The following is a 144,179-nucleotide window of genomic DNA, read 5'->3' as shown; positions in this document are numbered from 1 at the left end:
GGAGAGAAAACGGACTGCCTACCTCGCAATGTTGCGATCGACCGCAACACGAGCGGGATGGGAAAGATACCGAGAGCTGAAGAGGGAAGCGAGACGCATTTGCAGACAAAAAAAGAAAGAGGCCGAATTGCGTGAGTATGAAGAGCTTGACAAGCTGGCCGACAGGGGTAATGCTCGAAAATTTTACGAACAAGATCCGGCGACTAACTTAAGGTTTCAAGACCGGAGCACACTCCTGTAGGACCATCAGAGGTGATCTAGTTATTGATGACCAGAGTATACTGAGTTTGTGGAGGGAACCAGCCTGCTGAATGGCAGTGAAAGTACAACACCAGGAGATGGCGAACCCGATTCCCCAATCGACGACGATGGAGCAGATGTTCCATTGCCCGACCGTGAAGAAATTCGAATAGCAATTACCCGCTTGAAGAACAATAAGGCGGCGGGGGCCGATGGATTACCGGCCGAGCTATTCAAATACAGCGGCGAAGAGCTGATAAGGTGCATGCATCAGCTTCTTTGCAGAATATGGTCGCAAGAAAGCTTGCCTGACGATTGGAATCTCAGTGTACTCTGCCCAATCCACAAAAAGGGAGACCCCACAATTTGCGCCAATTACCGTGGGATAAGCCTCCTCAACATCGCGTATAAGGTTCTGTCGAGCATATTGTGTGAAAGACTAAAGCCCACCGTCAACAAACTGATTGGACCTTATCAGTGTGGCTTTAGACCTGGAAAATCAACAACAGACCAGATATTCACCATGCGCCAAATTTTGGAGAAGACACGTGAAGATAGGATCGACACACACCATCTCTTTGTCGACTTTAAAGCTGCTTTCGACAGCACGAAAAGGAGCTGCCTTTACGCCGCGATGTCTGAATTTGGTATCCCCGCAAAACTAATACGGCTGTGTAAGCTGACGTTGAGCAACACCAAAAGCTCGGTCAGGATCGGGATGGACCTCTCCGAGCCGTTCGATACCAGACGAGGTTTCAGACAAGGTGACTCACTCTGGTGTGATTTCTTTAACCTGATGCTGGAGAAAATAATACGAGCTGCAGAGCTAAATAGAGAAGGTACAATCTTCTATAAGAGTGCACAGCTACTGGCGTACGCCGATGATATCGATATCATTGGAAACAACACCCGCGCCTTTAGTTCATCTGTCATCAAACAAACAGTCAGCGCATTCGCGTCTTGGCTCCCATGTCACTGTTGACAGTCATAACATTGAGGTTGTAGATAGTTTCGTCTACCTGGGAACCAGCATTAACAGCAATAACAATGTCAGCCTGGAAATTCAACGCATAATCACTCTTGCCAACAGGTGCTACTATGGACTAAGTAGGCAATTCAAAAGTAAAGTCCTCTCTCGACGAGCAAAAAACAAACTCTATAAGTCTCTCATCATTCCCGTCCTACTTTACGGTGCAGAAGCGTGGACGATGTCAACATCCGATGAGACGGCACTAGGAGTTTTCGAGAGAAAGGTGTTGCGGAAGATTTATGATCCCTTAAACATTGGCAATGGCGAATACCGCAGACGATGGAACGATGAGCTGTATGTGTTATTCCACGACATAGACATAGTCCAGCGAATAAAAAAACAGCGGCTACGCTGGCTAGGTCATGTTGTTCGAATGGATGAAAGTGCTCCAGCTCTGAAAGTATTCGATGCAGTACCCGCTGGTGGAAGCCGAGGAAGAGGGAGACCTCCACTCCGATAGAAGGACCAGGTGGAGAGGGACATGGTTTCGCTTGGTATAACCAATTGGCGCCAAACTGCCAGAAGGAGGAATACGTGACGCGCTGTTTTGGACTCGGCTATAACCGCGTAAGCGGTGTCTACGCCAGTCAAGAAGAAGGTTGAAATTTTACTCCGTATTGATGTGGGAAGCGGTGACAGGACAACACGTAGTGGACACACCTATTAATACTTACGCATACTCACCTCACTTACAAAGGGCAACACTGACCTATGACAATAGGCAGCACTGAAAGGGCACGACCAACTTAACAAACAGGACAAGAACACAGTCGTTAAACAGTCATCATACACATTGTATAGAGAAGTAGAGAAACTATCAGCTGATAAAACGTAAACAATCCACAGCTGAGAGACGTTCATGGAGAACTGTCAAGTAGTCCTCGGGGGTAGGTTTCTTTGGGCGTCCAAGATGGCCGACTTTTTACCGGAAAATGGTTGCATTGTAGAATTTTTGCGAAATTTAATGAAAAGTTGTAAAAAAATACAGATTACATGAAAGCATTTAATATTTTATCGATATAAAAAGGGTTTCTCTTTACACTGAATATTACAGTAGTCGTTTTTACTTCCAAGTTTAAGAATAATGAAAGCATTTATTTGGGCTTCATTTTATCGAATGTGGTGGCATAATTATTCACCACAGAAATATGGTAGCAAGAATTGAGCAACCATGTAAGTTATTTGACAGTTTCTCTAGTTGTTGTTTTTGCTTTTCATAATTAAAGCTTTATTGGAAAAGGGTAGCAAAAGAATAAAACGAACAAGTTATAAAAAGGCAGTACATCCGTATTAATTATGGAAAAGGGCACAACGAACAGAATTTAATTTAATATAGGTAATATATAAGGTATTGTACTCATATGTAAATATAGTGTAAATTTTTTTGATTTATATGATTTAGCGTTAGCTGTTTAAAAATGAAAAATATTTACACAATTTGAAAAAAACCTTAACTTCGTATATAGGTCTAATGTATTGTCTAATACCTGAGACAGACATGTAGTGTACATTGTAGTATGCTTCAGAAACCATATGTGTATCACCGGTTTTCCGAATTTTGTTTGAAAGCAAATGGTGTTCCGTACTACAATAGAGTTCTAGAAACCATTGAAATTTTGTGGTGTTGTGAAATGTACTACAATGGATTGCATTGAACACACTTAAGCTTTAAGCTCTTCTGCCACAATCATATGTTTTTTGACATTTTGACATGTAGAAAATAAATTAAATTCAAAATTAATTGATATCAAAAAACAAAATTTGAAAAAAATGTGAAAAATATGTAATATGTTTGTAATAATATGTAATATGTAATAATTATATTGAACAATAATATTTTAAGATTGCTTGAAGTTATAACTAAGTCAGGATAAATTTTCCTGCCTGTTATTCATAATTACAATTTGCTTGAATTTATTTGTATCAGCTGATGAATGTAAACTTAGTACAATATACTACATGTGTGTTACTATGCTGGTTCATGGTTTCTAGAGCTTTTATTGTAGTACATGTAATAGTATGAAAACCATATGTCTGTCTTAGGTATAAATATAGACAAATACATAAAATTGATAATGTAACAAATTTATATCATTATTATAAGAAGTGTTATTTTAATAACTGCATGATCTCTCTCATGTTTATTCATTGATGAAAGCGCATAAAATCGATTTGTATTTACAATAAAAATATACACATGCATATTTACTTATGTATAAATTGTATTTTCCATTCCCAATTTTGTCTATAAATACTTTAAAATAATTAAATTAAAATACTATTTAAATTACTGCCAACTTTTCGTACCATACCGCATTACAAATAATTATGTTGGGTATTCATCCCTATCAGAATTAATATAATTTAATTTCGTAATACTAAATAACAACATAATACTACCAAAAATTCGAATGGTAATAAACAATAATACACAAATTTTTGATTATGTGAAACCCTATTTGGGGAATATGAATTAGCTCAACATAGGCGGCCATCTTGGCTTAAATGTCAAAAGTAGTTTCTGGAGGTGGGTTTTTGGAGTTTCTCTACTTCTCTATACAATGATCATACATATAGGACGGACGGTCACACGGACGCACTTCACACATTCAATTTGTACATTAACATTTAACATTTATTTTAAATAAAAGTGTATTATAATTATAAAGTTAAACCAAGTGCGTTTATTTGGAAGGGCTATCCTACAAATATGGTGTCAGAGTGAGATGGTAGCCCCGCGAAAAAACTTTTAAGTACATTTTCAATTTCAAATGTGAAGTTCGCGTAAAGTTATGAGATAAATAAAAACGTTTCCGTCAATGTGTAAATTTTAACTTTTAATTAAAAATATAAAACGTGCAAAAAGAACTGTACTTTTGCAAAATATACATACTTACGTATAAAAGCAAAAGTAACTGTCTTAACAAACATATAAACGAATAACGGACGCCTAGAATGTAGCGGTGAATGCAGTGATTAGAAGCAGAGAAGCGGATAAGCAGCAAATTCTAAGCAGCGTAAATTTTTGTACGAGACCATCAAGTCAGCAACAAGTAAGATCCAGAAGCAGCAAAAAAGTAAAGCAGTAAAGGGTAAGAATATAAAGAAACAGAGTGTTAAGGCGAGCGTCAGGAACGCAAGAGTATGCGGGGTCCGTAGCGGTAAAAGCAGAGAAGGCAGCAACAAGGCGTTCGTAGCGGTAAAAGCAGAGAAGGCAGCAACAAGGCATCCGTAGCGGTGCAAAGCAGAGAAGGCAAGGCAGCAACAAGGCGTTCGTAGCAGAGAAGGCAGCAGCAAAGCGTTGGTAGCAGTATAGTAGCAGAGAAGTGAACAGAACTGTACTTTTGCAAAATATACATACTTACGTATAAAAGCAAAAGTAACTGTCTTAACAAACATATAAACGAATAACGGACGCCTAGAATGTAGCGGTGAATGCAGTGATTAGAAGCAGAGAAGCGGATAAGCAGCAAATTCTAAGCAGCGTAAATTTTTGTACGAGACCATCAAGTCAGCAACAAGTAAGATCCAGAAGCAGCAAAAAAGTAAAGCAGTAAAGGGTAAGAATATAAAGAAACAGAGTGTTAAGGCGAGCGTCAGGAACGCAAGAGTATGCGGGGTCCGTAGCGGTAAAAGCAGAGAAGGCAGCAACAAGGCGTTCGTAGCGGTAAAAGCAGAGAAGGCAGCAACAAGGCATCCGTAGCGGTGCAAAGCAGAGAAGGCAAGGCAGCAACAAGGCGTTCGTAGCAGAGAAGGCAGCAGCAAAGCGTTGGTAGCAGTATAGTAGCAGAGAAGTGAACAAATACAGTAGCGGTAACCAAAAGAGGACAACTGTAAACAATTCAAGCAAGTACAGTTGAGGCGAATAAAGTAAGGCCATATAATTTTATATTAATTTTTCTAATATTATAATTCAATTCAATTTAATAAATTTTGTAATTCACTTTCATTTTACAAACATTATTCCAATTTTATGGTTCAAAATAATTTTAATAAACTGTGTAACCATATTAATTTTGTAACATATTGTAAAATTTTATAAGACTTTTCGGAATTTTATATTTTTAATACGTATGTATATGAAATTTAAAATTTGTAAAATTTCATTTTTTCCATAATTGGTTGATATTGATTTTGTAATTGAATTTGTAAGAGCATTGTAAGACAATGGACCGCGAACAGATTTTAGCATTGACTGTGGACGGACTTTGGGAAAATTTGGAAAGGTTGGGATTAGTAGCTAGTGGACGGAAAACCGTACTGCAGGACAGATTGCTGGAACACTTCGGCCTGAATGCAAGCGAGGTTGGGGACGATGACGCCGGTAGTAGACGTAGCGTGAATACACCGATTGTAGAGCGATCGATGTTTACACTTCGTGATGTGGAAGATTCCATGACTCCATTTAGCGGTTCAGGACAGCCTAATTTTGAACAATGGCTGCAAGACTTAGAAGATAATGCGGAAGCAGTACATTGGAGTGAGCTACAGAAATATATTTATGCCAAGCAATTACTGAAGGGAGCTGCAAAGATGTTCGTACGTGGTCAAGCTGGTATTTGTAGTTGGAATTCGTTGAAATCAGCATTGGAGAGCGAGTTTGGTACCACCGTATCAGCAATTGACGTACATCGCACATTGAGGAACCGACGTAAACGACAGAACGAAAATATGCGTGAATACTTATATTGTCTGATGGAAATCGGGAAACCTATAAACTTAGATGGCCATAGCCTTATAGAGTACTTCGTCGATGGTATTCCGGATTCTAAAGTAAACAAATCCAATTTATACCAAGCAAGGTCTATCGGTGATCTCAAGGAACAGATCAAAATTTACGAACGATTCAACGCTGGAAAGCCTCCATTCCAATTTGCAAATCCGTTCAAATCATCGTCGTCAAACAGAGTAACATCGAATTTCAATCCCGGAGATAGGAAGTGTTTTAGATGCGGAGAAAGTTCACACATGGCCAGAGATTGCCCACGGGGCAGATTCACCTGCTACAGTTGCGGAAGAGAAGGACATAAAGCATCCGAATGTAAAACTTCCGTCAAAGTCAACAAGCCAGAAAGGGGTGCGAAAGGGAGTATGAATACAATGAGGAAGATAAGCAGGAACAGCAATTTATTATTCAATGATTTGATTTTTACGGCACCTAATAGGATGCCCCAAACGATGTCTGCGTTAATTGATACTGGTTCCGATTTGTGTCTAATTCGGAATGATGCATTGTTGATGCTACGGTTTGATGTTGAATTAAGTAACGAAAAGAAGTATTTAGTTGGCATTGGCAACAGGGAATTGGTAACCATGGGCAGTTTTACGATGTCAATGGTTATAGACAATATACCTTTGGAAGTTAAGTTTCATGTCGCAAATGAGCGTGATTTAAGTTATTATGTCGTGATAGGGAATGATATCCTGAAGCAAGTAGATTTGATCGTGACTGAGGAAGACGTTAAATTTTGCAAGAAAGGGTCGAAGCAGATAAAGGGAGTGCAGCAGAAGACCGGCAGAAGTGTTTGTACCGAAGAAGTTTCATCTGAGGCGTGTGGAGAAGAAGTTGTTGCCAAGGGGCACGTGGACGTGGTTGATGAACTGCGTGGACGCTGTGAGGTGTCGAAGGGTGTTTCAAAGGAACACGTGATGTGCGATAGAAGGCACGATATAACAGAGAATGGTGGTACTGGAGAGTACGGGAGGGCAGTCAGCGAACTGCGTGGACACAGCAAGGTGTCGGATGGTGCCATCAAGAGGTACGGAGGAGAATCAGAGTCAGAGAAGCACGTGGAAGAAGATAGTGGACTTCGCAAACATGGACGAGGGTCGAGTGGAACAACTAATAAGCGAGCCCAAGGAGCTGATAGTATGAAGCGTGGCGAGGCATCAACGTCATTATACGGAAGTGCCCATGTATGCGCTGTGAAGGGGAACAGTACGGAACAAGATGAGAATCGGATTGATGAATTGATTGACGAGTTTGGAGACATTTTTTTGGCTTCTGATATGAGTGTAGCATCACATATCGATCAGCAGCATCTCAGTCACACACATGCGGTGATGATAGATAAGTTGATAACCGAGTATCGACCAGCGAAGAACGTGAAGTCGCCTGTCGAGATGAAAATTGTAATGAAAGACTAAGAGCCGGTAACAGCATTTCAGCAACTAAAAGCGGCACTAATCACTGCGTCAGTTTTAACGTTATACGATCCGCGAGCAGTAACAGAGGTGCATACAAACGCATCGAAGTTCGGATATGGGGCAGTACTATTGCAGAGGAATAGGGACGATCAGAACTTTCATCCAGTCCAGTATATGAGTCGGAAGACGAAACCGTGTGAGGAGTTTTACCATTCGTACGAACTCGAAGTCTTAGTCATCATCGAAGCACTCAAGAAATGGCGTGTATATCTGATAGGTATTAAATTTCGAATAGTAACCGATTGTAATGCGTTCGCCATGACGATGAAGAAACGAGACGTGCCGTTAAGAGTTTCGCGATGGGCAATGTATTTACAAGATTTTGATTACGAAATACAGCATCAGAGTGGCACTAAAATGAGGCACGTAGACGAGTTGAGCAGAGTTTCCTGTCTACTCATGGAAGATTCTTTGCGACACCGGTTAAAGCAAGCTCAAGAAGAGGACAATTGGGTTAGAGCTGTGCGGAAGATTTTAGAAAAGGACGAATACGAGGATTACTATATGAAATACGGCATATTACACAAGGACCCCATCAAAGAGTTGATAGTAGTACCTTCACTCATGGAGGAGGAAGTTATAAGGATTGCACATAAACAAGGTCACTTCTCCAGTAAGAAAACCCAAGACATAGTGGAGAAAACATATTATATTCCACAGTTGAAAGCAAAAGCATCTCGCGTAGTAGAAAGCTGTATCGAATGTTTGGTAAACGAAAATAAAGCATGGAAAAAGGAAGGCTGGCTTAATCCAATTAACAAGGAGGACTGTCCTTAAGGTACATACCACGTCGACCACGTTGGACCTATGGAAATGTCGAAGAAATCTTATAATTATTTACTTGTGGTCGTCGACGCATTTTCCAAATTTGTTTGGCTTTATCCAACAAAAAACACGGGAGCAGAGGCAGTAGTTGACAGACTTAGGAAGCAGTCATCGGTATTTGGAAATCCAAAGCGCATAATCAGCGACAGAGGTTCCGCATTTACGTCAACTCTTTTCAAAGAGTACTGTATGAAAGAAGGTATTCAGCATCTAACAATTGCCACGGGTGTTCCAAGGAGAAACGGACAGGTTGAGCGAATTCACAAAATCGTGATACCTATGATATCGAAATTATGCCACGAAAGTCCTGGTGTGTGGTACAAACATGTAGAACGCGTACAACAGACTATAAACAACACTCCACCTCGTAGTACAAAAATATCGCCGTTTAAGATACTAACTGGATTAGAAATGCGAGTGGCTGAAATGGCAAATCTGGAAGAGCTTTTAGAAAACTTTGCAACAGAAGAAGTCGACTCAGAGCGTGAGAAAAGCCGTCTTCAAGCGAAAGAGAACATAGTTCGTTTACAAGAAGAAAATCGCAAGACCTATAATGTTCGTCGTAAAGCTGAGGTTGACTACAAAATTAATGAACTGGTAACAATCAAACGTACACAGTATGGATCTGGGCTGAAGCTGAAGCCAAAATATCTTGGACCGTACAAGATCATTAAGCAGTTGAAACATGGCAGATACGAAGTTGTGAAAGTTGGAGATCACGAAGGACCCGGACGCAGTACTAACGTCGCGGAATTCATGAAAAAATTTTATCCTTCATTCGGGTCGAATGAAAGTGCAGGATGGCCGATTGTGGGAAGCGGTGACAGGACAACACGTAGTGGACACACCTATTAATACTTACGCATACTCACCTCACTTACAAAGGGCAACACTGACCTATGACAATAGGCAGCACTGATAGGGCACGACCAACTTAACAAACAGGACAAGAACACAGTCATCATACATATAGGACGGTCACACGGACGGACTTCACACATTCAATTTGTACATTAACATTTAACATTTATTTTAAATAAAAGTGTATTATAATTATAAAGTTAAACCAAGTGCGTTTATTTGGAAGGGCTATCCTACATTGATAATGTCAGTAATGAACTGTTCCCTGTAGTGATGAGTAATATTTCACTACCGGTGATTTTATCGCTGTGACTGGAAAATCACTTATAGCGACAGTGAAGTGCTGAACACATAGACGACGACAAGCGACGAGCGACATCTGTCAAATATTAAAATACACGCGTTCTTATGGGCACAGACTTTTAGACAACAACACGACTTCAAGACAAAAGGGTTGAATACTTCGCTGTCGCCAAATTAGAAATGCTTCTAATTGTGCCGACGACAATGGCCGCTGTAGAGCTGCCACTAATATGTGAAATGTAAAATTATTTAAAGTTCTCACAAGTATGACGTTATTTTGCCAGTATAAACGTAAAATAGCTTTGATATATCATTTACAATAACAATAGATTATTTAAAACAAATAAATCGACATATTTTTACATTTTTTGCACATATAATTTCACTTTAAACTAAATATGGAAATTTTATTGAAGTGAAAGATTTTAGTACGGCAATAATGAAATTGCTTTCTGATATGACGCTGCCGTCTTCAAAATGTTCTAGACGCTGGCTTCAAAACGACATTTTTGATCAGCCGTCGCTACGTCGCGTCGTGTCGTCGTCTTTGTGTTCAACACTTGACTGCTAGGCCGTAATATCAGTGATTGCTGATTTTTCTACAAGCCACTATTTTACTGTGAATGAAATTTATCACTGGTACGAACTAGTTAACAGATGTTGTATACGGTGATTTTTTGGTGTTCGAGCTAGATATAATGATTTTGTGATATTTGGTTGTTGATTATAAATAAATTCTTTTGAATAGAATTCAACGGTTCAATTAAAAACCAATTCTTCAAATACGAAGTTTGATTTCGTGCATCGCGTGATAAAATTATATATATTATTATTATTATATAAAATTTCGAATATGGCTTTTAATAAAAAAGAAGAGAATTGTTGCAACTTTTCGAACCAAAGAGTGAAATTCATACAAAATTTTAAATATTTGGAATAAAACAACGAACCAGAAATGTACGGTGTAACATTAAAAACAATTAAAGCTGATTTTTATATGTTAAAACTGTTTTAAATATTCATATTACTAAGCCAAGTAGTGATCGCTGGTCGCTATTAAAAATAACTGTGATTTAAAAGTCGCCGTCACTCTTTTCACCGATACTGAAAAATCACTTTGCCCATCTCTAGTTCTGATTTGGCATTGCTACCAATTTTAATTGATAAGTTAGGACATTCGGTTCGGAGGAAAATTAGAGAGGTTTGTATCATATCAAGTATCATATTGATGTCATCCTCTCCAGAATGGGAATAGGCAACATGTAGAATTGGCAATGGAAAACGGTAATGTAAAACATAATGAACCAAAATGAATAATGGGCAGAGAAAATATCACAATGAACGAGATGCTTAAAATCATCATCTATAAAAGGATCCATTTGATCCGTTTGGAAAAGTACTTTATTAAAGCACTACCGCTCACTTCCGCCTTTAGCTTTTGTTTTATTGATCTGTACTACCGTGCTATTCGCCAGTTTTTCTTTCGTATGTTTGTTTTGCTTGCGTGTTTCTGGACAGTGTAACGCCATGGTACAGGAAACCCAAAAAAGCTAACACTAAACGGATGTCGTAATCTTGTATTCTATCACTCTTGATATCATATCATCTTTAAATCTGACACATCATAATAAGATTTTCCACATTTTAAGAGATTTATACTCTCGCAACATGTTGTAGAGAGTATTATAGCTTTGTTCACAAAACGGTTGTTGTAACAAATAAAACTAAAAGATTTAGATATAGACTTATATATACCAAAGTGATCAGGGTGACGAGTAGATTTGAAATCCGGAAGTCTGTCTGTACTAAATCCATCTTATCGTTCAATTTCTAATATAATACTGTCACAGATTTCCAAAATCTGTCGTTTACTCTAAAACTCTATCCTGAGTTCGATGGTTAATGGCTATAATCTAATCTTTATTTTTAATTCCTTATAACTTGCCACTTTATTACTCAATACTCTACTTTACAACTCTAACTTATAACTTGATTCCACTTATCTCAACAACTCTCTCCTTAGAATTGTCCTCACTCGACAACTCTCTTAGGGGCCATCCATAAATTACGTCACACCTTGAAGGGGGCGAGGGTATCATTCAGAAGTGACATTGTGTGACAAGGGGCAGGGTCCTTAAATTCGTATGACGTAATTTGAACTGTGTCTTACTGCCAATCCAGCAGCCCTTATATAGTCGATTGCTAGCAAGTTATCGTCACCCGAACATTCTGGCTACTACGAATATCGATGTCTAGATACATCTGGCAAGTTATCGATTTCGTTGTTGATTCTAGTTTATTCTAGCATACATGTTCGTCACAATAGTTTTGTTCACATAACGGTTATCGATTTCGATTGTCAATTCGAGTTTGTTGTGGTGCCATTTTCGTTACACTGGACAGGACACTGTCGTCCTCCTTAGCATGTTTTTCTCCATTGGCCTTAATTCTAAACCTTAAATCATTCAGTACCCAAAAATTATACTCGCAGTCGTCTACGCCGTTGATTCCTGGACACCAGGTCGATAAGGAACATGGAAATATGGGCATCCTCTGTACTTGTGGTGGTATCTTGTCCACCAGCTTTCTAAAATGCTCTTCCAAATTTCGGATGAATCTTTCCACCATGATATCGGATCGTGGATGTGATGCAGCTTCAAATATTTTCCGGACACATAGCTTCTGACACATTTCCCAACTGTTGTTGTCCACGTCCACCATCTCGTCAATCTCTCCTTCTCTCTTTCTTCATCCTAGCCATCAAACCACTCCTGTTTCCCGATCTGCTGGTAGGTAATGGACCAGCTACAACCATGGCAAATTGCTCCAATGGCGTTCCCGAACTGTACTGCTTCATCTGACCATGTCTCTTGGAACTCGACATCTCATTTGCAATGCAATCTCTCATTGATTGACGACAACCAACCCAACAAAACTGATTCCTCAACCTTCCCAAGGTTTCCGTGATTCTTATGTGCCCTTCACTTGGACCTTTGTGCATCTCGTAGCAAACTTTAGGTGATCTTTCGTTTCGAACAACAACGAGAGATCGGGAGCAGTATCCTCCTTTCCACACTCGATATAGGCAACCAGCCACCAACTTAAAACTTTTCCGCTGTGCCTTTGAGGATAGAGGTTCTGCAGACATTTCTTCATTCTTTGGATGTTTCACAACTGGAGCTTCATCTTGAGGTTCTTGTTCCTTCATATCACAATCTTTTGTCCATGACACGTCTGTCTTCTCTGGGATCACCTGCGTCGATTTATGCACCTCCTGTTCCTTTAACTGCGTCAACACCTGTGCCGAAACCTGTGATGGTATACACTCTCCATGCACTTCCAGCTGTGTTGGCACCTCTTATATTTGTAAGATCACCTCCATCGACTCCTCCTCTTTCAGCTGTGAGGACACCCCATTCACTTCCAATTGTGATAACAAAATCTCTTCATGCGCTTCTAAAGGTCTTAACATATACGTCTGATTCGCTTCCAACTGTGTGGACATATTCTCTCCATGTACTTCCAGTTGTGTTGACACCTCTGCTCTATTTGAGGCCACATCCATTGACTCATCCTCCTCTTTCACCCCATTCGACTCCAACTGTGTTGACAAAACCTGCCCATGCGCTTCCAAAGGCTTTGGCATACGCGGATCATTCGCTTCGGTCTGTGTTAACACAATGTCTTCATGCTTTTCCAGCTGTGTTGACACATCCGCTTTATTTGAAGTCTCATCCATTGATTTAAGTTCCTCCTTATTCGATGGACTTTCCTCCTGCTCTTTTGACTGTAATGTAATTTCCGGTGGCACGTCCTCTTAAATTGGTCTTCAAACGCTTCTATCATCTGCGACATTAGGGACATAAACGTGTTCGTGTCTACAGCTTTTGAGAGATTTTCTGTTCTTCTTATTTCTTCTAAATCCATTAGCCATTCCTCCCACGTTGATTTGAAAACATATTCGTCCACGTTGATGTTTTCTTCTTCCATTGTCTCTCTTAACCGGGCTTGTAATTCGGATTTCAAACCATTCGTTGCTAAGCCTCGTTGTTCCAACTCCCTTTTGAGTTGTGGTATCCTTAATTCGTTGAACTTAACCATTATCTCCTATCGAATTTTATTTGTCAATCTCACTTCTGACACCAATTGTAACGTATTTCCAAAATCTGTCGTTTACCCAAAAATCTACCCTGAGTTCGATCACTGGATTGTCAAATAAAAGTCACACTTTAATGGCTATACACTAATCTTTATTTCTAATTCCTTATAACTTAACACTTTAGTACTCAATACTCTACTTTACAACTCTAACTTATAACTTGTTTACACTTTGCTCGACAACTCTCTCTCCTTAAAATTGTCCTCACTCGACAACTCTCTTCTCAGAACTGTGTCTTGCTGCCAGCCCGGCAGCCCTTATATAGTCGATTGCTAGCATGTTATCGTCACTCGAACATTCTGGCAACTGCGAATATCGATGTCTAGATAGATCTGGCAAGTTATCGATTTCGATTGTCAATTCTAGTTTGTTCTGGTGCCGTTTTCGGTACAATACATTAGAAAACAATTGTCAAAATCGGACAACAACTTTTCAAGGATATCGAACATGAAGAACTCAGTGCCTAATATCCCTGACAGACGGCGGCGGTAATCCGGATTTACTGCTTTAATCGGGAGTTATTTATAAAATTTTATATTAACCAAAATAAAATATTATTGCCAATCAACTTATTAGGGGAGTGTATAATTCGCTTTGCTGCCGTCTGTCACCTACATATGTATTGTATTATCTTGAACAATTATACGACGAATAAATTAATTCAAATCTATTTTCCTATTAAATTTAAATTAACGTCATGTTTTTTGTTCCCTTATGTTTCATTTCAGAAAAATTTAAGCAATAAATGCTATAAGCATAAACGGCAAATATTATACTCGAAGTGAATTCTGAATGGAGTTAATCTGAGGGCTGCCACGCGACACTTTTTATAATTATGATATGTTAATATTAATATATTAGCAGACAATAAATTCATCTTATAATACACTTATTTTTAGAGTCCGGCCGATTTTAGAATCGGCCTTGGCAAGTGTCATCGACCAGTATCAGCCATCTCCATCGGCTTTGGTTTCGGCCATATTTGGCAGATTCTTTGCCGATTCTTTCTACTTCTTTTAAATTACCCTTACATTAATTTTTTTACTTTCTTGATTTCTTAAACGCCTAAAATATTAAGTCTTTTGTTCACCTTATAAAACACAGTTTGATTCATATTTTCCTGAACCAATCATTTCTCACTATTATACTCTCGCAACAAAGTTGCTAAAGAGAGTACTATAGTTTTGTTCACATAACGATTGTTTGTGTTACCAAGAAATAAAAGAGTTAGATATACGGTTATATATATATAAATGATCAGAATGACGAGTGGAGTTGAAATCCGGATGTCTGTTCGTCAGTCTGCCTGTGCAAGCGATAACTTGAGTAAAAATTGAGATACCTTAATGAAATTTGGAACACATGTTCCTTGGGACCGTGAGAAGGTTGCTTTCGAAAATGGTCCACGCTCACAAAATGGCGAAAACCAAAAACACATAAAGTTTCATAACTAAGCCATAAACAAGTAAGGAAGGGCTAAGTTCGGGTGTAACCGAACATTTTATACTCTCGCAATTTATTGATGTAATTTTATAAAGACAACACAATTCGACCCATATATTCGGCATAAAGTTCAATAGAATAACGAAAATCATCATAAATAGTATATGGGGACTGAGGTAATTCCTAAACCGATTTCACTCGTTTTCACCACCAAGATACAATGTATCGAAGACTATACGATCACTTAATTTAATATTACTTATAATTAGGTATATAGGATCTGGGGGAAGTTATGACCCGATTTTTACCATTTCAGGTACAGAGAGAAACTGTTATAAGAAAAAAATTCAGAGGGAATGAATTACATTAAAATATCTGAGGGATTTACCTATATTTTCGGTGAAAAATTAACCTTAGGCACTGAGTTCTTCATGTTTGATATCAGGGGCCTTGAAAAGTCATGGTCCGATTTTGACAATTTTTCCACAAGTGATGTCACAGCTCAAATACAGTATTTGTGTAAAGTTTTATTCCGCTAGCTTCATTGGTTCCTTATGAATACATTATAAAGTGAACGAATCAGATGGAATTCAAAATTGGGTTATATGGGAAGTAGACGTAGTTGTGAACCGATTTCGCCCATATTCCACCCGTGTCATCAGGGTGTCAAGAAAGTGTTATATACCGAATTTCATTGAAATCGGTCGAATAGTTCTTGAGATATGGTTTTTGACCCATAAGTGGGCGACGTTAGGGAGTTAACCCACTTTTCGTAATTTTCAACCTAACTTTTGTATGGGAGGTGGGCGTGGTTATTATCCGATTTCTTTCATTTTTGGACTGTATAAGGAAATGGCTAAAAGAAACGACTGCAGAAAGTTTGGCTTATATAGCTTTATTGGTTTGCGAGTTATATACAAAAAAACTTATTTGAGGGCGGGGTCACACCCACTTTCCCAAAAAAATTACATCCAAATGTGCCCCTCCCTAATGGGATCCTATGTTCCAAATTTCATTTTCATAACTTTATTTATGGCTTAGTTATGACACTGTATAGGTTTTCGGTTTCCTCCATTTTGTGGGCGTGGCAGTGGACCGGTTTTGCCCATTTTCGAAAGCAACCTCCTCAGGGTGCCAAGGAACATGTGTTCCAAGTTTCATTAAGATATCTTAATTTTTACTCAAGTTATCGCTTGCACGGACAGACGGACAGACGGACGGACAGACATCCGGATTTCAAATCTACTCGTCATCCTGATCATTTATGTATATATAACCCCATATCTAACTCTTATATTTCTTGGTGACACAAACAACCGTTATGTGAACAAAACTATGATACTCTGTGCAACAGGTTGCGAGAGTATAAAAAGATCAGTGTGACGAGTTCTAATCCGGATCCAGTGTGAGTAAAGTTCTAATCCGGATGTCTGTCTGTCCGTCCGTGCAAGCTGTAACTTGAGTAAAAATTGAGATAACTTGGAAAATTGATGAAACTTGGAAGACCTATTTCTTTGCACCACAAGAAGGTTAAGTTTAAAAAAGGGCGTAATCGGACCACTGCCACGCCCACAAAATGGCGAAAACCGAAAACACATAAAGAGCCATAACTAAGCCATAAATAAAGCTATCGAAGTAAAATTTGGTACAAAGGATTGTATGAAGGGGCTTATTTCGATGTAGTTATTTTGGAGAAGAAGTTCAAATAATCCAAATAATTTGTGTAGAACTAAAACACTTTCAAGAAATATATACGTGTGATCGTAATCGGATGGAGTCATATGTAGAAGTTCACGTAAGTGAGGAAAGTTTCTGACTGTCATTCACTTGGGAGTGGCCAGGAACGATTCTTTTACATGTGGCTCAAGTAGCTCACGACTTCCGGTCTTAGACCAAGTATCCTCTGGGTAGCCAACAGACATCCGTATGGAGGCGAGCTAAAGTGAGAAGGCGAAACCCGCTTATGCGGTTGTGCGTAAGGTTTGGGACCCACCACATAAAAACACCCCCCCAATGAAAAGGAAGAAACAGACTCGGATGAGAGACTCCAATTTTGATGACGACCACTGCAAACGTTTAAAGACTACGAATAAAGGGCATGCACCTATAATGTCCGGACCCTTAATTGGGAAGGTGCCTCTGTCCAGCTGGTTGATGTCCTCGTAAGAGTAAAGGCTGACATCACCGCAATCCAAGAAATGCGATGGACGGGACAAGGACGGAAGAAGGTGGGTCCTTGTGACATCTACTACAGCGGCCATATAAAGGAGCGCAAATTCGGCGTGGGATTCGTGGTGGGAGAGAGACTCCGTCGTCGAGACCTGGCATTCACTCCTGATCGATCATGTTGTGATAGATGGACGACATGTCTCCAGTGTTTTTCATGTGCGTACGCTTCGTGGTCCCAACATCGACTCGGACCACTATCTTGTAGCCGCTAAAATACGCACCCGCCTCTGTGTAGAAAAGCGCACACGTCAACAAACACAAGGAAGGTTCGACATCGAGAAGCTGCAATCACAACCGACAGCCGAACGATTTTCTACTCGACTTGCACTCCTGCTCTCTGAGAGCACTCATCAGCATCTCAGTATAAGGGAACTGTGGGATGGCATATCAAACTCCTTACGTACAGCTGCAACCGAAACCATTGGCTTTCGGAAAAGTAAAAAAAAACAGCTGGTATGATGAGGATTGTGGAGAGAAAACACACTGCCTACCTCGCAATGTTGCGATCGACCGCAACACGAGCAGGATGGGAAAGATACCGAGAGCTGAAGAGGGAAGCGAGACGCATTTGCAGACAAAACAAGAAAAAACGTTAACTTCGGCTGTACCGAAGCTAATATACCCTTCACAGGTGCATTTGTTTTAGTAACTATGTGTTTAAGCAAATCTAAAGTCGTAAGAAAAAGTAAGTAAATAAAAAGAAAACATTTTACTAATTCTTTTTAGCCGGGTTGTTTGCTAGAAACATTCAGGTTATATAGTTAACCAATCTGAACAATTTCTTCGGAGATTATATTATTACCTTAAGCAGTAATCCATGTCAAATTTCGTGAAGATACCACGTCAAATGGGAAAATTTTCCATACAAGACATTGATTCCGATCGTTCGGTTTGTATGGCAGCTATATGCTATAGTGAACCGACCTGAACAATTTTTTCGGAGATTAAATTATTTCTATGAGCAATAACTCACACCAAATTTCGTGAAGATGAAGTAGTAAAATGCGGAAGTTTTCCATACAAGCCCTTGATTCCGATCGTTCAGTTTGTTTGTATATAAAACGATATCTTAAAAACTGAAGGACTAGTTCGTATATATACAGACAGACGGACAGACAGACGGAAATGGCTAAATCGACTCAGTTCAACATACTGATCATTTATATACGCTTCCTTCTGGGTGTTACAAACTTCGTGACAAACTTAATATACCCTGTTCAGGGTATAAAAAGAAAGAGGCCGAAATGCGTGAGTCTGAAGAGCTTGACAAGCTGGCTGACAGGGGTAATGCTCGAAAATTTTACGAAAAGATCCGGCGATTAACTGAAGGTTTCAAGACCGGAGCACACTTCTGTAGGCCCCCAGAGGTGATCTAGTTATTGATGACCAGAGTATACTGAGTTTGTGGAGGGAACACTTCTCCAGCCAGCTGAATGGCAGTGAAAGTTCAGCACCAGGGGATGGCGAACCCGATTCCCCAATCGACGACGATGGAGCAGATGTTCAATTGCCCGACCGTGAATACCGCAGACGATGGAACGATGAGCTGTATGTGTTATTCCACGACATAGACATAGTCCAGCGAATAAAAAGACAGCGGCTACCTGGCTAGATCATGTTGTTCGAATGGATGAAAGTGCTCCAGCTCTGAAAGTATTCGATGCAGTACCCGCTGGTGGAAGCCGAGGAAGAGGGAGACCTCCACTCCGATGGAAGGACCAGGTGGAGAGGGACCTGGCTTCGCTTAGTATAACCAATTGGCGCCAAACTGCCAGAAGGAGGGATACGTGGCACGCTGTTGTGGACTCGGCTATAACCGTGTAAGCGGTGTCTACGCCAGTCAAGAAGAAGAATGATCGCAATCTTAGCACAAAAAAATACAAAACTACTATTGATGCAGTATTCACAAGATATATAAATAGATTTAAATCAAAATTGTTCATTTCATACTTTAGTTACCATAGACCTATTGTTTCAGTTTTAGAATTCGATGAAAATCCTGATAATAATGATGAAAATGCTGATAATGATGATGTAAGAGTTGTTGAAATTATGGATGAGAATTGATAAATTTTGTATTTACTATTTACTAATATTTAATCATTTAAATCAGTGATCGGCAGCCCATTGCCCGCGGAGCGCTCTCTGAGCCCACACTGAGTGTGCGTGTGAAACACACGCACTTGCAATAATTTTTACACCATAAACACGATGTCAGGTCAGTTGCTTGCTGACTTCACAGCATGTAGCAAAAGAATCAGCTGGATAACGGGAAATTTTTCACAGCTGAGATCACCTGTTCGATTTACTACGTATTTCGACACAGAGTTTTAAATTAACGTACTGCAAATGGAAATATTTTAATGACAATTTCATTCGTAACAATAATTAATTGCGTATGTATTGCTCTTCCTCACCACCTCTGAGGTTGCAATATAGGCGCTTTACCAATTTTTTTAGTATATATATGTGGGTTTTGTGCAATAAATAAATTCACTTTAACACAACTTTATCAAATGGAAACTTTCAACTTTATTAAATGGAAATTATTAGCTTAAATTTAACTTAAACTTTATTAAACTGAAATGAAGAGGACCTGGCTCGGTGACGACTCGTATTGTAATGTGTCGCTGCCGTTCGGTTAAGTTCTACAAAAAGCTATTCGATCAAGTGGTCGTTCGTTAAAACTGTTGGTAGTTCTGTTTATAGTGTGTAGAGATATTTTGTAATAGATTGTGTAATAGAGTTCGGTATTTAGTGCTGCCACTGTATCCCAATCCCACATTCGGTCATCCTGATGTATCGTTCGTCTCGAATGATGGCTCCCATCTTTTCATGTTCTCCGCGATAGTGGTAGTGCGCCCCGGACCTTCGTGATCACCCACTTTCTCCACCTCATATCGACCGTGTCTCTTAATTTTAATTATTTTGTATGGACCGAAAAATTTTCCTTTCAACTTGAGCCCTGTACCATACTGAGTTCGTTTTATCGCTACCAGTTCATCTATCTTGTAACTATCCTCTTTCTTCCTAGTCTTGTTAAATGATTTTCTATTTTCTTCGCGAATCTTTAAAATGTTCTGTTGCGCTTCTTTGCGCAATGCTTCTCGTTCTACGTCTAGCTCTTCGATGTGCATATCGTTTAGTAGTTCTTTTAATTCCATTACAGTGTTGACCCTCATTTCGACGCCCGTAAGCAAACGGAATGGTGATACTTTCGTGCTTCTCGGTGGGGTGTTATTTATTGTTTGCTGTACACATTCTGTGTACTTATACCAGGATGTCGGACTATTAGCGCACAGTTTTGCCAGCATTGGCACGATAATTTTGTGCATCCTTTCTACCTGCCCGTTACCCCTTGGAACCCCAGTGGCGGTCATAAGGTGTTGAATTCCTTGTTCCTCACAATATTCTTTGAAAGTATGCGATGTGAACGCGGTCCTCCTATCGGTTATAATTCGCTTTGGGTTCCCGAAAATAGCTGATTGTTTTTTCAGACTAGTAATTACGCTTTCGGTACATGTAGTTCGAGAGGGATACAACCACACGAATTTCGTAAAAGCATCTGCCACCACCAAAATGTGATTATAAGATTTGTTAGTTGTTTGCATCGGACCTACGTGGTCTATATGATATGTGCTGAGAGGTTCGTTGTCTTTTGGTATTGGGGTTAGTAACCCTTCTTTCCTGCCTGCTTTCTTGTCTGTAATTATGCATTCTACACAGCTCCTAACCACTTTCTCTACTTTGGGTGTGAGCCTAGGAATATAAAATGTTTTTTCGATTGCGTCCTGAGTCTTCTTGGTTGAAAAATGACCCTGTCTATGAGCTATTCGAATAATTTCATCCTCCATCTGTGCTGGTACTACTATGAGATCCTTAATGGGATCCTTATAAAGTACCCCTCGTTTAACAAAATAATCTTCGTATGCCCCGTATTCTACCGCTTTCATTACTGCGCGCACCCAATCGTCTCCTAGTTGAGCTTGCTGAAGGCGATAAAACAACGTATCTTCCAAAAGGAGGCAAGATATCCTACTGAGCGCATCGACGTGTTTTAGTTTACTACCACTTCTATGTTCGATTTGATAATCGAAATCCTGTAAGAAAAGTGCCCAACGCGAAACCCTAAGTGGTACGTCCGTTTTCCTCATTGTCATTGTAAAGGCGTTGCAGTCGGTAATGATTTTAAATTGAATGCCTAACAGGTATACGCGCCATTTTTTCAGAGCCTCTACAATGGCTAGCACCTCCAACTCGTAAGAGTGATATTTCTCTTCGGATGATGTGGTCTTGCGACTCATGTACTGGATGGGATGGAAAAGCTGATCGTCGGTGTCCCTTTGAAGCATGACTCCTCCATACCCGTACATGGATGCATCTGTATGGACCTCCATTGCTGCTTTTGGGTTATAGAGTCTGAGAACCGGTGCGGTAATCAAAGCGGTCTTCAGTTGTTGAAAAGCAGCAATTTGTTCATCTCCCATGACAAACGCGGTATTCTGTCTTAGTAACCCCGACAATGGGCGAGCTATCGTTGCGTAGTCTTTGATAAAACGTCTAAAATACGAAGTTAGTCCCAAGTATCGCTGCAACGACTTGGGGTCATGAGGTAAAGGGAAATTCTTTATGGCTAAGGTTTTCGTATCTGACGGCCTAATAGGACCCCCATTCTACTACATATCCTAAAAAATCTACTTTCTCCCTCAGGAATTGGCATTTTTTCCACTTTATTTTTAAATTACACTCGGCGGCCCTCTCCAATACCCGTCGTAACTTTTGAATACTTTGGTTATTATCCCTGGCAGGGATGATTAGATCATCCATATATGCTATGCACGTGCCATCTTGTATCAAGTCCCTCAAAACTACTAAAATGAATCTGGAGAATACTGCCGGCGAGTTTGATATTCCAAAAGGAACGAAAGAAAACTCGTACTGGCCACTATGGGTCACAAAAGCGGTGTATTTTCTGGATTCTTCCTCTACTGGAACGTGGAAGAATCCATTTTTCAAGTCGAGTGTCGTAAATACCTGAGCCCCTTGTAATCTTTCTAGTACATCATCTATGAGTGGCATCGGAAAATTGTCCTTTAAAATTTTGAGGTTTAATTTTCGGTAGTCGCAACATAGCCTTTTACTTCCGTCTTTTTTCCCCACTAGCACCACTGGCGATGCATATTCGGAATAACTAACGCGAATAATCCCCTCCTCTAACCACTTTTTGACCTGTTGTTCTACCATACATTTGTCAACATATGGCATTCTTCTCGGTCCTTGATATACCGGCGTCTCGTCGGTTAACAAAATTTTCATTTCTATTGGTGACTTAAATTTTTGGTTTGGGTTATAACTTTCTACTAGTTCCCCTATTGACTCCCTGTACTCACGTTCTAGGTGCGACAATTCGCAATCTATACCTTGGCTATTCTTGACATCGGCTGACATACATATGTCTCTAAACTCACTCAACCAGATCTGGCACAATCCTTTCTCAACGCGTTCTGAACCTATCGCTTGTGTGCCCCTTGGCTTTTCCACAAACGTAACATGTTCCTCTACTACTTGTGTGCCCCTTGGCTTTTCCACAAACGATTCCTGTACTGCTTGTGTGCTCCCTGGCTTTTCCACAAATGATTCCTGTACTGCTTGTGTGCTCCCTGGCTTTTCCACAAACGTAACATGTTCCTCTACTACTTGTGTGCCCCTTGGCTTTTCCACAAACGATTCCTGTACTGCTTGTGTGCTCCCTGGCTTTTCCACAAACGATTCCTGTACTGCTTGTGTGCTCCCTGGCTTTTCCACAAATGATTCCTGTACTGCTTGTGTGCCCCCTGGCTTTTCCACAAACGTAACTCCTTCTTCTGTTATTACCATGTTTACTGAGTTGAGCACACTGTTTCCTACTATCGCCGAGTAACAAATATCCCGTTCTCTAACCGCGTGAAACACCACTGGTATGTTAATATTGTCCACTTTTAACTGACAAGAGAAACTACCCATTGTATTGAGTACGTTATTCCCTATACCCGTTAACCGTCGGACATCATTATCCAACTTTATATTTCCCAACATCATCAACACGTCGTATCGCAATAAACATAAATCGCAACCCGTATCGAGCAGCGCCGAGAATTTGAAGTTGTTTATATACAAATCTTTAAATATCACGCATTTGCCCGGTTTCTCGTTTGCTAGAGTGTTAGCCCTTTCTGACTTTACCTTATCCTGAGGCTCATTACATCGCGCTGCATGATGCCCCGTCCGACCACATTTGAAACATTGCCTCCCTTTTGGGCATCTATTTGCTAGGTGTCCCAATTCATTGCACCTATAACAACGCTTATCTCCTGCCGTACGTTCCTTAACTGTTGACTCAACTTTCACTTCCTGCCTCGCTGCAGCCGAGTTGTAGCTCTGCTGTTGTTGCTGCCTACCCACACGAACTTTCTCGTAGATAACAATTTGTTCTTTAAGTTGATCTAAATTCTTTGCCTGATATAAATTGGTTTTTCCTACTCTGGTATCAGGAATCCCTTCTACAAAATATTCGATCAGACTCTGCTCATCGAGGTTAATAGAGCTACCCTTTTCCATCAATTGGTATAAATATTCGCGGTAGTCTTCATGATTCCGTTTACGTCGATTACGCAATTGCCGGTGTATCTCGATCGCCGATACCCTTACCCCAAATTCTTTTATTAACGCGGTTTTGAATGCTACCCAGTTACTAATGCCACGTTGGCTTCGCATGTACACCTTTGCTGCACCTTTGAGGAGTTGCTTAGCATAGATATACTTTTGAATATCCGACCATTGTACAGCCAAAGCATTTTCTTCAAATTCCTTAACCCACTCTTCTACCGACGGCTGACCTACACCACTAAACAGACTTAACGAATCTTGAATGTCGCGCAAGGTGAACGGTGTGCGCTCAACGAGGCCGTGGCGCACCACACTACACACTGGGGAAGCCGTTTCTCCTACATCCGTACTGTCCCCCTCACTTTCACTATCTACCATTAGCCCAAAGTGTTCACATAACCTGTCCTGTAGCGTAGCCTTGCGTCCCGTTGTTTGTAGTTCTAATTCCCTTAACTTGTCCCTTAATTGGGTAACCGATAAAGAAAGAATTTCGTTTCTGTTCATAACGAGTGTCAACCGTGGCCTTACAATATTATAAGTTATTATTACAAAATATTTTCAAATATAGTTTACATATACGGCGATTTAGGATAAAATACTAATAATTTTGAGAACAATTGTTATATGTATATATTAATACAGTTAAGAAATAGATTACTGTTACAGATAATATGTACTCGTTAATACGTATGTACCGTATGTACAGTATGTATAAGTATACGCAATCGAAATGACAAATATGAATATACTTTTGCCAAAAATAATATTTAAATTCGGTTTAATTTATTCAAATCGAGATTCATTCGTAATTTTGCAATGTAACTGTGCTAACTTTAAGTTTTAATTCTTATCGTAGCTAAATCTTTACATTATACATAAATGATTATAAAGAAAGGTCGAAATTATCATTACCAGGAATGCGCAAAAATTACATGGAATTAGCGATATAAAATTTTTACAATAAAAACTTATTTAATTAAATTGATGTTCAATAAAATAAGATTTGTTTCTTACGTTACATTTTGCATTTACAAAAGTTTTCCAAAAAAGTCAACGGTACCTTTGCATTTTTTTGGACGCACCCTCCTCTCCTGCTCGTAACTGTAACCTTGTGCGCGCTAGTCTTTCTTGTACAGTTGTCGGCGTTGATATTTGATGTTGACGCTGATGTCAACGCAGTCGTTGGCGTTGATGTTGCAGCTGATGTCAACGCAGTCGGTTGGCGTTAGCAATTCTGCCTTTGCGTCCGTTATAATTTCTTTGCACCGTTACCCTTCGAGACTGTGTGGTTGTGCACCGACCTGCTGTATATCGGATTGAAGCGTTCCCGCTGATGTTAAATATGTTGTTTATCAGCCCTTGACGTTCAGCGTTGATGCGCTGTCCTTCTGCCGTCGATCGTCGTCACCGGCCAGGTAAATTATATTTCTTCACCCCACACCTGACACCAATTTGTGGGTTTTGTGCAATAAATAAATTCACTTTAACACAACTTTATCAAATGGAAACTTTCAACTTTATTAAATGGAAATTATTAGCTTAAATTTAACTTAAACTTTATTAAACTGAAATGAAGAGGACCTGGCTCGGTGACGACTCGTATTGTAATGTGTCGCTGCCGTTCGGTTAAGTTCTACAAAAAGCTATTCGATCAAGTGGTCGTTCGTTAAAACGGTTGGTAGTTCTGTTTATAGTGTGTAGAGATATTTTGTAATAGATTGTGTAATAGAGTTCGGTATTTAGTGCTGCCACTGTATCCCAATCCCACATATATAGTTCAAGAAATAACGATCTAAACAATCTACAATAATATTTTTGCAATAACAATATATTCAAATTCACCCAGCGAAATCTTAACTAAAAAACTCTATCAAAAGAATAGTGGTGGGGAAAAGTGTTCTAAACCTGGTACCCGAAACGGTTTAAAAGCACAAAAAAAAAACAATAATAAGCGTACAAACTAATTCTAACAAAAAAAGTCGTCCTTTCAAAATATCAAATCAAATGAAAATTACATTGAATTATGAACAATAATTCAAAAAAAAAAGGCAAAACCACAGACACAGATTATATTCCGACCCATATAGAGAGTTAGTCAAACGGACCCAGATTTAATTCCAACTAATATCGACAAACAAAAAAATTACTAATAATTTACTAAAAGTAATAAATATTGTAGTATAACACGGCAACTCGACATTGTAGTTTTGGGTCTTTTTTAGTACCATGCAACCCGCGCGAAGTGTCCATTGCCTTGAGTTGTTGTTGTTCATAGTACAAAAATCTGCACTACAACCCGCGCCAAGTGTCGATTTAGTAGTATTTATGGACATAAATCCATGCGAAGTGTCTAGCGTTTTACTTCATTCTATTGCATTCGTATCGCAATTTCTTTCTATGTATTTTAGATTATCTACTTGTAGGTTTCTACAATGCTTCACAGCGAGCAGGACGTATGGTGGATTGTACGCACGCATGTATGAACACAAAAGACAATGCTTTTATATATATTATTATATTTCTATTTAGATTATTAATTTTTTTATTATTTTTGCAAGTCAGTTTATAAAAACACAACGATTAATTTTCCAACTTCATTCGTCATTTAAAATGTTTTTAATATAATTAATAATTGTGTGTCTAATTCGAAGTGATACTATCGATTTTTGTTTTGCAAAAAATGTAATTTACATAAAGTTTACTGCTTTATAATGTTTTCATACACATTTCTACGCAGTAAAAACAATTGATTGTATGTGTTAAGCTGACGTACACTATAAAAATTATTGTTAGGAAACCAGTATTGGTCCTAATTTCACCAGTTCTAAAAAAGTCCGGGACCAGTAAACAGAACTCTTGGTCAGTTGAGTAGCTCTCAACACGTATACACTCTCACAAAATAAATTGTTTGATTGTATAAGTTTGCCGAAAACTGATTTAAATAAAACCACTTCCTTCGAATATAGTTTCTATATTATTATACTTCATGTCCATTCAAATGTGGGCACTACATTGCTTTGATAAACTTGATTTTTTATATACAATTTTTCATGTCGCGAGCGCACCTAAAAATGTTCACCCAAAAAAGTGCCCAACGCGCCATAAGTTCAAGTTTTCACTTCTGCCTGCACTCCCGGAGTGCAACCCCACTCGGTTATATTTTATTCATGTCGTTTTATGGGATGTTAGAACCACATTTGGATCAACGAATATGGGTTGTTCACATAGCTTTATTAGTACAGGAGAGTGAACAGAAGATAGGTCAGTAGATGTATTAACTGTTATATGCAATTTATTTATGTTTATCTCGCCGCGACGCTTTCAATAAGTTCAGTTGTCTTTTGTAAACTATTATTTTTGTCTATCTAATTAAAGTTAACTTTTTATATTAATATTTAAATAAACTGTTTTAATTATAAACGAAGAGTTCGAGAACGGTAAGAAGCCATCCTTAGGAGGACAACGGTCCACCTATGACAGTTCAGAAGTGGAATCGCGCCACACATCCATAAACGTTTACGTGCGCGTTGTGAATTTGTGAAGTTATTTGAACTCTTAAGCAATGTAGTTGCTTTGAGATCTACGATCATTAAAAAGTGCTAAGTAAAGAAGTGATAACGACTCTATTGGGCTAACACGTAGCCATCATACATAACCTCACATTTGTTGAGACTCCCGCGAACATCGGTGCTGGTGACATACGTTTTGTCGCTCTGCTCAACGGTTCGAATTCAAATTTGTAGTTTCGCATCATTGCTTCTTTTACTTCTTTATTTGCACATCTTCGTTTTCTTACATTCGCTTATGTATCAGTAACATCCAATGTTGTTACTCGTTTTCGTACGATTACTCGCATTCTAATTGGACTAATACGAACCAACTAATTAAAACAAAAAAAACGAAAAATGTCAACGTTAAAAGAACTAAGAAACAAGTGTAAGGATGCTGGTTTGCCCACGTCTGCCACCAAAATCCAATTAACGCAAAGATTGAAAAATCATTTAAATAACGAGAATGAAAGTGAAAATGATTGCAACGAAACAATGGTGCAACGTTTAACAGCTCTCGAAAAAACGATTGAGAGATTGCTAGATATGCACACACACACAAACACGCAGAAAAATAATGTGCAAAATACTCCGAGCGCGTCGAATTTTCAACCAGTGTGTATGTCATCACCCGAACGGACACTATATACAAGCGCGACAAATGTTCAATATACAACAACAACGCCAGCTACACGAGAGAACTTCATGCCACAATGGGAAATCCCAATTACATCAAATACTCGTATCCCAATTGGAAACCATGTTCCTATTAGAAATTCCTCTCATTCGTCGTGTTATAACATGAGAGATATTGTCGAGTTGTTGCCAAAATATAACCCAACAAGCGAAACGTCGTTAAATTCGATTCAATTTATAAAACGTGTCGAAATGTTAAAAAGTGCCTATAATTGGGAAGAACACATATTGATTTGTGCGGTGCAACAGAAATTACGAGGAGCCGCAAAATTGTGGATTGATTCGCAACAAAGTATTTTTGTAAATTGGCCACAGTTTGTGAATAAATTTTTAACTGACTTTCCGTGTATGTTAAACGAAGCAGATACGCATATTAAACTATCGCGAACAAAACGATCTCAAACTGAATCACCGGTCGAATACTTCTATAGAATGCTAGCACTTGGTAACAAAGGCGGTTTGACAGAAGATAGCATCGCGCGACATATTGTGAACGGTGTAAACGACAACGATTTGAAGCGTAAAATATCTAATGAATACAATCGGTGCCAAGACTTATTAAAAGATATCATGAGTTATAGTGTGTATAATGATACTAATTGGTCATTTAAATCGAGAAACGTATCGTCCACAGTAAAACCTCAAACTATAAATACGAAAAGTGTTCCATTGTCAACAAATAACAATAGTCAACGTTCGTCCAATGACATAAAATGTTACAATTGTGCTAAATTCGGGCATTACGCGATTAATTGCTCTGAACCACAAAAAAAACCAAGGTGTACTAAATGCCAACGTACGACGCATAAAACAGACGAGTGTCCCGAAAAGAAAAACTTGAAAGTAAATAAAATCGCGGATAATCATACATATGAACCTAATGGAAATAATGTACATAAAGGACGAGGTAACGAGGGTATAGTAAAAGTTATATGTGTAAATGGACATGATACAAATGCTTTTGTCGATCCGGGTAGCACTCGCACCCTTGTACGCAAAATATTTGCTAAGAAAATCGGTAATTTAAAAACCAAATTAACGCTCTACATGGTTTTGGTGGGGGAGAATACGTCTCTACCTATAAAATTAACACAATGCTAAAAATTGATGATAATAAAATCGAAGTAGACATGGTAGTAGTCAATGATGGCCTTATCTCTGAAAATGTACTTCTCGGTAAAGATGTACTATGTGATTCGAATATGCGACTCATAATCGAAAGTGGTAAATGTCATGTTGAACAAATACGTCATATTAATGCTATTGAAAGTTTGAATAAAATCGAAAACGAACATTTTGAAAATATAATGCGTGAATATCGTGGACTTTTCACCAACAGTATCAAAAATATTGGAAAGTGTACAATCTCAAAAATGAAAATTGTCTTAAGTAACGATAATCCAATTCAACTAAAGCCATATCGAGTTCCATTTTCAAAACGACCTATCGTATCGCAAATCGTAAGTGAGTTATTAGAAAATAATATAATCAGACCGAATCACGGTTAAACAACCATTTCCCATGCCGAACATGGAAGACCAATTCGCACAACTCGCGGGTAATAAATATTTTACTACTCTTGACCTTCGGATGGGTTAGCACCAAATCGAAATTGAAGAATCATCGAAACAATATACCGCATTCGTGACATCCGATGGTCACTTTGAATTCAACCGTATGCCTTTTGGTTTAGTGAATGCACCGGCTACATTCCAAGCCATAATGAACAAAATCGTGTCAAAAATCAACACAGGTGATGTGTTAGTATACTTAGACGACATAATTATTCCAAGCAAGACTGTAACCGAAGGACTTTTACGCCTTGAACGATTTCTCGCACTTCTTAAAGAAGCAGGACTTACTTTACGTACCGATAAATGTAGATTTCTCGAAAAAAGAATAGAATATCTCGGGCATATCATCGACGAAAACGGTATCACACCGGGTATGCAGAAGGTAACAGCTATAAAGAATTTCAAAACACCAACTAATACGACAGAGGTTAGAAGACTTTTAGGTCTAACGGGGTTTTTCAGAAAATTTGTCCCAGAATACTCACTGATTTCGAAACTTCTTACTATTTTACTGACTAAATCAAATGAAAACAAATTTGTATGGGGTAGCGAACAGCAACACTCTTTCGAAACCCTCATCAAAGCGTTAACCAACGAACCGATACTGACATTATACGATGTCAATGCGCAACATGAAGTACATACTGATGCCAGTAGCAGTGGTTTAGCAGGCGTACTTCTACAATCAACTGATGGAAGTGCATGGCGTCCGGTGTGCTATTATAGTCGCCATTGCACTGATACAGAAAGCCGATATCACAGTTATGAAATAAAAGTTCTAGCTGTCGTCGAGACGTTAGAGAGATTTCGCATCTACTTACTGGGGAAACAATTCAAAATCGTAACAGATTGTTCTGCAATTGCTCATGTAAAAGAGCATAAAGAATTAAAATCTAAAATAGCTCGCTGGTGGCTCAAACTACTTGAGTATAACCTTGTTTCGACTTTCGACTGGCTCCTCTCGATGCAACTCCAAGATGAAAAATTATTCGAGATTATCAACGTTTTAAGAGATAACGTTACATCGCCAAGTGATAAAACCATAAAGGCTGAGTACCAGCTACGCAATCATCGTTTATATCGAAAAGAGCCCGATGGGCCAAAATTTGTGGTCCCAAAAGGGGTACGCTGGCGCATTGTACAGTTCTGTCATGACCAGGCAGGGCATACAGCGCTGGAATCGACTATTCAACGTATCAGACAGACCTATTGGTTTCCGCAAATGAGAAAATATGTCAAACATTATATAGCGGCATGTATTAAGTGTTGTTATCAGAGACAACGCTCAGGTAAACGCGAAGGTATTATGCATTTCGATTCCATCAAGCCGTTTCATCGCATTCATCTGGATCATATGGGTCCATTTATACGCAGTAAACAGGGAAATTCGTACGTATTAGCCATATCCGACTCTTTCAGCAAATATCTAATAGTTAAAGCCGTACGTGATACAAAAACTAGTCACGTTCTCAAAACTCTAAATGAAATATCATCCTATTTTGGTCTACCATCCCAAATAATAACTGATAGAGGTACATCCTTTACTTCAAACGCTTTTGAAGAGTTTTGTAATAACCTTAACATCCAACACACGAAAGTCGCTGTACGTACTCCACGCGCTAATGGCCAAGTAGAGCGCGCGAACCAGAGCATTCTATCATTCCTTCGAACAACGACAGAAAATCCAAAAGATTGGGATCTCAAGTTGAAAGATCTCCAATGGACGATGAATTCTCGTCGTATTCAACGACAGGTTTTATTAGTCCGAATGAACTTGTTTTCGACTTTCCGTTACGAGACCTAGTCACCAATCAATTACTAGCAGCTGTCCACGATGATATTGACGACGATCGTTCTACGCTGTCTTCTGAAGAAAAGCGCAAACAAGCCGCAGAAAACATATACCAGGAACGTGAAAAATGGAAGCAGAGATTCGATCAACGACATCAAACCCCCAAAACATATGTTGAAGATGATTTGGTAGTCATTGAAAACGAACCAGCTTGTACAGGTGAATCTAGAAAACTTGAGCCTAAGTTTCGTTAGGTCAGGAATGGCCGAGTTGTCACGCCACACGATAGCTACTCTGAAAGCAGGGTTGCTGAATACCAAAAATACTGCCCTGCGTGAAGTGAAGCGAGAATACTGGTACTAAAAAGTTCTAGAGAATATATATCTCGCCGCGACGCTTTCAATAAGTTCAGTTGTCTTTTGTAAACTATTATTTTTGTCTATCTAATTAAAGTTAACTTTTTATATTAATATTTAAATAGACTGTTTTAATTATAAACGAAGAGTTCGAGAACGGTAAGAAGCCATCCTTAGGAGGACAACGGTCCACCTATGACACACGTTAGCAGAGCTGAGTATTAAATGAAAAATATGCTCAGAGGTATACATTTCTATTATAGACGCATGTTTAGCTTTTTGTTTATATGTTGATGCATTTATATGCTTACTATATACAATTGATTTGAAATTCGTTTTGCGGATATTTATGAATGCATCCACAATTGAAAACATTTCAAATAAATTATGCCATTTCAGAGGTATATTTGTAAAAAAAATATTCAAACGGACCCACATATTTATGTAATGTTTTATAATAATATACATATGTACATACTTTCATAAAAATCTGTTTATATTTTTATCTATACTAATATTATAAAGAGGAAATGTTTGTTTTTTTGTTTGTTTGTGTCGAATAGGCTCCGAAACTACTGAACCGATTTGAAAAATTCTTTCACCGTTGGAAAGCTATACTATCCCTGAGTGACATAGGCTGTATTTAGTTTAAAAAAAAATAGGGTTCCTTACCAAAAATCCGATAATGTAAAAAAATACCAAACAACTTGCTTTAATCGCGAATGCTGCGAAAACGATTGAAGATATAACAAAGTGATGTACTACAATGTTGTAGAACTTATCATTATCTACAAAAAACGTCGGGACATCATACCTCTAACTATTATAGTTTTGTCACAATAAGCGATTTTATATAAAAAAATTAATTAAAATACCACTACTTGAAAAGGCTCTTTATTTATACCTTAGTATTAATCCTTATCGAAATAAATGATTTATTATTTAAGATCGCTTCAAAAAATTTAAATAACTTTTTGAATCGCGCGGTCGATTCCCTACTGAATGGTCCTGTGCGGAATTAAAAAAAATTGTCGCTTGATAATAATATAATATAAAAATGAATTGCTGTTCGTTTGTGCCGCAAAAAAACGAGAATGGCCAAACCGATCTGGCTAATTTTAGTCTTGAAATATTCGTGGAAAGCCAGAAAAAGATTAGAAAGTGAGTAAATATGGAAAAATTGCGAGGAATATAATAATAAGAGAATTTTATTCGACTTGACAAGAAAAATATAAAAAGAGAAAACAAAAAAATAATATTTTGAAGGTTATCATTGTTGCTTTGTTAAAATATTTTTGTTATTGTTTAATTGTATAAGGTTGTGTCGACAGCCCAAAACAATTTGTAACTAATAAGGAAAGGCTAAGGTCGGGTCCAACCGAATATTTCATACTCTCGCAATTTATTGATGTAATTTTATTAAGATAACACTCAATTTTACCTATATATCCGACATAAAGTCCAATAGAAAATCATCATATATAGTATATGAGGGCTGATGTAATTCCAGAACCAATTTCACTCATTTTCACCACCAAGGTTAACGGGAATAGGGGCAACTTGGCACCTGTTAGTAGGCAAACATACGGCAATTGCAAATGAACGAAACACTAGTAGGCAAATTCGTCAAAAATAGCGCTATAACGAACTTTAAAAGATCTTGATTGTCGATGAACGTTTTTGTTGGAGCCAGGATTCTGTTAGTAGGTGATTTACGCCAGACTCTTCCAATTATTCCTGAATCAACTGTTACTGACGGGCTAATCGCGTGCCTAAAATCATTTAATTTGTGGCGACACATAAAGAATCGCCAATTAACAACTAACATATGAGTGCTTTTGCAACAATATCAAATTGCGATTGTAGATGTAGTTGGCAGTTGACACCTCGATGGATTAATAGCATTTCCAACAGATTTCTGTCACTTCATTGACTCGAAAGAGAAGTTTTGCTGACATGAAACCTCAATATGATAACCATAAATGACTGATTGAATGACCTATATTGGTGGTAAAAAAAAAGATATCGATGATCTTAATGCGACAATTTCGAATTTCGGTCCAAGAGAGTTGACACAGCTACAAACCAGGATGACGTAGCCAATTTTCGCAAACTATTTCAAATTGCCTGTACTTTGCAATTAAAAGTAGTGTGAGTTGTAATCATACTGCGTAACATAAATCAACCTCGAGTAATCAATATCGTCGCCGAAGCCAAGATTGGACCAACTTAATTTAATGTATACCTTAGCCACAAAAACGTGTGGTCGGGTCTGCTAGTACAAAATACATTTCGTATAACACTAAAATGAACTACTCCTTCCGAGCCGGCCGTGGTAAAACTCGCTTATAAGATTTTGTTAGTTTTTGACAATTCCCACGCTGGTCCGCAATTGGACCTTCTCTATATTCTACATTCTCTGCTGGCAGTGAGTAGTTAACAGCGAATGCGTGGTGGGTAAAGTGATAGCTTAGCTGGGCTAACACTTTAGCAAATGGTGGAATGATGATGAGAAGTTATGGCTGTCACAGACAACAAATTGCAAACATTAGCAGAAACTTTTGTTTTGTAATGGCGGATTTGAAAGTAATAAGCATTCCAATTAAGTGGAGACCACTAACAAATTGGGAAAACTTCAATGGAAACTAAAATTTTTGAATATATATTATAGTTTTTGATAGATTAATAATAATAATAAATACAGTATGACTTAAACTCGGTTTGGAATTAAAAAAAATCATGAATATACATATTGCCGAAGAGATGGTAAAGCTTAAGAAATTTTAAAACAAGTAAGGAATACATATACATACATACAAAAGCATATTGCACCCTACGCAGTGTCTGTCGTCACACTGCAAAATGCTTTTGTCGTCTTATGGGCACAGCTTTTTAGACAACAGCACGACTTCGTGACAAAAGGGTTGAAGTTTTCGCTGTCGCCTAGTTTGAAATGTTTCTAATTTTGCCGACGATAATGGCCGCTGTAAAGCTGCCACTAATATGTGAAATGTAAAATTATTCAAAGTTCTAACAATTATGACGTTATTTTGCCAGCAGAAGCGTAAAATAGCTTTGATATATCATTTATAATAACATTAGATAATTTAAAACAAATCAACAAATTTTTAAATTTTTTGCACAAATAAATTACATTAAAATTTGTAAAATTTATTGAAGGGAAAAAATCGTATATAATTTTTTTTTTAATTTTTCCAACTAATAAGAAAGTTGGCAAAACTGTCGAACTTTTCGTAACAAAACAAACAATTTTAATTATAAATATGCATTATGATATTGGACCATTTTATAAATTACTATTTTAAGAAATACGTTCGTTGTAATATTTTATCTGCACATTGTTCAATTTGGTTCACTCTGTTTTACATTTCCGTTTTCGATTTGACAATGTCGTAATCTTGTCTTTTATCATTCTTTTTTGCACGTGACCATTTCACTAACACGCACAAGCGAAGAGCGTAAAACGAGCACCTACGATGGGACAGTACGATAAATAAACGACGATAAAATCATTCCGCAATCAGCAGTTGACTGAGCAGGTTAAAATAGCATAAAATAACCTTTTTTAATTATTACATTGCCCAAATTAACTATAATTTATACCAAATATAAATTATTAATAATTTTTACATTCATTAGCACGTGCACATATTCGTATTGTGCAATCGTGTGGAGGATGGAGTCATATGTAGAAGTTCACGTAAGTGAGGAAAGTCTCTGACTGTCATTCACTTGGGAGTGGCCAGGAACGATTCTTTTGCATGTGGCTCAATCAGCTCACAACTTTCGGTCTTAGACCAAGTATCCCCTGGGTAGCCAACAGACATCCGTTTGAAAGCGAGCTAAAGTGAGAAGGCGAATCCCGCTTATGCGGTTGTGCATAGGGTTTGGGACCCACCACATAAAAACAAATAACCAATGAACACGAAACAACAGCCTCGGATAAGGAACCCCAATTTTGATAACGAACACTGCAAACGTATTAAGGACTATGATTTAAGGGCATGCACCTGGAATGTCTGGACCCTAAATTGGGAAGGTGCCCCTGCCCAGCTAGTTGATGTCCTCGTAAGAGTAAAGGCTGACATCACCGCCATCCAAGAAAACCGTCGTCGAGTCCAGGCATTCACTCAAGTGGATGAACCTCTAGCCACAATTCTCATCAAAGCGAGGTTCATTAACATATCGCTTATTTGCGAAAAAGAGGCCGAAATGCGTGAGTATGAACTGCTTGACTAGCTGGCCGACAAAGGTAATGCTCGAAAATTTTACGAAAAGATTCGGCGACTAACTGAAGCTTTTAAGACCGGAGCACACTCCTGTAGGACCCCTAGAGGTGATCTTCACCAGCCTGCTGAATGGAAGTGAAAGTACAACACCAGGGCATGGCGAACCCGATTCCCCAATCGACGACGGTGGATCACATGTTCCATTGCCTGATCGTGAAGAAATAGCAATTACAATTAGCGTACTGTGTGAAAGACTATAGCCCACTGTCAACAAACTGAGTGGACCTTATCGGTGTGGCTTTAGACCTGGAAAATCTACATCTGTCCAGATCTTAACCATGCTTCAAATCTTGGAAATGCTCCGTGAAAAGAGGATCGACACACACCATCTCTTTGTCGAGTTTAAAGCTGATTTCAACATCACGAAAAGGAGTTGCCTCTATGCCGCTATGTCTGATATTGGCATCCCTGCCAAACTAACTATGTAAGCTAACGTTGAGCAACACCAAAAGCTCCGTGAGGATCGGAAAGGACCTGTCCGAGCCGTTCGATACCAAACGAGGTTTCAGACAAGGTGACTCACTATCGTGTCACTTCTTTAACCTGATGCTGGAGAAAATAATACGAGCAGCAGAGCTAAAAAGACAAGGTAAAATCTGCTATAAGAGCGGTTTTGCGGAAGATTTGCGGTACCTTAAACATTGGCAACGGCGAATACCGCAGACGATGAAATGGTGAGGTGTATGTGTTATTCGACGACACAGACATAGTTCAGCTAATAAAAAGCGGCTACGTTGGCTGGATCATGTTATTCGAATGGACGAAAGGGCTCCACCTCTGAAAATGTTCGATGCAGTATACGCTGGTGGAAGTCGATAAGGAGGGAGACCTCTGCTCCTCTACTCCTCTGCAAGCAGACTGAATATTATTGATCGCTGAGTTGCTTGGTCCCACAGCAAGTGCGCCTTTACACACGCCAACTTCTGTTGCAGATTGTCTTGCGATTCTCTTTTGCTGTCACCCATAGAATTCATGTTCGACAACTCTGTTCGGGTTTTTCTCTCATTTTCTTTCATATCATTTTCTCAACATCTTGTACGCATCGTTTTCAAACAAATACAATATTCATTATGCCATTATGAATTAAAAAATTACAAAATTCAAATTTTTAATTTTAAAATTTGCGCAAATTCAAGGGTGTTATGTCGCAGTGAACTGTTACGAATAAGAACACAAAGCGTGTTGCCGAACACAGTAGACTCGTCGCGATTCTCCCCTATAAAACAAGAATTGCCGCAACAGGAGTTGATTGCGCTCTAAGCGCACTAACACCATCTTATTTTGCTCTGAACACAAAGATGACGACATGACGTGGCGACTGCTGACTACAAATACCATTGTGGTCGACAAAATTAGAAGCATATGTAATTTGGTGACAGCAACAACCTCAAGCCATCTGTCGCGAAGTCGTGCTGTTGTCTAAAAAGCTGTGCCCATAAGAACGCGTGTAGTTTAATATTTGACAGATATCGCTCGTCGCTTTTCGTCGTGTATGTGATCAGGTCATATGCTGCCCATAATGCTAGCAAATATTCCGCCTATAGACATCCAGAGAGGGAGATGAATTTACAAGATTACAAGAGTTATCAACGCCTTCCAATCCAAAAAGACAGAATAGAAATATAATAGAGAAAAAATAGCATACAAATGAAGGAACAACGGTGGTAAACCTCAAAGGATGGTATACCCATAGACTTATACCTGACATCCATTCATAGATAAATAGAAAACATGGAGATCTGGATTTCCACCTAATACCTGAGACAGACATATGGTATACATTGTAGTATGCTTCAGAAACCATATGTGTATCATCGGTTTTCCGAATTTTGTTTGAAAGCAAATGGTGTTCCGTACTACAATAGAGTTCTAGAAACCATTGAAATTTTGTGGTGTTGTGAAATGTACTACAATGGATTGCATTGAACACACCGAAACCTTTAAGCTCTTCTGCCACAATCATATGTTTTCTGACATTTTGACATACAGAAAATAAATTAATTTCAAAATTAATTGAAATCAAAAAACAAAATTTGAAAAAAAAAATTATGTGAAAAATATGTAATATGTATGTAATAATATGTAGATAATATGTAATAATTATATTGGATAATAATATTTTAAGATTGCTTGAAGTTATAACTAAGTCAGGATCAATTTTCCTGCCTGTTATTCATAATTACAATTTGCTTGAATTTATTTGTATCAGCTGATGAATGTAAACATAGTACAATATACTACATGTGTGTCACTATGCTGGTTCATGGTTTCTAGAGCTTTTATTGTTGTACATATTATAGTATGAAAACCATATGTCTGTCTTAGGTATAACCCAAATATTAAGTGGTAATGGAGGCTTCGGAAGCTATCTCCGCAAATTTCATCACAAGGATAGTTCGTATTGTCCGATGAGTATTGAGTCCATAGAAGCTTCTGAATACGTGTTTTTTCATTGCCTTCGGTTTTTAAATGAAAGGGAAAAGTTAGAAACTGACCCGGTGGTAGTATTACGGTGGAAAATTTTACTGCACAAACTATACTTCAATTTAAATTTAAAAATCTAAATCAAATCTTCCAAAAGAAACTAAAGGTAGGAAATAAATTAAAAAAAAAATAATTGAAGTTAATTTCTAAAATTTGAGCTAAAAGACAATTTTTACGAAGCCCTAATTATAGTACAAATTACTTGGCGATTGTATTTATATTAATATATTTATTATATTTGTGTTAATGCGTCTGACAAGATGACATGGCAGGATTTGTATTTGATATAAAGAGCCTTATATATTTCGATACTGTATATATTAAGGAGTAACTTTACATCAGAATGTTGGCATTAATATTAAATGATATTATATCCAAGATACCAAGTGAAATTTGTATTAATTCGTAAATCTCAAGTACATAGCATCTTTACCATATACAGTGTTATCTTTTTCAATTCAATTCAATTAACTGTGTCTATGATCAGACTCTGTAATCGTACAAACCTTCAAAAAGATATCGTCAATATACATATAAGAATATTTAGAAAAACCAAAAGTAGTATCAAGGTATAAAAATGAGAATACAAGTGATATATATTCATAAACAATAACTTAAATGTAGGTCTAAAAACTTATACGTATTATGTATATATTTGTATTGCTAACTTACATATTTTGCTTAACTTAATTTTCAAATTCATTTTTAATCTAAAAGGATCCAACTAATTTCCGTAAATCCTGATCAAACATATATGGATCTTGGTAATAAATGCGTTTATAACGTGTTCTCGGATTGTTCCATTGTCTTAATCATAATACAAATAAATTTATACAGTAAATTCGAATAACAGTGTGCCCTTACCGTATCTGAAAATGTACTAGATACATTTGCTTGAAAATTGCATAAAATGTCAATTTATAATCATAATATTGTCTTCAAAATTAAATGGTTTCAATAAAAGTTACAAAAGTTATACTTCGGTTTCTACAAATCTTTACATTAATAGGGTCGATAAGGACAAGCATATTGATGTTTTTTCTATTTACAATAAATATCGACAGCATGTCTTTACAAATGCATTTTAGTACATACATATGTACTTGTATTCATTCTTATATATATACATATATTATATAATAAATATATATAATATAATAAATTATATATATACAGTCAAACCTGGATAAGTAAGAACTGGATTAGTGAGAAAACTCTATAAGTGGGAGTAATAGCTAGGACCCATCATTTTAAGCTTCCAAAACCTCTATTAGTGAGAAACAAAAACCTCTGTAAGAGAGAGTCGTTTTTGCCTCACAGACCTCCGTAAGTGAGACTGCTACTTATCTGGTCTCTATAAGCGAGAGACGAACTTTATTTACAAGTTTAACATCTGCAATTTTATGACTCATTCTTAACTTTTGTGAAACTTCCGACCATTGTTTTGTATTTTTTTCGTGGAACTAAAAATGCTGTTACTCTATGGCATTCTTTTCGAATGGACACGTGTGCTTGTTTACCGTCCTGTTTATCGGACTCACTCAGTTTATAGTTGCGAAGTAAAGTTCTGCTCTGCATCATGTCAAAAAGAAAAATCAAAGTACTGTAATTAAGTGAGTTTACATATGTACATATTTACTACATTCGTACTTACTGTGACTTGTTATTGCTGCGTACCTCTATAAGAGAGAAACACTACATATGTATGTACGTGCATTAGCGAGAAACTCGGGTTAGTGAGAAACCTCTTTAAGCGATAATAAGATTGTGCTCCCTTGAACTCTCGTTTATACAGGTTTGACTGTATTTATATATAATAATATATAAATAAATATATATAATATGTGTGTCTGTACATAAGTATGTAAAATTTAAAAATAAAATTAGATATTATATACACAAATCATATTTGTAATGTGTATGAGTATTTAATGATTTTCTTGATAATTAATTCTGGTTTGTCTTTTATAGACAATTTCCACTTCTATAAGAACGTAAAAAATAAAAATTAGAAAAAAGTAAGTAATAAAAAAAACAAATGTGTAGCCTTATAAAATTTCAAGTTCATACATTAACAACTTTAACAATAAATAGTAACTTTTTTAAATTTCAACAATAGGGTACATTTGATTAGATAGCAAATATAAAATGAAAAAAAGAGTATCACATATATTGTGGTAATGAAATTATTTTAATTTTCCTACATAAATACTTGTGGAGTGTACCGTAAATATTTTTGAGGACACCTGCGGTCCTATGAATATTGTGGTGATTCCCCTCCTGATGTAATTGACGGTTTAGGTTTTACTTTTACATTGTTGCCTGCCGCTACCTTAGTGGAAGTAAATGGCGGAGTCTCGGGATACATGTAGTGCGACAATTTTGTTGGTGGTAAAGGAACCTCAGTAGCGTTTTCGCGTTCAAACCTGTGCTCTGAATGCTGTAAAAGTGGGTGGCTAGCATCAGTCTCAATTTTAGGTTTATGCTGCTTATTCATCACAATATCTTCTTTCAAGAGTCTATTGTTTTTAGGGGGTGATTTTCTCGGTGCAGGTTCTGGTTTGCTTTTAACATCTTCAGATGGAATATAATCGGCCTTGGAGACTAAACACGTTTTCGTTAAACCTTTTTTTCTTTTTGAAGCTGTCAATGATTTCGAAGTATCAGACGTAGTTTTGTTATTTCCATTTTTTGTTTGCCGTAGTACCACTCCATGTATTTTGGAATATGTTTCTCTGTGGAGTCCCCGTTTCCATATCGATCATCCTGGTGATTTAAGTTGGTTTCACTTTGGTATACACGCTCTTTAGCTGCATGACGAAATTCAGTTAACGAAGACATATACTTTTCATTATCAAATCTACTATGTGGAATTTCTGATGAACTTTGCGAACGATTTCGAGTTTGTGACGAGCATACGTGACTCTCTGTGTTTGGCTTCCGGTATTTTATGAGTAGATTGATTGATGATATCCACAACGTTATGCTTTTTTTTCGAATGATGCGGTGTTAATACATTACTTTTAACAATAATTTCGTCAGTTCCAGATTCATTTGAATAATCATTGTCTGATGAATAATATTCGATTTCACCAACTCTCATTGTTCGATAATGTTCTGGACCTCCAGAACTGTCCTCTAAAGAGTCAGATATATATATTCTTTACTCGCATTCGAGCTTTTTCGCTGCATAGGATTACTAGTATTCTGCCTTTCACTGTTCTTTTTACTTCGGAGAACACTGGTTTTTATTTCAGTATGTTTCCGCAGGGGTTTTTTGGGTGGAGCACTCCTTTTTGACTCAAATACCTCATCATCTTCTTCTTTAATGGGTGTACGAATTTTTCTTTTAATCTCTTCAACTAGACAAGGTAAAATCTGCTATAAGAGAGGTTTTGCGGAAGATTTGCGGTCCCTTAAACATTGGCAACGGCGAATACCGCAGACGATGAAATGGTGAGATGTATAACACATACATAGACATAGTTCAGCTAATAAAAAGACAGCGGCTACGCTGGCTAGATCATGTTATTCGGATGGACGGAAGGGCTCCAGCTCTTAAAGTGTTCGATGCAGTATACGCTGGTGGAAGCCGAGAAGGAGGGAGACCTCTACTCCCATGGAAGGACCAAACTGCCAAAAGAAGAGATGATGATGGCGCGCTGTAGTGGACTCGGCTATAACCGCGTAAGCGTTTTCTACGCCAATCAAGAAGAAGAAGAATCTTGCCGCATAGACCTGCTCGCTCAACCTCTGCAAGCAGACTGAATATTATTGATCGCTGAGTTGCTTGGTAACACAGCAAGTGCGCCTTATACACGCCAACTTCTGTTGCAAATTGTCTGGCGATTCTCTTTTGCTGTCACCCATAGAATTCATGTTCGACAACTCTGTTCGGGTTTTTCTCTCATTTTCTTTCATATCATTTTCTCAACATCTTGTACGCATCGTTTTCGAACAAATACAATATTCATTATGCCATTATGAATTAAAAAATTACAAAATTCAAATTTTTAATTTTAAAATTTGCGCAAATTCAAGGCTGTTATGTCGCAGTGAACTGTTACGAATAAGAACACAAAGCGTGTTGCCGAACACAGTAGACTCGTCGCGATTCTCCCCTATAAAACAAGAATTGCCGCAACAGAAGTTGATTGCGCTCTAAGCGCACTAACACCATCTTATTTTGCTCTGAACACAAAGATGACGACATGACGTGGCGACTGCTGACTACAAATACCATTGTGGTCGACAAAATTAGAAGCATATGTAATTTGGTGACAGCAACAACCTCAAGCCATCTGTCGCGAAGTCGTGCTGTTGTCTAAAAAGCTGTGCCCATAAGAACGCGTGCAGTTTAATATTTGACAGATATCGCTCGTCGCTTTTCGTCGTGTATGTGATCAGGTCATATGCTGCCCATAATGCTAGCAAATATTCCGCCTATAGACATCCAGAGAGGGAGATAAATTTACAAGATTACAAGAGTTATCAACGCCTTCCAATCCAAAAAGACAGAATAGAAATATAATAGAGAAAAAATAGCATACAAATGAAGGAACAACGGTGGTAAATCTCAAAGGATGGTATACCCATAGGCTTATACCTGACATCCATTCATAGATAAATAGAAAACATGGAGATCTGGATTTCCACCTAATACCTGAGACAGACATATAGTATACATTGTAGTATGCTTCAGAAACCATATGTGTATCATCGGTTTTCCGAATTTTGTTTGAAAGCAAATGGTGTTCCGTACTACAATAGAGTTCTAGAAACCATTGAAATTTTTTGGTGTTGTGAAATGTACTACAATGGATTGCATTGAACACACCGAAACCTTTAAGCTCTTCTGTCACAATCATATGTTTTCTGACATTTTGACATACAGAAAATAAATTAATTTCAAAATTAATTGAAATCAAAAAACAAAATTTGAAAAAAAAAATTATGTGAAAAATATGTAATATGTATGTAATAATATGTAATAATTATATTGGATAATAATATTTTAAGATTGCTTGAAGTTATAACTAAGTCAGGATCAATTTTCCTGCCTGTTATTCATAATTACAATTTGCTTGAATTTATTTGTATCAGCTGATGAATGTAAACATAGTACAATATACTACATGTGTGTCACTATGCTGGTTCATGGTTTCTAGAGCTTTTATTGTTGTACATATTATAGTATGGAAACCATATGTCTGTCTTAGGTATAACCCAAATATTAAGTGGTAATGGAGGCTTCGGAAGCTATCTCCGCAAATTTCATCACGATGATAGTTCGTATTGTCCGATGTGTATTGAGTCCATAGAAGCTTCTCAATATGTGTTTTTTCATTGCCTTCGGTTTTTAAATGAAAGGGAAAAGTTAGAAACTGACCCGGTGGTAGTATTACGGTGGAAAATTTTACTGCACAAACTATACTTCAATTTAAATTTAAAAATCTAAATCAAATCTTCCAAAAGAAACTAAAGGTAGGAAATAAATTAAAAAAAAAAATAATTGAAGTTAATTTCTAAAATTTGAGCTAAAAGACAATTTTTACGAAGCCCTAATTATAGTACAAATTACTTGGCGATTGTATTTATATTAATATATTTATTATATTTGTGTTAATGCGTCTGACAAGATGACATGGCAGGATTTGTATTTGATATAAAGAGCCTTATATATTTCGATACTGTATATATTAAGGAGTAACTTTACATCAGAATGTTGGCATTAATATTAAATGATATTATATCCAAGATACCAAGTGAAATTTGTATTAATTCGTAAATCTCAAGTACATAGCATCTTTACCATATACAGTGTTATCTTTTTCAATTCAATTCAATTAACTGTGTCTATGATCAGACTCTGTAATCGTACAAACCTTCAAAAAGATATCGTCAATATACATATAAGAATATTTAGAAAAACCAAAAGTAGTATCAAGGTATAAAAATGAGAATACAAGTGATATATATTCATAAACAATAACTTAAATGTAGGTCTAAAAACTTATACGTATTATGTATATATTTGTATTGCTAACTTACATATTTTGCTTAACTTAATTTTCAAATTCATTTTTTAATCTAAAAGGATCCAACTAATTTCCGTAAATCCTGATCAAACATATATGGATCTAGGTAATAAATGCGTTTATAACGTGTTCTCGGATAGTTCCATTCTCTTAATCATAATACAAATAAATTTATACAGTACATTCGAATAACAGTGTGCACTTACCGTATCTGAAAATGTACTAGATACATTTGCTTGGAAATTGCATAAAATGTCAATTTATAATCATAATATTGTTTTCAAAATTAAATAGTTTCAATAAAAGTTATAAAAGTTATACTACGGTTCCTACAAATCTTTACATTAATAGGGTCGATAAGGACAAGCATATTGAAGTTTTTTCTATTTACAATAAATATCGACAGCATGTCTTTACAAATGCATTTTAGTACATACATATGTACTTGTATTCATTCTTATATATATATATAATATATATATATAATTATAATTATTATATAATTAATATATTTATATTATAATATGTATGTCTGTACATAAGTATGTAAAATTTAAAAATAAAATTAGATATTATATACACAAATCATATTTGTAATGTGTATGAGTATTTAATGATTTTCTTGATAATTAATTTTGGTTTGTCTTTTATAGACAATTTCCACTTCTATAAGAAGGTAAAAAATAAAAATTAGAAAAAAGTAAGTAATAAAAAAAAACGTGTAGCCTTATAAAATTTCAAGTTCATACATTAACAACTTTAACAATAAATAGTAACTTTTTTTAAATTTCAACAATAGGGTACATTTGATTAGATAGCAAATATAAAATGAAAAAAGAGTATCACATATATTGTGGTAATGAAATTATTTTAATTTTCCTACATAAATACTTGTGGAGTGTACCGTAAATATTTTTAAGGTCACCTGCGGTCCTATGAATATTGTGGTGATTCCCCTCCTGATGTAATTTTCTTCACTCGGCTAACATCATCGTATGCAATTGAAAATACGCTTTTCTTATCAGCGATGGGATTTCTACGTCCCATATTATTTAGCAAAGAATTCATGGCAATTCCAGAATCGTGATCATCTTCTAATGTAGATACATTCAGTTGTTTTTGAGAGTTTTTGTGCATATTTGTATTACTACTAGGATTCGGGTGAGTAGAATTTGGATTCTCGACATGAAGGTTTATTTTCGAATGTGTTGTTTTGACTTCATTTTCTTTGATAGGTGACGGTTTAGGTTTTACTTTTACATTGTTGCCTGCCGCTACCTTAGTGGAAGTAAATGGCGGAGTCTCGGGATACATGTAGTGCGACAATTTTGTTGGTGGTAAAGGAACCTCAGTAGCGTTTTCGCGTTCAAACCTGTGCTCTGAATGCTGTAAAAGTGGGTGGCTAGCATCAGTCTCAATTTTAGGTTTATGCTGCTTATTCATCACAATATCTTCTTTCAAGAGTCTATTGTTTTTAGGGAGTGATTTTCTCGGTGCAGGTTCTGGTTTGCTTTTAACATCTTCAGATGGAATATAATCGGCCTTGGAGACTAAACACGTTTTCGTTAAACCTTTTTTTCTTTTTGAAGCTGTCAATGATTTCGAAGTATCAGACGTAGTTTTGTTATTTCCATTTTTTTGTTTGCCGTAGTACCACTCCATGTATTTTGGAATATGTTTCTCTGTGGAGTCCCCGTTTCCATATCGATCATCCTGGTGATTTAAGTTGGTTTCACTTTGGTATACACGCTCTTTAGCTGCATGACGAAATTCAGTTAACGAAGACATATACTTTTCATTATCAAATCTTCTATGTGGAATTTCTGATGAACTTTGCGAACGATTTCGAGTTTGTGACGACAGCATACGTGACTCTCTGTGTTTGGCTTCCGGTATTTTATGAGTAGATTGATTGTTGATATCCACAACGTTATGCTTTTTTTTCGAATGATGCGGTGTTAATACATTACTTTTAACAATAATTTCGTCAGTTCCAGATTCATTTGAATAATCATTGTCTGATGAATAATATTCGATTTCACCAACTCTCATTGTTCGATAATGTTCTGGACCTCCAGAACTGTCCTCTAAAGAGTCAGATATATATTCTTTACTCGCATTCGAGCTTTTTCGCTGCATAGGATTACTAGTATTCTGCCTTTCACTGTTCTTTTTACTTCGGAGAACACTGGTTTTTATTTCAGTATGTTTCCGCAGGGGTTTTTTGGGTGGAGCACTCCTTCTTAACTCAAATACCTCATCATCTTCTTCTTTAATGGGTGTACGAATTTTTCTTTTAATTTCTTCTACCATAACAATTCTCTTTCTTGGTTGTTTATTATTGCGATATTTAATACGACTTTTTTGTACTTTACGTTTTATCCAGAATCGTCCTTCTGGGCTATCTGGAGGGATGTATCGTACGTACTCATATTCATCTTCGGACAAGGAATCATCATTTTCACTGCGAGCTTTGCGCCGCATTAGCTTTCCTTGTACATAACTAGACGTTTTTTCTGAAAAATCAGCGTCATTGCCTGTCTGTGTACAAACTTCACATTCTGTTTGCGTTGCAATCGCCACGGAGTGACCTGGAAGGCTTTGTGTTTCTAATACTACTTCTGGCTGTGCACCTCGCTCTTCTGTTTTTTCTTTTTCCATTAATATTTGACGCAGTAATATATTTTGTTGTTTTAAAGAATTCTCAAGCTCGTGTGTCAATGATTGATTTGATATGGATGGCTGGATCTGACTTATGAGAGCGTCAGCTTGTAACTGCGTCACACTTTGAGACGGCTGTGTATGTATTACTTTCACTTCAGGCTCAGTCTGAGAATAGACTATACTATTTGGACCCGATTTGCAGATAGCAAAGGTTTCTCCCTTCAAAGTGGAGTGGTGCTCGATTTCATTTGGCATAGATTGTATATAAGTGGCACCAGGAACAATTTGATAGTGCTCACGAATTATCTGTTTACCATCAGGCTGCTCTTCAATGAAACGACGCATTAGAATTTCTTTTCCACTATTTTCCACCATTACCAATTGAGGCTGAGAAACAGTCGCAGATTTTATTGGTAAATTGACATAAATGTTATTTTCATCATCCATTGCCTCAACATCCTCCCCAGTTTTGTCCCTAGTCATAAGTTGCAGTATTTCAATATTTCCGTCCTTCATGAACAATTCTCTTTTATTTTTTAAACTGCTCCGAGCTGTATTGTAATCGATATCACTACCGCGTTCAATTTCATGGCGACGCATAGAATCTTCATCAATATGTTTGCTTTCGTTATCACTGTCTTTCCGGTGTTTTACTGCTTTTTGCATTTCGTTGTTTCGCTTAATGTGACCAGGTTCTATAGTTGTTAGTTCCCGGTCATCTCCTATGTCTTCAATATAAACATCCCTATCATTTATTAAGTTGGTTCTAGAATTATGAAATACATCATCGTTTGTAGTGCTGTTGTTCCTAGAATATAAAAATGAATTAATTTTTAAATTATACGCGTATTTATATATTTTTGTTGAATATTGTTGGAATAAAAATGTGTCATATGTAAAACCACTTTCGACTTATTAAATACAAGTTTATTTGAAAAATCATTTTGAACAAAACTAGTCGCAACTGAAATATTTGGAATCAAACGGGATTCAAAACTTATTTAAATTTGATAAAATGAGAGATGAATAGTTATTACTTAGAATGAGGGTAATAGTTATTAATTAATTTATTAATTAACAATAACTCCATATTGTTTTTGTTTATCATATTATCACATAATTAAAAAATCACTATGTATAATTAATTATTACCGCAGAGCGCTCATTTTTCTAATTTTTTATATAAATGCCACATTAAATGAGTACCCTAATTATTTTTAATATATGGATGTATGGTACTCCCATCATGTTGCAACGATTGCAATAGTTTTGTTCATTTAACGGTTGTAATGGAGTATATTAAAATTTTTAGGATGATAATTGAATTGATTTTCGGATGTGTCTGTTGTACGTCCACCCAACCATGGAATAATGCTAGCACGGGGGGTTTATTCGAAAAAACGTTAAGTTTCGATATATTGATTGATGATTTAAGAAAGAAATTCAATAAACAATTCAAATTGAATTAAAATGCATACATATGTACATACATATGTACAGTGAAATATCAACGTTATTGTTTTATTCTGTGTTGTTAATACAGAAAAAAATAATATTACCATTGTCATTATCAGCAATGCTACTACAGAGAAATGAAAACCTAAATAAATTATGTGCCCACGATGCGGGTGAAAGTAAAGTGAATTAAAAAATTGTTCCCGTATGCCAAAACTTTGAAAAGTCATATTGCCATATTTGAGCTGATTGAGCCATATGCAAAAGGATCGTTCCTGGCCACTCCCAAGTGATTGGCAGCATTGGGAAAGCAATTCACAGACACTCTAACGTAAATTCGTGGCCTATTTTGAAAGAAATCTTAACAAGAATACAAAATAGATAACAGAAATTTAAGACACTACTTATACGACTGAAGAAATAAATAGAAATTCCCTAAAAACGTTTAGAGATAATCTTCCTGAACCAACACGTACTATTGTATTCACTAGAGACATTAGAAAATGGATTTAAAATTATATTTATTTCTTTATTTAATGAAGGTCGGCAAAAATCCCCCGCTGAATCCTCCAGTTTTGACGTAGTTGCTGGGTATTTTGCGCACCCAACGCTTTATCGCCATACTTTATTTGGACTTTCATTATAGGTTAGCATCACTTTAGTCTCGTCAAAGAATATGACATCATCCCAAAAAAAAGAATATGACGTAATTTTCAAAATATAACGTAGTGAACCATAACTGACTTTCAATATTTTTAACGGATAGAAATGAATTTTTCCTTGCAACTAGTGATGTAAACTCATTCCGGTTAAGAAGCTGTCATTGGGAACAGTGACACCACAGATCAGATATTTTACGCGGCCGGCAACTCGATGGTTTTGCATCCAACAAGGAACACTTGTTTGGAGGTTTTAAAATATAATATAACAAATTGTTTGTCTACTTAAACAAAACATTTATGCAGTGGTCGGCTCGAGAGGAATTGTGACTGTGTAGGTGAGCACGAAAGAAAGGATACCCAGTGAGAACTCTGCTGCCTCAAATTTTGCGAATGTTTTTCATAAAACACTAATTTGTGTACTAATTTATTAATTTTAGTTTTTTTATTAAACCCAATATATTATATCATACAAGCCTTAACTTTACTGTCTTTAAATAGCTTAAAACCATAAATATAATACATAACTTCATAACAGTAAGGCATTTCGCACTTATGTAAAGTGTCACAGCCATTCGCGATGTTCATTCGTTGCTAGTTCGACAACGACTGATGTGCTGAACACATAGAAGACGACAAGCGACGAGCGACATCTGTCAAATATTAAAATACACGCGTTCTTATGGGCACAGATTTTTTGGCAACAGCACGACTTCACCACAAAAGGGTTGAAGTCTTCGCTGTCGCCAAATTAGAACTGTTTCTAATTTTGCTGACGACAATGGCCGCTGTAGAGCTGCCACTAACATGTGAAATGTAAAATTATTCAAAGTTCTCACAAGTATGACGTCATTTTGCCAGTAGAAACGAAAAATAGCTTTGTTATATCATTTATAATAACAATCGATTATTTAAAACAAATAAATCGACCATTTTTACATTTTTTACGTAAATAATTTCACTTTAAACTAAATATGTAAATTTTATTGAAGTGATAGATGTTAGTACGGCAACAATGAAATTGCTTTTTGATATGTTGCTGCCGTCTTCAAAATGTTCAAGACGCTGGCTTCAAAGCGACATTTGTGATCAGCCGTCGCTACGTCGTGTCGTGTCGTCGTCTTTGTGTTCAGCACTTGAACGATGTAGCGTAAGTAAATTTTGACGGTTTGTATAAGATTGTTTCTTTACTGCTAATATCTGCTGGTTATCAGGAAGAGGAAAAGTGCAATTGACGAGTTACTTTTACGAAGAAAGAGAGTAAAGAAAGGGAAAAATAGTAGCAATTTGCAAGGAAATATCTGAGTTCTATTTTGGGCCATTAAATCATATTGCATCTTAAAAATTAATAAATAAAATATTTGTTTAAAAAAGCAAAAACTTGCCTAATATTACTAGCTAGCAGTAGATAAACATAACTTATGTTTATTTTCAGTGAACAGCTGAGCGCAATTCACAATGTTGCCAGATATTGCTCAAAAATTAAATATTTGAATGTTGTGAGCACTGCCTCTGCGCAGAGAAATTCAAATTTCACATGCTATGCAGATCTGCATTGAGGTGCAGAATCCGAACTGTCAAATCAGTACAATTTTTGCTAAAAGAGCGTAAGTGATCGTATACGTACACACGATTGTCACTAAATTGCACAAGCGAAGACTGTAAAACGAGCACCTACGATGGGACAATACTATAAATAAACGACGATAAATCATTCTGCAATCAGCAGTTTACTGCATAGTTAATATTGTACGAAACTCTTCTCTCTTGCTTGTTGAGAGAGTCCATGAACTCATGTTTGATGTTGGGAACAAAGCCAGATCATGGGCTCCTGAAAAGCTGACAGACAACAAGGCGACTTACCAGAGAAAATCCCGCCAATAATAACGAACAAATTCAGTGCGTTATTTTTTCTTACAAGTGAAGAAGTGATATTTTAACACTGAATTGTAAAACAACGTAAAACCCTATTTATAATAAACATTCAGTTGGTAAGTATGCAATTTAAGGAATAGCAGATATATAAGTTAAAATATTGTGTTTTTTTAATATATTGAAGCAAAAATGCCAAAACTAAAAATCGCTGTATTGTTGGATGCGTAGTTGCGCGAAGGTTTTTTAATTTCTAATGCAAGGAAAAGGATGAATCCAGGTCAGTTAATTTACTATAATTTGTAGTGAAAAATGTCTAAATTTATATATTATAATTAAAAAAAAACTGTCGCCAACTGCGTTTCCCGACATTAATTTGCCTCCTACTACCAGTTTTCAGGTAGATTTAGAGAAGTCAAATTCGACTATTGAATTAGGATCGTTAGATTTTTCCCAAAAATTGTCGAGAATTCCTCTGATTCAAGCGACCTTGTATTACTAGCTTCTGCAGCTGAAGGTGTACAGGCACAGGTAATAGGAGTTTTGACAAATTTTCCCTTGCGCAGTAGTTGTGTAGATAAAGCATGCCAAACGAATTTTAGTGAGACATCCATCGCAAAAAGCAATAAAAAATATATGGAGGAAAATTTAAGTTTGTGGGCTCAATTGGAAGAAAAAGACCAGGAGATTAGTTATTTAAATTGATAGAAGTGTCATCACTAGTTGAGAGAGGACTTAACTTTTCAATTGCCTACTCAGTCCAAAGTAGCACCTGTTGGCAAGAGTGATTCTGCGTTGGATTTCGAGGCTGACATGGTTGGTGTTGTTAGTGCTGGTTCCCAAGACGCGAGTGCGCTGACTGTTTGTTTGATGACAGGAGATATTTCGTCTTGTCCTCATTCACCACCAGACCCATACGCTTCGCTTCCTTATCAAGTCTGGAAAAAGCAGAACAAACGGCGCGGTTGTTGCTCTCGATGATATCAATATCATCGGCGTATGTCAGCTGCTGTACACTCTTATAAAAGATTGCACCTTCTCTATTTAGCTCTGCAGATCGTATTATTTTTTCCAGCAATAGATTGAAGAAGTCGCAAAAGCCAAAAATCGCTGTGTTGTTGGATGCGCAGTTTCGCGACGGTTTTTTTAATTTCTCATGCAAGGAGAAGGATGAATCCAGGTCAGTTAATTTATTATAATTTGTAGTGAAAAATGTCTAAATTTATATATTATAATAAAAAAAAAACTGTCGCCAACTGCGTTTCCCGACATTAATTTGCCTCCTACTACCAGTTTTCAGGTAGATTTAGAGAAGTCAAATTCGACTATTGAATTAGGATCGTTAGATTTTTCCCAAGCGCATTCGCGTCTTGGCTCCCACGTCACTGTTGACAGTCATAACTTCGAAGATAGATAATCTCCAGCTCTGAAAGTGTTCGATGCAGTACCCGCCAACTGGCGCCGAACAGCGAAGAGAGAGGAGAGGAGTGGCGCGCTCTCATCGATTCGGCAATATCTGGCTAAACGATTGGGGAATCGGGTTTGCCATCTCCTGGTGTTGTATTTTCACTGCCATTCAGCAGGCTGAAAAAGTGTTCCCTCCACAAACTCAGTATACTCTGGTCATCAATAACTAGATCACCTCTGGGGGTCCTACAGGAGTGTGCTCCGGTCTTGAAACCTTCAGTTAATCGCCGGATTTTTCGTAAAATTTTCGAGCATTACCCCTGTCGGCCAGCTTGTCAAGCTCTTCATAATCACGCATTTCGGCCTCTTTCTTTTTTTGTCTGCAAATGCGTCTCGCTTCCCTCTTCAGCTCTCGGTATCTTTCCCATCCCGCTCCTGTTGTGGTCGATCGCAACATTGCGAGGTAGGCAGTCTGTTTTCTCTCCACTGCGAGACGACAATCCTCATCATACCAGCTGTTTTTTTTACTTTTCCGAAAAACCAATGGTTTCGGTTGCAGCTGTACGTAAGGAGTTTGATATGCCGAAGATTACGGCGATAAAAATCGTACGTCTAGAATGGGCAATAGTGCAATGACTCTTACGATTCAAGGTATTAAGGCCATCGCGCAATTACAAAATAATGGTCTTATACCTTGCCATTTTGTTTCAGATCAGGGATCTAACTTTTTGTATTTATCCAGGATTTTTGGAGTATCAGAAGAGCGTCCATATTTTCAGGTAAATGACAAAGATATATTCTTTTTTTTATAGTCTCCACCTTTTAAAGAGTACCAGAAATTGTTTAGATAAGTTGAAGAACGGAGTCAGTTTTTAATAGCGTCCTGTGAGTTGGGAAGATATTATTTATTTTTAAAATAAAGATTCCCATAATCCCGTGAGATGAGCGTGAAGCTAGCCTCCCAGGTTATGAGTGACACCGTAGCTTCGGGTATGCTCACTTCATATATGTAGTTCCAGTCTTCTGTCCTGTCCTAACGCTAGGTTTTTGAATACAACCGAGTATGTTTTGTTTCTTAATAAACTTTTCGATATTTTTAATAGCAGCAATTTTGAAGCTTTTTATCAACCAAAAAAATATTTTCGGAAACAGACGCACAAATAAACTTTTTAGATGAAGCAATTCGAATCGATAAAATCGATTTGAGTAGAGGGTGAAAATGGTTCTGATATAACCAAATCGTTCAATTACATTAAGTGTTGGATTTTAAATATTACTAGTTTAAGACGATTGTGGCGATTTTTGTCACTGACAGGATTCAATAGTTTACAGACGAGACGACATTGCCAGGATAATTTAGAACATTACTTCGGACAAATTAGAAGAGGAGGTGGCAGAAGTGTATGGATAACTTTAAATGTTTTGCAACCTCTTTAAAAAAACTTGGGCGTTACGATACACCAATATCGTAGTAAAGGGGAATTGCGTACCCGTTCTGCAAAACGAAATGACTAGAGAACAGACTCACGAAATAAATACAATACAGTACGGGATCTCTTTTGGCAAGAATTTCAAGGTTTACTCCGACCAGACCATACTTTTAATAGTATAATAGGTGATGATAATTCAGAAATGTCTCAGACACACCCTTGCTTCCAACCCTTACCTAATATAGAAGAAGATCATGTTTCAAGGAAATTTTATTTTATTCAACAGATACAAGTTGGCAGGTGTAGTAATAATTTCAAGTCGAATATATTATGCGTTTCCCATAGGAAGGTAGAATAGGTTTCTTGAAATGGTTTTTGGAAGCATATGTATATGTAAATATTATATTTTATTTTGTTATTTATTACTTTATATATATATATATATATATATATGTGTACAAATTTTTTGGTGTTTAACAGCATATCGCTTATTTACTTGAATAGTGTTACAACTCAAAAAAGTCGATTTTTCAGGAGAGCGATTTAAAGTTTTCAATTGCCTCTTATTTAGCAAATATAGAAAAATGACATCTGTTTATTGACAAATCTAGTGGCCTGTAATATATTAAATACAATGTTGAGCATAAATGGGTCAAATAGAATGTACTAATGCTTTTTCTTGGGCATAAATGTGACCCACTTTGAATTATGTCGTTATTTGTGAAGAATATAAATCAATTTCGCCGCCATAGGTCAAATTACTTACTGAAAAAAGCAATATGAAAAATGTAATTAATTTTTCACCAATATCGTTGTAATACAAAATGTATCGTTCTTTCTGAAAAGAAAATCAAATTCACCTTTTCACAATATGTGTTGGAACACAAAATATGTCGTTATTTCGTAAAAAAAATTATAACTAATTCTGGCACAACTGAGAAGTGTCGTTATTGTGGTTAAAAACTACTGCAACAAGTTTAAGAACGGCACATTCTAATATCACGGTTTATTTTCCTACGCATCGGAATGAAATTTTTATACAATATGGACGATGAAATTGCGCACATTTCTGCATACTCAACTCAAAAATCGTGTTTTTTGAAATGTGATATTTGGTTTGTAAAGTTTAAGTTATTTTTGTAATAATTGAAATATTTTATTTTCGCTTATATTTTTATACTCTCGCAACAAAAGTTGCTAAAGAGAGTATTAAAGTTTTGTTCACATAACGGTTGTTTGTAACACCTAAAACTAAAAGAGTTAGATAGAGAGTTATATATACCAAAGTGATCAGGGTGACGAGTAGATTTGAAATCCGGATGTCTGTCCGTCCGTCCGTCTGTCCGTCTGTGCAAGCTGTAACTTGAGTAAAAATTAAGATATCTTGACGAAACTTGGCATAAATATTCCTTGGCACCATAAGAAGATCAAGTTCGAAAATGGGCAGAATCGGACCATTGCCACGCCCACATGGCGAAAACCAAAAACACATAAAGTGTCATAACTAAGCAATAAATGAAGATATAAAAGTAAAATTTGGAATAAAGGACCGCACTAGGAGGGGGCATATTTAGATGTAATTTTTTTGGGGAAGTGGGCGTGGCCCCGCCCACAAATGGGTTATTTGTATTTAACTCGCAAACTAATTAAGCTATATAAAGCAAACTTACTGCAGTCGGTTCTCTTACATACCTCACCACACACCATGAAAATAGTTGAAAATGGGATAATAACCACGCCCACCTCCCATACAAAGGTTAGGTTGAAAATTACTAAAAGTGGGTTAACTAACTAACGAAAAACGTCAGAAACACTAAATTTTGCAGAAGAAATAGCAGAAGGGAGCTGTACTCAGATTTTTTTACAAAATGGAAAATGGGCGTGGCATCACCCACTTATGGGTCAAAAACCATATCTCAGGAACTACTCGACCGATTCGAATGAAATTCGGTATATAATACTTTCTTGACACCCTGATAACACAGACAAAAAATGGGCGAAATCGGTTCAGAACCACTACTACTTTCCTTATAACTCAATTTTGAAATCCATCTGATTCCTTCACTTTATAATGTAAACATAAGGAACCAATGAAGATAACGGAATAAAACTTTACTCAATTAGTGCATATCAACTCTGGCTTAACTTGTGAAAAAATTGTCGAAAACGGACCATAACTTTTCAAGGCCCCAGATATCGAACATGTTGAACTCAGCGCCTAAGGATACATTTTAACCGAAAATATGGTTAAATCTCTCAGATATCTCAATTTAATCCAGAACAAATTGTTTTCTTCTAATAGTGTGTCTCTGTTTCAAAAATTATTAAAATCGGGTCATAACATTTCCATATACCTCATTGTAGGTTTTTCAAAAGTATCTTCCCCTAGCTCCCATATACCTAATTATAGGTTTTTCAAAAATACGGTGAGCTTTATTCCGCATATATGTATTGGTTAAATTTCTTCAATAAATTGCGAGAGTATAAAATGTTCGGTTGCACCCGAACTTAGCCTTTCCTTACTTGTTTTATTTTTTATTTGAAATACTGGGATTTTATTTTTATACTCTCGCAACAAAAGTTGCTAAGAGAGTATTATAGTTTTGTTCACATAACGGTTGTTTGTAACACCTGAAACTAATCGAGTTAGATATAGGATTATATATACCAAAGTGATCAGGGTGATGAGTAGATTTGAAATCCGGATGTCTGTCCGTCTGTGCAATCGATAACTTGAGTAAAAATGAAGATATCTTAATGAAACTTGGCACAAGTATTCTTTGGGACCGTGAGAGGGTTGCTTTCGAAATCGGTCCACTGCCACGCCCTCAAAATGGCGAAAACCGAAAATATATAAAGTGCCATTACTAAGCCATAAACAAAGCTATTAAAGTATAATTTGGCACAAGGGATCGCACTAGGAAGGGGAGGGGCATATTTGGATGCAACGCCCCCAAATCGGTTATTTGTTTATATCTCGCAAACCAGAAAAACGGTGTGAACCAAACTTTCTACAGTCGTTTCTTTTAGCCATTTCCTTATACCGTCCAAAAATGAAAGAAATCGGATAATAACCAAGCACACCTTCCATAAAAAGGTTGGGTTGAAAATTACTAAAAGTACGTTAACTCACGAAAAAATTGTTGAAATCGGTCTATAACTTTTCAATGCCCCGAATATCGAATATGAATAACTCAGTGCCTTAGGGTAAAATTTCACCGAAAATATTTGTAAATCTCTCGTATATCTTAATTTAATTCAGATGAAATCTTCTTCTAATAGTATGTCTCCGTACCAGAAATTGTTTAAATCGGGTCATAACTTCCCCTAGCCCTCATATACCTAATTATAGGATTTTCAAAAATACGATGGGCTTAATAGCTTATAAATATTAACCGGTTTATAAGATATGTGAAATATCTTAGCCAAATTAAATGAGCATATAATCTTCGATATAATGTATGTAGGGTGAAAATGAGTGAAATCGGTTCAGGAATTACGTTAGCCTATATACTATATATGAGGATTTGCGTTATTATATTGACCTTTATGCCGAATATATGGGTCAAATTCTTAATAAAAATATAGCAAAATATTGCGACAGTATAAAATGTTCGGTTGCATCCGAACTTAGCCTGTTCTTACTTGTTTATTTATACGGGTGATATAGGCCTATAGGGAAACCGAGCACCCAAAACTAACTTCTGTCACGCGCCTTTTGCATAACTCAATAATGGTGTGGAAACTGCAAAATTTCCAAGAAATCGAATAAAAATCTCCTAACTTATGTTTTCATCCAGTGGCACCACCGCCAAATGTTATAAAAAATTCGGACTTTGACAGCTCTCTCTCGAATGAAAGAATTTCGTATCATGTTATCTTTGGATGGAGTTATATATTTTACATATGGAATGAAAACAATTATTTCATTGTAAAATACCAAAAAATTACTTTTTTTAATTTTTACATTTCCCAAATTTACTATAATTTATATTAAATATTAAAGATTATTAACTTTTACATTCATTAGCACGTCACTAATTCGTATTGTGCAATTGTGCGTAGTGATGGGAAAATATTTTATTAATCGATTAATGGATTTGTTGTAACGAAAATGGATTCCAGAAGAAACCAGAAACGACAATCGAAATCGTTAACTTGCCAGATTTATCCATACATCGATATTCGTAATTGCCAAAATGTTCGAGGGGCGATGTATTGCTAACAATCGACTATATTAGGGCTGCCGGACTGGCAGCAACACACAGTTATATTAAGAGAGTTGTCGAGTAAGGACAAGTTTAAAGAGAGAGTTTCGAGTAAAGTGTAAACAACTTATAAGTTAGAGTTGAAAAGTAGAGTATTGAGTAATAAAATGTTAAGTTATAAGGATTTAGAAATAAAGATTATTGTGTAGCCATTAAAGTTTGACTGAAATACGTTACAATATGATTAATTAAGTCCATGTCAATTAATCGCTAAAAAATAAAAATAAACGATTAATCATATGATTAAATTTAAACAATTTTTTTTCTTTTATCCAATTTCATCAATTAATTTTAAATAGTTTGTTTATAAACTCTATTTAAAATAGAGTTTAAAAATAATAATTTGTTTAGGCTTGAAGTAGTCAGCCTATTGCGCTTCTGTGTGGCGGTAGCACTCGCCTTGAAGAAAAGTTGCTCCGCAGGCAATGAAGTGCCAATAAGGAAGCAATATTGGCGCCCAACTGTGTACAATTTTGGGAATAACCATTTCATCTCCTCCCAGGCATTGACCACATGATAGGAGCATTGAGGAAAAACGTTAGTTCGTCCTGGATTTGGGATGGGTGGTCATGTTTCTTTCGACGCTTGTGCGCCAGTGTCTATACGCAAGAGTGCGGTTAATTCGCTCCTTATATGCTTAAAGCGCAGATCCAATATGTGGCTGCAGCTAATAAGAACGAATGTTCCATTGATGCGAACCGCTGATCAAACTGTGACAATATTGCCGCTTTTAATTTATTGCCCGTAGATGACGTGCACACTAGTCTCTTTATTTGTTGGCGTCCACAATTTAAAAGAACTTGGCCGATATAAGAAATAACCTTAACAAAGAGCTCCAACATGTAGAAAGTGGAATTCCACCTGGTTTTAACATTCAAATTCGAATAGCAATTACCCGCTTGAAGAACAACAAAGCGGCGGGGGCCGATGGATTACCGGCCGAGCTATTCAAATACGGCGGCGAAGAACTGATAAGGTGCATGCATCAGCTTCTTTGTAGAATATGGTCGGAAGAAAGCATGCCTGACGATTGGAATCTTAGTGTGCTCTGCCCAATCCATAAGAAGGGAGACCCCACAATCTGCGCCAACTACCGTGGTATAAGTCTCCTCAATATCGCATATAAGGTTTTGTCGAGCGTATTGTGTGAAAGACTAAAGCCCACCGTCAACGAACTGATTGGACCTTATCAGTGTGGCTTTAGGCCTGGAAAATCTACAATGGACCAGATATTCACCATGCGCCAAATCTTGGAAAAGACCCGAGAGAGAAGAATCGATACCCACCATCTTTTTATCGATTTTAAAGCTGCCTTCGATAGCACGAAAAGGAGCTGCCTTTATGCCGCGATGTCTGAATTTGGTATCCCTGCAAAACTAATACGGCTATGTAAGCTGACGTTGAGCAACACCAAAAGCTCCGTCAGGATCGGGAAGGACCTCTCCGAGCCGTTCGATACCAAACGAGGCTTCAGACAGGGTGACTCACTATCGTGCGACTTCTTCAATCTATTGCTGGAAAAAATAATACGAGCTGCAGAACTAAATAGAGAGGGTACAATCTTCTACAAGAGTGTACAGCTCCTGGCGTATGCCGATGATATTGATATCATCGGAAGCAACAACCGCGCCGTTTGTTCTGCGTTTTCCAGACTAGATAAAGAAGCGAAGCGTATGGGTCTGGTGGTGAATGAGGACAAGACGAAATATCTCCTGTCATCAAACAAACAGTCAGCGCACTCGCGTCTTGGCTCCCACGTCACTGTTGACAGTCATAACTTTGAAGTTGTAGATAATTTCGTTTATCTGGGAACCAGCATTAACAACACCAACAATGTCAGCCTTGAAATCCAACGCAGAATCACTCTTGCCAACAGGTGCTACTTTGGACTGAGTAGGCAATTGAAAAGTAAAGTCCTCTCTCGACGAACCAAAATCAAACTCTATAAGTCGCTCATTATTCCCGTCCTGATGTATGGCGCTGAAGCGTGGACGATGACAACATCCGATGAGACGACTCTTGGGGTTTTCGAGAGAAAGGTTTTGCGCAAGATTTATGGTCCTCTAAACATTGGCAACGGCGAATACCGCAGACGATGGAACGATGAGCTGTACGATTTATACGACGACATTGACATAGTTCAGCGAATAAAAAGACAGCGGCTACGCTGGCTAGGTCATGTTGTACGGATGGAAGAAAACACTCCAGCTCTGAAAGTATTTGATGCAGTACCCGCTGGAGGAAGCCGCGGAAGAGGACGACCTCCACTCCGGTGGAAAGACCAAGTGCAAAGTGACCTGGCTTCACTTGGTGTTTCCAGTTGGCGCCAAAAAGCAAAAAGGAGGAATGAGTGGCGCGCTCTGGTGGATTCGGCTATAATCGCTTAAAGCGGTTCCTGCGCCAAATATATATATATATTATCTTTCAGGCATTCCCCACTGATACGCCAGCAGAAACCTGCAGCTGATGCAAGTGTTGTTAGAACGGCATTGGGTTACTAGATTTGCAGCGTCGTCAATCTCCAAGGCATTCGTGCAAACTAAACTAATTTTGCTGACTTTGGCTGGGGGGCAGATGTTTTAATACGGCTTGTGCTAGGTGTCTCAATTTCTTCCGTTTCGGTGCCGCTTGATGTCTAAAATAATTAACATTTTAACATACTAATCTTGTTAATGAAAATTTAAATACTTATCAACTTGAGAGATGCAAACTATTTGACATGCTTAAACTTTTTTGCCAAAATATTGCCACACTTTACTTGACGTCGGGGCCATTTGTTATAATTTTATATAAGTATTTTTCACAAAATTTCTGGTTCACTATAAATATGGCGAATAATCGATTAATGATTCAATAATAATCGATTAATCGTTCAACCTCCGCAAGCAGACTGACTATTTTTGATCACCGGTTCGTTTGGTACCACAGTAAGCGCACTAACACAATCTCATTTTGCGATGCTCGTTTGTTTGTAACTCTTCGAAATCTTTACCGCTCTGGTAATTATAGTACACCAACTGAGCCGCATCAAACGAGGTTCTTTTGCCAGTCATTTTAATTTTTCAACACACAACGGTTCGAATAACAATTTCGTACTAACTGATAGCAGATTAATAAAAAAACAAGTAAGGAAAGGCTACGTTCGGGTGCAACCCAACACTTTATACTCTCGCAATTTATTGATATAGTTTTATTAAGATAACACACAATTTGACCCATATATTCGGCATAAAGTCCCAATATATAGTATATAAGGGCTGAGGTAATTCCTGAACCGATTTCACTCATTTTCATCACCAACATTCTATGGGAAGTAGTCGTGGTTGTGAACCGATTTCATTTTCCACACGTGTTATCAGAGCATCAAGAAAATATTATAAACCAAATGTTATTGAAATCGGTCGATTAGTTTCTGAGATATTGTTTTTGACCTATAAGTGGTCGACGCCACGCCCATTTTCCATTTTGTAAAAAAATCTGAGTGCAACTTCCTTCTGCTATTTCTTCTGTAAAATTTAGTGTTTCTAATGTTTTTCGTTAGTGAGTTAACGAACTTTTAGTAATTTTCAACATAATCTTTGTATGGGAGCTGGTCGTGGTTATTATTCGGTTTCAACTATCTATTCATGGTGTGTAGTGGAGTATCAGAAAGTTTGTTTTATAAAGCTTTATTGGTCTGCGAGATATAAAAACCTATTCGGGGTGCGTCTGTTGCAATGCAAAGGCGTCTATTTGCCATGTGTGAAATCATTCTTGACATAGTGTATGTACACAAACGAATTATTGTAACTGCCCCATATAAATTGTGGAATCGTCAGTTTCCGGTTGTGGGAGGTTTCACAGTAAATGTATATGTTTTATAGCGTTTTCACACAGCCAAATTAATTGATCAATAAAATTTTTTATTGAAAACCCCTTTTTTGCCCTTCACACTGCCGGCCATCGATAACCGATCAGCTGTTATACATTCTTGTTTTAACTTATCATAATATTGGTAAGTTCCATCAGATGATTACATTTTTAGCAGCGACATCTATCGTCGTGTAGCGTGAACAACAACTCACAGACAAAGAACGTATACATAATTACAAATACGGTCTTTGTCGCAGAGTTGTGTTTCATTTTCAAGTCGATTAAAATCCAATAAAAAATTAATGTAGATTTTTATTTTGTGTAGTAAATCGATCTTAATCATCGTTTTAATCGAGCAGAGGCCGGATTGATGAATTAGATCCTGTGTGAAAGGGCTATAACAAATTTTGGTTTGTATTTTATAGTTTTTTAAGCCTTGTCACAATATGCCTCCTAAAAGCCGATGTGCGTCGTCAGACATCCATTCATCCACTATACCTACTTATCTTTTTACTTACTTTATTTTCACATGCCTTCGCTGCTCTTCCGCTGAATTCATACGATGGTTTTCTTCATTGGTGTTCACTGCTGCCTGTAAACCTACGTTTTCGTTAAACTGCTCACGTCCATTGTGGAACTCCCAGCGTGTTGACTTCGTTCGCGAATCTGTTGGCTTCTCAGCGGACCAGGCCTCTCGGCGTCCCATCCATTCGGCGACCTGTTACAAATTTTCTAAATTACTCCAAGTCAAACATCCGTGTATATATTCTAAATAATAATATACGTATTTGTATTTATTTGTGCTTTAAATGCACTGTTTATATGAATACATAATCAACTTGACGAGTAAGGTACACTATAAAAATAATAGTAGTAAGCACAACGATTATCAAGTTCATATGAATATTTGGATTGCTTTAAAGATTGTTGCAATTTCAGTTGGTGTTACATAGAATGCAGTGTTTTGATGGTATGATAGGTTGCTGATGGGAATGTGAGCTAAAGTTGAAGTTATCGAACGAACAAAATATTTACTGAAAAAATGCGGCAATTTAAGGGTCGTCAAACCTTTTAAAAGATGATAAAAACGAAACAACATTCATTTGTCTTTAAAAAAGAATTAAATAATTTCGCGCTGCTTTGCCTAATTATGGTATTTGCAGATAAGATTATACAGTGGAACTTCTCTAACTCGAATCCCCATAATCCCACAAAAAAACTTCGAGTTAGAGAGACTTCGGGTAATAAAATGTATCATTAAAACATTAAATTTTCCAAAATGCTGTAAAATATAGATTTATACACAGTTTTATTTATTTACTGCGCTAAAAGTTTTATGTACGTACATTAAAACATGTATACTGTAATTTTGTTTGTTGCAGTTTGCTACTGTTTAGCTCTTAACGTCTGCCTTTGTTATAGTATGTTTACATATGAAAATAATCTCGTTCTAAGCTCGTTCAATAATCTAATCGTTTATATATATATATATATATTTGGCGTAGGAACCGCTTTAAGCGATTATAGCCGAATCCACCAGAGCGCGCCACTCATTCCTCCTTTTTGCTTTTTGGCGCCAACTGGAAACACCAAGTGAAGCCAGGTCACTTTGCACTTGGTCTTTCCACCGGAGTGGAGGTCGTCCTCTTCCGCGGCTTCCTCCAGCGGGTACTGCATCGAATACTTTCAGAGCTGGAGTGTTTTCTTCCATCCGTACAACATGACCTAGCCAGCGAAGCCGCTGTCTTTTTATTCGCTGAACTATGTCAATGTCGTCGTATAAATCGTACAGCTCATCGTTCCATCGTCTGCGGTATTCGCCGTTGCCAATGTTTAGAGGACCATAAATCTTGCGCAAAACCTTTCTCTCGAAAACCCCAAGAGTCGTCTCATCGGATGTTGTCATCGTCCACGCTTCAGCGCCATACATCAGGACTTGAATAATGAGCGACTTATAGAGTTTGATTTTGGTTCGTCGAGAGAGGACTTTACTTTTCAATTGCCTACTCAGTCCAAAGTAGCACCTGTTGGCAAGAGTGATTCTGCGTTGGATTTCAAGGCTGACATTGTTGGTGTTGTTAATGCTGGTTCCCAGATAAACGAAATTATCTACAACTTCAAAGTTATGACTGTCAACAGTGACGAGGGAGCCAAGACGCGAGTGCGCTGACTGTTTGTTTGATGACAGGAGATATTTCGTCTTGTCCTCATTCACCACCAGACCCATACGCTTCGCTTCTTTATCTAGTCTGGAAAACGCAGAACAAACGGCGCGGTTGTTGCTTCCGATGATATCAATATCATCGGCATACGCCAGTAGCTGTACACTCTTGTAGAAGATTGTACCCTCTCTATTTAGTTCTGCAGCTCGTATTATTTTTTCCAGCAATAGATTGAAGAAGTCGCACGATACGGAGAGGTCCTTCCCGATCCTGACGGAGCTTTTGGTGTTGCTCAACGTCAGCTTACATAGCCGTATTAGTTTTGCAGGGATACCAAATTCAGACATCGCGGCATAAAGGCAGCTCCTTTTCGTGCTATCGAAGGCAGCTTTAAAATCGATAAAAAGATGGTGAGTATCGATTCTTCTCTCTCGGGTCTTTTCCAAGATTTGGCGCATGGTGAATATCTGGTCCATTGTAGTATATATGTATTTTCCAGGTCTAAAGCCACACTGATAAGGTCCAATCAGTTCGTTGACGGTGGGCTTTAGTCTTTCACACAATACGCTCGACAAAACCTTATATGCGATATTGAGGAGACTTATACCACGGTAGTTGGCGCAGATTGTGGGGTCTCCCTTTTTATGGATTGGGCAGAGCACACTAAGATTCCAATCGTCAAGCATGCTTTCTTCCGACCATATTCTACAAAGAAGCTGATGCATGCACCTTATCAGTTCTTCGCCGCCCTATTTGAATAGCTCGGCCGGTAATCCATCGGCCCCCGCCGCTTTGTTGTTCTTCAAACGGGTAATTGCTATTCAAATTTCTTCATGGTCGGGTAATGGAACATCTATTCCATCGTCATCGATCTAATCGTTTACATATAGCCAAATGAGATTATCAATTGTCAAATGTGTTGCATTTGTTGTTGTATTACACATATTTCTCTCGCTGTCGGCCATTGTTGTTTACATTTTCATTTGACATTTCTCCTGTTCTTTGCAAAATTATCGATAAACCTAGGAATAACACCGAAAATCTAGTTGTATAAAACGAGATAATTTTATAATCTAGGATTATCCAGGGAACAATTTTGTATGGGAAATCTCGTTTCTTAATTACAGATTATCGAGTTAAGCTCGTAAATGGAGATAATCTCGTTATATGTAAACATAGTATTACATGATTTATGAAATCATATTTTTTGTTCGCCTCCATATGAATATAGGGAATATTCTGCCTAGTTGAAATGATCGATTTATAGAAGGAAATGTATATGAAATTTTACTTATATTGCCAATTCAAGAGTTTGAGTTATGGAGAAATTCTAGTTATAGAAGTTTAAGGTATGGAAGTGCCACTGAAAGCCCACCCCCCAAAGGAATTCAGATTTTAGTCCAGCAGATATGTATATAGTTCGAATCTGGTGTTTACTTCCAAAATAGGGGAAATATTGAGAATTTTTAGGGACTGGCAAAAAACGCTGTCACGACCAATTTAAAAGCAGAATACATACATATCTTTCTGTGTCGCAAACAATAAGTTTCGCCGATTTAATAAGCCTCTCGCCACTAATACCGAGATAGATGTTTGTTTGGATGTTTCTTTTTTACAAGCACTTCGTGTAGCTCATAACGCACAGTGAAATAGAGGCAACTCTGGTTAGTATTCATACAGATAATCTTGATTTTTTATAAAATCCAAATGAAAAAAAAAAATAAAAAAATAAGTATTGCTCATACATAAGTGACTACTACCTTTGAATAAGGAAACAAAAAATGAAAAACTTAAAATTTTGCATACTCAATCATCAACCAAAATTTAGTAATTCAATATGTAAAGGAAAATTAGATGTATTTTACAGATCCTTTTTTGTGCTAAAAGATATGAATCTACTTGCAAAGGAATACATAGAAATTTTACAAATTCAAAATCTACCTGAACAGATTTTGCTTGTTTTCCATTTGCCATTTCCCTATGCACTAGGTGAACATCGTCTTCAGTTTTAATGATATTAACTATTCTCTTGCTACAATAGAAAAAGAAAGAAATATAGAAAGACTTAAGGCTAAATGTACATAAAGTTAGCATATATACATATGTACATATAATAAATATGATACTAGAAAGTTCACTCTTTATGGGCTACTTCGAAAAATATTGTATAATTCAACTGATTATATATACATTTTTAGCTCGATTATACTATTTTGAAATTCAAAATTTGTTTAAGTCTTATATAAAATATAAATATAAACCTCAATACTCATTAACTATCTATAATATAAAAATGATTCGGTTTGATAAGGTTTGTTTAGTCAAAAAAGACCTTTTTTCATGAATTTTTTTAGAAAAAATTATTGCTGTAGGTTTATTTTACTTATTATTATATGAAAGTACAACATTTGAAGGATACTTAAAAAAAAGTTTTATCGAAAAATAGCGAGGAATAACGGATTTATCGTCGATCTCTGCAGGCACCTCGAAAAAAAATTGTTGGGCGGGGACCAGCCTACAGCATCACTGGATCATCCGAAACCAAAAAATCAAAATGCTTTCTTTAGTTTATTAGTTTATCTTTCAATTAACGTCGAGTTTTTTTTATTTTTTCAATTTTTGGTACCATTTTCAAGCCAAAATAACGATTTTAGACGAAAAAATCTACCTATTTGTTGTTGTAAAATTGTTAGTAATTAAAATTTTTGGAAAAACTCGACGTCATTCGATAGATATATATATGTAGAATATTTCGTTTTTTCTGTAGACTGGTCACCGACTTTAAAAATGACATATTTGGGAAAATCGATTCAAAGTTTTGTACACTCAGCGCAGATAGCTGGAGGTACCGTTATTCAACCTGCTGTAACTTCGTTAGTTTTTCTCCGAATGACCTAAAACTTTAACACAATATTCTTGAGATGTTGATGGTTCAGAAAAAAAATTAAAAAAAAAAAATGAAAAACAAAAGTTGTCAAACTATCACCACTCACTTTGCAATTAAAAGCCATCCACCACTCACTTTGCAATTAAAAGCTGTCATCATGCTGCGTAACATAAATCAACCTCGACTTTGCAATAGAACAAGACTGGCTGTGAAGAAGGTAATCAATATCGTCACCGAAGACAAGATTGAGCCAACTATGAAATTTGCTCATTTGCTGCATACTTACATATTCGATTAAAAAAAATCTAAAATAATGTATGTCAATAATATTAAAATTTACCGGCTATAACGTTTTCGTCTTTATGCATAAGAATTTTTTCACTATACTGAAATATTTATTAATTTAATGTATACCTTAGCCACAAAAACGTGTGGTCGGCTCTGCTAGTAAAACATATATATAAAACAAGTCAGGAAAAGCTAAGTTAGATTATTGAACTATAGGATTTCAATTAACTAAATAGAAATAATTTCTTTCAATGATGATATTGACCGATTCAAATTAAGGAACAAAATCATTATAATTGATGTGGATATGGAATTTTAATCCGTGTAATCGATTTTTGTTAGAAGCTGCGAATTTTAGGGAATTCAGAATAGCGTTTTGGGAAGTAAGCATTATTGTGGTTTTAAAAGTTTTGTTTTAAAAATTGAGAAACCGAGCTAAAATATTTTTTTTAATTTTAACATAGAATAACTATATTGTTAATTTGGGGAATTGGAATACAAGATATTTGTATGAATTCATGCCAATATGTGTATATATGTACATGGGAGTGTAGTGCTATTATTATTTACCTTGCAGTTCCATATAAAGGGCACCATGAGCAAATGCAACATAATAGTAGTATTAGAATTGTCAATGCAACTAATGTTGCTAAAAATATGAGCAACCAGAACAGCAATTTATTTTCTGCTTTGTAGAGAGTCTGTGAAGGAGTCAAGTGCTATTTAAATTTATTAACTAAATATCTTTTGCAAATAATTGAATACTTACGTCTGTTGCTGCTGTGTCACTTCCGTTCATTATGGCATATGAACTATTGTGCTGTGATAAACGCTGCTGTATCTGGGATATATCTACAACCGAAGTGCTATCATATAGAACCGTTGCTGTTACAACACTTCTTTTCATTGCATCCGTGTTTCCTCCGGTAATTGTTTTGGCACCTGGTTCGTCCGGTTGTAAAGGTCTAATATCATGTATTATAACTTTTCCTCCCGTTATAGTAGAAAGTGTTTCTTCTGTTTTCTCTTTATTAGGACTTTCACCTGGCACCACAAAGGTCACAGTACGTGTTCGACTTTCTGGTGGATATATACGAATGGCAGTAGTGCTGAATCGCACAGGTACTCCTAAATCATATGCTCGCGCTATTAACAAAAACATGTCCTCATCAATCTGAGATATTGTTTCGCGCCTTCTTCGTGCTTTCGATCGCAATGTGATTCTTTCTCGTACAGTGAGTTCACCAGTTATTTTGTCCAAAGCAAATGTATTTTCGTAATTTCCGTTAACTAATTCATAGCGAATTTCGTTGTTTGGCGATGTTGCATCCTTATCTATGGCATGTACAGTGGCTACAGAGGTGAAGCTTTTTAAGTTTGGAGATAGTATGAATTCGTACAGCTCTTTCTCAAAAATAGGAGTTTCATCATTGACATCTATGATTTTTATAATTAATGGCACTTGAGCACGATTACCCGTGCCGTCATTGTCGCGGGCTTCTACGTATAAATGATATTCGGGCATTACTTCACGATCGAATCCGTGATTATCAGTGGAAACTGTAATTAGTCCTGAGTCTGCGTTTAAATTTAATGAGGTGTTTAAATAGCCCAAAATCGCTGTGTATCGTACACGTCCACCTAAACCAGCCGAGTCTATATCGGTAGCTTTAACCGATACAATTTTAGTTCCGGCAGTCATATTTTCTGGCAGCTCTACAGTATACATAGACTGTTCAAATATGGGCGGATTATCATTAACATCATTTATATACACTGTAACGTTGACAGTGGTTGAAAGGTTTGTAGTTGGTCCCAATTCTTGAGCTAATATTTGAAATTGCACAGAATGGCGTTCTTCATAATCTAAAAGAATATTATCTCGTACGCGAATGAGGAATGAAGTACTTCGTTCAGCAACATTCGGCGAAATTTCAAATGTACCGTTATTATTGAGTAATGTCAATGAAAATACTCCATTTTTACCGGTATCATCGTCATAAACACGTGACAAATATGGATCGACAAATGTAAGAGCAGTACCTTGCGGGGTGTTTTCATCAATTCTTGAAACATAGCTGGAAAATTGTACGAAATATAAAGGTAACTTATAAAACTTATAAAAATTGCGAGAGTATAAAATGTTCGGTCACAACCGAACTTAGCCCTTCCTTACTTTTTTTGGCAACAAATCGTCTTACAAACAATACGTGAACAAATAAAATTGACGTCTTTGGAGTGAAGATCAACCAGACGCATTGCATAAGTTACACACAGCGAATATCGCAATCGATTTATTGAAAAGCAAGTTTGTTGAACGAAATGGCCCAGTCAATTGGCCGCTTCGATGCCGCGTGCGATTTAACGCTGTTAGACTATTTCCTGTGGGGCTACGTCAAGTCTATTGTCTATGCCAACAAGCCAGCGACGATTAATGAACTTCGTACGAATATCGAACGGGAAATTGCAGCAGTATCGGCCGATTTATGTTTGAAAACCGTCGAAAATTGGGTTCAGCGTTTGGACTTCTGCAAGCGTGCTCGTGATGGCCATCTAAAAGAAATCGGGATCCATTCATAATGGCATCAAATGTACAGGAATAAATAATTTCATTTATATCCCAAACATTTTTTGTTTTATTTCAATTATATTTTGTAGCGTCTTATTGTAAAACCCTTTACATACACGGTACAAACCATCAGTTTTTGCTGCTTCCGATTTGGGTCTCCTCGTCCAGATTGGGGATATTTCTTCAATCAGTATGTCAAACTGTTGTTGTGTAGTAATTGTGTTTATTGTCTATATATTTAAGAAAAAACTTCAACTGCAAATTTTTTAACGGATTGAGTTGTGATCGATAAGACCGAATTTCAGAACCTCAATGCTATGTTTGGTTCTAAGCCGTAATAGTGGCAATTGTAAGGAAACTGAGAGAATATACAAGTTATAGAATAAGTTGAGAGTAATAATCTTTAGATTTAAGCACAGTATTAAGTAATATATCCATTATATTAGTGCGGGTATGGATTGATATCATAAATGTTTGGTACTGAACCATTGTCTATTTTAAATATACTCGCTGTGTGTATCAATTTAATGTTTGTTAAAACGTTTATCATATATACATATGTATGTGTTTATACTTACTGATCATTCTCGAAATAAGGTGCAGAATTTGTCCGTTCTGGTAAAAATAATGCCAATTGTACGGTTGAAGCCATGGCTGGGGGTTCTTCTCGTCCAACTTTAACTTCTTCAGCAATCACTGTGAGTAAAACTGGATCTCCCACGTGAGTTATAGCTGCAATTTCTTCCAGCGGTCGCATCAAAAATATTTCACCTAAACAACATTAATTATATAAATTTAAATAATGTTATTAGGGACGCAGACAGATATATAGTTACAATATATACATATCAATCAGCCTGATACGGCACACTTCCAGAGGTCTGTCAGTCCATTTGACCGTGCAAAAGATAACTTGCTATCTTGTATATTTTTATTAAACTCAGTATAAGCCAAGTAGTAGGTGAATAGGGATAATCTTTAAATTTAACTATAACAAGGATAAGGTTAATAACTACCCTAAATCGACTATCTTCTATGGAACACATTCTAGTATTTTTCGCTTAATCACATATCGAAAATTTCGTTCAATTAAACTGGGAATCAATTAACAGATACTCGCTTATTTGAACAATTTGTTCAATTAAAACAGTCCCGTTTAAATGAACAGTTTGTTCAATTACAGGAATAACACTTAATTGGACCACCTAGTGAATGAAATAGTGCAATATTAAAATATTATCCAAAATTATCAAATCGAACCGAGTAAAATTTCAAGAGGTAGACACTTAGGAAGATTCGCCCATCACGTCACGGGTTTAACTCATATTTCGAAGCCAGTGGACACAATTTGTCGAAAAGTTTTGAAGCAATTCTATTAAAATTTTCTACACATCTTTATTACAACTAATTTTTTGAACGAATTTGACCACAAAAGTTATTTTTTTTTTTGTTCAAACCTGTCGAAAATTCGAATTTCATTATTTCTTATTTTTCTTGTTCATTAACAAGAGTTATTAATGCACTATCGACATATTTCTTGGTTTGTTGATTTGGATGAACAAATAATGAGTTATCCTGTCCACGGCAAGAACATGACATGGGAGATGAGGTATCAACGGCTAAGCTTTCGGTATTTGAAAATAAAAAGTTCACAAAATACTGCATAAATATATATCATTGATATGCAGTTTAGTTTAAATGATTGTTATATTAAAAAAAGTAAAAATACTCATGTTTCTAACCCCTGAAACTCACATAACCTCTTAAGGGTTAGATGTAGATTTTAAAAAAATAATTTTTTTGTTTTTCGCATTTTCGTTAAGTGTAATATCTTAAAATTATTCTCTGAAAATTGATCTGATAAATACTTTTCGAGTTACTCAACAAAGAACAAAGAGTGGTCCGGCACTCCAACACGCTTGTGTGAAACTGTTTATTTTTTCCGGAAAATCTGGAAAAAAATCCCCGAGGCCACAATTTTGTTAATTTTTGTAAAAAAGAGACAAGCTTGGATCCGGCCCAAGATAAACTATTTATAAAACTAATATTTCCTACCAGATTGATTTTAGATGAATCTACAAGGATTTATGATTGTCCATATGTATGTACACATATATGTCATATTATTATTATTATTAGAAACGATTCTTCTCTACATGATTCAAGCAGCTCACGATTTCCGGTTTTAGACCAAGTATCCTCTGGGTAGCTAACAAACATCCGTTTGAAGGTGAGCTAAAGTGAGAAGGCGAACCCGCTTCTGGGGTTGTGTGTAGGGTTTGGGACTCACCACATAAAAACGAAATACCAATGAAAAATCGAAGAAAGCCTCGGATGAGACACCTCCTTTTTGATGACGAAAACTGCAAACGTTTAAGGATAATGATTTAAGGGATGCACCTGGAATGTCCGGACCCTTAATTGGGAAGGTGCCTCTGACCAGCTGGTTAATGTCTTCATACGACTAAAGGCTGATATCACTGCCATTTAAGAAGTGCGATGGACGGGACAACTACGGAAGAAGGTGGGTCCTTGCGACATCTACTACAGCGGCCATATAAAGGAGCGCAATTTTGGTGTTGGATTTGTGGTGGGAGAGAGACTCCGTCACCGAGTTCTGGCATTCACCCCGGTGGATGAACGTCTAGCCACAATCCGCATATCAAGCGAGGCTCTTTAAAATATCGCTTATTTGCGCCCACGCTCCAACGGAAGAGAAGGACGATGTGACCAAAGATACTTTCTATGAGCGCCTAGAACGAAGCTATGAGCGCTGCCCCTGCCACGATGTCCAAAATTCGGCGATTTTAACGCCAGGGTAGGTAAAAAGAGGTGTCTTTGGCACAACAGTCGGAAAATTCAGCATCCATAACGAAACATCGCCAAATGGCTTGAAGCTGATCGACTTCGCTGGGGCCCAAAATATAGTTGTCTGTAGTACTTCATTCCAGCACAAGAAAATTTATCAAGCAACGTGGCTGTCCCCTGATCGAAACACGCGCAATCAAATCGATCACGTTGTGATAGGCGGAAGGCATGTCTCTTGTGTTTTAAACGTGCGTACGCTCCGAGGACCAAATATTGACTCGGACCATTATCTAGTAGCAGCACAGATACGCACTCACCACAGTGCATCAAAGATCTCCCGTCAACAAACACAAGGAAGGTTTGACGTCGAAAATTTGCAATCACAACAGACAGCCGAACGATTTTCTACTCGACTTGCACTCCTGCTCTCTGAGAGCACTCATTAGCATCTCGATATAAGAGAGCTGTGGAACGGCATGTCAAACTCACTGCATACCGCTGCAGCCGAAACAATTGGTCTTCGGCAACGACAAAAAACTCGTTGGTACGATGAGAATTGCCATTCCGCAGTGGAGAGAAAACAGACTGCCTACCTCGCAACGTTGCAATCGACCACAACACGTTCAGTCGAGAACTGAAGAGGGAAGCGAGACGCATTTGCAGAGGTAAAAAGAAAGAGGCCGAAAAGCGTGAGTATGAAAATCATGAAAAGCTGGGCGACATGGGTAACGCTCAACAATTTTATGAAAATATGAGGCGATTTACAGAAGGTTTCAAGACCGTACAACACCAGGAGATGGCGAACCCGATTCCCAAATCGATGACGATGGAATAGATGTTTCATTACCCTACCATGAAGAAATTCGAATAGCAATTACCCGCTTGAAGAACAACAAAGCGGCGAGGGCCGATGGATTACCGGCCGAGCTATTCAAATACGGCGGCTAAGAAATGATAAGGTGCATGCATCAGCATCTTTGTAGAATATGGTCAGAAGAAAGCATGCCTGACGATTGGAATCTCAGTGTGCTCTGCCCAATCCATAAAAAGGGAGATCCCACAATCTGTGCCAATTACCGTGGGATAAGCCTCCTAAATATCGCCTATAAGGTTCAATCGAGCGTACTGTGTGAAAGACTAAAGCCCACCGTCAACAAACTGATTGGACCTTATCAGTGTGGCTTTAGACCTGGAAAATCCACAACTGACCAGATATTCACCATGCGAAAAATATTGGAGAAGACCCGTGAAAAGAGGATCGGCACACACCACCTTTTTGTCGATTTTCGACAGCACGAAAATAGCGGCCTTTATGCCGCGATGTCTGAATTTGGTATCCCCGCAAAACTAATACGGCTGTGTAAGTTGACGTTGAGTAACACCAAAAGCTCCGTCATGATTGGGAAGGACCTCTCCGAGCCGTTCGATACCAAACGAGGTTTCAGACAAGGTGACTCACTATCGTGTAACTTCTTTAACTTCATGCTGGAAAAAATTATACGAGCTGCAGAGCTAAATAGAGAAGGTATAATCTTCTATAAGAGTGTACAGCTGCTGGCATACGACGATGATATGGAAACTATACAAGTCGCTTATCATTCCCGTTCTGCTTTATGATGCAGAAGCTTGGACTATATCAACATCAGATGAGATGACACTAGGAGTTTTCGAGGGGAAAATTTTGCACAATATTTATGGTCCTCAGAACATTGGCAACGGCGAATACCGCAGACGATGGAACGATGAGCTGTACGAGTTATACGACGACATTGACTTAGTTCAGCGAATAAAAAGACAGCGGCTACGCTGGCTAGGTCATATTGTCCGAATGGACGAAAACACTCCAGCTCTGAAAGTGTTCGATGCAGTACCCGCCGGAGGAAGGAGAAGGCCTCCACTCCGTTGGGGGGACCAGGTGGAGAGCGACCTGGGTACACTTGGAATCTCCGAACCGAAGGCGTCGAACTGCGAGGGAAAGAGAGGTGTGGCGCGCTATCATCGATTCGGCTATAACCGGCTATACATACATAATATCATAAAAGAAATGCAATCAATTCATGCGAAGCAATTATATCCCGCCTTAAAAATTGCGAGTGTTGGATTACATTCGAGCTTAGTTCTTCCTTACTTGTTTGTATTATTCTTATTATCTTCTTACCACTAGTCTCGTTAATATCAAAAAAGGAAGTAAATGGATTTCCTTCTGATACAAGGCCATATCGAACTTCACGAGGACTTCCTTTGTCACCATCTTCGGCATGCACTTGTAGTATCTGTAATATAGTTAAATAAGTTGGTTAGAACCATGTAGATTTAATTAAGGTTTCTCGATTCTTAATGTGTTATATTAATAAAATTAAATAAATAAATTACGAGAGTATAAAATGTTCAGTTACACCCGAACTTAGGAATTAAAACTCGTAATTTTTTACGAAAATTACGTAATTTTCTTTTGGTTTGATAATGTTTTGGAAATTTAATTTGATTTTAAATAATGTATATAAATATAATATTATATGAACTTAAAAAGTGATGAAAATTTCCTTTGTGAATTAAATTAGATCAAGTGCTAGATGCCCTAGTGTCATTACTATCTCAGTAAGATTTACAAAGAAAACATTTTCACTATAAAATAAAACAACTCTTTCATTCAATCGACGATATTTCAATAAAATATATATATATTTTTTATACATATTTCTTTATTTATTGAATCTGCTTTGTTTAAAGCCTAACAATAAGTAATAAAATCTTAAATCTATTTACAACTTAAAAAGCTCAGGAATGTGGTTGAGTTGTTTTGGTAGAACGGTGCTCTCTAATAGGCTGGTAGATCTTTTCTTTTTAAACGTGTGTGATTGTAGGAATGTACCAAAGCATTAGCCAAAGGGTTTGGATGTTCACGAAGTTTAGAAATATATTTCTTTCTACTGTCATCTATCTCCTTCTTTACCATAGGAATATCAAGATCTTTATGGATATTTTCGTTACGGATGTACCATGGTGAACCCGTGATTGTTCTAAGCATTTTAGATTGGAATCTCAGAATTATATCAATGTTGGTTGCACAGGTCGTACCCCACAGTTGAATACCATACATCCAAATCGGCTTTATGATTGCATTGAATAACAGGACTTTGTTGTTTAGGCTAAGTTTAGAATTTTTGTTTAAAAGCCAATTTTAATTGGCTGCTTTTAACTTCATGCATGTTATTTTACTCGCTATATGTTTCCGCCACGTGAGCCTTCGATCCAGGTGAATCCCAAGATAAGTTACTTCATTCGCTTGGGGTACTAGCACATTGTTTATTTTAACTGTCCGGCATGTTTCCGATCTTAGCGAGAATGTAACATGCTTGCATTTTTGCTCGTTAATATTTATACGCCAGTTGGCTAGCCATTCTTCGGCACAAGTTAAGTGCTCTTCTAATACTCTTGATGCTCTTATGGGGCATTTGTTACGGCTTATTAGGGCTGTGTCATCCGCAAAAGTTGATGTCAATACGTTAATAGCTAATATTGGAATGTCTGCTGTATATATTATTTACAGAGTAGGGCCTAATACACTGCCTTGAGGTACACCAGCCCTTATTGCTCGTTCTTCTGATATGAAATCTGATACTTTAACTTATAGGCATGTTGGAATCTACTGTTGGCTTAAAAGACTTTTGGGCTTTCCAAAGGGAGTTTTTCTTGCTAGAATTTGGACACAGGTGCTTTATATAATTTTCAGTATTGTATTCTTCATCGCGTTTAAGTGCTTTTTTTAACTTACGTACAGCCGATTTCAGTTGGCGCAGAGTTGAAGGGGAACGACTTAACTGCCATTCACGTCTGACTTGCCTTTTCTCATTTACAAGCTTTTCTATATCATTATTAGATATGTTTCTAAAAACCTTAATGTTTCTTTTAGGTGTTGCCAAGACAGCTGCATTAGTTATTACATCATTGAATTCCATTATGCTTTTGTCAATATCTCTTCCTGTATTTATTTTTAAATCGATATTAATGTGGCTACTGATATATTTTCTATATTTCAACCAGTTAGTTTTAAAAGATGTTAGAGATACTGTTGACGCCGCCCCCGCCTAATTTCACTGCCACGTCTGTGTCGGAAGAGCGATCACTACTTCGAAGCTTTTTCGAAGTCTTAATTCGAATATTTGAAGTTGCGCTCTTGCCTTTTTGCTTTTTCTTAACTACTTCCTTTGCGACATCTCAACCGATCCAGACGTGGTAAGTGAAATTCCAATATATTAAATAAAATTATAATTATTATAAGAAAATTTGTTCTTCTTTTTTTGGAATACTTTGTGTGGAATAAATTGCGCCCTCTATTTTCCCACGGCCAACCACAAATACGAAACGAAGCACACCGTACTCCACCAACTGAGCTAACATTGGTCCTTCGAGCCGGATAACAGGTAACAAGTTGAATTTTTTAAAGTAAAAAGTGCATTGATTCGCCTGAATTAGTAACACGCAAGGTTACAGCCAAACATATTTTGGACTTGTGCTCTGCAAGCTATAAGGCAATAAATTAGTAAATTTGTACATAATTTATGTATGTACAAAACTAATTGTGCGGTGTGAAGTAGAGACCGAAACTTATTTTTGGCGCTCTACCAACAAAAACTCGCACACTGCAGGTTGTATTGTACTTCGTTTAAGTACAACAATAAATACACCTCGCCTTGCACTCGTCATTTAAGTCACTTTATATATTCTAACAATATCTGTTATTCGAAATTTAATTTTCTTGGACGCCAAACAACGTCTGGAGCGTCAACAAATCTCTCTCGGTTTTCGTCTTGCTAATTTGAGTCTAGTCGCTCAACTCTGCCTTTCCATATATTGCTCGAATAGCAATAAAGGCAAGCAGCAATACAGTAGCTGCAGTAACGCTCTCGTTACAAATCTCTCTCGGTCCTTTTGTGTAGTTAATTTGAGTCTAGTCGCTCAAATCTGCCTTTTCATATTGTTCGAATAGCAATATAGGCAAGCAGCAATACCGCAGCTGTAGTTACGCGAGTGATAAGTGAAAAGTAAAACAAAAAAAAGAACAAAAAGCACATAGCCCAAACAGCGTTGAAGTGAGCGACGCAATCAAAGGCAAAGCAGCGCAGCAGCCATCACAGAAGGCCGGCAGCAAAGGCAGAGCAGCAAAGGCAGGCAGAGCCAAAGGACAGCAACAAAAGGGACATTGCATTAGTGCGGAGATAACCCCATAAGCCAAAGTGCAAGTGATAGAATTAAAATAAGTACTTGTGAATTTTATTTGTAATTTGCTTTAAATAAAGAGTGACTAAACACACATCAATCTTTGTTTGTGTATTTATACGAACACTAGGCGTGCAAGTGTATTGGGATGATTACCCAGCAAGCACTTTCCAAACAAATTTGAGCGCAACTCATTGATATCAACGACTTAGCACATATCAATTTTTGTTCGTGTATCTATTCGAAGACTAGACGTGCAAGTGCATTGGTACGATTACCCAGCAAGCACTTTGAAAAATAAATTTTCACGAAACTTGAACTTGGCTTTTATTAAATTTATATTTTTTTTATTTCGAAAGATTTGTACGCTTCACAACTAAACAACGCGTTAATTCAGTTTGCAGTTTTCCGTGATTGGTGCTGTAACTCTTAAACTTATTGCAACATATTTGCAATTTTTTTCAAATTTAAATCAAATTTTAAAGTTTTAGAAACGATTTTGCGCAACATATTTGCAGTTTCGGTTAAATTGTCAAATACAATGGAATCCATCAAGGCCTTTATCAGAGCTGCAGACGCTATACTGGAGTTTGAGGAGTCTTTTGCTCCAACTGCAAACAACCAAAGTGCCTACTCTCTTGAAGTACAACAAGCCGAACTGAAATCTCTGTGGGCAGAGGTAAAGTCGGAATACAAGTTGTGTTTGCCAAAGGTGGATGCTTCCGATACAAAAACAGTTGAGGACATAAAACTTAAATATACCAACAGTTACCACTCATATGTGTGTTGTGCGGCCTTGATGGGCGAACACATGCACAACCTCACGGGGTTCAACCAAAGCCCAAGTTCAAAATCTACAATAATTCAACCTGAACGGTTGCAACAAACGGCAGAACCCGTGAGGTATTCCCTCAACTTACCGCCATGTGATACAGAAATATTTCATGGCGATGTGTTGCAATGGCCCTCATTTAGGGATCTATTTGCCGCAATTTATGGGAACAACTCGAGGTTATCCCCAGTCGAAAAGTTATTCCACCTGAATCAAAAAACCCGAGGTGAGGCGAAAGCTATCGTTTCGAAAGCGCCTCTGACGAATGATGGATTCGCATTGGCTTGGAATAATTTGTTGTGTAGATATGAAAACAAGCGAGTTCTTGTCAATACACAATTAAATTTATTATTCAAGCTTCCGCACATTTCAACTGAATCTGAGGCCGAACTCAGAAATTTACAGCGGGAGATAAATAGATGCATTTCAGCTTTACAAATACATGGCATCAATATAGATAGCTGGGATGCCTTATTTACGTATTTGTGTTCTATCCGATTGCCTGACTATACACTGTCGCTTTGGGAACAATCTCTGGATTCGGATTCAGAGATCCCAAAATGGGTTGAGTTGGACAAATTTCTAACCAAACGGGTTAAAACGCTAGAGAGAGTATCAAACCTCAAAGGCGAGTCGAGTACTCCACCCAAAGTTAAGTCGGCTGATGGTGAAGGTCGGACACCAACCTTGCAATCAAGGACAGGGTCCAAACCCATAAATTCCCATCACGTCAAGACAAACAGTCTTAAATGTAAACTTTGCTCATCTCAAGCGCACATTTTAAAAACTTGTCAAAGATTTATAGAGATGCAGCCTAACGCAAGGTTAAATGCGGTCAGAACGTCTGCTTAAACTGTTTATCGGACACACATGAAGTCAAAGATTGTAAATGCATGTTCAATTGTGCTAAATGCAAACAGAGACATCACACTATGATTCACCGGGATCAGAGTGAAGAAATAGCTCAGTCACCCTCCAGCACAGACCCTACTGAGATTTCCACTAAATCTCATATGGCCTCCATTAAGGCCAATGTATCAAATGTGCCGATCAGTCAAAGCATGCTCTTAGGTACAGCTATGGTGACTATATGTCACAACGACAACACCTTCACTGTCAGAGCCCTGATCGATTCGGGATCTGAAGAAACCTTCATTACCAACAGTCTGCAGAAACGCTTAAATCTGACAAGCAGGAAGGTCAGCGCACGAGTTTCGGGATTGAATAATACCGTGTCGGGACGAGTTCAAACGGTATGTCCAATCACGACTGGCTCGCCCCGTAACAAAGGTTTAAAATTAGAAGCGGAAGCGTTGGTACTACCAAAACTGACTGGACTGCTTCCTTCCAGATCAATCAACCCTTCAATTGTTAAAAGGTTACCCAATATCCCCTTAGCGGATAATAATTTCCATACGAGTCAAAAGGTTGACTTGTTGATCGGAGGGGATATCTACTCGAAAATCATATTAAACGGGGTAAAATCAAAGATCTTCGGTTCCCTCATTGCCCAACGTACAGTGTTCGGCTGGATTTTAACAGGTTCTGTTCCCTCCGAAGAAACAAAGAATAAACCGACTTACGTTACATATTTCAACGAGGTATCTTTAGATAATCAGCTTTCCAAATTCCAGGAACTAGAAGAAATACCTAAAAAACCATTTTTCACTGTAGAAGAACAATATTGTGACAGGTTATATTCAAAAACAACCATTAGAAACAGCGAAGCGCGTTACATTGTTTCACTCCCATTCAAAGTTATTCCAGCAGAAACTACTTTTGGAGCATCTCGTCATATTGCACTGAAACAGAAACGAAAGAAATGGAAACATTCCCAACAGAACGTCCAAGTAAACGACCTAGTGGTAGTTCGTGATAAAAATTTACCTCCAAATGAATGGAGATTGGGCAGGATCACCAAAATATATCCAGGGATGGACCAACGAGTTCGAGTTGTGGACATCAAAACACAACGCGGCTTAATTTGTAAGCCTATCACAAAAAATGTCATTTTACCCAATCAATGTTAACTTTTTCTATACATTCACACCTTAATAATTTTCTTTTCATTCAAGAAATTATTCAAAATGACGACCATCAATTGCCCTTTATGCATAGAAAGTCACCTTCTTCGCTGGTGCCCAAAATTTCGCCAGATGTCCCCAGAAATTAGGCTGAGGACAACCTTAATATACCGCTACTGCAGCAACTGCCTTGCCTCGAACCACTCAAAGGCTGAGTGCGACAGTGTAATACGCTGTAAACATTGCGGCAGCCCTCACCATACAATGCTCCATGGCATTAGTTCAGATGCTGAAGAACTAGACGAGGATGTCGTAGACTTAACATGGGCACAACAAGTCGAGCTAGAGGCATCGGAAATGGAAGAGGAAACCATCGCTACGGCGGATTCGATACCTTCTCAACCATGTCAACCGACGTCATCAGTCATGCAACCAAGGGAAAGCTCTGATCAACGATGCCTCTCCCGCATACCACACGCCCAGGATCGAGCCAGACTCGATTCGTCTCGCCGACTTCGGCGTGCTGGTAACTTCTATTCGGATTGGCGGCATGATAACGATCGACTGAGACTCGATTCGTCTCAGCGACATTACCCGGACCCCCGTCCGAAGATAAGGTGTTTACGAGGTGCTCGACGTCAAGCAGACGCACGCCGTATCATCAAGGATAGGCACGCAACACTACCTTGGCAGCAAAAAATAGCGCTTTCACCGACCGCCTTAATCAAGATACGCACTGCAACCAGGTTTATCACAGTGCGAGCCATGACGCTGGGATATGTAATATCCGGCGTCGTATAATACGGCCCAATAAAATGCACTGGCTACCTACGCCTCTGACATTTACCATTTACCCAGGATCGAGTCAGACTCGAGTCGTCTCACCGACCTCGGAATGTGGTAATTTCTACGCAGTTTGGTGGCATGGCAATGACCGTCTAAGACTCCATTTGTCTCAGCGGCATTTCCCGGACCGAACCAGACTCGATTCGTCTCGTCGGCCACCCCATCTGCAAGAAATGCATGCAGTAATACTGCAAGGCGGGCGGAATGTTGACGCCGCCCCCGCCTAATTTCACTGCCACGTCTGTGTCGGAAGAGCGATCACTACTTCGAAGCTTTTTCGAAGTCTTAATTCGAATATTTGAAGTTGCGCTCTTGCCTTTTTGCTTTTTCTTAACTACTTCCTTTGCGACATCTCAACCGATCCAGACGTGGTAAGTGAAATTCCAATATATTAAATAAAATTATAATTATTATAAGAAAATTTGTTCTTCTTTTTTTGGATTACTTTGTGTGGAATAAATTGCGCCCTCTATTTTCCCACGGCCAACCACAAATACGAAACGAAGCACACCGTACTCCACCAACTGAGCTAACAGATACTTTTGGCTCAACTATCATGGGCTGTTCGCATAACTTTATAAGTACAGGATAATTATCAGAACATAAGTCAATACATGTATCTACTGTTATAAGCGATCTATCTATATTTTTGACTACAGCAAAATCTATTAAGTCTGGTATTTTGTTTCTATCACTGAGCCAGTATGTCGGCTTACCAGGAGATATTATATCAAGGTTATTGTGCTTATTTAGAATAGTGTAGTACAGCTGTCGTCCTTTCGGATTAATAAGACGTGAGCCCCAGTACATGTGTTTTGCATTGTAATCTCCACCTGCTAGAAATCTTGGACCTAGCGTTCCAAAAAAGTGTTTAAATTCACAGTCTGTAATTTTAAAACGAGTATATAGCCGTCAGATTGAGATCAGAACCTCGATTTTTCAATGATATTGTTGTAGCTTGTAACTGCGCTGTAGCATGCGGTTCTAAAGCATGGTGGTTTAGCCGATTTTTAACCAATACTGCTGTACCACCGTGCGCCTTTCCATCTGGATGATTTGTAACATAAAGTCTATATCCCGGTATAAAGAAATTGTTTTTATTTGTTAAATGAGTTTCTGACAGTAGCATAACATCTATGCTTTTTTCAGTCAGAAATCGTATTAACTTCAGTTTGTGTTGGTTTACACCGTTGGCATTCCATATACAAATATTTAGCATACTCATTTTTTAGATAATAAGGTTTGTAACATTTGGTTTTGAGATTTGATCAAATCTTGGATCATGTTTTGCATGGTAGACATGAATTGTGTCATACATTGAGATTTAGAATCATATTTTCAATACCTCCATTTGGTGGATTTTGCTGTTGTTGAATTTGCACAGCGTTGCCTTTTACCACATTTGCATAGCTTCCCTGGACAAGGATATTCTTAGAATTACCAGCTTTCGTCTTTATATACAGGGCAGCCCCTGTAGTTAGCAGTGTGATTTCCTCCACAATTACTGCATTTTTTATTTGTATCCTCTTTTATAAGAGCACATTTTGAAGTACCACATACCACACTGCGTAGAGTGCAATAAGATTTGGTATGCACATACTCTTGGCAGTTAGTGCATTGTACCGAACCATTTCTTTTATGAGGTTCTTTAACGGTAATTCTACGATGGAGTAAATATTTAAAGTTATATATTGGGTGTGTTAAAGTTATATATTGTTTTTAATGGATTAGAGTTTGGCAACAATTCGATCTTAAACATTGGTTGTGGTACTTTATTTCTATTGAAGATATTTACCACATTTTTAATTCCAAAGCCGCATTCTTCAAGGGCTTCTTTGATATCATTAGATTCTACCGAAGACTCAATGCCTTTTACAACAACAACTAGGCCTTTCGAGCTCTTCAGTTGATAAGAATAATAATTTTTGTTGTTATTTGACAAAAATTTCACTATATCCATAAAACTTTTCTCAGTGTATGACTGTATTTTAGGTTCATCTATATTGCCTTTTTTCAAAGGCACTATATGAAAATTATTAGTACCTACAACTTCACTTAATTTATCAACAAGTGCATTCGAGCTGCGCTCACGCAAATATATTGGCGGCGGTTTGGCATTCACGACTGTGGTGGTACCCTTCGCATGGTCTTCCAATCCATTGCTTAGTAAGGCAAATCTGTTGCCATTTAAATTTCCAGGCTTATTTGTATTAAGCGAGGCGGGTTGGAATTTACCGCTGTCTTGATAGGACTTTCTTTTTATGTTGACGTAGCGGTCAATTCCAATCTGGACAGATGGTCCTTTTCTTTGTAGTACATGCTCACCTCGCTTTGTGTTTTCCTTCGGTGTAACATTTGCTGGTACCTGCTTGCTAGTTGGTGTTTGCAGATTTGTTGTTGTGCACTTGTTTGTTTTTTCTCCTTCTGCTGATCCTTTCTGCTGTTCGGCTGAGCGCTTCGATGACTCATCAGCAGGCATGGGCAAAGTTTTAGCAGGTGCTAAAAGAGCGTAAGTTATCGTATACGTACACTCACCGATTGTCACTAACACGTACAAGCGAAGAGCGTAAAACGAGCACCTACGATGGGACAATACGATAAATAAACGACGATAAAATCAGTCTGCAATCAGCAGTTGACTGAGTAGGTCGTTGCGGACGAAGTTATATATTTTACGTATGAAATTAAAACATTTTTTCATTATAAAATAGCACATAATTACTTTTGTAAATTATTAAACCACTAAATTATACTATTATTTATATTAAATATAAATTATTATTAATTTTAACATTCATTAGCACGTGCACATATTCGTATTGTGTAATCGTGCGGCGTAAACCTGCTCGCTTAACCTCTGCAAGCAGACTGAATATTTTTGATCGCTGATTCGCTTGGTACCACAGTAAGCGCACTAACACAATCTCATCTTGTGATGATCGTTGATTGTGGTGGTGCCCATCCCTGCTCATAAGGGCATGCACCTGGAATGTCCGGACCCTTAATTGGGAAGGTGCCTCTGCCCAGTTGGTTGATGTCCTCGTAAGAGTAAAGGCTGACATCACCGCAATCCAAGAAATGCGATGGACGGGACAAGGACGGAAGAAGGTGGGTCCTTGTGACATCTACTACAGCGGCCATATAAAGGAGCGCAAATTCGGTGTGGGATTCGTGGTGGGAGAGAGACTCCGTCGTCGAGTCCTGTCATTCACTCCGGTGGATGAACGTCTAGCCACAATCCGCATCAAAGCGAGGTTCTTCAACATATCGCTGATTTGCGCCCACGCCCCGACGGAAGAGAAGGACGATGTGACCAAAGATACCTTCTATGAGCGCCTAGAACGTACCTATGAGCGCTGCCCCCGCCACGATGTCAAAATCGTGCTTGGCGATTTCAACGCTAGGGTGGGTAAAGAAGGTGTCTTTGGCACAACAGTCGGAAAATTCAGCCTCCATGACGAAACATCACCAAACGGTCTGAGGCTGATCGACTTCGCCGGGGCCCGAAATATGGTCATCTGTAGCACTAGATTCCAGCATAAGAAAATCCATCAAGCTACTTGGCTGTCCCCGGATCGAATCACTCGCAACCAGATCGATCATGTTGTGATAGATGGACGACATGTCTCCAGTGTTTTTGATGTGCGTACGCTTCGTGGTCCCAACATCGACTCGGACCACTATCTTGTAGCAGCTAAGATACGCACCCGCCTCTGTGTAGAAAAGCGCACACGTCAACAAACACAAGGAAGGTTCGACATCGAGAAGCTGCAATCACAACCGACAGCCGAACGATTTTCTACTCGACTTGCACTCCTGCTCTCTGAGAGCACTCATCAGCATCTCGGTATAAGGGAGCTGTGGGACGGCATATCAAACTCCTTACGTACAGCTGCAACCGAAACCATTGGCTTTCGGAAAAGCCAAAAAAAACAGCTGGTATGATGAGGATTGTCGTCTCGCAGTGGAGAGAAAACAGACTGCCTACCTCGCAATGTTGCGATCGACCGCAACACGAGCGGGATGGGAAAGATACCGAGAGCTGAAGAGGGAAGCGAGACGCATTTGCAGAAAAAGAAAGAAAGAGGCAGAAATGCGTGAGTATGAAGAGCTTGACAAGCTGGCCGACAGGGGTAATGCTCGAAAATTTTACGAAAAGATCCGGCGACTAACTGAAGGTTTCAAGACCGGAGCACACTCCTGTAGGACCCCCAGTGGTGATCTAGTGGTTGATGACCAGAGTATACTGTGTTTGTGGAGGGAACACTTCTCCAGCCTGCTGAATGGCAGCGAAACTACAACACCAGGAGATGGCGAACCCGATTCCCCAATCGACGACGATGGAACAGATGTTCCATTGCCCGACCGTGAAGAAATAAGAATAGCAATTACCCGCTTGAAGAACAACAAGGCGGCGGGGGCCGATGGATTGCCGGCCGAGCTATTCAAATACGGCGGCGAAGAGCTGATAAGGTGCATGAATCAGCTTCTTTGCGAAATATGGTCGGAAGAAAGCATGCCCGACGATTGGAATCTCAGTGTACTCTGCCCAATCCACAAAAAGGGAGACCCCACAATCTGCGCCAACTATCGTGGGATAAGCCTCCTTAACATCGCTTATAAGGTTCTATCGAGCGTACTGTGTGAAAGACTAAAGCCCACCGTCAACAAACTGATTGGACCTTATCAGTGTGGCTTTAGACCTGGAAAATCAACAACTGACCAGATATTCACCATGCGCCAAATCTTGGAGAAGACCCGTGAAAAAAGGATCGACACACACCATCTATTTGTCGACTTTAAAGCTGCTTTCGACAGCACGAAAAGGAGCTGCCTTTATGCCGCGATGTCTGAATTTGGTATCCCCGCAAAACTAATACGGCTGTGTAAGTTGACGTTGAGCAACACCAAAAGCTCCGTCAGGATCGGGAAGGACCTCTCCGAGCCGTTCGATACCAAACGAGGTTTCAGACAAGGTGACTCGCTATCGTGCGACTTCTTTAACTTGATGCTGGAGAAAATTATAAGAGCTGCAGAGCTAAATAGAGAAGGTACAATCTTCTACAAGAGTGTACAGCTCCTGGCGTACGCCGATGATATTGATATCATCGGAAACAACACCCGCGCCGTTAGTTCTGCTTTTTCCCGCCTGGATAAGGAAGCGAAGCGAATGGGTCTGGTGGTGAACGAGGACAAGACGAAATATCTCCTGTCATCAAACAAACAGTCAGCGCATTCGCGTCTTGGCTCCCACGTCACTGTTGACAGTCATAACTTTGAAGTTGTAGATAATTTCGTATACCTAGGAACCAACATTAACACCGATAATAATGTCAGCCTTGAAATCCAACGCAGAATCACTCTTGCCAACAGGTGCTACTATGGACTGAGTAGGCAATTGAAAAGTAAAGTCCTCTCTCGACGAACAAAAACTAAACTCTACAAGTCCCTCATCATTCCCGTCCTACTTTATGGTGCAGAAGCGTGGACGGTGTCAACATCCGATGAGACGGCACTAGGAGTTTTCGAGAGAAAGGTTTTGCGGAAGATTTACGGTCCCTTAAACATTGGCAACGGCGAATACCGCAGAAGATGGAATGATGAGCTGTATGTGTTGTTCGACGACATAGACATAGTCCAGCGAATAAAAAGACAGCGGCTACGCTGGCTGGGTCATGTTGTTCGAATGGATGAAAGTGCCCCAGCTCTGAAAGTTTTCGATGCAGTACCCGCTGGTGGAAGCCGAGGAAGAGGGAGACCTCCACTCCGGTGGAAGGACCAGGTGGAGAAGGACCTGTCTTCACTTGGTATTACCAATTGGCGCCAAACCGCCAAAAGGAGAGATGCGTGGCGCACTGTTGTGGACTCGGCTATAACCGCGTAAGCGGTTTCTACGCCAGTTAAGAAGAATTGTTATTATTGTTTTTAAACTCTTGTTTTAGTTTGTTGTTTATGTTTTGATTTTGTTTTTCCGCGAAAGGTTTTTAGTTGTTTTGCTTATTTAATGTTATTTGTTTTATTTTGGATAAATCAAATAAATCACGGAGCGCATTAAAACACGTCCGCACTCTTTTTTAAAGCTCACACTCTTTTATGAATGTGATGAATGAATATGTTATGAAATTAATTTCTTCCTAATTTTAAGATATAATCATAACAAGTTCAATGAGGCACAATATTATGCAGATGTACGAGACGAGACTTACGAATCTAAGGTGTTTTTTATACTGAGCAGCAATTAGTTAATAAGGACATGTTTTGACATTTTGATAAAATAGCATACATATGTTCATAAATATATCGCAGGCGAAGAGGGCGTGGATTATGCACCGTGCAAGCTTTTTGCAAGAGAATACCGCTATTATATCGAAATAGCAAAACTTGTGAAATAATAAATTTTTAAGTTAGGGTTGCTTGAATCTCATGTAAATTTGTAATTATTATCCCTAGTTCGTATTCTTAAATACACTTATTTTTTTAATATTTTTTTTTAGTTGTATGGCTTGAAGTAGATAGATGTATTGTACTATATCTAAAGAAACCTTATTTGGATGAATAAATATATAAATCGTTTTAGATCATACCTTATCGCCTGGAAGAATACCAGCTGTCAATTTCGTCACTGGTGCAGCTGACGTAAACACAGGTGGCTGATCCTGCACATCTTGTACAATCACTACGAGTTCTAGTCCAGCTATATTGCGGCTGTCTTGGCCAGGTTCAGCATATGCGTCCTTTAAAAAATTAATAATTTAGTAAAGTACATATTCAGAATTAATCTTAACAGAATTATTATCGTAAAAATCTATATTCCGTGAAATACATATCGCTCATTTACTTGAATAGAGTCATAACTCAAAAACACGATTTTTGAGTTGGGTATGCAAAATGTGCGCAATTTCAAAAATTTCATTCCGATGCGTAGGAAAATAAACCGTGATATTAGAATGTGCCGTTCTTAAACTTGTTATGTTGCATTAGTTTTTAACCACAATAACGACACTTCTCAGTTGTGTCAGAATCAGTTATACATTTTTTTTTTTCGAAACACCGACATATTTTGTGTGTGTTGTGGGGAATATTTTCAGGTGATTGCCCAAGGTGTTAGGTGGGTTTCAGATAAAAACAAGGGTTCTTTTACAATTTTTTTTAAATATATACACTCATATATTTGATTTAAAGAATTAAGCGTATCAAAGATATATATTTAAACAGTATTTTGTGAAATTTTTATTTAGTAATTCCTAAAACTCAGCCGTTGGCACATCAACTCCAATGACGTTTTTTTTTATTGTTTATTTTACATTGCAACTAGTTCTAAAATATTTACAAAAGAAAGACTAACAAGCAATTTGAGTATTACAAAATTACAAAAAAACTCTGAGAGTATTGGCTAATTTAAAAGATCGCTGGGCTTTACGCGTTACAATGCTTTAGCAACCTGGCTTCATGTGTTGCTGCAATTTTTAATATTTCAGCGTTAACTGAGTTTAAGTTTAGATCACGCTCTATATCAGCACATCTACAATACCAAGGCGCTTTAACAATAAGCTTTAGTATTTTGTTTTGGAATTGTTGGATGACTTTCTTATTATTTGCGTTAGTACATCCCCAGTGTTGTGCACCATAGCTCCATATCGGTCTGAGTACTTGTTTATAGATAAGTAACTTATTTTCGATGGATAACACTGATTTGTTACCAATTAGCCAATTAATATTCCCGAGTCGCATGTCTAGTTCTTTCCGTTTGTTTTTTACATGAATTTACCATCGTAGCTTAGAGTCAAGTGTCATTCCCAAGTATTTAACGGAGTTGAAGTGTGGTATTCGTACACCGTCTATGAAAATTGGTAAGTACTGTATTTTGTTGTACGTAAAAACAATGTGTACAGACTTAGCTTCATTGAGTTTTATCTGCCATTTCTTTGCCCATTGTAGCACTTAATTTTAAGCTTCTTGGAGAATATTAGTGTACTCATGTTCACTGCTACCAACAGCAAGCAACGCGGTATCATCTGCAAATGTGGCTGTTGTGTAATTGTAGTCTACTGGCAGGTCATGCGTGAATAAAATATAAAGAAGAGGGAGTTATAAGAAGAGGAGTTCCAACACACTACCTTGTGGAACTGCTGCTTTTATTTCCTTAAGACTAGAATACTCGTCTCCTTGTTTAACACGGAAGTAGCGATCTGAGAAATATGATTTTATGATATCATAATGCTGTTTCGGTAAAATCAGTTTCAGTTTCGAAAGCAGTCCTTTGTGGCAAACTTTATCGAACGCTTTTGCAACATCCAAAAACACGGTAGAACAGAATTTCTTTTCCTCAAATGCGTTTTCTATAGTATTTGTAATTCTATGGATTTGATCAATCGTAGAATGGTTAGCTCGAAACCCAAACTGATGAGCTGAAAGTATCGGGGGATTTTTTGTTTTTCAGGTTTTTTTATTTCCTCACTTAACTCACTGCTTGTACAACTTGAGATTTCCTCGCTTTCCTGACTGCAAACAGTAGGATAATCTACATTTGTTTCATATGGGGAGAATATTTGAGCTAAATAATCGGAAAATACTTCCGCTTTTTTTGAATTATCTCTGGCCCAAGTATCCGCGCCTATTTTAATGGGACATACGTGAGTTTTTGGTGTTTGTAGTCTATACAGCTTTTCCAAAGAGAGTAATCGGAATTTCTTTCATTGGTTAAGGACCGAAGATATTTTGCGAAACTTTCATTTTTGAATCTCTTAATTTTCCGATTAAGATCTTTTGACGCTTTATTTAAAATGGATTTATCAACAGGGCAACGAGTTTGATGCCACTTACGTCGTAGCTTACGCTTTAATTTTATTATTTCTCTTATATCATTGGGATATTGAGAGTTCACAGCAAATTTCCTTACTTTCGGTGTACTTTTCCAAGCTGCATGTTGCACGCTCGTTGAAAAATGTAAAATTTCAGATTCCAGTTGGTCTATTTTATATATATTTTATATATTTAATATAGAGTCATATTTGCTTTCATAACATTCCATGATCTTTCTAAAGTATTCCCAATCTGTACGTTTATTGCACAAGGCCGCTGTATTATTTTTAAAAATTACGGTTTCACTATAGGTTAAGTAGATTGGCGAATGATCCGAGTTTAGATCACAACCGCAATTGCTTGGATATACAATTCATACTTTTTAATTTTAAAATAGGTTTTCCGAGTTCAATATAATTTCGATTTCATCCTTATGTTTGCTTAACCCATTTGAGTTCCAAGAATCTTTATTGAATTAGACATCTTTGTTATTTAACAGATATTTTTCATGTTTACATAAACGATTTTGTAAGGAGGTGTTGAATTCCTCTTGCTTATTGAGTTTCTGTAAGATCTGCGATAAAATGCTATTATTGGAAATGTTCTCGTTATTATTAGCTTTTAAAACATGAGCAAAAGTAGATTTTTTCAATGTTTCAGCTATAATTTTAGGGCCTTCTTGTTCATTAGTTTTCGTTTAGAAATCTGCAGGATCTTCAACCTTTCGAGTTATTCCGTCAGCTTTTTTGTGGCCAATTGTTTTAGCTCGTAGTTTTTGTAATTCTTTGGCAACAAAGCACCCTCTATAGTTGGCTGGATGCGCTTCGCCACAGTTACAACATTTAGGCTGCTGTTGCTCTGGTTTTGAGCATTCAGAGGTCTTATGCTTACCGGAACACTTAACGCATCTTGGTTGTTTACCACAATAATTTTGTGTGTGACCAAATGACTGGCAATGTTTGCATTGTGGTATCAGCTTAGGCAATTTAACTGGTTCAATAGAAACAGTTGAATTTAGATCTTTTTTATATCTTCCATGGGATCAAATGTTACCAAAAACATGTCGAGAGGAGTTTTATCTTTCCATTTAAGTCTATTGACAGCACTCAGTGCATTTAAACCTTGCTCTTTCAAGTAATTTATAATAGATTTCGGATCATAAGAATTGTGCAAATTTTTTATAATTACTCTAATTGGCCGTGTTTGTTTATTCTCAAAACTATACCAAGATATATTCCTGCTCGAAAGTGCTTTTGAAATGCTTCTGTAGTCTTCTACAGAGAAAGTATTTAGCTTGTATATTCCATTATTTAATAGTTTAATGGTAAAATTAGTTTTTTCTTCCGATTTTGCAATTGTATATAGCTGCTGATAATTGCTGCCGTTAGAATCTCCAGACACCATAATTGGTGAAGGCCGCGAACTATTTTTTGGGGTAAGCGGTTTTGATGGTGCTTTATCTGCCTTTTCCGGAAGAGCAGGAGAATACTCCGCTTTTCGTTTTTTAGCTGGTCTTTTTTTCAATATCCATTCAGTTTCTTTTGCTAACTCTTCTTCATCTGTTGAGAATTCGGCCTTATTTGCTGAGTTAGGAATTTTGTTTTCTTCAATAGACTTAAGCTTCAGGTTTTCAGCTTTTAGAGTATTTACTTATAATGACAGTTTTGCGCACATTCGTTCCATTTCCTCAAGTTTTTTCGTTAGTACTTCAATAGTTACATATTTTTTAGCTGTTTTATTTAACTTACCACCTCCTGGAGGTGGTGTCTTAATAATTAGCATTACGTTTAAAAATTGCTTATTATTATGTATATAATTGCATATACACAATAAAGATTACAAAATAAATAATACTTGGTAACTCTATAGTTTAGTTGCCTTGTGAAAAATTATAGACCTAAGCTTTAGTATACTTATAAGGTTAACTTTTGTGGCGCCAAAAAGTCTCCAATCAGCTGATAGTTTTCTCCCCTGTGTCCACAAAGCTGATATCGGCGAAATAACAAAACTTCCAATCCAAATTAGTCAGTGGTTGTAAGTCGCTGCTTCTACACTCCAACGTACCTCAACGTCGCGCTATGTATTCTTCAGATTGATGTGCAAATTTTGTTATATTTCTCGCCATTTTCAGTAAATTTTAATTTATTTTTTTTTAACACACACTATTATTCACTCTTTTATCACTCAGAGTTGCCAACTGACTCCAATGACGTGTCATCATAACTCATGATTGGTTCATCCGAAAACAATAAACCAAAAATATTTCGATAGTACATTTTTGGAACAGAGACACACTATTAGAAGAAAAAAAATTCATCTGAATTACATTAAATTATCTGAGAGATTTACCCATATTTTCGGTTAAAAATTACCCTTAGGCGCTGAGTTCATCATGTTCGCTATTCGGTGCCTTGAAAAGTTATAGTCCGATTTCAATTTTTCCACAAGCGAAGCCACAGATGATATGCATTATTTGTGTAAAGTATTATTCCGCTATCTTTTTTGGTTCCGCTATCTTTATTAGTTCCTAATGTATACATTATAAAGTGAAGGAATTAGATGGAATTCTAAATTTAGTTATATGGAAAGTAGTCGTGGTTGGGAACCGATTTCGCCCATTTTTGATACGTGTTATCAAAGTGTCCAGAAAGTGTTATATAGGAAATTTCATTGAAATCGGTCGAGTAGTTCCTGAAATATGGTTTTTGACCCATAAGTAGGCGACGCTACGCCCATTTCCCATTTTAAAAAAATCTGAGTGCAGCTTTCTTCTGTAAAATTTAATTTCTGACGTTTCCGTTAGTAAGTTAACGCTCTTTTAGAAATTTTCAACCTAACCTTTGTATGGGAGGTGGGCGTGGCTATTATCCTGTTATGTCAATTTTCATGATGTGTAATGAGGTGCGTAAGAGAAATGACTGCAGATAGTTTGGTTGATATAGCTTTAGGGGCGGGGCCACGCCCACTTAAAAAAAATTACATCCAGATATGCCCCTTCCTAGTGCGATCCTTTAAACTTTACTTTTTATAGCTTTATTTATAGTTCAGCTTGCACGGACAGACGGACATACGAACAGACAGACATCCCTTTACTCGTAACCCTGATCATTTTGATATATATAATTTCATTTATATATAATTCTATCTACATATATATATTTCTATATCTAACTCGTTTATTTTATGATTTACAAGCAACCGTTATGTGAACAAAACTATAATACTCTCTTAGCAACTTTTGTTGCGAGAAAATTGCAAACATTTTTTTATTTTTGGTTTAAACATTACGGGTATTTATCGATTCATATCGATTTCATAATTTTGGATAATATTTTAATATTGTACTATTTAATAAGACAAATTTTGAATCCCAAGTAATCGCTTAATTCACCTTATGGTCCAAATAAGCGTGATTAATGTAATTGAACAAATTGTTCATTTAAACGGGATTATTTTAATTGAACAAATTGTTCAATTAGGCGAGTATCTGTTAATTGATTCCCCGGTTAATTGAACGAACATTTTGATGAGCAATTAAGCGAAAAGTACTGAATATAGTATTTGAGAGATTCTTGCTTATATACTTACGTTGGCCAATATGGTTAAATGGTACATAGCTTGCTTTTCGAAATCGAGTGGCCCAAGTAAAAACACTGTACCTTCTGTAGTTTCTGCTGATACAATTTTTTGTCTTATGGCGAAAAGTGGAGAGCCCTGAAATTAAATGTAGAATTATTATATTTTACGTATGCGTTGATTTTGACAATTATGTTATCCCCACGTAAACAGATAGGAGTGAAAGAGAAAACTACGATTCTATGTGTTGGTTGCGAATCATAAGAGAGGTATACAAGCAGCTATATAAGCATTTTGGTAATAAAAAAGTAAAAGAGTAACGGAACGGTAGAAGGTGGGTCCTTGTGACATCTATTACAGCGGTCATATAAAGGAGCGCAAATTCGGTGTGGGTTTCGTGGTGGGAGAGACTCCGTCGACTAGTCCTGGCATTCACTTCGGTGGATGAACATCTAGCCACAATCCGCATCAAAGCGGGGTTCTTCAAAATATCACTTATTTCCGCCCACGCCCCGACGGAAGAGAAGGACGAAGGGATCAAACATACCTTCTATGAGCGCCTAGAACGTACCCTCACAATGGCAAAATCGTACTTGGCGATTTCAACGCTAGGGTGAGTAAAGAAAGTGTCGTTGGCACAACAGTCGGAAAATGAAGCCTCCATGACAAAACATCGCCACACGGCCTGAGGCTGATCGACTACGCTGGGGCCTGAAATATCGTCGTCTGTAGTACTAGATTCCAGCATAAGAAAATACATCAAGCTACTTGGCTGTCCCCCAATCGAATCACTAGCAACCAGATCGATCCCGTTGTGGTAGATGGACAACATGTTTCCAGTGTTTTTGAAATGTGTTCGCTCCGTGGTCCTAACATCAACTCGGATATTATCTTGTAGCAGCTAAGAACGATTTTCTACGCGACTTGCACTCCTGCTCTCTGAGAGCACTCATCAGCATCTCGGTATAAGGGAACTGTGGGATGGCATAAAAGAACGCCCGACGATTGGAATCTCAGTGTACTCTGCCCAATCCACAAAAAGGGAGACCCCACAATCTGCGTCAATTACCGTGGGATAAGCCTCCTTAACATCGCTTATAAAGTTCTATCGAGCGTACTGTATGAAAGACTAAAGCGCACCGTTAACAAAGTGATTGGACGTTATCTGTGTGGCTTTAGACCTGGAAAATCTACATCTGACCAGATATTCACCATGCGCCACATCCTGGAAAAGACCTGAGAAAAGAGGATCGACACACACCATCTCTTTGTCGATTTTAAAGCTGCTTTCGGCAGCACGAAAAGGAGTTGCCACTATGCCGCTATGTCTGAATTTGGTATCCTTGCAAAATTAATACGGCTGTGTAACCCAACGTTGAGCAACACAAAATTTCCGTCAGGATCGGGAAGGACCTCTCCCAGCAGTTCGATACCAAACGAGGTTTCAGTCACTATCGTGTGACTTCTTTAACCTGATGCTGCGTACACCGATGATATTGGAAACAACGAGCCGTTAGTTCTGGTTTTTCCAGACTGGATAAGGAAGCGAAGCGTATGGGTTTGGTGGTGAACGAGGATAAGACGAAATATCTCCTGTCATCAAACAAACAGGCAGCGTATTCGAGTCTTCGCACTTGGCACAGTCTTTACCTTGGCACCAGCATCAACACCGATAATAATGTCAGCCGCGAAATCCAAAGCAGAATCACTCTTGCCAACAGGTGCTACTATGGACTGAGTAGGCAATTGAAAAGTAAAGTTCGCTCTCGACGAAAAAAACCAAACTCTACAAGTCCCTCATCATTCCCCTCATACTTTATGGTGCAGAAGCGTGGACGACGTCAACATCCGATGACACGACACTGGGAGTTTTCGAGAGAAAGGTTTTGGGGAAGATTTATGGTTCCAACGGCGAATGCCGCAGAAGAGCGAATAATGAGCTGTATGTGCTATTCGACGACATAGACATAATCCAGCGAATAAAAAGACAGCGGCTACGCTGGCTAGGTCATGTTGATCGAATGGACGAAAGTGCTCCAGCTCTGAAAGTGTTCGATGCAGTACCCGCTGGTGGAAGCCGAGGAAGAGGCAGGCCTCCACTCCGATGGAAGGATTTGTCTTCACTTGGTATTACCAATTGGCGCCAAACTGCCAAAAGGAGAGATGCGTGGCGCGCTGTTGTGGACTCGGCTAAAATCGCTTAAGCGGTGTCTGCTCCAGTCAAGAAGAAGAATAATCAATAATATATGTTTGAAATGCTGATTGATATTCTTGAAATAAAAAGATTATTTTTCCAAAGTTTGGTCGTTGAGAAATAGAAGTATCCGAGAGTTCGCGAAAAACTTTTAAGAATAAATCTAAAAAACGATTGGATACATGACATCCCTAGATAAAATATGTATTCACTTCCTTGGATAGATACATTAATAATGATCACAATGTTATAAATCACAAATAAATAATACTAAATTATCACAAGAAATTTTTACTTACCCATAATTCAAGGTAAACTGGTTTTTGAAAAAGTGGATTTTTACGAGCAATTACATAATCTAGTTCGGTTCCTCGCTTTGCATCCTTCATTTGTGTTTATATATACACATAGTTGAAAAAATGTAATATAGGGATTAATTAATTTATGTATTTTTGTATATGTATGTGTGTTTAAATATTTTTATACTCTCGCAACAAAGTTGCTAAAGAGAGTTTTATAGTTTTGTTTACATAATGATTGGTTGCGAGTCCTAAAACTAAACGAGTTAGATATAGGGTTATATATATCAAAATGATCAGGGTGACGAGTAAAGTTCAAATCCGGATGTCTATCTGTCCGTCCGTCCGTGTAAGCTGTAACTTGAGTAAAAATTGAGATATTTTGATGAAACTTGGTTATAGAGAAGCCAAAAGAACGCTCTATCCTGTAATTCAAACAGACAGGCAGCACTTATGGTGCAAGCCTGCGCTAAAATGTCGTATTAATCATGCGCAATAGTGCTGAACCATTTTCTTAGGTGGAGAAATACTTAAATCTGCGCAAAAATATTTTTTTCATTCCTTGGTTTCGAGCTGCATATATGTCTTATGTTTTAAAAACCACAATATATATTTGTATTGTCATTTTTGTTTAAAATTTGTCCTTTGAGTCGTTTTTACCATTGTGAATAGTCTACATATGTAAAATAAAATTGGACAGCACTCAGCAAGCGGCGATAGAATTTTTAATGAGGTATCCGCGTACTCTCCTGCACATTCAACTAGATAACTTTGCTGTTGCTTTCACTTGTACAATTTCTGACAGAGGAGCAGCGCGAAAGATAGCGAGCAGAGAAGTGACCAATCGATGACAGCTACTGGCCCCATAAGAAGGTTAAGTTCGAAGATTGGCGTAATCGGACCTCTGCCACACCCACAAAATGGCAATAACCGAAAACATATAAAGAGCTAGGATGTGGATGTTTTTGTACTCTCGTAAACTACTAAAGCTATATCAAGGAAACTTTCAAGAGTCGTTTCTTTTAGGTACTACCTCATAGAGTCCAAAAATGGAGGAAATCGGATTATAACCACGCCCACCTCCCATACAAAGGTTATGTTGAAAACTACTAAAAATGCTTTAATTCAGTAAGGAAAACCACCAGAAACTTTAAATTTCATTATAAAAATGGTATAGAAGAGCTGCACTCAAAATGGTATACAGAATTTTTAATAGGCGTGGTTCCGCCCACTTATGGGTCAAAAACCATGTCTTCGAAACTACTCGACCAATATCAATGAAATTCGGTTCAAAATGTCTTCCTGGCTTCCCGTTGATATGTTGTGAAAATACAGTAGAACTTCTCTAACTCGAATCACCATAATCCACAAAAAAAAACTTCGAGTTAGAGAGACTTCGAGTTATAGAATTTTCATTAAAACATATAAATTTTTAAAAAGCTCTAAAATAAGATTTATACACTGTTTTATTTATTTACTTCGCAAAAAATTTTATGGGCATACGTTAAAAGATGTTTTTTGTAATTTTGTTTGTTGCATTTTGCTATTGTTTGGCTCTTGACGTCTATATCTTATGCCTTTGTAAAATGATTTATGCAATCTATAACTGTAATATTATATTTTTTGTCGCCTCCGTATGATATAGAGGAACTCTTTTAAAATTCTATAGTAAAAATTTTAAATTTCGTATTATGCTCTGACCAAAAAGTTCGATTTATGGAAGGAAATTTGTATGAAAGTTGCCTTCTATTGCCACTTCAACAGTTCGAGTTATGGAGAACTTCGAGTTATAGAAATTCGAGTTAGGGAAGGGAATTTGTATGAAATTTGGCTTCTTAACGCTATTGCCAATTCAAGTGTTCGAGTTATGGAGATCTTCGAGTTATGGAAGTTCCACTGTATTTCAAATCGGTTTACAACCACGCCTACTTCCCACATACCAGAACTTTGAAGATCTGAATCGTTTACTTTACAATATATTATATAAAGTAAGCACTAGTGAAGATATCGAATCGATAACTTGTTTTACTATAACTTTACTTATTTAAGTACTTACCTCTGGAATCATTATTATCCCAGGCTTGTGGGGAAATATGAGGTCATGCTGTGTTGTAAAATTGGTAGCAGTAATGGAACATAATTGGCTAGACATTCCACCTTTTGTGTCCTTTACCGATACCTGGAAGTCATAGTAGCGTCCAGGTTCCAAACGTCGAAGTAACACAACATTTGCTTGGCAAACGGAATTGTATTTTGTGCATGGAAGCGAATCAATCTTAACTGTGGCTGATGCAGAACCACCTATAAGTTCAAATGTCAGTGGGTAGTCAAATTCTTCGTCCGTGGCACGTAATCGATAAATAACAGTTCCAACTTGAGCATCCGCCGGTATTAAAACAAGTCGCATTCGTGTCGACGGATCAAATTTGGGATCGGTACAATGAACTATGTGTAATGGGCAAAGGACAGCAAATACAATGCTGATTGTCCATATCCGCAGCACAGTTGTTTTGTTTTGCATTAATAAAGAAAGCGATGGGGAATAATCAGAAAGGTGAGCGAGTAGTCGATATTCCGTTTTATTTGCTAATGCTAAGGCCATCCCTTGTATGCACCAACTGTGTATTTGATTGATATATCTTGATATATCGATTCTTATCATGTTTTCTTTTATTACTAATGCTGAAAGTCATCACCGCAAAATTTCAACTTCCTAAAGCTTTCTGAAAAATAAAGTATATACATATGTACATATTAATTTTATACCCATATTCATAGTACATATTGTGTAAATAACATTATACGACAAAATTGACTTCAGTCTGGTATTTTATCAAATATAGTTTTTCCGGGAGAATGAGTCATACGTAAAATCGAAATATATGCATTCGAATTTCGAAAAAAGGCTTATTAAAAGGAATTAGTATTAATTACACGATATAGTTGCAAAAGTATTCAAATTTCTTCTTATTTCAATGGTGTATACAATTTTTCGATGAAGCTTATAGGACAGATCTAGAAGAAGAAGTTGCATTACTAGCTCACCAAATAATTAATGAAAACAAGTAAGGAAGAGCTAAGTTCGGGTGTAACCGAACATTATATACTCTCGCAATTTATTTATTTAACTTTATTTATATTATATAATACTGGTATACAATTTGACCCACATATTCGTCATATATATTGTATAAAGTCCATTGAAAGTTGGAAACCATAATATTAGGTTAGAAGCACCGAGGTCCTCATGTTCGATTAATGGGGCTTTGAAAACCTATGGTCCGATTTCGGCGAATTTAAGAATGGGGCTGCCACACTATAAAGGTAGTATTTGTGCAAAGTTCTGATTCGATATCTTCTCTAGTGCTTACTTTATATATTGTAAAGTTAACGATTCAGATAGTCTTCAAAGTTCTGATATATAGGAAGTAGGCTTGGTTGTGAAGCGATTTGGCCTATTTTCACAACAAATCATTGGGATGTAAGGAAACTATTACAAACCAAGTTTCATTGAAATCGGTCGAATAGTTCCTGAGATATGGTTTTTGACCCATAAGTGGGCGATGCCACGCCCATTTTCCATTTTGTAAAAAAATCTGGGTGCAGCTTCCATCTGCCATTTTTTATGTTAAATTTAGTGTTTCTGGCGTTTTTCGTTACTGAGTTAACTCACTTTTACTAATTTTCAACCTAACTTATGTATGGGAGGTGGGCGTGGTTATTATCCGATTTCAACTATTTTCATGGTGTGTGGTGGGGTACGTAAGAGAACTCACTGCAGTTTGGTTTATATAGCTTTATTGGTTTGCGAGATATATACAAATAACCGATTTGGAGGCGGTACCACGCCCACTTTCCCAAAAAAATTACATCCAAATATGCCCCTTCCTAGTGCGATCCTCTGTTAAAAATTTTACTTTTATAACTTTATTTATGGCTTAGTTATGACACTTTTTGAGTTTTCGGTTTTCGCCATTTTGTGGGCGTGGCAGTGGTCCGATTTTGCCCATTTTCGAAAGCAACCCTCTCACGGTCCCAAGGAACGTGTGTTCCAAGTTTCATCAAGATATCTCAATTTTTACTCAAGTTATCCGTTGCACGGACGGACGGACGGACGGACAGACGGACAGACAGACATTCGGATTTTGACTCGTCTCGTCACCCTGATCATTTTGATATATATAACTATATCTAACTCGTTTAGTTTTATGACTTACAAACAACCGTTAGGTGAACAAAACTATAAGTTGCTCTTAGCAACTTTTGTTGCGAGAGTATAATTACAAAAACAACATGTGTACTCCAACTTTGTAAAATTGGCGCCCAACAAGAAGGATTAGAACCCAACAACTACAGCAGCAGCAGTAGAAATTAATAAAGAAACATGTAAGTAGAGTACTTATAAAAAAACTCAAACTCAATACTTAGCAACTTTTGTTGCGAGAGTATAATTACAAAAACAACATGTGTACTCCAACTTTGTAAAATTGGCGCCCAACAAGAAGGATTAGAACCCAACAACTACAGCAGCAGTAGTAGAAATTAATAAAGAAACATGTAAGTAGAGTACTTATAAAAAAACTCAAAATAAATAAATACAAAAAATTTTTTGTATTCGAAAATATAAAATTTTATTATACTAGCAAGGTATACATTAAATTAAGTTGGTCCAATCTTGGCTACGGCGACGATATTGATTACTCGAGGTCGATTTATGTTACGCAGCATGATGACAACTCACACTACTTTTAATTGCAAAGTGATATAGCTTTATATAGCTTTATTGGTTTGCGAGATATATACAAATAACCGATTTGGAGGCGGTACCACGCCCACTTTCCCAAAAAAATTACATCCAAATATGCCCCTTCCTAGTGCGATCCTCTGTTAAAAATTTTACTTTTATAACTTTATTTATGGCTTAGTTATGACACTTTTTGAGTTTTCGGTTTTCGCCATTTTGTGGGCGTGGCAGTGGTCCGATTTTGCCCATTTTCGAAAGCAACCCTCTCACGGTCCCAAGGAACGTGTGTTCCAAGTTTCATCAAGATATCTCAATTTTTACTCAAGTTATCCGTTGCACGGACGGACGGACGGACGGACAGACGGACAGACAGACATTCGGATTTTGACTCGTCTCGTCACCCTGATCATTTTGATATATATAACTATATCTAACTCGTTTAGTTTTATGACTTACAAACAACCGTTAGGTGAACAAAACTATAAGTTGCTCTTAGCAACTTTTGTTGCGAGAGTATAATTACAAAAACAACATGTGTACTCCAACTTTGTAAAATTGGCGCCCAACAAGAAGGATTAGAACCCAACAACTACAGCAGCAGCAGTAGAAATTAATAAAGAAACATGTAAGTAGAGTACTTATAAAAAAACTCAAACTCAATACTTAGCAACTTTTGTTGCGAGAGTATAATTACAAAAACAACATGTGTACTCCAACTTTGTAAAATTGGCGCCCAACAAGAAGGATTAGAACCCAACAACTACAGCAGCAGTAGTAGAAATTAATAAAGAAACATGTAAGTAGAGTACTTATAAAAAAACTCAAAATAAATAAATACAAAAAATTTTTTGTATTCGAAAATATAAAATTTTATTATACTAGCAAGGTATACATTAAATTAAGTTGGTCCAATCTTGGCTACGGCGACGATATTGATTACTCGAGGTCGATTTATGTTACGCAGCATGATGACAACTCACACTACTTTTAATTGCAAAGTGAGTGTTGATAGTTCAGGCAATATTAAATAGTTTGGGATAATTGACTACGTCATCCTGGTTTGTAGCTGTGTCAACTCTCTTAGATCGAAATTCTATATTGTCGCATTAAGATCATCGATATATTTTTTTTACCACCAATATAGGTCATTCAATCAGTATAAATGTATGGTTATCATATTGAGGTTTCATGTCAGGAAAACTTCTCTTTCGAGTCAATGAAGTGACAGAAATCTGTTGGAAATGCTATTAATCTATCGAGGTGTCAACTGCGACCCTACCATTTCCAACTGATTCTACAATCCCAATTTGATATTGTTGCAAAAACACTCATATGTTAGTTGTTAATTGGCGATTCTTTGTGTCACCACAAATTAAATGATTTTAGGCATGCGATTAGCCCGTCAGTAACAGTTGATCCAGGAATAATTGGAAGAGTCTGGCGTAAAACAGAATCCTGGCTCCACCAAAAACGTTCATCGATCAAGATCTTTTAAAGTCCTGTGCATTACCTCCAGCGACTTCTTGAATATTTGGAAAATCTTCGTTATAGCGCTATTTGTGACGATTTTGCCGACTGGTGTTTCGCTCATTTGCAATTTAGGAGTAATTTCAAGGTCGAATGTGCCGTTTGTTTGCCTACTAACAAGTACCAAGTTGCCCCTATTCCCGTTAACCTTGGTGGTGAAAATGAGTGAAATTGGTTCCGGAATTAAATCAGCCCTCATATACTATATATGATGATTTTCTATTGGACTTTATGTCGGATATATAGGTAAAATTGAGTGTTATCTTAATAAAATTACATCAATAAATTGCGAGAGTATGAAATATTCGGTTGGACCCGACCTTAGCCTTTCCTTATTTGTAACAAATTGTTTTGGGCTATCGACACAACCTTATACAATTGAACTATAACAGAAATATTTTAACAAAGCAACAATGATAACCTTCAAAATATTATTTTTTTGTTTTCTCTTTTTATATTATTCTTGTCAACACGAATAAAATTCTCTTATTATTATCTTCCTCGCAATTTTTCCATATTTACTCACTCTCTAATCTTTTCCTGGCCTTCCAAGAATATTTCAAGACTAAAATTAGCCAGATCGGTTTGGCCGTTCTCGACTTTTTGCAAGACTAGCGAACAGCAATTCATGTTTATATTATATTTATGTAACTGTAAATTAGAAGTAAAAGAAAATGTTAATTATTAATATCTCCTAACTAAATTTCATCAAAATCCGTTCAGCCGTTTAGGCATGATACCATAAAAAATCACTAACTCAATTCAGTTTTCTGCCTACTTCCTACCCCCTAAGTACGATGACGTGATCATTTTGATCTTATATCCGTTTTTAGGTAACCATCTATTACCTTACTAAATTTCATTAAAATCCGTTCAGCCGTGAAAGAGCAAAAGTCCCAACAAAAAACGACTAAAAATCACTAGCTCAATTTAGTTATCTGCCTACTGCCTACCCCCTAAGAACGATGGCGTGATTATTTATAGCCTATGACCATTTCTAGGTTATCATCTATCACCATACCAAATTTCATCAAAATCCGTTCAGCCGTTTAGGCGTGAAAGAGTAACAGACAGACAGAGTTACTTTCGCATTTATAATATTAATACGAATAATACGAATATATAAAATGTCGCTCAAAGAATCTGAAAAAGACCGCTTGTCGAGATTGCGGTTAACACTGCACATGTAAATTAAGCTCACATTTTCGCAGACATACATATGTCTCGTGGCGTAACACGAGACAAAGTGACATTCTTTTTGCGGCACCTCCAAATGACCTGCCATCAGCATTAGCCTTAGCTCAAGAAGTTGAGTCTAATCATGAACGTTTCCAATTCGCTAATAATTTTGCAAAAAGCTTAGAAGAAACAAGTAAGGAAGGGCTAAGTTCGGGTGTAACCGAACATTTTATACTCTCGCAATTTATTGATGTAATTTTATAAAGATAACACAAATCGACCCATATCTTCGGCATAAAGTTCAATAGAATAACGAAAATCATCATAAATAGTATATGGGAACTGAGGTTATTCCTAAACCGATTTCACTCGTTTTCACCACCATGATACAATGTATCGAAGACTATACGCTCACTTAATTTAATATTACTTATAATTAGGTATATGGGATCTGGGGGAAGTTATGACCCGATTTTTACCATTTCAGGTACAGAGAGAAACTGTTATAAGAAAAGAATTCAGAGGGAATGAATTACATAAAAATATCTTAAGGATTTACCTATATTTTCGGTGAAAAATTACCCTTAGCACTGAGCTCTTCATGTTCGATATCAGGGGCCTTGAAAAGTCATGGTTCGATTTTGACAATTTTTCCACAAGTGATGGCACAGCTCAAATACAGTATTTGTGTAATGTTTTATTCCGCTATCTTCATTTGTTCCTAATGTATATATGTATTATAAAGTGAACGAATCAAAAGAATTCAAAATTGAGATATATGGGAAGTAGACGTAGTTGTGAACTGATTTCGCCCATATTCCAGCCGTGTCATCAGGGTGTCAAGAAAGTGTTATATACCGAATTTCATTGAAATCGGTAGAATAGTTCTGGAGATATGGTTTTTGACCCATAAGTGGGCGACGCCACGCCCATTTTCCATTTTGTAAGAAAATCTGAGTGCAGCTTCCATCTGCCATTTCTTATGTGAAATTTAGTGTTTCTGACGTTTTTCGTTAGTGAGTTAATACACTTTTAGTCATTTTCAACCTAACCTTTGTATGGGAGGTGGGCGTGGTTATTATCCGATTTCTTTCATTTTTGGACTGTATAAGGAAATGGCTAAAATAAACGACTGCAGAAAGTTTGGTTTATAAAGCTTTATTGGTTTGCGAGGTATATACAAAAAACCTATTTGGGGGTGGGGTCACGCCCACTTTTCCAAATAAATTACATCAAAATGTGCCCCTTCCTAATGGGATCCTATGTTCCAAATTTCATTTTCATAACTTTATTTATGGCTTAGTTATGACACTGTATAGGTTTTCGGTTTCCGCCATTTTGTGGGCGTGGCAGTGGACCGATTTTGCCCATTTTCGAAAGCAACCTCCTCTGGGTGCCAAGGAATGTGTGTTCCAAGTTTCATTGAGATATCTTCATTTTTACTCAAGTTATCGCTTGCACGGACAGACGGACAGACGGACGGACAGACATCCGGATTTCAAATCCACTCGTCATCCTGATCATTTATGTATATATAACCCCATATCTAACTCTTATATTTCTAGGTGACACAAACAACCGTTAGGTGAACAAAACTATTATACTCTGTGCAACAGGTTGCGAGAGTATAAAAACTGCAATCGAAATAGCAGAAGTCGCAATATTTGTGCTTTTTGCTGCTTCGACTGTCGGCAACTTTTTAAAATGAGCTATGACTTCGGCATCTGATTCGGAAAAACAACCGAAGTCGCAGTCGAAGCAGAGACAAAAATCAAATAGCAGCAACAGTCGCCGTTTTCATATTTTTGCTTCTTGCTTTCGATCATGATCATAAGTCGTAGCAACAGCAAGTGTCGACTGTCGGCAGTCGGCAGTCGTAGTCACTAAAATTGATGTTCTCGACTGTTTGCTAATTTTGATTCATGTTGCTATTGCTTTTGGTGAGCAGCAGATAGCGTCGATTTTTACTTCATGTGATTTTACGGTAAAGTTTTTGCCTGCTGCTTGGTCGCAGTCGCTGGCTCAATAGATACCCTCTATATAGGCTCTGGAAATACTTTTCATTTGATTTAAGTTTTAGTTATAAATTGTAGCTCATAAGGTGCATTACTAGCTCACCAAATAATAATAATAATAAGGTTTGTAACGGGTGATTTTTTTGAGGTTAGGATTTTCATGCATTAGTATTTGACAGATCACGTGGGATTTCAGACATGGTGTCAAAGAGAAAGTTGCTCAGTATGCTTTGACATTTCATCATGAATAGACTTACTAACGAGCAACGCTTGCAAATCATTGAATTTTATTACCAAAATCAGTGTTCGGTTCGAAATGTGTTTCGCGCTTTACGTCCGATTTATGGTCTACATAATCGACCAAGTGAGCAAACAATTAATGCGATTGTGACCAAGTTTCGCACTCAGTTTACTTTATTGGACATTAAACCAACCACACGAATGCGTACAGTGCGTACAGAAGAGAATATTGCGTCTGTTTCTGAGAGTGTGGCTGAAGACCGTGAAATGTCGATTCGTCGCCGTTCGCAGCAATTGGGTTTGTGTTATTCGACCACATGGAAGATTTTACGCAAAGATCTTGGTGTAAAACCGTATAAAATACAGCTCGTGCAAGAACTGAAGCCGAACGATCTGCCACAACGTCGAATTTTCAGTGAATGGGCCCTAGAAAAGTTGGCAGAAAATCCGCTTTTTTATCGACAAATTTTGTTCAGCGATGAGGCTCATTTCTGGTTGAATGGCTACGTAAATAAGCAAAATTGCCGCATTTGGGGTGAAGAGCAACCAGAAGCCGTTCAAGAACTGTCCATGCATCCCGAAAAATGCACTGTTTGGTGTGGTTTGTACGCTGGTGGAATCATTGGACCGTATTTTTTCAAAGATGCTGTTGGACGCAACGTTACGGTGAATGGCGATCGCTATCGTTCGATGCTAACAAACTTTTTGTTGCCAAAAATGGAAGAACTGAACTTGGTTGACATGTGGTTTCAACAAGATGGCGCTACATGCCACACAGCTCGCGATTCTATGGCCATTTTGAGGGAAAACTTCGGAGAACAATTCATCTCAAGAAATGGACCCGTAAGTTGGCCACCAAGATCATGCGATTTAACGCCTTTAGACTATTTTTTGTGGGGCTACGTCAAGTCTAAAGTCTACAGAAATAAGCCAGCAACTATTCCAGCTTTGGAAGACAACATTTCCGAAGAAATTCGGGCTATTCCGGCCGAAATGCTCGAAAAAGTTGCCCAAAATTGGACTTTCCGAATGGACCACCTAAGACGCAGCCGCGGTCAACATTTAAATGAAATTATCTTCAAAAAGTAAATGTCATGAACCATTCTAACGTTTCAAATAAAGAACCGATGAGATTTTGCAAATTTTATGCGTTTTTTTTTTTTTAAAAGTTATCAAGCTCTTAAAAAATCACCCTTTATAATTTGCATATTTCTTCTAACTCAAGATATAATATGTAATTTTGCAAAATTTTCAAAAATTGTCTCGGTATTTTTCGAAATATATAGCTTTTAACTATGTTTGATCCAATATCGAGCAGAGTGCTGTACAGTGTTATTATTTCCTAATGATAATACGATACATTATTATATAAAGGAACTTCAAATATTTACATCTTTAGGTCTAATTACAATATTGTTGTTATATGAATAACATCTAAACGTTTACTTTCATGCCTTTGGCGAAACGTAGTTGAAATATATAACACTATTTTAGTGTGACATTGAGTTATAGTAAAAATGATTTGTGAATGGTAACACAATTTTGTCCAAAAATTTTGTTCAGTTGACGTTGATATAAAAGTAAATTTAATTCATAACATTTTTAAACATTTAGCTCTACAAAGTACGATACCTGGGCATTGATAAGTTGTAGTCCGAATTTTAGACGGTGCAAAGTTTAGGTCCGATATCTTTAGTGGTTCTTTATTTATATATTGAAAACTAAATGAATCAGATGGACTTCAAAGTTCTGGTATCAGGAAAGTAGGTATTGTTGTGAATCATTGTAAACAAGTTTTATAACACCTTTATCAAAGAAATTTCATCCAAATATTGCCCTCGTGTGATCCTCTGTATTAGTTTTTGCTTTCTTTATTTATGGCTCAGTTATGGCACTTTATCGGGTTTGTATTTCCCCATTTTGTGTGCGTGGCAGTGGTCTGCCCATTTACGATATCAACCTCCTCAGGATGCCAAACAATATGTGTACCAAGTTTCATTAAGATATCTCAATTTTTATTGTAGTTATCGCTTGCACGGACAGACAGACATCCGGATTTCAACTATACTCGTCACCCTGCTCTCTTTGGAATAAATAACCCAGAAATAAAATTGTTAGATATGGGGTTATATATATATAAATGAGCGGTATGACGAGTGGAGTTGGAATCCGGATGTCTGTCCGTCCGTCTGTCCGTGAAAGCGATAACATATAAAGAGGCATAACTAAGCCATAAATAAAGCTAGAAAAATTTGGTATACAGGATCGCACTAGGAAGGGGCATATCCGGACGAATTTTTTTAAGTGGGCGTGGCCCTGCCCCCTTTTAAGTTTTATGTACACATCTCGTAAACTACTAAATCTATATCAACCTAACTCTCTAGAGCAGTTTATTTTAGCCACTTCCTTATACAGCCACACCCACCTCCCATACAAAAGACTAATAAAACAGCTTTAATTGAGTAAGGAAAAAATACCAGAAACCTTTACACATTAAATTTCATGGTAAAGATGGTACCGAAGATCTGCATTTAAATTGGTATACCAAATTTTAAATGGGCGTGGCTCCGCAAACTTATGGGTCAAAAACCATATCTTCGAAACTACTCGACCAGTTTCAATGAAATTCGGGTAACAACATTTTCCAGAAAACCGAATGATATGCTTGGAAAATGGTGCAAATCGGTTCATAACCACGCCTACTTTCCATATACCAGAACTTTTAAAAATCGTCGAAATCCGAACATAAGATTTCAAGGCCCCATGTTTCATGAGCTAATATGACTTTGTACCATGACTTTATACCATATATATCACATAATATGTGAGATATATCAATTCAGTGAGCATATAATTTTGAATAGAATATACGTAGTTAGGTGGCAAAAATAGTTGAAATCAGTCCATGAATTACCCAGTCCCCATATACCATATATACAGATTTTTGTTATATTAATTGATATAGTTTTATTAAGATAACACCCAATTTGACCCATATATTCGGCATAAAGTCAAATAGAATAACGAAAATCATCATATATAGTATATGAGGCCTGAGGTAATTCCTGAATCAATTTCAGTGTTAAGGCCATCGTATTTTAGAAAAACCTATAATTAGGAGCTATTAGAAGAAAAAGATTCCCTCTGAATTAAATTAAGAGATCTTTAATTAATTTACCGATATTTTCGGTAAAATATTACCCTAAGGCAATGAATTCTTCATATTTTTTTCACAAGTTATGATCTGATACTGATAACATACAGTAGTTGTGTAAAGTTTGTATGGAAGGTGGTCGTGGTTATTATCCGATTTCCACTATTTTCGTGGTGTATAATGGGGTACGTAAGTGAAACGAGTGCTGAAAGTTGGCTTAGATATATACAAAAAACCCACTTTCCCAAAAAAAAATGCATCCAAATATGCCCCTTCCTTAAACAATTGTTTGTACCAAATTTTACTTTCATAGCTTGATTTATGTCTTACTTATAGCTCTTTATGTGTTTTCGGTTATCGCCATTTTGTGAGCGTGGCAGTGGTCCGATTCCACCCATCTTCGGACTTAACCTTCCTATGGAGCCAAGGTTCCAAGTTTCACTAAGATATCTCAATTTTTACTCAAGTTACAGCTTGCACTGACGGACGGACAGACAGACATCCGGATTTGAACATTACTCGTCACTCTCATCACTTTGGTATATATAACCTTATATCTGATTCGTTTAGCAACTTTGTTACGAGAGTATAATAATTGATACAAACATATTGGTGAGTGAAATATGAATTGAACTGTGTTTTAAAAGATGAACAGAAGAATTCCCATTTTAAGCTTTAAATATTTAAAATCGATTTATTTTTATTTTATTCGAACCTATAATTAACTATTCAAGAATGTTCCTTTAAAATTTTAAAAACTCTTGAGGATATAGCCGATTTATGGTGGAAGCGTCAGGCGACGGCGAGAGCGCTTCAAAACTTTAAACCCGTTTTTCTCGAAACAGTGTTTTTACGACTGGCGCATGAGGTTACACAAAACCTATTAATCCAATCGGTTCCAAATTTTAATAAGTTATTCTATATATATATAGCTATGTTATGAACTAGGATAAATCAAATCGGTGAAGATCTTCTTTACTTTTCAACTTGATTTGTGGCTGAAAAAAGGCGATATAAAACAAAAAATTTCAAAGGTCCGCCATTTTGTTAATTTTTGTGCGACATGAATAATCGTAGTTCATACCATAGCCAAAATGTACTCTTTCTAATCTAAGGAAGGGCTAAGTTCGGGTGTAACCGAACATTTTATACTCTTACAATTTATTTATTTAACTTAATTAATATTATATAATGCACAATTTGACCCACATATTCGTCATATATATTGTATAAAGTCCATTGAAAGTTTGAAACCATAATATTAGGTTAGAACCACCGAGGTCCTCATGTTCGATATATGGGGCATTGAAAACCTATAGTCCGCTTTTGGGGATTTTTAGAATGGGGCTGCCACACTATAAACGTAGTATTTGTATATCTTCACTAGTGCTTATTTTATATATTGTAAAGTAAACGATTCAGATTGTCTTCAAAGTTGGTTGGTATATAGGAAGTAGGCGTGGTTGTGAAGCGGTTTGGCCAATTTTCACAAAATATTATTGGGAGGTAAGGAAACTATTACATTTCATTGAAATCGATCGAGTAGTTCATGAGATATGGTTTTTGACCCATAAGTGGGCGACGCCACGCCCATTTTCCATTTTGTAAAAAAATCTGAGTGCAGCTTTCATCTGCCATTTATGTGTATGTGAAATTTAGTGTTTCTGACGTTTTTCCTTAGTGAGTTAACCCACTTTAAGTAATTTTCAACCTAACCTTTGTATGGGAGGTGGGCGTGGTTATTATTCGATTTCAACTATTTTTATGAGATACGTAAGAGAATCGACTACAGAAAGTTTGGTTTATATAGCTTTATTGGTTTGCGAGTTATATACAAAAAACCTATTTGACGGCGGGGTCACGCCCACTTAAAAAAAAAATTACATCCAAATGTGCCCCTCCCTAATGCGATCCTATGTTCCAAATTTTATTTTCATAACTTTATTTATGGCTTAGTTATGACACTGTATAGGTTTTCGGTTTTCGCCATTTTGTGGGCGTGGCAGTGGACCGATTTTGCCCATTTTTGAAAGCAACCTCCTCAGGGTGCCAGGGAATGTGTGTTCCAAGTTTCATTAAGATATCTTAATTTTTACTCAAGTTATCGCTTGCACGGACAGACGGACGGACAGACATCGTCATCCTGATCATTTATATATATATAACCCCATATTTAACTCAATTATTTCTTGATGACGCAAACAACCGTTATGTGAACAAAACTATAATACTCTGTGCAACAGGTTGCGAGAGTATAATTATGTAAACTTGTTTTCTTCTTTTTTATACTCTGGCAACAAAAGATGCTAAGAGAGTATTATAGTTTTATTCACAACGGTTGTTTGTAAGTCATAAAACTAAACGAGTTAGATATAGGGTTATACTACGTTCGGACCGACATAGAAAACATGTTTTCATTGAAAAAATTTTTAAAAAAGAATGGAGAAAAAACAAAAGTACAAAAAAAAAATTCCTTGAGTGAGAGGGACGAAGCGCTCCTAATTGAATTTTGGCAAAATAAGGTGTGTGCTCTTCGCGGGCCCAGAAAAAATAGCCACATTTTAGAAGAAATGGCAGTGGAGTTGCAGCAACAAGGTGTGCTATTCACAGAGGCCGAAATTAATTCATTTGCAGAGGCCGCAGGATGTCGCATAATTCAATATATTAATATATATTTTTCTTTAAAAAACACAGATCCATTTCGATGGCAATCATGTTCCCAAAAATTATTCTTACGTTGCTGGAATTAATTATATTTAATTGAAAACATTTGCATCAGTAAAAACCTATACAAACTTTTGTCCAACATGATTTAATCGGCGTCCCAAGTTCCTTTACTATACCTAATAGGATTAAACGTTGTTTGTTCAACTCTTCTATCTTTTTTGCAAGGCAAAGGTGCTGGGTAGTAAGAGTCTCCATCAATTCTCTTGAAAAATCATCGTTCCGCAAGGTATTTATTAAAATTTTCTTGTCGTGATTCTATAAAACACGATCCTTAATAAAATTATAAGCAAATATTAAAGATTCTAAAACTTACCATTTTCATTGCTCAAAATGTAAACAAACAAATAAATTTGTGAATTGTCAATGAAAACACATCGAAAACCCGGTCAGAACGACTTTGGTTTCACAATCCACAAATTGTGTTTTCAAGTTTTCAATGTCGGTCCGAACGTAGTATTATATATAACAAAATGATCAGAGGGAAGAGACGAGTCAAAATGTTCATCTGTCCGTCTGTGCAACGGATAACTTGAAATTGAGATATCTTGACAAAACTTTACGCACATGTTCCTTGGGACCGTGAGAGGGTTGTTTCACATAAAGTGTCACAACTAAGCTATGAAAGTGAAAGTGACAAAGGGTCGTTCTAGCAAGGGGCATATTTGGTGGTAATTTTTTTGGAGGATAGGTTTTTTGTATATATCTCGCAAACTAATAAAGCTATATAAACCAAACTTTCTGCAGTCGGTTCCTTTACGTACCCCACCACACACCATGAAAATAGTTAAAATCAGATAACCACGCCCACCTTCCATACAAAGGTTAGGTAGAAAATTACTAAAAGTGCGTTAAATCACTAACGAAAAACGTCAGAAACACAAAATTTTACAGAAGAAATAGCAGAATAGAGCTGCACTCAGAGTTTTTTATAAAATGGAAAATGGGCGTGGCATCGCCCACTTATGGGTCAAAAACCATATCACAAGAACTACTCGACAGATTTCAATGAAATTCGGTATATAATATTTTCTTGACACCCTGATGACACATATAACTCAGTTCCATCTTATTCCTTCACTTTATAATATACACTGTAATAATATGATCTGTGGCATCAGTTGTGAAAACATGGTCGAAATCGGACTATAACTTTTCAAATCAAATATGAAGAACTCAAATATGAAAATCTCTCAGATATCTTAATTTATTACAGAGCAAATCTTCTTCTTCTAACAGTATGTCACTGTACCAGAAATGGTTAAAATCGGGTAATAACTTCATCTAGCTCTCATATACGATGAATAGCTTATAAATATGTGAAATATCTTAGCCAAATTAAATCTTAGATATAATGTATGTTGATGATGAAAATGAGTGAAATTGGTTCAGGAATTACCTCAACCTATATATTATATATTATGAAGAATTTTCGTTTTTCTATTGGACTTATTGCCAAATATATGGGCCAAATTGTGTGTTATCTTAATAAAAATATAATAAATTGCGAGAGTATAAAATGTTCGGTTGCACCGAACTTAGCCATTCCTCACTTGTTAAGTCTTCAAATAAATGTATGCAAAGTTAAAACCCTGAGAAATAATTTATGTTCTTTTACCAGCCCATTGAAAATCGTCAAAATTTGAAATCGAGAATGGGGTGTTCCCTTAAGCCAAAAAAGTAAAAAATAACATTGATTTAAGTGACATGCACTCAACTGTTACTAAAGAATTAAATTCAATATCTTAATTTTAAACAGAGAACCTAATATTTGTTTCATAGCTGTATATACTCTGTTTTATGATTGTTCAATATTACAACATCGTACAATAAGGTATGAATAAGCAATTAGTATATTTCCTATGATCAACTCATACATATATGTTCATATGTATGTATCTCACATTTATCTGATACCTATGTTAATATAATTATCCCAAGTATACAGACAAATATTTTTCGAAAAAGTGTTAAAATATATTCCGAAAAATTTAAAAAAATTAGTCGACATTTTAAATAAGTAATGGTACCGCTATTGTGGGAGTGTATATTTGTGTTAGATCAGTATACTCTTACAATATTATACATGTGAATTCCGCCACACTAGCACTTATGTTACGTTAATATTTACAGCGCTAAACATATTCTTCATATTTAGAACTGAGAGCCAAGAGTTAAAATCGTGAGTGAAATTCTGAAGGCTTATATCAAAATATTTTGGGCGTTGTTCATTTACAATTGCAACACTAATGTTGGCTACATTTTCTTGTCTTACGAAGTATTGAACAACTGGCAACTTTTTAAAGTCATCAAGCCGGACAAACAACTTTTTCGTTGGGTAGTAGTCAACTTTTAGTGTGTGACTTGTTTAAGATGGGGGTGCTACATTTGTACACACTTTGAGTTCATGCACGTGCACTTTGGGATTACAATCGTACGTTAAAATTACTTGTTAAGTCAAATAATTTTCATTCCCTCACAAAAATCACCACACTCACTATTGTGAAGTTTTTGAATTTTGTGATGATTACCTTATGCTGACGAAAATTTAAAAGCTCAAATTTCCTCAAACATCTATGACGTGTGAAAGTAGCCATCACAACACAAACACATCTGTGTTTGTTTTGTTTTACATCAATATTTGAAAACAAATATATAAATATTTGAGTGCTATAACTGGCATAGAGGAACTGTTTTGTTTGTTTGTGCGATTATTGTTGAGGAGCAGGAGAAAGCGGAGATTAGGAGGAAAATTCTGAAGGGTCTGCGACCAAGGTGACCAATGATATCCCTTGGAGCATGGCTGTTAACGCCAGTCGCAGAACCTTCAAATTCAAGGGAAGTGCGTTACAATAAGCACGCAATACCATTGAGAGAGCCTTTGACTGAAGCATGGTGTGGCTGCAGACCTTGGCTTCGATGAAGTTTTAAAAGATTCACAAGACACCGTAATTGTTTTCGAAACCCCCACATTTTGGGAGGGTGCTAGGGTTAGAGAAAGCTACATCATGTCTTTATAATATACATATTCCCCGAGGCGTTATGTTACTTACTGACTTTGTTCATTTTACTTCCCCTATTTATGAATAAAAAGACATATACAAGTGACATATCCTAATGTTGCATTGGAGACTTTTGCCTTCATTCAGCAAAAGGATCGCAACATCATTGCCAACATGTTCTTTATTCAGCATTTTTACCAGTCAGCGGTCCCGTACAATAAGCGGCACCGTTTTGATCAATCGCGTGTGTCATAAAACACTTCTATTTCATCATCCTCGAGAAAAGTTAATTCAATTGTCGCACGTGGTCAACTTCGTTTATATCGTTTAATAAAATAAATAAATATATTGCAAAACATAGGAAGTGTGATTTTCATGTTTAATGAACGAATATCATTAAACTATTACAGTAGAAATATTAAAAACATTACTGGCGCAGTCGGTAGGATTCGGGCGAGAATAGAAAATGCAAAAATTTCGGCTATCGGTAATTTTCATAAAAAAATTTTATTTTTAAACGTGCAAAACACACAAAACTTTGAATATTACAAATTCAAAGCAATAAGTGATTTACTTGCACGCAAGATTTTTATGAGTGTTCTTTGGCAACTCGCAAGGCTGAAGAAAAGTACTGGGACTCTTTTCCACGTGTCTCAAAAAGAACGAGTATTGAAACACGCAGCATCATAAAACCATAAATTGAAAAAACAAAAACAAATTTCAACATCGATACTGTTTAAGAACGAAGTTAATAACGTAAAAGTGGAACGTGAAGATGCAGAAATAGAAAAATTATCGTAAAGAACAAAACGGACAAAGTTACGATGGAACAGTGGAACAAAAATATCACAATACGTTAAAAATAATATTAAATAAAATAAAATAAAATAAAACATAAATAAATTATTCAACAAAAACTTGTGGAGTAGAACGAAATGGAGCGAGAAACCAGAGAAATGGCGATACAAAACATCAAACTCATTCAACCGTATGATGGTGATCGAAATTACTTGGCACTCTTTATTCAAGGTGTCGATGCGATCATGCCACAGTCTCCTGTTATATCGGAAGAGACGAAAGTATTCTATCTACACTGTGTCATAAAAACACTCAGAGGTGCTGCATTGGACGTGGTTAGACGAGAGCAACCACCAGATTGGATAACGCTGAGGCAACACTAATCCTAGAAATAAGCAATATTAAATTTAAAAATATTGTTAAGCTACTATGCGAAGAGATTAATTTAGAAGTTTGTAAAGTAAAAGATGTTATCAAACTAAAAAATTAAAGTTGCTCAACTAAAATGAAATAGATCAGATAAGTTTGAAAACATTAAAAAGAGAATTGCCAAACTATTTAACTGCGTTAATAAACGCAAATCTTGCTACTGACCTTAAGTCAGCAATCAAAATATTAAAATAAAACGATGTTTATGAAAATAATAAATAATTCTCTAAACAAAAAACAATTCAAATAACTAACACAAATTCAAAACCACCTAATTATATGAATAACAATAATAATAGTAATATAGAATACTTTGCAACCAATACGAGTCAATTTCCGGTTCGTTCCAATTACAACACTATCAAAAAATTATCCGTTTTCCAATGAAAATAATTATTATAAAAATAAACCATTTTTCAATGAACATAGCAATCAACAAAATATGTACTGTACAAAACAATAATTTCCCACAAGTTAGGCAAACACCTTTCAATTCTGCAAACATTTATACTAATAGAAACTTAAATAATTTAAAACAAGATAAGATTCAAGGGTCAAACCAATCTCGACTAAGACGCTTTGGCTATCCAGAACCAATGGAACAAGATGAGGTAAATTTTCACTTAACAGCATCGGAAAGCTCCCCACAATTGAACTGAAATTTAATAAAAATTTATTATACATTTTTAGTCGACACAGGTTCATCAATTAGTTTAATAAAGCCTGGAAAAGTTTGTCTAAATGAAACTCAAGAATTGTTTAGTGAAAAACATATGAAAAAGCTGAAATTATTCGTTTATAATTTTTCGAATAACTACGATTGTTTACTTGGTTGCTACTTAAAGCTAACGTTGATCTGGGAAAAAATATGATACACATGAACGGTGTTCGGTATAACTTTTTCAAGAATAAATCAAATTCTGAAAATTTTGATAATTGCCTTCAAGAATTAAATATGAACGAAAATCATAACACTAACAGCCGGTCTCACGAAACTTAAAAAAAAAGATATTGACACAAACTTCGTAAACGCAGAAGTTTCGAGGAAGAGATTAGACAAACTTAGTAATCCTCACAAAAAGGTTAGTCTTATTAAAACTGAAGAAGATGGCGAACATCATTTTGTAAAATTTAAAAGTCAAAATGTAAGAAAATATAAAAACCAATTTAAAAGAAAAAAGAAACCCAACTAAAACTAAATCTAAGAATTGAAAATTGTATCTTATCAATATTATCATTCTTTTTTACTTATTCATTTTATATGCTAAAAACATCTTTAAATATTGTAAGAATTCTACTCAAGAACTATAACTTGTAAACAAAGAAAAATTGCAATTAGGACATTGCATTATTTTCAAATGGGAGGAGTGACATATCCTAATGTTGCATTGGAGACTTTTGCCTTTATTCAGCAAAAGCATCGCAACATCATTGCCAACATGTTCTTTATTCAGCATTTTTACCAGTCAGCGGTCCCGTACAATAAGCGGCACCGTTTTGATCAATCGCGTGTATCATAAAACACTTATATATCATCATCCTTCGAGAAAAGTTAATTCAATTGTCGCACGTGGTCAACTTCGTTTATATCGTTTATTAAAATAAATAAATATATTGCAAAAAAAAGGAAGTGTGATTTTCATGTTTAATGGATGAATATCATTAAACTACTACGGTAGAAATATTAAAAACATTACTTAATAATTGCCTTCAAGAATTAAATATGAGCGAAAATCATAACACTAACAGCCGGTTTCACGAAACTTTTTAATTGAAAATTAAGTTCCATTTAATTTTAATTTTTATTTAACTTTGCACGTAAGTTTCCTGCGTTTCACCATTATTGACATTTGGCATCCAAAAAATTATAAGGCAGGGATGTTAGTAAGAATAACAGCTGCTTTATGTTAACAAATAAATTGTATTTCTTTGTCAAAATGGTAAACAAATGGGAATTTAGCTGATAGAAAACGCGTAACCCTGGTTACATATGACAGTATTTAAATAATATTTAAATGGCAAAGGGTGACCATTTAAATAAAAATTAAGTCAAATGGTGAAACTGAAATTAATTATTTTTCACTTAAATTTGTTTCGTGAAACCGGCTGTAAAGATAGTAAATTTAGACTTGAACATTTAAATTCCGAAGAGTTAAATGAATTAAAAAAACTTTTAAATAAATTTGAAAACATATTTTATAAAGAAGGGGACAAACTCACCTTTACTCATAAAATAAAACATAGAATCAAAACGGTTCATGAAGATCCAATATATATAAAGTCGTATAGATATCCTGAAATTCATAAATCAGAAGTAAACAAAGAAATAAAAGAAAAGCTTGAAAATCAAATCATTTCTCATAGTGATTCCCCATATTCAGCACCGATTGGGTGGTACCAAAGAAGTCAGATGCTTCAGGTAAAACGAAGTGGAGGTTTTTCGCAAGCTCAATAGTATTACTAGTGATGGAATTCTCGAAAAACTAGGTAGGTGTATGTATTTTTCAACAATAGACTTAGCGCAAGGCTTCCATCAAATAGAAATGGATCCGGCAGATAGAAAAAAAACTACTACTACTCTACTCAGAGCGGACATTTTGAATTTTTAAGAATGCCATTTGGGCTTAAAAATGCAATTTTAAATTATCCCGTTCCTAAAACGGAAAAAGAAATAAAACAATTTCTTGGTTTGGCGGGATTTTATCGTAAATTTATCCAAAACAGTTCTGAAATAACTAAACCTTTGACTAACTGTCTCAAAAAGGACAATAAAATAAATAGCTCAGATGAGAAATTCGTGGAAGCTATAAACACTATAATTGTAATTAAAATTTTACTAATGATCCAATTCTGGCATATCCAAATTATGAGATAATATTTACATTGACGACTGATGCGTCAAATGTGGCATTAGGGGGAGTGTTAAGCCAACAGGTATATCCAATTTGTTTTGCTAGTCGCACACTCAATGAACATGAACTGCACTACTCAACTACTGAGAAAGAACTTTTAGCCATGGTTTGGGCTACTAAATATTTTAGACCATATTTATACGGCAGGAAATTTTTAATAAATAGTGATCATAGACCATTGTAATGGCTCCACAACTTAAGGGAACCAAACTCCAAATTACAAAGATGGAAGATTCGACTTAAGGAGTATGACTTTGACGTAAAATACATATCAGGTAAAGAAAATCGTGTAGCAGACGCTCTTTCTCGTATTAAAATTTCGGAATGCTCTTTTAATGAAGAATCTGAATCAAACGTAGACACTGTTCATTCTGCCGATGAAAATTCCGAAAGTTTTATTAAGATAACAGAGCGACCATTAAATGTATTCAAAAATCAAATTAAATTAATAAGAGATTGTAAAGACTCAACTACAATAACGAATTTTTTTTAATAACCTAATTGTAATTACATACAAAGAATTAACTACAGATTATATTAAACATATAATTAAAACTCATTTATTAACAAGTAAGGAAGGGCTAAGTTCGGGTGTAACCGAACATTTTATACTCTCGCAATTTATTTATTTAACTTAATTAATATTATATAATACACAATTTGACCCACATATTCGTCACATATATTGTATAAAGTCCATTGAAAGTTGGAAACCATAATATTAGGTTAGAAGCACCGAGGTCCTCATGTTCGATATATGGGGCCTTGAAAACCTATGGTCCGATTTTGGCGATTTTTAGAACGGGGCTGCCACACTATAAACATAGTATTTGTGCAAAGTTCTGCACCGATATCTTCACTAGTGCTTACTTTATATATTGTGAAGTAAACGATCCAGATCGTCTTCAAAGTTCAGGTATATAGGAAGTAGGCGTGGTTGTGAAGCGATTTGGCCTATTTTCACAACATATTATTGGGAGGTAAGGAAACTATTACAAAGCAAGTTTCATTGAAATCGGTTGAGTAGTTCCTGAGATATGGTTTTTGACCCATAAGTGGGCGATGCCACACCTATTTTCCATTTTGTAAAAAAATCTGAGTGCAGCTCCTATCTGCCATTGCTTATGTGAAATTTAGTGTTTCTGACGTTTTTCCTTAGCGAGTTAACCCACTTTTAGTAATTTTCAACCTAACCTTTGTATGGGAGGTGGGCGTGGTTATTATCCGATTTCAACTATTTTCATGGGGTGTGGTGGGATAAGTAAGAGAATCGATTGCAGAAAGTTTGGTTTATATAGCTTTATTGGTTTGCGAGTTATATACAAAAAACCTATTTTAGGGCGGGGGCACGCCCACTTAAAAAAAATTACATCCAAATGTGCCCCTCCCTAATGCGATCCTATGTTTCAAATTTTATTTTCATAACTTTATTTATAGCTTAGTTATGACACTGTATAGGTTTTCGGTTTTCGCCATTTTGTGGGCGTGGCAGTATATATAACCCCATATCTAACTCTTTTATTTCTTGGTGACACAAACAACCGTTATGTGAACAAAACTATGATACTCTGTGCAACAGGTTGCGAGAGTATAAAAAGTAATACAACAATTTGTATGCCCGTTGATACTGATTTTATACAATTTCAAAACGTTTGTAAGACAATAATTACAACAAGTCGCAACAAGATTTATCGGTGTACAAAAGAATTAGAAAACATTACAGATTTTGCAAATTTTAAAAGTAAAGTACTTCAAATCCATTTAAGTGGACTTCATCAAGGTGCAAGAAGGTTGCAAAATGTTTTAAATTACAGTATTATTACCCCAATTATCTTAAGGAAATCAGCAAAATAATAAATGAATGTGAACTTTGTAATCATTGTAAGAACGATCATATTTCTAACAAAATGCCATTCAAAATTACACCGCCAGTTTACAAAATAAGAGAAAATATGTTGTAGATTTTTGGAAATGGAATAATGAATATTATTTAACATGTATCGATTTATATTCTAAGTTTGCTATGATAGAAAAAGTTAAAGCATTGACCTGGCTGGAACCCAAAAAGCATTGCCAAAAATTTTTAATAGTGTAATTCATTAAATATAAAAGTAGAAGTAACCACCGGTAAATCTGGTATTGCTATTTACATTGAAAGACTACATAAAACTTTAAATGAAAAACTTAGAATAATCAACACTTCATATACAATATTTTTTAATAAAAATTCACCAAAACATGATCCTCAAATTATTAAAGAACAGAGAATAAATAATGTAAATTAAAACCGTCAAGAAAAAGATATTGACACAAACTTTGTAAACGCAGAAGTTTCGAGGAAGAGATTAGACAAACTTAGTAATCCTTACAAAAAAGTAAGTCTTATTAAAACTGAAGAAGATGGCGAACATCATTTTGTAAAATTTAAAAGTCAAAATGTAAGAAAATATAAAAACCATTTTAAAGAAACAAGTAAGGAAAGGCTAAGTTCGGGTGTAACCGAACATTTTATACTCTCGCAATTTATTGAAGAAATTTTATTAAGATAACGCACACATTTACCCATAAATTCGGCATAAAGTTTAATAGAATAACGAAAATCGTCATATATAGATATGAGGGCTGAGGTAATTCCTGAACCTAGTTCATTCAATTTCACCAGCAAGGGACACTATATCCAATACTATACGCTCACTTAATTTTGCTAAGATATATCACATATTAACCAATACATATATGCGTAATAAAGCCCAACGAATTTTTGAAAAACCTATAATTATGTATATGGGAGCTAGGAGATGTTGTGACCCGATTTTAATAATTTTTGGAACAGAGACGCACTATTGGAAGAAAACAATTTCCTCTGAATTACATTAAATTAGCTGAGAGATTTACCCATATTTTCGGTTAAAATTTAACCTTAGGCGCTGAGTTCGACATGTTCGGTATCTGGGGCCTTGAAAAGTTATAGTCCGTTTTCGACAATTTTTTCACAAGTGATGCCACAGATCATAAACTGTATTTGTGTAAAGTTTTATTTCGCTATCATCATTGTTTCCTAATATATATACATATTATAAAGTGAAAGATTCAGATGGAATTCAAAATTGAGTTATAAAGAAAGTAGTCGTGGTTGTGAACCGATTTCATCATCTTTCCACACATGTCATCAGGGTGTCAATAAAATATTATATACCGAATTTCATTGAAATCTGTCGAGTAGTTCCTGAGATATGGTTTTTGACCCATAAGTGGGCGATGCCACGTCCATTTTCCATTTTGTAAAAAGATTTGAGTGCAGCTTCCTTCTGCCATCATTTCTGTGAAATTTTGTATTTCTGACGTTTCTCGTTAGTGAGTTAACGTACTTTTAGTCATTTTCAACCTAATCTTTGTATGGGAGGTGGGCGTGGTTATTATCCGATTTCTTTCATTTTTGGACTGTATAAGGAAACGGCTAAAAGAAACGACTGCAGAAAGTTTGGTTTATATAGCTTTATTGGTTTGCAAGATATATATAAAAAACATATTTTGGGGCGGGGTCACGCCCACTTTTCCAAAAAAATTGCATTCAAATGTGCCCCTCCCTAATGCGATCCTATGTTCCAAAGTTTATTTTCATAACTTTATTTATGGCTTAGTTATAGCTCTTTATGTGTTTTTGGTTATCGCCATTTTGTGGGCGTGGCAGTGGTCCGATTCCGCCCATCTTTGAACTTAACCTTCTTATGGTGCCAAGGAACACGTGTTCCAAGTTTCATTAAGATATCTCAATTTTTACTCAAGTTACAGCTTGCACGGATGGACAGACGGACAGACAGACATCCGGATTTGAACTTTACTCGTCACCCTGATCACTTTGGTATATATAACCCTATATCTAACTCGTTTAGTTTTAGGACTTACAAACAACCGTTATGTGGACAAAACTATGATACTCTCTTTAGCAACTTTTGCTGCGAGAGTATAAAAAGAAACCCAACTAAAACTAAATCTAAGAATTGAAAATTCTATCTTATCAATATTATCATTCCTTTTTACTTATTCATTTTATATGCTAAAAATATCTTTAAATATTGTAAGAATTCTACTCAAGAACTTTAACTTGTAAACAAAGAAAAATTGCAATTAGGACATTGCATTATTTTCAAATGGGAGGAGTAACATATCCTAATGTTGCATTGGAGACTTTTGTCTCTATTCAGCAAAAGCATCGCAACATCATTGCCAACATGTTCTTTATTCAGCATTTTTACCAGTCAGCGGTCCCGTACAATAAGCGGCAATTATGATCAATCGCGTGTATCATGAAACACTTATATATCATCATCCTTCGAGAAAAGTTAATTCAATTGTCGCACGTGGTCAACTTCGTTTATATCGTTTAATAAAATAAAAAAATATGTTGCAAAAAACAGGAAGTGTGATTTTCATGTTTAATGAACGAATATCATTAAACTACTACAGTAGAAATATAAAAAACATTACTTACATATGTACATATCTTCAAATAAATCAGTATACAGTGGAACTTCTCTAACTCGAATCACAATACTCCACAAAAAACTTGGTGTTAGAGAGACTTCGAGTTATAGAATTTTCAAAAAGCTGTAAAGTATAGATTTATACTAGGGCTCTTAAAATTATTCGATTAACCTGAAAACCGATTATTCGTATATCCGGTTTGTAACCGTTCGTACGAATATTAACCGGTTAGTACTATTCGATTAGTCGCAATGTTAAGACTATTCGAATAGTCGTTCTACTGCGGTTATTCGAATAGTTATACTGTCACTATTCGAATAAATGAAAATGGTTTGAAATCGAAGCAGCCTTTGATTTTTGTTTGTTTTTACTTGTGAAAATGTCAATTGTGCGCATTTTTCCTGTGTTTTTTAAATAAAAAGAGAAATTTAATGAACTTACACTGTTCGAATAGTCGACAACGAACGGTTAACCGGATAGTCGGAAATGAGCGGTTAAACGAATAGTCGATGACTGACTATCCGAATACTGCAAACCGAATATTATTATTCGAATAATGCCCTATCCGGTTATTTTTATTTTTTATATATATATTTTTTATTTTTTATATTATGACATGACCAAAAAGTTCGATTTATGGAACGAAATTTGTATGAAAGTTACCGTCTATTGTCACTTCAAGAGTTCGAGTCATGGAGAACTTGAGTTATAGAAATTCGAGTTAGGGAAGGAAATTTGGCTTCTAAATGCTATTCGGAGTTAACTTCCCCCGTTGCAGCTCAGGATGCTGCTTGCAAAAAATTATATAATGTTGCTTTCATTAGATTTGCATTAAAATTATTGAATTTGACTTACATTTCTTCATTATCCATTTCAAATTTTTCATCACATGTGGTGACTTTTTTAAGTTTTTTTCTTATGAGGTTCGAGCCAGAATAGCTTCACAAAATATGCCTCACAAGAAATCTCTCAAAATTTTTAATTTAGTACAGATAATCACTGAAGAAAGGGACCCCGGCAGAACAGTTTCAGTGGGATGATAGGAATAAATTTATTCAGCCTAATTTGAAAAAAAAAAAAACAAAATATATTATCAAACATTAACTTTCTTACTTTGCAGAGAATAAGTGAAATCGAACTTAAACAGCATCCGTTATTGCACAATTTTAAAATTTCATTATGGTTTTTCACTTTACAATGGATAAATCAAACATCGGTGCAGAAATCAAAAATTAGATCTAATAGTGCCGTTAATGTACTAAAACAGTCGTCGACAATTGGCCTAAACCTTTTGTTACGAACGATATGGCAGCATCATTAACGTAATCCTAATTAGTTACGTTTTTTCCTAATTACTTACGTATGTCCTAATTACATACGCGCTTATTGCTATCGTGGCGAATTTTGATTGGTCGATTTGGAGAAACGGGGGCAATCAGAAGATCAGTTAGCAAAGAAGGAATAAATAGGCAAAAGCGGGAGCCGTTGCTAACAGATCGGCATTATCGCATTAGAGGGTAGAGTGTAAAGTAAATTGTTTAATTCTCAGAACTAATTGTTAATTAATTTAAATTAAAATAATAAATTAATATAAATTAATTCAAAACTAGCGTTTTAGTTCGAATTGCAAAAAATTCTTTATATTTTTTTACATCTTAAAAAATTTACTCTACCCTCATCGCGCATTCCATAGAAGTGGAAATTATAATGTTGCGTGCTAACAATCCTGAGATGTCCGCTGTACCAGCTAACTTCGCTGGAGCTACCAGTCTCACTGCTTCTACAAGCTTCCCAATGGTGAGTAATTTGGAAGAAAGCAGTTCTACTGAAAGGCCTGCCGAACAAGGAATCTCTGTGATGCACGCTGAGAATTTGAACGTGGGCACCTCGTATGGAGCTCCACCACGTGTCGATGGGGTGCATACGGTATCACGCCCACAAATGCATTTTCATGGAAGCCAACCCGCAACTCCTGTTCACTCCGCAAATTCTATTGGTCCTCAAGGGCTACGTCGCCGGGCTGAGTTGCTACGTGAGCAGAGTGAAATTCTACGTCAGCGGGAAGCTTTACCGAGGGAACAGCACAGCTTCCTAGATCGCATAGACGCAATGGGTTTCGAAGATGACATAGATGAATACTCAATGCCTAGAGTCTCAACCGGGATGAGGGATCAGGCGCCTCTCCCATCACAAATATTGCAGTTACCTCCAGAATTTGTAGCGCCCTTTAATAGAGCCGTTTCAATCGCAAACTCTGTAAGTAATAGTGGACCTACGCAGCACAACAATATCCCAAATAGAACATCATCTGATCAACGAGGTGAAAGTAACCTACAAGCACCTATCCTTCAATCGTTATTGGACAGGATACAGTCGTTAGAGCAACAGTTGCGACAGAACTCGACATTATTTCCGGAATGTCCTCCGCCGCAACCAACGCATACAACTTTGCCTACAGCTGGACACGCTAACAGCCTGTCTTTTGGAGCCTCAGCTTATCGCCGGCTAACCAGGGATCAGGTGGCGTCTCGTAACAGCCTTGCTAAAGAGTTGCCCAAATATGATGGCAAACCCAGCGAGTGGCCGTTGTTTTATGCTGCTTATAATCAATCGACAGATGTTTGTGGATTCTCTGACGAAGAGAATCTGTTACGACTGCGGCAGGCGTTGGAAGGTCCAGCGCGGAAGGCAGTTAAAAATCTGCTACTTCACTCCTCATGCGTGAACCAAATTATGGCTACGCTTCAAATGAGATTTGGACGACCAGAATTGATCATCAGTGTTTTGCAACGACAAATTTACGAATTGCCTCCTCCATCAGAGAGTCATCTGGAATCTATAGTCGACTTTGCTGTAGAAGTGCAAAACATCTGTGCAACAATGTCAGTATCTGGCCTGATTAGTCATTTGAATAATCCCGAATTTGAACAGCGGTTGGTTTCGAAATTACCTGGGCTTCTACCGGCATACTGGGGCATGCATAAGCGAACCCTGACAGTATGCAATCTACAAAACTTCAGCGATTGGCTATTCCAGTTAGCTCAAGGGGCCAACTGCGTTATCGTCCCGAAGGAATCGGTAAGAGAGCGTAAACGCGGGACAGTTAATCATCATTTTAATTCGGTAAGATGTATCGTTTGCGATGAAAACTGTGGTGAAGTCTTTAATTGTACCTCTTTCAAGGAAATGCCACGAAGTCAAAGGTGGCAAGTAGTTCGAAAATCGAAACTATGTCATCGATGTTTGAGAAAACATGCAACGAATAAATGTATTGCCGTTAAACCTTGCAGCGTTAATGGATGCACTCACAATCATCATCCGCTACTCCACAACTTAAACCTTAATCAAGCAGTAGCTGAAAAATCATCAAAAAACGTCAACGTGTTATCCAGAGCGCAGTCTGCCAATATAAATGCGCATATTTCAACCGAGAGTTGCACTCTGTTTCGAATACTTCCAGTAGTTTTACACTCAGGCCATTGTAGAGTGTCAACATACGCTTTCATAGATGATGGTTCGTCTCTTACCCTCATCGATGATGAGCTTTTAAAACGACTGAAAGTAAGAGGCACACCGCAACCACTCTGCCTACGTTGGACTGGTGACACACATCGTTATGAGAACGAGTCGGTCGTAGCCGACCTAAGCATATCAGCTCCAAATGGGCATAAGAAATTTGCTCTTAAGGGTGTTCGCTCCGTCAAGAAGCTTCATTTGCCTACGCAATCGCTTAACGCTTTCAAATTGCAGTCCGATTTCAAACACTTGGAAGGGTTGCCATTGCAATCCTATTCGAACGCCATTCCGCAACTGCTTATTGGCTTAAATAACGCGACATTAGGATCTCCTATAAAATCATTATATGGAGCAGAAAATGAACCAATTGCAGAAAAATCTAAACTTGGATGGACATTGAAAGGTCTTACGCCTGACCCATACGTTGATACCATACACCATGTCTACCATATTTGTGATTGCTCGGCAACAGCCGAACTGCTTGAAATTACCAAATCGTACATTTGCCTCGACAACTTGGGTGTGTCAACCAAACCTGTTGTCATAATATCTACGGAGGACGAGGCTGCTTTGGAGCAATTACAAAACCATACTATTCGTATTGGAAGTCATTTTGAGACCAGTTTATTGTGGAAGCATCCGGACATCCAGATACCCGATAGCCTTCCAATGGCCTTATTTCGGGCCCGATGTCTACGGACAAAAATGCAACGCGACCACAAACTGGCTGAAACTCTTAACCAAAAGATTCACGATTATATGCAGAAGGGGTACATCAGACGTTTAGGGCCATCGGACGCTGCCGTAAAAAAATACTGGTATTTGCCGATTTTTGCAGTAACCAACCCCAACAAACCAGGAAAGATTCGATTAGTCTGGGACGCAGCTGCTAAGGTAAATGGCATATCTCTAAACAGCATGCTGCTGAAAGGTCCCGATCTAACCACCCCTTTGCACAAGGTGCTCTTTAAGTTTCGACAAAAGCGAATTGCAATCACTGCCGATATTGCTGAAATGTTTCATCAAGTTCGTGTCCGAAAAAAAGATCAGAACTTCCAACGCTTTCTTTGGTATGAACCAAACGCTAATGAGCCAACTACGTTTGTCATGACGGTGATGACCTTTGGGGCTACATGTTCACCAAGCTGCGCACAATATGTCAAAAATAAGAATGGTGAAGAATTCAAACAGGAGTACCCTAATGCTTCAAAGTGTATAATCGAAAATCACTACGTCGATGATATGTTGGTGAGTGTGGATACTGAAGAAGAAGCTATAAGATTAGCACAAGATGTTCGGCATATTCATTCGCTAGGGGGCTTTCATATAAGAAATTTTTTGTCCAACTCTAGTCGAGTACTGACTACCCTAAATGAGCATCCATTAGATGCGCTATCTCTCGATCTTAATAATGAGCTGCCTACTGAGAAGGTTTTAGGCATGTGGTGGATTACATCCAGCGACCATTTCGCCTTTCGTGTATCCGCTAAGTACAGAAATTCTGACATATTTCTATGTCAACGGCGACCTACTAAACGTGAGGTCTTGAGCCTGGTGATGACTATATACGACCCTCTTGGGCTAATTGGATTCTACGTAACATATGCCAAAGTCATCTTACAAGGGATATGGAGAGCTGGATGCGACTGGGATGTCCCAATCCCTGATGACCAATTTACCAAGTGGCTAAAATGGATTAAATTTATTCCAAAAATTGAGAGTTTGAGAATCCCACGATGCTACATGAGAACCACGATTGACGGAGTTCCTCAAATTACATTACATACATTTGTTGATGCAAGCGAAAGCAGTTATGCGGCAGTGTGTTATCTTCGATACTCATACGGCGATACAATTAACTGTACAATGGTCGCTAGTAAAACAAGAGTAGCCCCACTTAAGTTAGTATCTATACCTCGTTTAGAACTGAAAGCAGCTCTCTTAGGAGCTCGCCTCGCCAAACATGTAATTGAATCGCACTCTATCCACATTGATAAACGCGTTTTTTGGTCAGATTCACGTACGGTATTAGCTTGGCTACAATCCGATCATCGCCGTTATAAACAGTTCGTAGCCTTCCGAGTTAGTGAAATCCTAGAGTTGACTGACGTCAAGGAATGGCACTGGGTTCCAACTGGAGAAAATGTTGCTGATGAAGCTACCAAATGGAATGGTGATCCTGACTTTTCGAACGACAGTCGGTGGTTTAAGGGGCCACCGTTTTTATACCTCTCGCATGAAAAGAGGTTTATGTCTGATGAAGCACAATGTGTTTCAACTGAAGAGCTGCGTCCGCAGTTTACCGGCATTCATAACTCAACCTTAGAACAGCTTGAAGTAGTACCAGAACCTTCAAGATTTTCAACTTGGAACCGTTTACTTCGTGGAACCGCTATGACTATGTATTGCTCTCGGATTTGGTTAAGTGTTATTCGAGACAATCAATTCATTGGTGATGCACCAAATAGTGAAGATTTTCGTAAAGCGGAGCGCTGTCTTTGGAGAAAAGTCCAGCATGACAGCTTCAAAGACTCTATCAAGTCTTTAGAATCCGGAAAGGTTATTGACAAATCTAGTAATATTTTCAAACTATCACCTTATCTGGATGACTACGGAGTTTTACGAATAAACGGTAGAGTTAAGATACATGGGCGGCCAGACCAAGTATTGTTGCCTTCAGATCATCACGTTACGCATTTAATTATAAATTATTTTCATATAAAGTATCATCATGGCAGCTTGGAAACAGTGATCAACGAAATAAGGCAATTCTACTGGATTATAAAACTTCGCACACTGGCCAATAAAATTCGACGCAATTGTCAGTATTGTAAAAACAAATCATCTCAACCTCGACCACCTATGATGGCCTGTCTACCTCCAGCCCGGACTTCAGCATTTAGTCGACCGTTTTCCTACGTAGGCGTTGACTACTTCGGCCCACTCCTGGTTACGGTTAAAAGGAGTACAGAGAAAAGATACGGAGTGTTGTTCACCTGTTTAACAACTAGAGCAGTTCACATCGAAATTGCATACTCGCTATCAACCGACTCCTGTATTTTAGCTATACGTAATTTCATGGCCCGCCGAGGGAGTCCTTTAGAAATATGGAGTGACAATGGTACAAACTTCAAAGGTGCTGAAAGGGAGTTGAAATCAGCATTTGAACTGTTAGATAAAAATCTTCTAACGAAGACGTTTACCTCTGCTGCAACTAATTGGCGTTTTATACCACCCGCTTCGCCCCACATGGGTGGAGCCTGGGAGCGGTTGGTCCGGTCAGTAAAGCAGATACTGAAACAAATTCTGACAACTAACCGTCCAAGTGACGAACTACTTCGTGCAGTCTTAATGGAGGTCGAAATGACTATTAACTCTCGTCCATTAACTTACATCCCCATCGACCACGAAGAGGAGGAAGCACTCACGCCTAACCATTTCCTGCTAAGTAGCTCAAGTGGTGTTAAGCCAATCGCAGAACCAGTTACTGAGACCACTTTAATGCGTCGTAACTGGCGAACATCACAGCAACTAGCCGATGCATTCTGGAGACGCTGGATTTTGGAGTATCTACCCACCATAACCAGACGAACCAAATGGTTTTCGGATGTAAAGCCTATTCAAATCGGTGATATTGGGTACATCGTTGACCCCAATAGTCCAAGAAACTGCTGGCCTAAAGGCAGAGTGATTCAGGTACGAAAAAGTGATGATGGAAAAGTCAGAAGCGCTACTCTGAAGACCTCTTGCGGCATCTTTGAGAGACCAGCTGCCAAAATAGCCGTTCTAGATTTGATGAGTTTGGTACACCCTGATCAACAGGATATACCGGGGGGGAGTGTTACGAACGATATGGCAGCATCATTAACGTAATCCTAATTAGTTACGTTTTTTCCTAATTACTTACGTATGTCCTAATTACATACGCGCTTATTGCTATCGTGGCGAATTTTGATTGGTCGATTTGGAGAAACGGGGGCAATCAGAAGATCAGTTAGCAAAGAAGGAATAAATAGGCAAAAGCGGGAGCCGTTGCTAACAGATCGGCATTATCGCATTAGAGGGTAGAGTGTAAAGTAAATTTTTTAATTCTCAGAACTAATTGTTAATTAATTTAAATTAAAATAATAAATTAATATAAATTAATTCAAAACTAGCGTTTTAGTTCGAATTGCAAAAAATTCTTTATATTTTTTTACACCTTTCTTAATTCCATATATGTATGTGCATATGTCTTTGACTTATTGAGTGAGCATATTTACATAATTAACTGAATGTGGTCAGTAAGGACATTACAAGGGATGTGGTATATGTATGTTGAAATATTTGATACGTTGTTTTTAATAAATAATGCTTAAGATTTGTTGTTATTGTAGATCGGCTTGATCGTTTAGTTAATATCGAGTATTCCATGATACTATATGAAACATCCAAATATCACCTTTGTGACAATTTTGATAAAAGAATAGCTTCATAGCATAGCCTTTCCTCACACGTGTGGGAAAAAAATAATGTAAACAGAAACAGCTGATTTCTGTCCAATTATATTCGAATTGAATTGAATTATTTTATTACGTAAGTTTTCAAATGTATTCCAATATTTGTTATAAAATAGTTAATAATTTAACATTAATTTTACAGTAAGTCCTTTGCTCTTTAGCTAGATGTGAAGATTCTGAGCGCAAATATTCCATGCTCCGAATCTGGACTTATTTTTTCATTTTTTATTTATTTTGATTGACCCGTTATCAGTTTATCTATTCGGTTTTTATACCGATGAGAAGGTTATACGGCCTTTACTCGGTCGCCAGAACCTCATTTGCTAACCATACAGAGGGTGCCGCGTAGATGAGGTTGATAATCGGATGGCAGGGGCTATATATTCGCTTTTCGATCTCACATCCCCCGTAGTCTTTTGCTCCTCCGCGGAGCAATATCTATATCCATATGTATATAAAAATTTCATGTCGCGTTGTTTGTCCGGGATTGGCGCCTAAACTACTGAACCAATTTTACTGAAATTTTGCACACGTCTGCAGTTTAGTCTAACTTAAAAGATAGGATAGTTTATATTGAAAATTTTAGTCGCAATGTCCATCCGTTTGTCCATTCGGTCGAGCGATAATTTGAATTGAAATGAAATCGTTCGTATCCGTTACAGTTAGCAATATGAGATTGTATTGTAGATAGGCAAAATCGGACAAATGCAAAAAATAAAAAAGAAGAAATAAATTAAGACTTTTGCAACAGATATTCACAAGACCGAAGGACAATACGATTTACACATTTTTACGTAAATGGACGTGGTCACAGCTCAACATCCGTCTATCCGGTCGGTCATTTGGTCAAGCGATAATTTGATCTGGATATCCTAATATAACTTAGCTCAAACTTAGGCATTGTGTTAATATGAGAAGGTTAGAATTCTTGATGGCCAAAATCGGACTTCTGCAACGACTAAAAAATAATAGTTAAACTTAAAGGAATATAACAAAGCTACAATTTGAGTTATAAAATTCGGAACACATGAAATAGGTACGAAAAACCCCAAGAGAGAGTTTTGGTATATTTATCGTAAACCACTAAAGCTGACGGAGAAAATGGAAAGTAGTTAAATAATTTCAATTTATCAAATATACCTTATCCACAGCAATGCGTGGTCCGGTCACTAGTAATATTATATAATATAATGCATATAATCCTTTGTAATAGATTTAAAAATATTTGGAATGTAATTTTGATTTAGTTGGTTTAGTTTCAGAAAAGTTCCTATAGGACTACGAAATCTAAACTTTGTTCATTATTGGCAAAAATGTGCTAAGCTGTAATCGAATGCAATATCCATATGTACATATAGAAAACAATTTCGTCAAATTTACCCTCATTATCTTCATTTTTTTATACAAAAAAGGGGAAAAAAACTTCTTAATATAAAAACGGCTCAATAACGCGAGCCATCAACATGTTCATGTTTTTCCTCTTTGTATAAAAATAACGACAAAAGTAAAATATCACCTTTACAACAAATTCATTTTCACAACTATCCACAACGATATTTTTTATTTGTCAAGAGCATTTTACTTCTTAACAACTTATCAAGGAAAAAGCTTTTTATTTTAGACACGGAATACGAAATGCTTGATAAATTTCAATACATATACATACATACATGAGCATACGTATGTATGTATATCTTGTTTGAAATACAACCAAACTACCGTTAGTAAAGTGGAAGTAGGTCAGACAAGGTCGATCGTTTGTCGTTTTTGGGCATTCACTCGTATCGGCTATAGTATATAAGAAGACAAATATTAACAGGGTTGTAATTTTTACATTATCCTATTTGTATATAACCTACATACTAATCATTTAGAGAGTTAGTTAAGTCAGTTAGGGGTCCCATTTCATAAATTGTTGACACCAAACCTCATGCTTTCAAGCTTATCTATCTGCCAAGTTAATAGGAGCGTTAGTAAATTAAGGGAGTGAGGTGGACCCTGTCTGTACAATTTTGGCATCGAATTGGGTCATCGGCCGAAAGTGTTCGTTTGAAATCTCGACCACGCCCGCTATGAGTTCGAAACAGCTAAAATGTTGGCAGCAACAGTTTACTGTAATACATTTCTCTTGGGAAAGTGGCGCCATCGCTCGATGAAGCGATCACTGTAGCAATATCAGTTCGAAAAGTACCAATCACAGTTCAGTACCAATATAAGTTCGAAAGAAACTATCACAGTTCAGTAGCAATCACAGTTCGATAGTAGCAATCACTGTTCAGTACCAATATCATTTCGAAAGTAGCAATCACTGTTCAGTGATCACAGTAGCAAATATATTTGCGATTTCGGTAATTTTGGGTACATTGATACAAACGCAGTTAAATGTACCCAAAATTTATTAATTAGTTAATTTTGTAATCACAATTAACTAAGCAGGTAAATTTAGATTTATGTTAGAATTAATAAAAATGTAAATGTAAAAAAATAAAAAAAAAATTGTGGAGTACAAATTCTCATAAATTCGTTTTTTTTTGTTGCGATCGCAATAGCAGTATAAAATCACAGTGGTTTAAAAATAGCAATCACTGAAATCAAAAATAGCAATATCGCTCATAACTAGTCCAAGCGATAACTTAAGTAAAAATTGATCTGGTACATATGTTCGCTGACATCATGAGAGGGTTGGTATTGCAGATGGCTGAAATCGGATCTTTGCCACGCTCACGCAAAATACCGATATAAAGTGGGGCATATTTGGATGTAATTTTTTTCGAATAGTGGTCGTAACCTTGTATCTCGTAAACGAGTTATATAAACTAAACTTACTGGACACATTTTCTTTTAGCATCCAATTACACGCCAAAAAATGGGTGAAATCGGATATTAACTATGACCATATACAAGGGTTATATTGAAATTCCTTAAAAGAATTGTTTTCAACTTTTTATAAAAATGGGCGTGGCGTCGTTCACTTTTGGGTCAAAAACCATATCTCAAGAACTACTCGACCGATTTCAATGAAATTTGCTACATATTATTTGTTGTCATTATTAAGTTACCGATGAAAAATCAGAGAAATCGGTTCACAACCACGCTTATTTTTCTTATAACGCAATATACACATTAAGCACCAGTGAAGATATCGGAACAAACCACAAATACTGAATTCATCGCCTGTCATCGAACTATAACTTTGCAAGGCCCCAGATATAGAACATAAGGACCTCATTGCTTGTGGCTACTCTCCCAGATATTCGAGAAAATCACAGGAGAGATGATTTGTTAATAGTGTGCAAAAAATCTATAAAATGAAGCCAATATTTCCTCCAGCCCGCCATATACTTCACATAAGGATATTCACACTTCCGGTGGACTTAATATGAGAAATAATGAGATATCTTACCAAAATTAAGTGAACGTATAATCATGGATATTTTGTAGCTCAATTCTGGAATTACACTTTTGTATCTTTTGCGATTTCTATGAATGCGTTTGCAAAAACTTTTTTATAGCTGAATACAAATTTAATTTTTTCTGCGAACTTGTCTTTTCTGGCAAGATTAAGTACAGCCAAATATCGTAAAAATCTCACATCGCCATGCATATTTTCCTAACTGAAATGTGATAGATGATATGACTTAAGAATTCAAATTGGTTTAATACTTCCTTTAGCCCCTATATACGTAATATAACGACTTTTGTTATTAGGTTTATTTTATACAATAAATATATGCACATTAATTTTGAATATGTGCATATATTCAAAATTAAAAAAATGGGCGAAATCGGTTCAATATTCACTTTATATCAAAAATAATTATTTTCTAGCTATCCCACCAGTAGAATACTTTGTGGTTAAATCAAAAACTATTAGCCAATTAATAATTCTAATTAAGCCATTTTGACAAACTTTAAAGATTATTTGTAATAATAAAATATAGTATCAATGTATTATAATTTTGGGAAAATTAATTTACCTTCATGTAAATATATTTTTTGCTAATGAGTAATAAGTATGTTGATTATAGCTCGTTCTTTGTTCAAAGTTTTTCTGTTCCATGAGTAGATTTGTATGTATTATTTTATACAGCATAGGAATCAATCGGAAAATTTTTTTTATCGATTTCACAAGCAATAGTTATTTCGTTGTTCTAAAATACCCATTCACATTAGTTACTTGCGTGATTTTCCGAATGAGTACTTCAAATATATTTCATTTTGGGTACATAATGCTATAGGAAGCTTTGTTGTAAAATATTTGATTAAATTACTTTGGAAGTCTTCAGTTTTATAGTAATGTTTCGCACATATTTTTTGATTTTTAATTTATTTTGCCTTTATTTTTCTGTATGTTTTCATATTTAATATATATTTGCGCGTATATTAATAAAAGAAAGAAAACCGAACTTTACATTTTGTAGTTTCTATTAAATGAATGTCACTGTATTTATTATATATACATATGCAAATGTATGTATATGCTTTCAAAATGATAATTGACTTTACGCAAAAAACAAACACTGCTTATGCCACACACTATTTCACTTTTTTGAACTACACATTAAACGGTGAAATTTTTAGTTCATTTTACGAATTTCGACCGAAAATTGTTGATCAGATTTGACTAATGAACAAAACTATCTGCACTTAAAACATAACGATACAATCACATATACAACTGACATTAGCACACATGCAATCTCATTTGAAAATACAAATTTGTATATATTTATGTATATATACTGAATTTACAGCAATATTTTAATTTCCGGTTTTGCGCAGATTTATGTATAAACACACATATGTCTGTATGTTTGTTTATTGTAGGTATACTAACAAACATTTATTACTAACAAACTATATTTATTAACGTTGGTTGTTCATTTTATGTATACCAACACAAATATATGCACACATCACTTCACATGCATACGCCCACATGTATGTTTGAAAACATTTATGGAATTTTTTATTTGAAGCAAGCGCGACTTTGAAGTTTTTGAAAATGCATTTTTATTTTGAAAAGCAGAAACACTAAACGCTAGAACGTTGACATCAATAACACATTTCGCGCTATCCAATCAAGTTAGAGGGTCGAAATAGTACAAGCAACTAATCGACCAGAAAGACTTTTGATTGCTTAAAGGCCGTTGCTATTATGTACATATACATGTGCATATGTATGTGCCTCGCATAATCTTGCTCTCCTCATATTTCCTATGATCTGAAGCTCAGCAGATCAACGAACCTGTAATGAGAGGGAAAAAAGTTGTTTGTGTGTCACAAATATTTATACTTACATATATACATAAGTAGAGATTTATATATTATTTATGTATGCTTATATGCGCATGCAGTTCGGCAAGTTATTTAGGATTTTTCGTTTTGGGACCGGTTTTGCCTCGCTCACAATTCTCTCTCACATTATTACTAAGACAATGTTGCTAGAAAACTTAGCTTAGGCCATTGAGATTGTTTATACGTGCCTGTGCTTAGCTTACAAATTATGCGCAAAAAATCATAAAAACAAAAGATTATTTGTTGGCCGGCGTATATCGAGTCTCGAAATTGCCGATCGAAAATATTGCGTACATAAATGTTGCCTAAGCTAAAACAACTTTTTTTATTTCAGACGTGTATATTAGTGGGGTGTAGACGTGTAGTCTATTGTAATCTTTTAGAATTAAAAATATTGCACGTGTGAAGTTTTCCATGCTTATGAAACATTTTGAATACATGTTGTAATTAAAAAAAAAATCCAAAAAAATTTGTTTGTTTGCTAAGATTTTCTCAAACTTGGGCAATGAAATATTAAATTAAGCTTACAGTTATAAAATAATGTGTAACATTAGGTTGGCAAATATCTCCCTACCGCTTTTTTCTCTTTATTTAATGCTTTATAAAAAGTGTTACAGTGATTGGATTTAGTTCCAATATGCGTTCGTTCGATAATCTGTTTCCACCTAGACGGCAACTTCATAATAATCAACTCCTTATTTGCGAAGAACTCGGACAGCCACTTTTCACAAGCCTCTTTTGAGTTCAACTTTACAAGGGCGTTCGCCATGGACAGGAACAGGTGGTAATCACTTGGCGCTATGTCCGGGATATATGATGGATGCGATAAAACCTCCTAGCCGAGCTACCTTAGCTTCTGATGAGTCATCAACGAAGTGAGTGGCCTCCCTGTTGATCAATTCTGGACGCTTCTAGTCTATCGCCTGCTTCAAACGGCCCAGTTGTTCGCAGTAGATGGTAGAATTAGGCGTCTGGCCATATGGGAGCAGCTCATAGTGAATGATTCCTTTCCAATTCCACCAAACACACAGCAAAACCTTCCTGGCCGTCAATCCCGTCTTGGCCACTGTTTGGGACGATTCACCTGCCTTCGGTATATGATCTATTTTCCGTCGCCAGTCACCATACGCTTCAAAAATGGGACGAGTTCGTTCCGCTTCAGCAGCATATTGTAGGCGTTGATTCGGTCCAGAAGGTTATGTTGCGTCAAATCTCCCCAAACATCAAGCTTTTTTGTGTATTCAGCCTTCTGCAGATGGTTTAAAATGGATTGGTGGCCAACTCACATCTCCTGGCCGATGTCACGAGATGCCACATGCCGGTCTAACTCGATGATTTCGATGATTTGATCGGTATTCGTCGCCACAGGTCTTACGCCGGCTGACTTATCCATGGTGTCGTTTTCACCCGCTCTGAATCGTCGAAACCATACCTCCGCAGTTCGAAGTGATAGAGTACCATCACCGAAAACACTATTAATCTCACGGAACGTTTCTCTAGCGGATTTGCTTTTAACGAAGGAAAACTTTAAAATAGCGCGAATTTCGGTGTTAGTGAACTCCATGTTTACACGTCTATAACTATTGAACGCCATATCCAAGCTAATCATGTATAGCGTCATTTTGTAGGTTATGTCAAGACCTTTCAAAGTTGTATAGTATTGCCAGATACGAGCTCTGTACCGCTTTATAGAATACATAAGAATCTAATAGCCTAGACAGACGGCAGCGCTAATTTGCATTAGCGGCGTTGATTTGCTTTAACTCGCGCATTTATCCATTTTAAAGCGAATTGGTAATGCACAATAATTCCGTGCATTTAGCTGAATTTACCAAATTTGAGTTGGCAAAGCTGCCCAAAAATGACCGATTTTTGCAATTGTGAATGCTAATTGATACAAAGAAGAAGAAAAAAACGTAAACAAATGATTTATGTTTCTATTTTGCCAAATAAATTATTGGCAAATATATTAATATTAACTAGCTTTAATATTTTCAGATGGTAGAAAGCAAACAGCGAGCAGTTTCAAAAACAACAACGACAACCAGTGACGAAAATGTGCTGATACATTTGTTTACTTTGTTTAATGAATAGGCAAATTTCTCAATCAGATGTCTAAATGCACAAAATTTGTCATCTGTCACCATAAATTTTCAATTCGCATTACCATTTATTAAGGCGCATTAATTTTGCTCATCTGTCATTACTATAAAGAATAATTTTAAGAAAAGTGATTTTCCAATTTTACTACAAATATTTTGAAAGACGATGATCTATTTATCTTTAGGAAGCTAGGTTAAAAGAATTTATTATTTTACATAAACGATTGTTTTGAATAAAATAATTAATTTACATCTTTAGAGAATTATTATAAACTACAAATACAAACTGTTTAATTTTTTTTTTAAATCATATTTCCATAAAATCCATCACTTATCGCAAAGAAATGCGGAAAAGCATCTTTGCGAGCTACTCTTGTGGCATTTAAACTCATATTATACCATGCTATACATGTATACGTCTCTTTACATTTCTAATCCCTACATAACACAATGAATCACTTGTGAGCAGAACCGATTCTATCATCATCAATTTGTACAGGTGCATACGGCTTTTTAAATGTTGTACCATATTTGGAAGTATAAAGGCGCTATATAATTGCTGGATATCATTTCCGGCTGAGAATCAAACGCTGTTATTAAATATTTATTTATCGCAATTAAGAAAAACATATATTAGTGCAGACCATACTTAGATGTTTTTAGCAATCCATTTAATTCCTAAAAGCAAATACGCTTTCATGCAAATGGCTCAGGTCGCTTTCTTATATAGGAAAATACACATCAACAAGTACATATAAGGTTTATCGATTCGAAACCACTGGAAGCAGTTCCATACTGCTGAATACAGCTTATAGAGTATTCATTAAGTTTCTCCTGATGCAATGGTCAATGAATATTTCAGAGAAGCCTTTTATGGTGACAGGACACTTAATTATTAAAAACTAGTTTAATATTCGTCGTAACATGGGATCAACACCATAGTAGGGTATAACGCTTTTTAAATCTAACTACAAGAATCTTCGAACCGTGTGAATACAATTATAGGCAAGTTTTTTATGCATTAACTTGCCTATAATATGTTAACATGTTAAGGCGTGTTAAGAATATTCATATTTAAAATTAATCTTACAGGACACCCATAAGAGAACACAAAAGCATTATAAATAATAACCACACCAATTTACTAGTTTATATTTATACAAAAAGGTCATTTTGCACAATGTAAAAATGGAGATTTAATTCATTTTTTTTATTAATATTTGTACGTCACTACTAAATGTTAAAAATAAGCGATTTTGTTTGGATTTGAAATTTCACTAACGACGACACGAACAACCGAATGCATACATTGACAACGTTTCATGTAAATATGGTTTATGCACATTTGTAAAGTCAAAGCCGCTCGATAAAAGAAAAACTATTAAAATGTGAAAGGTAGTGCGACCGCCGAGGACAAAACGTTGACCACATCTAAAAGGACATTTGCATGTGTCATGGCGTGCGAGGCGTTTGGATGCCTTGGAAGTTTCTTTTGTTTTGGAATAAGAATATACAATACGCTCAATCCGAGCGACCGTGTAGCGTTACGAAAGTGAGGGAGTTTTTGGAATATGGAAATTATATTTAATTTCAGTTAATTAAAGTCATTAGGTGTTGTACATAAGAAACGTGCTTCTATGCTGAGTAAACTATACATATGCTAAGTATTTCTGATGGAATTTTGGAATATTGAAAGTAAGTAAAACTTGAGGTTGTTAATTACAGACAGAACCGATAATATTTCAAGCTAAATGAGGGATGATTAGAGTTTTTTACAATTAGATAAAATCTCAATTATATTTACAACACCTTTAAAAATTAAAGTCTACATTGACGTTATTGATGTATGACGAATCAGTAAAATACTAAATAAAAGTCAAATTATGTAATATATTCATATAATTATTTTTATATTATGTAACGATATATTAATGCATTTTTTAAATATTTAATTATTTAATATATACATATTATACAAATACAAATCAATAGGGATAGGATATTGTCTGAGGTCTTATCGCTTAATATAGAGCTATTTAAATAACACTGGGTTGCGCTGGATTTGTGTGTTACTAAAAACAAATTATTATATGTGCTTATTTCGTATATATAGGGAGGTTATATAAATTAAGCTCGATACGAAATATATCTCTCTTTTTGTGTGAATGTTATTATCACCAGAACATAGGATATTTAAACTATCGTTTATTTTAAAGGCCATAAAGGTACATACAAATGAAGGCATATAGTTATATTCTTTGTTTCACTGAATATTTTTCAAATAATGGATGTCTGTAGACTAATCGAGATAGATATAGAATTAATACATTTAATTTAATTACATCTGTCGAACTGTTCATGATGATAAGACGGGTTGAAATCCAAATGCCTGTCTGTTCGTTTGTCTGCCCGTGCAAGCAATAAGTTGAGATATTTTGATTAAACTTCGTACATGTATTACTTAAAATTATGGGAGAGTTGGTATTGCAGATTTGGCGAAATCGGATCATTTCCATGTTATAACTATTGTAGATTAAAGATATACTAGGAAAATATGGTACCTTGCCACCACCAAGAGGTTTTTGTACTGTTATCAATCGCATTCACTCATACAAAAAGACAATTGATGTGGCTCTGCCCTATACTCGACAAAATGAAGTAATATTTTCTTGAAATCCTATTTGAAAACGGGTAAAATTGGTTCACAATCACGCCTACATCACATATAACAAAATTTTAATTCCATCTGACTCTTCACAATAGACATAGGTACAAATAAATCAAGCCAGAGAAGACTTCGAATTAAAACTTTGAAAAAAAAAACTCCTCACATCTTTGGAAAATGAATCAAAACTTCTCAAGTGCGTAGATACCGAAAAGAAAAACTCCATGTCGACTTTATACAAAAATTATCGGTAAATCACTAAGAAAATAATGTATCCTAGTACCACAATACTAAACAATATAATACTAAAATCGGGTTAATACTTTCCATGTATCTAATAATTCCACACTTCCGGTTGGCTTTATACCGTATATTTCTATACGGGATACACCAAAGTTGGGTGGCGAAAATGGGTGAAATAGTTGTAGAACAGGGTAATTTATTGTTTTTTATAATAAAAAAGAATTTTAAATGAAATTTAAATCTATGAATACTAAATAAATAACATTGATTATCGAAATTTCAGAAAACTTGACGTTATTAATTATATCCTAGAAATAGCAGGCGAATTTTGCCTTAAAGGGCAAAAACAACCAATTTTCATATAAATATTCACATAAAATGAAATATAATGGCAATTTTTTTTTTTACTTTTTACATCGATCGAATATCGTAAGCTAGCTAAAGTATCACAATATTGGATATACGCATTGATTTGAGAAAGCTCATGCAACAAGCTATTGTATAGTAACTGCAACCATCAGATGATCAAGTCAAGTGACAAAAATTCAAAAAGGATTTAATTTAACTGATTATACTCACTTTTAAATACTTTTAGCGTAGAATGGCATTAATAAAAATAAAAAAGGTAAAAATAAATCTTTAAATAAAAAATATCACTTACATTTGTACATTAGAATTAAAAAAAAAACCTTGTATTTTTTGCTTACATTCATATATGTATGTGCATATGTATACTCGTATACGAGTTTATTAACATTTACGTACATTCCTACGAGCAAACGCGAGCATATTCGTAATATGCAGGATATTTATAGTATTCCATTACATTTTGGATTTAGTCATTCATGGAGGTGGTCAAGATATTTGACCATCGGCGGCAACATAATACCATAGTAACTAAATTGGTCAAAACGAATAGTTAAACTTTCCAGTTAAGTAGCATTTACTTCCATTATATTAGAAATACACCAAAGATTGGCTAGAAAGAGCTTCGATACTAGGGCAACCAATTTATGTTATTATACTAGTAAATATAATATATGTATGCACATATGTACTCTATTATTTTTATAATATATTATATAATCGCATGTTTGCCAAGGGCGCTCTGATTTTATTAAAAAAAATAAGAAAAACTGTTTCCTCTACGGTTTGTTGAGTTGAAACTGAAATTTTCAATACGTACGTTTTCATTATTTAAATAAATATATTTAAGTCGCCAATAAGGTTTTCATCAATGATCATATTCAACATATTTTTTTTTTGGCTTTTGTAAATAATACATATGTACATATCATTTACTTAAATAGTGTCATAACTCAAAAAACACGATTTTTGAGTTGAGTATGAAGAAATGTGCGCAATTTCATCGTCCATATTGTATTAAAATTTCATTCCGATGCGTGGGAAAATAAACCGTGATATAATAATGTGCCGTTCTTAAACTTGTTATGTTGCATTAGTTTTTAACCATAATAACGACACTTCTCAGTTGTGCCAGAATTAGTTATATTTTTTTTTACGAAATAACGACATATTTAGTTTTCCAACACATATTGTGAAAAGGTGAATTTGGTTTTCTTTTCAGAAAGAACGCCACATTTTGTATTACAACAATATTGGTGAAAAATTAATTAAATTTTTCATATTGCTTTTTTTCAGCAAAAACAACACATTTGACTTATGACGAAATTAATTTATATTTTTCACAAATAACGACATAATTCAAAATGGGTCACGATTATACCCAAGGAAAAGTAAACTCTATTTGGTCTATTTATGCTCAATATTGT

At 36.6% G+C, this 144,179-nt stretch overlaps 2 protein-coding genes across 9 annotated transcripts; one reads left to right on the top strand and one right to left on the bottom strand.

The window, feature by feature from the left end:
* Window positions 1–38,976: 38,976 nt before the first annotated feature.
* LOC105220320 (cadherin-86C) lies at window positions 38,977–137,317 on the bottom strand. Of its 8 annotated transcripts, XM_054234112.1 has the most exons (13): window positions 136,056–137,295; window positions 117,227–117,321; window positions 98,911–99,577; window positions 96,855–96,938; window positions 94,374–94,499; window positions 88,568–88,717; window positions 75,220–75,334; window positions 70,832–71,024; window positions 68,454–69,762; window positions 68,255–68,403; window positions 66,451–66,541; window positions 62,866–63,065; window positions 38,977–48,212 (listed from the first exon to the last, which is right to left on the bottom strand). In XM_054234112.1, exons 3-13 carry the CDS (start codon window positions 99,514–99,516, stop codon window positions 45,674–45,676), a joined length of 5,562 nt encoding a protein of 1,853 aa, XP_054090087.1. In that variant the 5' UTR covers window positions 99,517–99,577; window positions 117,227–117,321; window positions 136,056–137,295; the 3' UTR covers window positions 38,977–45,673. The 8 variants fall into 8 exon arrangements, 7 of the variants coding, with proteins under 7 accessions (XP_054090087.1, XP_054090050.1, XP_054090120.1 ...); XM_054234075.1 differs by lacking the exon at window positions 117,227–117,321; XM_054234145.1 differs by lacking the exon at window positions 117,227–117,321 and having other exon boundaries at window positions 68,255–68,385; window positions 136,056–137,288.
* LOC128922741 (uncharacterized) lies at window positions 77,312–82,156 on the top strand. Its single transcript, XM_054234352.1, has 2 exons — window positions 77,312–77,485; window positions 81,189–82,156. The coding sequence occupies exon 2, from the start codon at window positions 81,201–81,203 to the stop codon at window positions 81,936–81,938; it is 738 nt and encodes a 245-aa protein (XP_054090327.1). The 5' UTR covers window positions 77,312–77,485; window positions 81,189–81,200; the 3' UTR covers window positions 81,939–82,156.
* Window positions 137,318–144,179: the final 6,862 nt, after the last annotated feature.

The sequence above is a fragment of the Zeugodacus cucurbitae genome, chromosome 2, assembly GCF_028554725.1.
Source record: "Zeugodacus cucurbitae isolate PBARC_wt_2022May chromosome 2, idZeuCucr1.2, whole genome shotgun sequence".
Classification (NCBI taxonomy): Eukaryota; Metazoa; Arthropoda; class Insecta; order Diptera; family Tephritidae; genus Zeugodacus; species Zeugodacus cucurbitae.
Note: the sequence above shows the minus strand (reverse complement) of the source record. Positions and strands in the feature narration are given on the sequence as shown.

Excerpts from the sequence above, each read along its gene's own strand:
- LOC128922741 (XM_054234352.1), top strand. The coding sequence starts at position 81,201 with ATGACGACCATCAATTGCCCTTTATGCATAGAAAGTCACCTTCTTCGC.
- LOC105220320 (XM_054234112.1), bottom strand. The coding sequence starts at position 99,516 with ATGATAAGAATCGATATATCAAGATATATCAATCAAATACACAGTTGG. Across the intron at positions 71,025-75,219 it reads TGATATTAACGAGACTAGTG|GTGAAATATTTTTGATGCGA; the intron begins GTAAGAAGATAA and ends AATGTTGTTTAG. Across the intron at positions 63,066-66,450 it reads AACAAGCAAAATCTGTTCAG|GTCGCCGAATGGATGGGACG; the intron begins GTAGATTTTGAA and ends AATTTGTAACAG.